This window comes from Cyprinus carpio, chromosome B19 (genome assembly GCF_018340385.1).
Source record: "Cyprinus carpio isolate SPL01 chromosome B19, ASM1834038v1, whole genome shotgun sequence".
NCBI lineage: Eukaryota > Metazoa > Chordata > Actinopteri > Cypriniformes > Cyprinidae > Cyprinus > Cyprinus carpio.
In genome coordinates, this window is record NC_056615.1 from 15,250,510 (window position 1) to 15,393,238 (window position 142,729).

Consider the following 142,729-nt stretch of genomic DNA (forward strand, 5'->3'; position numbering starts at 1 on the left):
AGGACAGTCTGGCGCTTCTGACTCACAGCCTGTAAGTAAATTTATAATATTCAAAAGAATTTGCCACTGATGATTCAAACGTGAACTTTAAGCAGTGTAAAGTAGTGCATGTTGTTTGTTGTTTCTCCGATCACAAATGCAGACATGGTTTTATGTTAACGCGGCGCGATATGCAACACAACGCGTAAAAACACAGTATAAGTCATTATAATCAGTAATTATGTCCTCACTGGATGCAACAAATGCCTCCTTTGTAATGGGTTTTATTGGCTGTGTCTCGTCGCACCAGGACACACAGCATCACATGGTAAGGGGTGTAACAGTTCCGTCACACGCTTGAGGTATATCACAACGCACTGGATAGCTGGCCAATCAGCGTACACCTTGTTTTTTTAGAACGATGAGCTTTGTAAAAATCGACACGTTTCAGAAAGGTGGAGCATAGAAGAGCAACAATAATGTACAGTACGTGGAAAATAATGTGTTTTTTTAACCTTAAACCGCATAAACACATTGCATTTCACCAAATACACAACATAATGTTCTTTTTAGCAGCATCATATGACCCCTTTAACTTTAGGCCTTTCTGTTCATGGGGTGCCTGAAACCTTCCGTGCCTCACAGCATGTAAATAGTAAAATCCTGCTCAAGAAACAAGCCCACCAGGATGCTAAATTCCATTCACATCAGAAAGTGAAGGCCATTTGTTTTAGCAGCTGAATAAACACTGCATTGAACCTTGGGAGTTATTGGCAAGACTAACAAATAAAAGTTAACTGGATACAGATGCTTTACATTTTATTTTGTTAATCAGCCACCTCATAATAGATAATGATGATAATTTTATACACTTTGAGCCTAAAATGTTGACATTGCATGTGAATATGGACCCCTAAATCAAACCCCCTTTTATTTTATAGATTAATTTAAATAATATTACAAAATATTACTTTGGTTGCAGTTTCACTGTATTAGTACTCATTAAAATTAAATATAAGAACAGGAAGTGTGTGATCCATAGTGTGTTGCTGTGGAAATAACAGATGTCAGAAGGTTGCCTAGACAAGATTATTGAAAAGGTAGCCTTTAATCAGCTGAACAAATACTTAAACTCAAATGGATACCTGGATAATTTTCAATCTGGTTTCCGACCGCATCACAGCACATTTTAGCGCTCATTAATATAATAAATGATAATAAATGATATTCGCTTAAATTCTGAATCTGGCAAATTATCAGTGCTGGTCCTACTAGATCTCAGTGCTGTGTTTGACACTTTCAATCATAACATACTTCTACAAAAATGTACCTTTTGAAAAGGTACCACCCCAGTGACAGGTTTTGTACCTTTATTTCTGGGAGTGTGGGATGGTAATCAAATGGTTCAGGTCATACTTAGAAGGGAGAGGTTATTATGTGAGTATAGGAGAGCATAACGCCCATAACATGCAGAGTCCCACAAGGCTCAATTCTTGCACCGCTCTTGTTTAGCCTGTATAAGCTCCCACTAAGTCAAATAATGAGAAAGAACCGAATGACCTATCACAGCTATGCTGATGATACACAGATTTACCTAGCCTTATCACCAAATGACTACAGCCCCATTGACTCCCTCTGCCAATGCATTGATGAAATTAACAGTTGGATGTGCCAGAACTTTCTTCAGTTAAACAAGGAAAAAACTGAAGTCATTGCATTTGGAAACAAAGATGAAGTTTTCAAGGTGAATGCATACCTTGACTCTAAGGGTCCAACAACTAAAAATCAAGTCAAGAATCTTGGTGTGACTCTGGAGACAGACCTTAGTTTCAGTAGTCATGTCAAAGCAGTAACTAAGTCAGCATACTATCATCTAAAAAACATTGCAAGAATAAGATGTTTTGTTTCCAGTCAAGACTTGGAGAAACTTGTTCATGCCTTTATCACCAGCACGGGTGGACTATTGTAATGGTCTCCTCACTGGCCTTCCCAACAAGACCATTAGACAGCTGCAGCTCATCCAGAACGCTGCTGCCAGAATTCCCAAAATAAACAGAAAATCTGATCATATCACACCAGTCCTCAGATCCTTACACTGGCTTCCAGTTACATTTAGGATTGATTTTAAAGTACTTTTACTCGTTTATAAACCACTCAATGGCCTAGGACCTAAATACATAGCAGATATGTTCACTGAATATAAACCTAACAGAGCACTCAGATCATTAGGATCGAGTCAGTTAGAAATACCAAGGATTCACACAAAACAAGGGGAGTCTGCTTTTAGTTATTATGTTGCACGCAGTTGGAATCAGCTTCCAGAAGAGATCAGATGTGCTAAAAAATAGTCACTTTTAAATGCAGACTCAAAACTCATCTGTTTAGCTGTGCATTTATTGAATGAGCACTGTGCAATGTCCGAACTGATTGCACTATATTTTATGTATAATAATTTTCTATTCTAAACTGTTTTAAACTCATTTTAAACCTCTTAAATCAATTTTAAATAATTTTCAAAGTTATTTAATTCCTTGTTTTATTGTTGTGATTATTTTTGTATTATTATTTTATTTTCTTTTATGTTTAAAAAGCACTTTGAATTACAATTGTGTATGAAATGTGCTATATAAATAAACTTACCTACCTCACAACTGATGAATGTTGCTTCACTTAATTTCTACAACCCTCTTGCATCTTACATTTCTTTCACACGGTTACATGAACATGTACAGAACAATACCTTATATTGCTACAATGTAAATGTTGATATCTGTCCAGCATTTCTGCCACCCTGTGTCACGGTGAATAGTTTGTATTAAAGCCTATTAACTTTCTATTGATGGTAGTAAGCAATTGCTTTTAGTACTGCATTTTTATCACCACTCCTTACTGATATGTGACCCTGGACCATAAAACCAGTCATAAGTAGGCCTACGGGTATATTTGTAGCAATAGCAAACAATACATTGTATGGGTCAAAATTGTAAATTTTTCTTTCACACCATAAATCATTAGGATAATAAGTAAATATCAACAAATATATAATATGTTGATGGAGATAGTTTGTAAATTTCCTACTGTAAATATATCAAAACTTAATTTTTGATTAGTAATATATTTATTACTATTTAGTAACCTACATTTTTTTTAATGCAGAAAAGATGCTATTCATTTAAGACATATGAATAATGTCTGTAAGCAGCATGTCCATTATATGATGTTCACTGTTAATTTTTCTTTTGTTGTTCTGTTGCAGCTTTTTTTTCTTCTGTTTTTTTATTTAATTTAAAGGTTGTAATTCCTATCTGGCGTTTGAAATGAAAAGCCTACTTGTTTCTGTCTGAAGGCACGCTTGTGTTTCTCCAAGTCACCATATCTCATTTCTAGTTTTCAGCCGGAGGTTGTTTTTCCCGTGTAAGGTGCAGGAGTGTGTCGCGTGGGACTAATTTACAGAGAGCTTTGATCTACAGTCTCATTATGCGCGCCGCGCGTCCCATTTAGACCAGCACTTCACCAGCCGCGGGTTTAATGCAAAACTCCAAACTAATCAGTCACTTCACTCCAGACAACAGCGGGGGGAACACTAAAGTTCGCTTTTTATTTTCCTTTATATTCTTCATGATTGCTGGTCCAGAGATTGGACGCCACGCAGCAGTTCTCGATCCATTCCAGACGACGTGGTTCTTCTGCTCCAGCCTTTCTCGTTGTTTCACGCTTTTGTAACAAGCGGAGCGCGAAACCGTACAGTCAAACCAGATCTGTCGCGATGCGTGGAAATATAGGCGCCTTTAAAGTGGACATCAACTCACTTTGACATTCTTTGGCTTTTAATTGTCCTTTTTTCTTTGTTTCTTGATCAGGATTTGTTTGAGCGTCTTTTTCACCCACAAATACAAGCATAAGATGCAAAGATGCTGTTGTAGACCAACAACGATAACAACAACACAATGGCACGTGCTGCGTAAACATTTGTTATTGATCTCCGTGCGCTTTCTTCAGGATATAAAACACTTGATGGATTGAAAATTTATTTCTGGCATATATTCAGAAATCAACATTAATTTTGATCGTCACTGTACACTTGCTCACTGTAGTTCGATGGAGGTGTGAAGACTCTCGAGACTTGTTTTTCCAAGGTTGGAAATGAATTTCGATCAGGTGCTGGCCACAATCGGTGGCTTTGGGAGATACCAGAAGCTTCTGTATGTGTGGATATGTCTACCGCAGATCTTTCTCGCATTCCACATGATGGCGAGCGTCTTCACAGGCGCCACGCCACCGCACCATTGTTGGGGTTCAGGGATGGAGAACGCGTCCCTTACTGTCGGAAACCTTTCAAATGTGAATCTGAGCATCTCCCTTCTGCCAGGACATGCGGACTCGTGCACAACAGTTTCAGGAAAGAACTACAGTACACACTCTACTTGTGAGACAGGATGGGTGTACAGCCACGAGATCTTCCAGAGAACCACCGTCACTGAGGTAAACGCGGGTCTGTGGTCTTCAGAATAATTAAATGTCTTTTTTTTTCTAAAATGGGTACAACGAAATTTAATTGGACCTAACAAGAGTAGGCTATTAAATAATTACATATCATAAAATAAAATATATCATTTATAATGTTACACAATCTAAATATAAGCTATACTCAACTGTTCAAAAGGTTGGGGTCACTAAGATTTTTCCCCCGTAAGAAATTTATACTTTTATTAAGCAAGGATGCATTTAAATTGATAAATTGAGTAACAGTGACAAAAAAAAAAAAAAAAAACACAAAAAAAACAGGTATTGTTATAAAAGTTTTCTATTTCAAATAATGCTATTCTTTTTTTATTCATCAAAGAATCCTGTACAAAAAATGTATAAAGGTTTCCAGAAAACTATTAAGCAGTAAAATCTTTCATGTTTGATAGTAATGATAAGAAATGTTTATTGAGCACCAAATCTGCAGATTTCTGAAGGATTATGTGCTGCTGAGGAAAATTTAGCTTTGCCATTGTGAGAATACGTTTTAAAAAAAATTAATAGAAATAGAAATCAGTTATTTTAAATTTTTATAATATTTAATTATATTACTATTTTTAATGTATTTTTGATTAAACAAATGCATCCTTGGTGAGCATAAGGGACTTATAAATCCTATAAACGTTTGATTGGTAATATATAAATATAAGATTTGCAAGGAAGAAAAAAAGTTCAAAATAAATAAATTAATATGCCGGTAATGATTTTTATCCACTGATACTAGGGTTTTGTGTATGTATTTGTGCAGTGGGATCTGGTGTGTGACAAGGCAGGTCTAAGCAGTCTGGGCTCCTCTATCTATATGCTGGGGTTGCTTGTAGGAGCTGTCGTGTTTGGAGCTATGGCAGACAGGTATATACACACACTCTCACACACATTTGCATCATCATGCTTCACATGTGTGTTTTGTTCACCCTAAACATCCTGGGGGAAACTAGTGGTCATACCCTGCTCATTGCTCTCTATCTCTCTTTCTTTGTCCTGCTTCACCATTCAACGCTTTATGCTTTAAATGCCCACACTATATGCTTAATACCTTTTTAATGTCAAATGCGCATTGCCTAGAGCTATTTATGCATTAACAGAGAGTTAATACATTTCACTGTTTCCAATTTAGTGGTCTATATACTTTGTATGTACTATAAATCATTGTTGTTCAATCGGGGGCTGGGGCCCAATAGGGGACCTCGGCAAATTTCCAGAGGGGCCCCAGTTTGTCTTAAAATCTTCTAAGTGTTGCTATATTAACATACAGCTAACAGTATTATAATAGTAAATACTCTAATATTAAAATGCTAAAATAACACTAAAAATAAACATTTGCTTGTTAAATTTAACTGGCATCATATTTTTGAGATTTTATTACAACGTAAGTACCAGAGTTACTTATCCACTTTATATAACTTTTAGCCTCTATTTTATGATTATAATAAAAAGAAAAATACCTGTCCATTCACCAGCATTTCTCATCAAATCTTTCTCATTCTTTTTCTCTCTCTCTGTAAGGTATGGGAGGAGGTTTGCCATGCTCTTGTCTTTAGCCCTTCAGACAGTGTTTGGTGTGGCTGCTGCCTTCGCTCCAAACTTCCCTGTTTATGTCACCCTGCGCTTCATCATAGGAATGACTGTGTCGGGCGTGATAATCAATGCGTTTGTTCTAGGTGAGACTTGGAGTCCTAAAGTACTCAAAAATACTAATCACTTACTTACTTACTCATATAGTTCCACTTTTTTCTTCTGTGGAACATAAAACAAGATATTTTGAAGAATGTTGCTAACCAAACAGTTTCAGGTCACATTGATGTCCGTAGTTTTTTTTGTCCACACTATGGAAGTCACTGGAACTTGAAACCATCCCTTAACCATCAGCTTAATTAACATAATCTATTTTATTAGTTATCACTGATCATGCATGTTTCTTGACATAATTATAGACTTTTACTAATAATAGAATGTGAGTTGAACATTAACTGGCATAATTGAGGATCTGTGCTTCTACTAAAGGTTACACCTGACCTCTGACCCCTCTTCTGTTTAAGTGTTATTGTTCCCTTGAGCAAGACACTTAATCTCAGGTTAGAGGTGAATTTTTTTAAAGGGGTGGTTGACTGTTTTTTTTCTAGGCTTGATTGTTTTTATGGGGTGCAGTCTAATGTGTTAATGCTTAGTTTTTACGAAAACACATTATTTTCACATAATTTATCTTTATTCTACACTGCTCTGTCCCTTCTCTTTTGAACGCTCCAATGATTTCCTGTTTTTATGAAGCCCCTCCCTCAGAAATACACGATGGGCTCAGATTGGTTAGCTGGCCCAGTGTGTTGTGATTCGCTAAACCACCTAATGCATGTCTAAAAGTTACGCCCCTCATCTCAGCGACATGTGCTCCAGTGTTGTATTGTAAATAATGGCGTCGTCAATATTGCTTTAAAATAAAAATATCTGTCTATACACATAAAGTGTATAATTGAAACAGTTCATTGCTGGAGCTCAGCTGGTGAGCTGATGATCTGAATGAGACAGACAGAGATGCAGAGCAGGGGATGCGAGGAACAGGATTAAGAACCGCTGCTTTGGAACACTGATTTTGAAAATTATAAAAAAATTAGAATAATAAAAAAAAAGATTTTTTCATGCACCCCTAGTTTTGAGAGCTTGGCAACAACTCTTACGGCATGGCAGCAACACTAAAGCAATGCAGCATGGTCTCGCCCCCTTTGTTGCATGTTGCACAAACCTGGGAAGTAACTTGCTGTAGTCCCTACGAGCCGTGTTTTTAGATATTAAACTGCCATAATTTTAAAAGATGATATCTCCGTTTGCATTGAACTATCAGCATTGTAACTTTGCAGATATTGTTTATACTCAGACAGCAACATTACACACTAACTAACGTAAAAAAAGTGAAATCGCAATCAACCACACCTTTAAAAGCCATGCTGGATAAAAAAAATCATCTACATGATATTTGAAGTAAAACTTGCATACTGAACTTCTGCTCATCTGCATACTTAATGTCTTACATTTTAGAAACATTTACGATTTTTTGTGACTGACAGTGTGACTGTCCGAAAACCCCAAATATTCCTGTCAGTTAATATAGGAATGTGATATTATATCCCAATGCCTTTACTAGACAAGTCAAGACAAGTTCAGACATGCCCTGACTTGTAGCAGGTGGGCTGTACCATAGGAGGAGAGTATGACTGACCTCAATATTATCCTCATTATTATGTTCTGGAGTTTTTTCTGATTTACTGCAAAACCTCATATACCAACATGCATATAAAACCAGTTTCGGTTGAGTACATTTCTACCAGTACTCAACCGGAACCCTTCAAGTGTCCCCCAGCACTCACACAGTTCCATTGACATATTCATACAAACACACTTTTCTTCATTACCACGGACCTAAATACCCTAGGTTAAACCCTTAAACCCCAAACCTAACCACCCCCGAACACTTAACCTCCCCTCACCCCTCCTGCACAGGCACAGAGTGGACCTGCACACAGAGACGGATGCTGGCCGGCATCTTCACCGACTACTTCTTCGGTTTTGGCTACATGCTGCTGGCAGGTGTGGCTTATCTCATCAGAGACTGGAGAAATCTGCAGCTGGCAATCTCTGCACCAGGATTTCTCTTCATATTCTATATATGGTGAGACAACACAAAAGTGTATATTGAGTTAACACATAAATTTCGAGTAGTGGAGTTTAGTAGTTTTTGTGGTCGATAAGAGTTTTGACTGTTTTTGAAAGCCATCTCTAATGCTTCAGTGCTGCATGCATTTGATCAAAAATTCTGAAAAAGTACATTAATATTGTGAAATGTTGCAATTTAAAACAACTGTTTTCTGTAAGATAAACAAACATTTTAAGATCTTATATAAATGTACATTTGTAAATAATTACTATAAAAAGCACTGATGGTATAATTTTCAGTGTATCCTACCTTATACAATCAGGCCTTGTAAAAGAGTAGATAAAAAGCACCACTCAATTCTCTTTTTCATTCACTCTTGCTATTTGACTTCCTCCCTTCCTCTGCCTTTATCAGTCTGACAGCATAAATCTCCTTTCATCCTTCTCTCCTCGTTTTTCTCAGGGTTCTTCCACATTCGGCCCGTTGGCTTTTGGTGAATAACCGAAATGAAGAGGCGATTGATCTTCTGCGTAAGGCAGCTATGGTCAATGGTCGCACCTTACCTCCCACTGTTCAGGTATCAAAAATTTGGACCCCTTCACTCTCTCTGCTCTCTTTTTTGCCTTTTTGTCGTCACGCCTTTGGCGCAATCTTCAAATCCCATAAACTCTCTAATAGCTCTGTTAGCATCACCATGACAACACCATCCCCCACCCTGGGCAACCAAGGGCCCTTTGTTTTTAGTCTTTAAGAAGTGATAGTCTGAAGCTTCACTTCATCACCAGGGCAACAAGTAGATGACTTTCACATCATCAGTTCAATGAGTGCATTTAGCAAGGTTTCTCCCATTGTTATGAATGTATTTGGGTAACTTGAACTTGAAAACAGGATGCATTTATTTGATCAAAAATACAGTAAAAAGGGTACTGTGCAATTTACAGTTTAAAACAACTGTTTTCTATTTAAATATATTGTAAATGGCAAAGCTGAATGTTACTTGCATACAGCAGGCTTCAGTGTCACACAATCCTTCAGAAATCATTCAAAAACAGGATGTTTCATAACATTTGTTCCAAAGTATTAAAGTGTCATTTTTGCTATCACAGGTGGAGCGATATGAGGGTCCACAAGGACGGAGTCAGTATTCAGCTGTTGACCTGCTCCGAACTCCCCAGATGAGGAAGAGAGCGCTCATACTCTTCTATATCTGGTGAGATTACAAGTAGTAGCTGTATAGATATGTATATTTATTTTTCTTCAATTTCAGACCATTTTATGTATCACTTTTGTTTGAGAAAAAAGCCAAAAAGAGTGAAATATTTTCATTAAAACTAAGAGATTTTAACTTTGTGCTTTTTGCTATGTGAAAGTCACATTTGATTATGCCTTTATCTTTTATTCTTGCTACATTTCAAATGGCTATTATGTTAATGTTTTACCATGGTCCCATAACATGAAAATCCAGCTTAACACTAATATTAATCAAAGTAAATATCACCCCATAAACAGAATATTTTTGTTGTGTGTCATTTCCAGTCAAGCTCTAATTTTATTAAATTCTGCAAAAATGTACGAAAATAGTATATGTTTAGGCTACATGAAATGCTAGTCATGAAATTTGCTTTAGCAAGACAGAGGAACCTGCCATTTTATTAAAAAAATTAATAAAGCTAAAAAATCTTATGAAAACGCAATACATGTGATTGAAATGACACTGTGGTGGGAATTCATGATTTTCATTTAAAAAACAAACTATGACAGATGTCTCCAGTCAGCGAGGTTAAAAGTGTTTTGTATTCTAAAAATCCACAGGGTTCCAAATGCTCCTCTAGTTGAAGAGGCACCCACAAACTCGACTGTGTGCAGTACAGTATTCAGTGTTTGCAGTGTTGGGGAGCTTACTTTGGAAATGTAATAGGTTACAGATTACAAATGACCCTATATAAAATGTAATAAGTAGTGTAACTATTTCAATTACTTTATTAAAGTAATGTAACATTACATTTGATTACTTTCTAAATTTCTAATGTTTTCAACTGGTTATTATTTTTATTATGTAAACCAGGCAGGGTTAACCTTACATTAGTACTCAACACTGATTACTGTCACTTTTGAAATCCTTCATTACTTGAATTAAGATTATAATAATTTAATTTTAAAGGTTAAATTGTTTTTTTTTTCTTTATTGGAATATACATAGAAAACAAAAATATTAATGAATCTATATGTTCCTTTTTTTCTGTTAACAACTACTTAGGGTGGACACAAACATGAACAACCCTCAGTGAGCCCTAAACCCCCCCCCACCCCAAAGAGGAGAATAAAACTTAAGTACATTTTCAGAAAGAAAAAAAAATTAAATAAAAAGACAGTTATACACATTTGAATGAAACAGAGGAATAAACAAATTACTCCATAGAATAATTACAAATATATATTACAAATCAACAAAGATAAGTGGCGTATTTTTGACAAAATGAAGTAGAGGAACTAGAGTACAGGTTTATTCAAAACCATGGGACACCAAAAATAGCAATCAGAGGGCATGGTTCAAGGGAAATATTGAAAACTTTAGAAAAAGTATCAAAAAAGGAATACCACAAATCTTCCAGCTTAGAACAAGAAAAAACATAAGGGTATGACCAGCAGGAGCCAGAGAACACCCATTGCAAGTGGCATCCACACCCGGAAATAGCTTACTTAATTTGAGGTTTTTTAAAAATGAATTCTATGAAAAACGTTAAATTGAATCAGACTCAGTCTGGCACAGGATGAAGAAGAGTTAACCCTGCCAGCAGCTAATTCCCACCATTCCAAATCCAAACTACATCCGAGTTCTTCTTCCCAATGATGTTTAAAACAAGAGGATGAAGGCAAAACATAGAGAAGAATTAAATTGTATAAAAAGAATATAGACCTCTGTTTCTGTATTAAACACTTCTCATATAAAGAAGGTTCAGGCGAGTCTGGAAAAGAAGGAAAATGAGAATGAACAAAGTTGAAAAAAACAAAACAAGTTAGACTGTGGTATACTGAATTTTTCTGCAAGATCAGAAAAAGTTGTGAAAACTAAATCTAAGGTTGAAGAAAGAAAGAAATGATTCTTGCAAATGGGACCATAAAGAGAAGCAGCAGCAAGTTTAAATTGTTGTCTGAATTACCTCCAGATCCTAAGAGAAGTGCATACTACTGGATTTGTAGTGAAATTTGAGGGGTGACTGGATAAAGGAACACATACCAAGGCAGAAAGTGAAGAGCACGACTGTGCTTCTAACCAACACCAATAATAAATAAATCCAGTAATAAATCAAAAAATTAGGCAGCGCAAGACCCCCATCTTTTTTATGTCTCTGGAGATATGCCTTGCTTAACCTAGGAGGTCTGCCCTGCAAATAGAGATTTAAAACCATAACAAGAAATAGTTTAGTATGCTGTTAGCTACTATTAGTAGCTAAATAGTTAATCTATGATACAGTTTTTTAAATCAAAGTTATGACAGGAAACATTGGCATCTAATAATGGCTTGGAAAAAACAGTTAATCTTAAAAAAATAAAGCATATACATAAACCCAAATAGGAAATAAAACAGTTATCGAATAAGCATGTGTCCTATTCATTACACTAAAACAAAAAAACGTACACATGCCAAATTTTAGAGCAGTCAATGTGATTTATGAAGGAAATCAATTCAATCCATAAACATTTTCATAAAAGAAAAAAAAAAAAAAACAAGATCTAACCCCCCTCTGTAATCATTAACATTTTCATAAATAACTGTAATTTAATTACACTTTTTTTCTTATTAACTGTAACTGATTACAGTTACACTTATTTTGTAATTAAATTACATAATTACATTACATAACTATACATTGTAATAATTACATTGTAACATACATTGTAACTATAGTTACTCCCCAAAACAAAGTGTTTGTAGTCATGCCCTTCACACACACATAAAGGTGTCCCTTAATTGACTTAATGTCTCTGTGTTTCTCCAGGTTTGTGAATGTGTTGGTGTATTATGGTCTGTCTCTGGGTGTGTCAGACCTCGGGGCAGACCTTTACCTCTCTCAGTTCATGTTTGGATTGGTGGAAATTCCCGCAAGGTCGCTGGTGTTGGTTCTCCTGCCCTGTAGTCGACGAATCCCACTGAGTGTGTTCCTTGCTGTGGGAGGCGGTGCATGTCTGCTGACTCTCACTGTTCCAGCAGGTGTCCAGTCAAACATGGCTAAAGGCACTTTTCTAGAATTTGTCTTTTTAATTATTTTCTTATTAAAAATGTTTTTCTCTCAGACAATGCAAATATTCGGACTGCTTTGGCCATGGTGGGGAAATTTGGAATTACAGCATCTTTTGCCATCATCTATATTTATTCTGCAGAATTATTCCCGACTGTTCTCAGGTACTCACACACAAAACCTTCTCAAAAGCCATGATCTGTTAGCAAGTCCCTGAAAATCAGGTGGGAGTGAGAAGATTGTATTCTTGATTTCAGCATATAATTAAACGTGTGAAAATAATATCTTATTTGGCTTTTTTTATCTACAGGCAAACAGGTATTGGTGTTTCTTCTATGTTTGCACGGATGGGTGGAGTTTTAGCACCACTAATAAACCTGCTTGGACGCCACACACCTATTGTGCCCATGGTGATATTTGGCTCCACCCCTCTGCTTGCTGCAGTGCTCGCTCTAGCGTTGCCTGAGACTGCCAATCAACCACTACCAGACAGCATTCATGATACAGAGAGGTAAATAATAACACCACATACAATTAAAGGGATAGTTTACTGCAAAATTAAAACCCTGTTACCTTGAAAATAGTCTCGTGTTGCCAGACCTTCAGACTGAAGGTCTGGAATCTATGGCAGCTTTCTTTGGCCAAGGCTCGCCCATGAGGCCATTTGACCGACATGTCAAACAACCAATGACAGTACGTTTTGTTCAACGTCACGTTTCGGGGCGTGGAAATGTCGCCACAATAACAGACTGGTGTGTAAAACTCTCATATTTTAAAGATTCTATGCCACAAACTTGAAATATTTCACATACGTTTGAAAATCCAGGATTTAGTTGATCCTGATAAGCGCTCATCGTCACAGTTGTAAACACGTGGCTTTCTTCTTTCATGAGGGGGTTTGGCGCCACGGTATCTTTGTTTCCAAGCGGAAAGTTAAAGAATGCTACACACACGTCTCGCGGAAATCCTGTCGAATTCAACCAATCCGATGACGACTTCGACACTCCTGAAATGATTCAACTTTTGTGTCCCATATGCATCAGACGTTTAGCCAACGGTCCGTGGGCTTGACGTCTGAGGCTGAGACTACCCTGAAAACACATCTCAAATTGTTTATCCTCCTCTCTCCTCCTTTAGATCGGCTCTGAAATATGACGGACAAATTCCTGTACATACCAGCCAATTGCCAAGCAACACAGAAGGACAAGAACTGCAGTGTTTAGCAGATGAGTCCAGTTAGATGTATAACACAAACTCTATGCAGTGTCTCATTCTAGTGTGTTTACATTATTAGTCTTGCTGATGATCAGTGAAACTTGAAAAAGGGTCAGGTTTTGATACAAAAATGCCTCTTTTGTGACTTTGACAGATATTTGAACGTTTCATACATTTTTTGAAATGGTTGTAGGTTGTGTATTTGATTGATTTACATCTGGATTAGCAGTTTTAATAAAACCTGAGTGTAAAGTTTAAAAAATGGATGACCGGGTCTGAAAGCAATGCAATTTGTGCATCAAATGTTTATGCAAAACAAAAAGAGATGCTCTAAACAAACATAAAGGAACATTTGTGAATTAGTAAGCTGAACTAACTTCATTCAGTTTACTTTTAACAGATATTTACATTTAAAATGTGTTTTTTTTTTTTCTTCTGGCAAATGGACCAAAAATATTAATGACTGGTCCTGTACTACGCAGATTTTTGTCCAATCAAATGCTCTCTAGAATGAGAATGTACCTCCCACTATCACCAGCTGGCACTCACTAAAAGGCAAATTTGTGAGTGTTTGGTCTAGTGGAGAGTGAACCAGTGCCTTCTTTGTAAAGTAGTTCTTGACATATCGTATCCAATGTTTGGGAATTACACTGGATTTATCTTATGTGGGGAAAGTGGGTTGCATTTAGATTTGGTTGAGATGACAGTTCCCAAAGATTATGCCTGGTTGAAATTGTTTAATAGCATGTTAGTATCCTGAATTTTCTTAGCTCAGTAGCTAGATGGGAAAGTATCTTGTTTAGTGCTGTTTTGTTGGTTGTTTGACTGCATTTAATTTTTCTGTTGCTTTATTGAAAAAGAAGAAGAAGAAAAAACATCATCATACACACAATTTTTTGGGTTTATTGTAGACTGGGATTAATATGTATGTTGCCAACTTTGCTTGAGCCAATGATACATACACTACACATTGCTGTTATGATCCATGATCACAAACTCATAGATAACTTCAATCTCTGCCAAATGACACAATCTAGTTTTTACCTTTATATCCTGACATTAACTATGTACTTTAACTGCATGCAATTGTTTGATAGAAATTAACTCTATTTTATTATAATGTGATTTGTCTAATGTTCTAAATGCTGATGGGGTGCAGAATTTAAAGGGATATACACCTATCATTATTTACTCACCCCCATGCCATTTTAAACCCTTTTGTCCTACAGAATACCATAAAAGCACTGTACTGTATTCCAAGTCTTCTGAATCCATGTGTAAAATTATGAATGAGGAACAGACTAAAATGTTAAGTCATTATTCACATAAAAGCCTGAAAAAAGCTATGACCAGGTCATCGACCAAACTTCTAATGACTAACTGACCAACATTCTTCTAAATGTCTGATTTTAAGTTTGGAACAACAAGAGGGTGAGTAAATAACGATGGAATTTTTTTAAGATTTGGATTAACTATACTTTTAACCAAAACATTTTTATATATTACTGCATGATTATCATGATCTAAATGTTTTTACTCTGTCATAAGACATTATTTTGTAACTGTCTGGGATATCTGTGACTGTGATGTCTTTTAACCTGATGAAATGTAAAGATGTTTTTTCACAGAAGAGGGCACCATAAGTGGAGCTACCATTAAGAAAACGGGATGGGTACCACAGCCCTCAGTCTTAAAATGTTGAGGACATAAGAATGAATCAATTGGGGTCTAATGAAACCGTTATATAGGCCTGCTAGTTACTGACCATTGTCTGTGAACAAGTATGAGTGTGTGTTACTTTTGCTGCATGATGGAATGCAAGACTTAATGTGATTTTACAATGAACAAGCATTTTGTTATTAAGACTTTCCATTTATTGACATTCCAACTGATGCACAATAAAACTGATCAATTGTCCAGCATCTGCAATAAAATATTAAAAAACAATTCTTGTATGATTTTTCTGAAGGATGTAAGTATATTAGGCTAATGTCACGTAAGTAGCATCAGTGGCCACACCACAGTTGTTGTCCTTCATGGACATCAGTATATAACCATCATTGCCCCAGTAAGTGGACCAGGAGTTCTTCACTAGCCAATAGGGCTCATTATTTATTATCCCATAACCGACTGCTAGCACAGCATGATCCAAGTCATCAGTCCCATTTTCTGTGGATATAGAAACATAAAACATGAATTGCTGGTTTCTATAGAAAAAAAGTACTGAATATTTGATTTTAGGCAATCTGTAAAACATTGCTGTACTCAGTAAAATAATATGCATTTGAAATATACAATATTAACTGTGCATCAAATTTTCTAATAAAACAAACTAATTCTAAATTTCTAAAAATTAAATAAATAAGCATATATATATATATATATATATATATATATATATATATATATATATATATATATATATATATATATATATATATATATATATATATATATATATATATACACACATACATACATACATACATACATACACACACACCAAAAGGTTTATAAAAAAAATATATAAAAAAAGTCTGCAAAATGTTATTTCAGATTTTTATATAATTAAATACATACATTTACCTTTAACCTACCTACATTACCTATTTATTGCTGTTAATTGTTCATTATGCATATAAATATGTACAGTTAATATGTTTCCATCTGAAAAATGTTAAAGTTTTGCAGATGGAAACCTTTTTTGAGAAATGCTATGTATATTTGTTATATTACTTGTTTTATTTTGTTAGATATATTTGATGATCTGGCAAATTATACAAAGCAAATAATATGTTAAATATTGTGAAGACTCACTGCATGCTGGTTCGTAATACACCCCATTGCTGTAGAAGGCGAAGGAACGATGAGAAGCATCAATGCTGACTGCTGCAGGGCCGAATTTAAAGATAGCGGCCTTTAGTGCCACAGTATCACCACTGGTCACATTAGTGTAACCGCTCAACTTTGCCACCATGGAGGACTCATTGTAGTGACACAAGCCATTCTGAAACACACACACAGTGATCTGGTTAGACATGTTCTTTTAACCACCAATATCTGATGGATCAAAAACTTAGTTTCTACTTTCTAGAAAGCAAATTGTAATACGTGGACCTTTTCATGCAATAAGGAAACAGTGTTTCTGATTATAGATGTCAATGTTCCTGTACAGTTTTGCAGGGACCTAAACAACTATTTAAATCAATCAGAAATGTTTGGGTTAAGTAGAGATGTGTGGTGTATGTACACGCACCATGCCCATATATCCTCCATAGCTTTCGGCGGTAGAAATACCACCATGTTTCATAATCCACTCAAACGCTCTCCATTCCTCTCCTCCATCACAACCATTGTTCCCAAATCCCCATGTACAGTCAACCAGCATCTGCTGGGACAATGGTGTCAGCTGTCCCGTCTAAAAGAGAGAGAAAGACAAGGACTAGTTCAAATCTGTGTCAGTGAAGTAAAACACTTTATTCGGTTGGAAATTACAAATATCAGATCATAAAACAACAGATTATCATTATGTAAGAATAAAAAAAAAATCATTAAATTTAATGACAGCATCTTTTTTTTCTTTCATGAAACATCAGCAGGTAATCTTTCTTGACTCATATAATAGAGACAATAAAAGGTTCACAGAGTTCTGAATATTTTTGATAACATGATAACAAATATCAAGCAGAATAACAGACTTCTTGTACAGCTAAAATAACTGGAGGTGGTGTTATTCTTGCACATTTAAGCTCTTACAACATAAAGTGGATATGGTGTCTAGGCTTTTTATGCAGATTTACCTTCAGGAAAAGTGCTCCCTCTAGTGTTCCAGTGGTGGCAAAGCTCCAGCAGGATCCACACACAGCCTGGTCTTTCACTGGTGTCACAGCCCCTGAAAATACATAACAATATGTTTAAAGCTTTTCACACTGTGCTTAACCCCAGGTTATCATCGTTCTAAACACCGCTTTTAACCCCAGGTAGAGAAACGTTTCACATCTGTAATTTGAAAGCGGTGGTAGCACCACTTTTTACCCAGGGTTAAGAAACTGCATTGCGGTGCTAAATTTGTTCAGTGTGAAACGGAGCGGTGTTTGCTTTTTGCTGTTGGATGCTTGGCAACAGACAGCCAATCAGAAATTGAGCAGTGAGACTCATGTAACGTCACTAACAGGAAAAGCACGTTGTGTAAACAGCAGCCAGTAAGAGAAAAGAGATGTCAAAAGATGGAAAGCGTGTAAACAGGTTGCCTGCTGTTCGTCCAATCAGTGACAGTGACACAGAAAATATGCAAATAAGAATGTTAGAGTGTGAGACGTCTGTTATCCCCAGGTATAGTGAGCAGTGTGAAATGTAACTACAGATTACCCAGGATTCCGTTTATACAGGGTTTATGATGACCCATGGTTAATAATTTCAAGTGTGAAAAGCCCTTCTGTGTATCATCTGAATCACTAAACATGCATGGAATGATTCTGACTTCACATACAATCCAACAAATTCAAACAAGATATACACACCATACAGCGTCCAGTCTATTGAATCAGGGGTGGCTATAGAGCGGATTTCAGAGGGAAAAGGCTGAGCCTCTCTGTGATCATGAGTCCTTTTGTGTCCTCTCATCATGGCCAGCTCTTCCTGTGACCGATCAGCCAGGTGATTGACAGAGAGGGAAAAAGAAAGACCTGCTCGATTCATTGAGTGCACATACCTGAGGAGAAATGTATGTAAAAAGAATGTATTCAGACAAGTTCACAGACTGCTTCCTGTTTTTCATTATATAACTTAGTATAGGTTATTATGGCTCCATATTCTCATTTATTTCAAGGTAATTAGCATGTCCATGTAATGTAACCAAGAGAAATAAATAAGCTTTTTTCAAATTTCAAAGGGGTGGTTGATTGTAATTCACTTTTTTTATCATTAGTTAGTGTGTAATGTTGCTGTTTGAGCATAAACAATTTTTGCAAAGTTACGACACTGAAAGTTCAATGCAAACGGAGATATCGTCTTTTTAAATTATGGCAGTTTAATGCCTACAGTTACGGCAAGTAGGGAGTGCAGTCATATGTATATATGCCCTATTCGACTGCTCCAGATACGTTGACGCATCTGCCATCTTGGAGCGGTCAACTTGACATAATTCACCATAAAAATCAATGAATATTCAAAGATATACAAGTGTATAACTTGCTGTTGAAGATGCACACAGTCAACACGCTCTAAGGTTCACAGAATGTTCCAAAAATGTATCGCGGCCCATAGAAACAGTCACTACTGACGCATCTATATAGATTTACACCTTAGGTTTTACTTAGGTTTACACCTGGTCACTTCATGCGTTTTCTCTGATCAGATAGCTATCCTTTTGTAAAAAGATGTGTAAATTCCCTCCAAAATGCTTTCAAACATTTAGGTGTTCCTGTGGCTCAGTAGTAGAGCATTGCATTAGTAGCGCAAAAGATCGTGGGTTCAATTCCCAGGGAACACACATACTGGTAAACAATGTATAATCTGAATACACTGTAAGTTGCTTTGGATAAAAGCATCTACTAAATGCATAAATGTAATTTGAATCTAATTGCTCAAACCACTCCAGGAGGTGGTCTGGGCCACATTCCAGATGAAACTGGACAAGTGTAAATGCATCTGTTTATTGAAACCACGCATGCAATTTTTACTTCTTCCAAAATATTAAAATAATAAACGTGTGAGAGCGTTTTATAGCCTATATGGCATTTTTTAGTATATGCAACAAACATCGCCGCAGATGAGTAGCTGAGTATCTCTTCAGCAAGCCAACGTGCAAACTGCTGCAAATGAAAATGAAGTCACAGACGCTCAACACACAATCAGTGTTGCAAACTTAGCAATTTTATTGCTAAATTTAGCAACTTTTCAGACTACCCTATCATTTTTTTCCCAAAAGCACCTAGCAACAAATTTAGCAATTTTTAAAATTTATTTGGCAACTTCAAGCAACTTTTGATAAGTGACTCAGATGATAAAAAGGAACACATTTCCCATCCAAATTACACAAAAAGAGGAAACCAAAGATGCCTAGCAGTACACTCATCACATGAACTGCTATTTGCAATTGTTCAATTTAATAATAGTTTATTTATGATACACTTTGTTAGTAGCTTGTACCTGCGATTGCTGATCAGTTAGTACTCTGTAAGGAAAATGGAAAAGATACTAGTAATTTTCCAGAACATTATCCATTATCACCCTGTATCCCCGAAAACACAATGCGTAATTTCAAATGCAGGAAAAAAAATCAATACAGAAAATTCTTTCATATTAAGAGTCTATTTTTACAGACTTTTCTTGGAGTGTAGCACACTAACTAACTACTAATACACTGCTTAAAGCATAATTGTTGGGAAGGTGTAGTATTACTAGTTTTCTAGCTTAAAAAAAACAAAATTTGTAATCATTCAAAAATGTGTTAGTATTCAATAATACAATGAATTTAAAAATACAGTCATTCATATTTTAATATTATATTATGCATTTTATTTTACAAACAAATCTAAACATATATAAAATAGTTTTTTGCTGAGATTTGATGTTGAATTTTGCGTCATGATTACGCAATGACGTCATCGCGCAATGACATCATAGCATCATTTAGCAACTTTTAGCAACAAATTGACCTTCCTTTAGCAACTTTCTCTGAAAATTAATTGGCAACACTGCACAGAATCATCTTCATTAAGAGTAGTGAAACTAACCTATCTTTCCAGTGTTGATGCCGCGCTCTCTCCTGTTGCAGTCTTTGATCTTGAAATTAGCTTATAATTAATAAAATAGCATAAAATGCAGCACATATCTATTGCTTTCCTTGACGTGAACTCCGTTTAATTTGCATATAGCATGGAGATTGAAGACTGGATTTATATCCATTTTGTGAAGACACATTTATGTGGCCAAGTGTAAATGGAAACATTTTTACAAAGTAACCAGGTGTCATTAGTCCCTTTATGTGTATACAGACAGATATTTTTCTCATAGCTACGAGAAGCGTTAAACATGGACGTGAATGCGGGTTGCCGTGATAGCAAGCAATACTTGCTGGCAAACACTTCTTACTGTTACAATTTTGCTACAGCACAATCATGTATTCTGCTGTATTAAAGTTTAAATCAGGATAAAACTGTATATTAAAAGCTGACATAAGTAGTAGCATTTATAAATAACGTATTTAAAAGTATTAGACAAAAAAAAAAAAAAAAAAAACATTCTGAAATGTCCTGTACGAGTCGAGCTATTTAGTAGCCTATATGTTGATATGCTGAAATGTATTATTGAACAAAACGCTGTATTAAGCAGTACTATATAAAAAGTGTTTCTGTTGCTCATAAAAACGTTTCTGTGTATTTGACAAATCACTTCATCTGTGAACATTCTGAAATGTCTTATAAGAGTCGTGCTTGCATAGATTCTGTGCGATCCTCTACACTAATATTCTCTTGGTCTCAATCAGGCTCAAACTGATAAGCAATATTGACAATGTCACTGTTTACAATACAACACTGGAGCACATTCTGAGTGAGGGGTGGGACGTTTCTGAATGCGCACTAGGCGGTTTACCAAATCACAACACACTGGGCCAGCTAACCAATCTGAGCCCATTGTGTAATTCTGAGGGAGGGGTTTAATAAAAACAGGAAATCATCAGAGCGTTCATAGGAGAAGGGACAGAGCAGTGTAGAATAAAGGTAAATTATGTGAAAAATATATATATATATATTTTTTTTAAATAAAGCATTAACATTTTAGAATGCACCCCATAAACACAATCAAAAAAAAAAAAAAAACAGTCACCCACCCCTTTAATACAAATCACCAAATCTCTAGTAGTGTTTCTTAGTTTTTCCTCACCGAATATTATGTACAAAGTTGTGCTCACGCGCCTCATGCTCCTTTACATTTTCATATTGACGCTCATACCCCTAAATAAACCGAACAAACAGACGGCGTGACCAACCAACGAGGTATGTGTAGACAAGGTCTTGGATGGGGTTGGCCAATAAATGATGCTCCAGACCAGGACCAGGAAAGTCACCACAGGTCATTCCTAAACACAAAAGTGAGCTTTTGATTAGATGGTTTTGTAAGTGGCAGAAAAATGTCAAATCACTGAATGTGTTATGTATTTGTTGTATTTACCTACAGGTAGTTTGAAAATGTCTGAATCAATTTGAGAGCTGAAGTCACTGTAGTCAATAAGGTATTTATCATAGTGGGACCCAAAAAGGGTGTTGAAGCCCATCATCTCATAGTGGTGTGGGTTGCCTGGGAAACCTTTCCCTCCTGAACTTTTAACCACAGACCGATACGTGTTCTTCTTATGGCCAACCTGAGTGACGTTTTTCCAGACCTCACACAGATTGCCTGCGTAAAACTCCATCTTTTCAAACTGCAAAAGAAACATTTTCATATACACTTCAACCTTTATCCTTTGGTTCGCTCCACAGAAGACAGTAAGTCATACAGGTAGTACATACCTCAAAGCCCTGCAGATCAGGCAGTGCTGACTGCGGAAGTATTGGCTCCTCTTTGGTCCCATTCAGCTGGAAACACTTCATAGTATTGAATTCAGTCTCAGTGGTGATTGGTGTAATCTTGTAAGTGGCACCATAATCCAAGTCATTTCCAATAAAAAAAGTGCACACTGTACCTATAGACAGCAGCAATTAGGAAAACAACATAATATAAAACATCAACAGCTTGTCTATAAACATGTTTAAATACTGTCTGATTTTATTTTATTTTCTGATGATAACTGACCATGATAATAGTCTATTCGACTTCTGTTCCCCTTGAGGTCGTACCAAGCTTCAAATGGTTCCTTTATCTCAGCATAAGGCAAAGAAAGCAGACCTACATAAAAGAGGGATTTGTGACTTTAAAAAGAAGTGTACTGTACTGGGATGTACATACATGTGTATGTATTTAAAAATGTACCTTTAACATGATACATCTTTCCAAAATCAGGAACCGTTCTGCCACCAACTGGTGTGGCATCTGGGGAAGAAAACTAATTTTTTTAAACATACAAAACATAATATATACAATACGAATGCAAAGCATAACATAATGAGCCTAAATATACTATCGTATTTATGCAAAACACACTTTTAAAAACATTATCACAGGAAATGCCTCAGCCGATAAATCACAAGATCAACTGTCATACGCTTTTGTGTTTTCTTCCTGTTGTGTGTTGTTCTCTCTTTTTAAACAGACAACACTTTACCTGCAGCACACACCAGCATCACGAACCCAGCTAGAAGAAGACACATAGTATAAATCTAAAGAAACCAGACAGACATCCAATGGAGAGGAATACGCTTTCTCCGTCTGGAAAAGAAATCCCGACACAAAACAAGAAAATCACGCAAAGGTTGAACGCAAGTGTGTTTACGCCAAGACGACTCACTCACGATGGCAGAAAGAAAGTACAATAAAAAAACAGGAAGGAGGGACTAAATTAAAGTCATATGACAAGAGGGTCTATCGCTGTCACATGATTGTAGTCAGCTGTTTGCTCTGACCAAATTCCTCTATAGCGGGTAAAATTGCTGACTTCTAGATGTTCACAAGTAGTATGCTTCATATCTTAAAGAATGTTTCTGGCTAAACGAATCACTTTAAATCAGAATTAAGCGCTTAAACGAGAAAAAATGATCTACAAAGTGAAAAGTAGTGACACGTGAGATGGGAAGTAACATTGCAAAATGCTTGAAACATGAGATGAGCTACTGAGAGTGAAAGAAATGAGAGCTCAGGCTTCGTGATTAAATTATCACAGATCAAGCACAGACCTTTTTATGTTAATTCAGTGCAGACTAAAGTTTATTCACTATTTTCAGTGGATATGTCTGGTTTCTTTAGATTAACGTTACATGCTGCAGTTAAAGTGTTGTCTCAGTAAAAGAAACAACACACTTTAGACAGAAAACAAACGTGTATGATATTTGATCCCGTGATATAATAGCTGAGACACTATTTCTGTTATGTTTTAACACGCAACTATGCGTATAACAGTATACATTTGATTTCTTAAATATGAATAATTATGTGAATTCTCTATGATTTCATTCTCAGGTGCCACACCAGCTGATGTAGAACAGTTCCTGATTCTGGACAGATGTATCAGTTCAAAGGTACATTTCTGCCTACACATTACATCTCAGTACAGTAGACTTGTTTTTCAGTGTGTTACAGGGGCAGCTCGTCGTCAGAGACCCAACAAAATAATAAGGCTTTTTCGACTTTATTCGGCGCCGCAAAGATCAGCCCACGGACTGTGGATAAGCGAGACTAGCTGCCGCCTGACAAAAGCAATGCATTCTGGTTATCACATTTGCCCGACCTAGGCAAGCGTGTACGTCTGCAGACTGCAATACAGGGGCGTAACTTGAAAGAGGCGTAACTTGAAGTAGGAGGCGTAACTTGAAGTTGTCGAAATCTCACAGAATCACGCGAGATGTCAAAATGCTAAGTTGTTGGCTGCTTTCAGTAGGGCACAGAGTAGAATAGATGTGATTACGTTTTTTAAGGAAAGCAGGGGTTTTAGGCAGGATTTGATGCATAAGGTGTGTGTAGATATTAATGGTAGGGGACAATGTGAGTGATGCGTACCTTTAGTAGGAAAACCTATTATCTGATCCACACTCCGGGACAGAAGAGGGCGGTATTGCACCAATAAGCTGGATGCCAACCGCCGTTAAACTGGAAATAAGTTTACAATGAGTTACAATGGTGAGAATATATTTTTTCACGAAATAATTATTTAAATTTTAAGAGTACAAGTTTATTTTTATACAGTGTTATTGATTTTGGAGTTAATAATCTTTTAAAACTAAGGTAGTAAAGTCAGCAACATATAAGCAAAAGGTGTAAAGACGCTATTCTCCGGTTTCACAGACAAGACTAATTGAGCTATGGCCTGATCCTGGCTTAATCTAAACCATAAACGCTGTTTGTTACTTACATAATATAGCATATTTGTGATTGTGCTGTAAAAATACGTTTTATAATGAATAACTAACAGGGGAGCTCCATTAAGTACACTTCTTTTAAAGTGGATTTACATAAACCATATATACATCTTAAAGACTATTACTAATTGTCTATTTATCATCTGACAGGATAGTCTTTAATAAGTATTGCAGATAAGCACATTTAACAGACATGAAACAGGCATCTGAGTGATTGACAGTGCTCTTATTACAGAGGCCTACAATCCTCTGATCAAGCTGGAGAAAAGAGCCGTGCTCAAGCACAGTTTTGAACCAGTTCAGTGGTTTAGCACACTACAAAAGTAATAAATCAATGCATGTACTTGTAAACTCTGTGTAAATGTTTTCCAGGTAGTGGTGCTCATGGAGAGCAGCACACGATTGTTTGGAGCAGACACAGCAGCAGTCAGATTGTCCTGCATGTGTTCTTCTGCTCTCTCGCTTCAAGGTTGTGTGGTTCAGTGAGCCGTCATCAAGGTCTTCCTCATCCTGTTGCTCAACGACATCCCCGTTGAGAAGAGTGAGATTGTGAAGCACAGCGCAGCAGCAGAACTGTCTCAGCTGTGTTGAGATGATAGTAAGATGTTGGGTTCACCGTCTGTAAATACATGATTGTTAGAACAGTTAGTTTGAAAGAAGCTTTGTTTCATGTGTTGTTGACTTGTACATGTCTGTATTTATTGTGGTGCTAACATTTATACATTCTTTTTAATCATTTAGACATGTTTCTTGTTGTCAGTAAATAAAAATATAAATATTTGATCTATTCATGTATTAATTGCTTGACTGAAAACTGATGTATTCACATCAACTGCATTAGTGTATATTCATGTATAGCTATGTCACGACAAGAAAATACATTTTGCTTCTTTTACTAAAATGTAATTTTAAGGAAAAAAAATGTATATAATTATTGGTTGGCATTTATCATTATTATTGCATGTAAGTGTTGGGGTGAGCAAAAGATGCAATTCATTATGGGGTAATGTTAATTTTTGAGTAGTGATACTTACATTTTTAGAGTATAAAATCAACAATCTTCTCCAAAGGTGAGATCTTCGAGCAGCTGTTCGGCGTTTCGTTTTGTGCAGATATTGCAGAGTCGCTGAGAGAAACTGTACTGGACTGTTGAGTTAGTGATGCTGTGAGGTGGTAGTGCACCTGTACCTCTTTTTTATCATTATTGCCAAACTTATTACATAAAAGATCATGGTAAGACGGTTGTATCTAACAATAACAATCATAACGCCATAAAACAGTAAATAAAAAAAAAACGTGTTCATCATAGTATAAGATACTATACAAGAAAACAAATTCACATAAAATAATTGAAAAAATATTCTAGAGATAACGATTTTGGGTTTTCTAATTCTATAAAAAAAATCACATTAGTGGAGTTAAAAATATAAAAACTTAAATTAACAGTATTGGCTATACTACAATCTTCATTATCAAGATACAAATACATTCATTAAACCTTTCACTCATATGTTTTAAGTTTTTACGCTCGTTTTAACTTTGTAGGTCACATGATCAACATAGCGGATGATGATATCCAAATCGCATTAATGCTTCATACACAAATCCGCATTCAGGCTGTAGAGTATGTACTCTTTATCGCTCGTTAAATTAGTTCTTATTGAAATTAAGTGCCTAATTAAAGGGTATGCGGTTTCGAACGCAGCCCGACAAAATCTCGTTTTGACATCTCGCATGGTTCTGTGTGATTTGGACAACTTCAAGTTACGCCTCTTTCGTCAAGTTACGCCCACTTCAAGTTACGCCCCTGTCTTGCAGTCTGCAGACAGACCCTTCTCGACCTAGGCGCTGCAGCCACCTGATCACATGTGCCAACAAAGTACCGCGAGAGCAAAACGAGACCAGCCGCCGAGGTCAAGCGCAGTTGCTGAAAATCGGCTGCGAAAGCCTTGATGACGACACGCTTTATTCTCAGTGGTTAGATTCTGAGATGACAAGCACGACGCGTGTTGCGAGTTTAACAAGTCAATTCAAATAAAGCTGACAAATCTGTGTTTTTATAACAGTAAAAGCTTTTTCTTTTTTTTTGTGAAGTCGCACTGTTATCTTGAGTCATTTTTATCAAAAACACTGATAAAAGCATATAAAATACCCCTACTTTATCGGTATTTAGTAGCCTATATGTTGATATGCTGAAATGTATTATTGAACAGATGACGCTGTATTAAGCAGCACTATATAAAAAGTGTTTCTGTTGCTCATAAAAACGTTTCTTGACAAATCACTTCATCTGTGATACGTATGCAAACTCCCGGGAGCAGAAAGTGTCCGACTTTCAATTTCGCCCCGACTGCAAGCCCCTGTGGCAGACTAGTGTAGTGCATCTCGAACAAGCCTATTCACCCAAAACATAGATCTCTATATAAACTGAATAAATTAGAAACTGCAAATGTGGTCAGCATTCTGCAACAATTAGATGTCTTAAATGGATAAATATCAAAACAGGAGCAGAGAGAATTTCGTTTAACTTTTGTTCCACTTTCTCTCTTTAAGTTGTAGAAAACAGCAATGTGTTTTTAGTAAGTTTGTTATTTCCCTACTAATTGTTTGGGAAGGGGTGGGATCGGTAAATGTCAGTGTTGAAGAGCTCGGAGTTCTTACGTGGTTGAGTGTTATCACGTGTTGATTTTAGGTGAACACTTTTTTTTTGTCCTTTTTTTGTCCTTTTCTCCCTCTTTTGGATGCGGAGATGTTCACTCATTTATTCTATCCTCTATCAAAATAGACTGTTATCAGAAGTATGATGGGATCCTTAAAGACTCTTGAGGAGGTTAATATGCAGTTTGTCACCTGGAATTGTAAAGGCCTGAACGGTGCTGTGAAAAGAGGTAATATATATTGACTCATCTTAGGAAGCTGGGAGATGTTGCCTTTCTACAAGAGATGCATCTTAAAAATCCAGCACACAAACAACTATTTAAAAATTGCAAAAATGATCCAGAACTTTTTAAAATCAGCAAATATAATAGATATTTGGAGATATTTAAACCCAGCTCAGAAAAAAATAAATATTTCTTTTCGCAGCCATATAATTCATATTCTAGGATTGATAATTTTTTCTTGGTGTTATGTTCCCAAACCAAGTCTAGGGATGGAGGGATGTGTAACAAAATAAAAAGTGGAGATGTGTGTGTGTGTGCGTGTCAGCTAAGAGGATCCACTCAACCCCAATGTGGTTACAAAAAGCCACTATACAACTTAGTCCAAGGGTAACAAATAATTGATTTACAAAGCTGTAGGAGGGTTCAAAGACTTTGAGAGGGGGCTCAGGCCAATACAATAAACATAACCCATTTAACTAGTTAAGGGAGAAACTAACTAAACTACAAATGAAAAAAAATAAATAAATACAGCAAATAAATACCCCCCCCCCATCTTCCATCTTTTTGTGCCAAAGCATTGTTAAAGGATCAGCTTGTTGTGTAATATTCCTAACAGACTCTAACAGCCAATTAAAAAATATTGGTGTAGGAAAATTTGCTAATTCACAAGATCAAATACATACTTTATTAAACTGCTTTGTCGAATTTTACGCATCCTTACGGAAGTGTTGAAATGCTGAATCAATTAATTCACTTCCAACAGGGCTTAATGGGACAAGATGAGATGAAAATGACAAAATTTTTAAACAACACTCAACTCTCATTAAAAACACAACATTTTATCTCAACTTTCAACATTCAAAATCAACCAACTTTTTTCACAAACTTTAATGAGTTTATTCTCAAAATTAAATTTATACTCTCAACATTTTATCTCAACTTTTTTTTTTCACAATTTATCAACTTTTTTCTCATACTTTAATGAGTTTATTCTCAAAATTTAATTTAGACTTTTTTTTTCTCAAAATTTTTAACTAACGAATGATGATTTTCTCTTAACATGGCTGTTAGGGTTATTTTATTAGAGGACTCGAAATGTAAGATACGAAAAATTTTAATAAAATTTGCTTGCAGTTGCAGTCTATAGAGGGTCAGAGAACTCTCTAATTTCATCAAAAATATCTTAATAAATACACCAAAGATGAAAAAAAATCACACAATTTTCCAAAAATATCTTAATTTCTGTTCCAAAGATGAACGAATGTCTTACGGGTTTGGAAAGACATTAGGGTGGGTAATTAATGACAGAATTTTCATTTTTGGGTGAACTAACCCTTTAATGCCCACACTGATATAGTGAAAGTGTTGAACATTGACTAGATGTTTCTGTTTAAGATATAAATAAAGAAAAATAAAAAATAAAATGAGATAAGATATAAATAACGAAAAATAAATATTAAATAAAATTTGCTATTAAAAATTATATTATTTTCTTACAGCGCAGGTCACACTAAAACGTCATTCCATGTAATCTAATACATAAAAACCAAAAGTCATAACATGAAAAAAAAAACATAATTCAAACACAACAAAAATCACAATTACATAAATGTAATATTAAACAACAATGCAGGAAAAACCATTAGTTTTCTCTGGAAAAAAAAAACATGCAACCAAGGCTGCAGGGAAAAACCATTTAGTTTTCACATCTGGAAAAAAAACGTTGAGAAAAAGATGCATTTTCAAATTTAACCAAAAATGAAAAGAATGCAAAAACATTCATAAAAAAATATATCCATATTCAAACTTATCTATGTAACAAATCATATAAAACAACACACACCATATACTATTAACAGTAATAAATAAAAACAAACAAATAACACATATTACTAACAGGACTGACCAGGAAATTCATTTTATGTCTTTATTTTTTTCCAACCTCTATTTGACAGAAAGAAAAAGAATTAAGAATAAAGGAAAAAACAAGCAAATAAAATATAACCACAAAGAGAATACCTTATAAAGTAAGATATAGGTATAGCCACATGAGTAGGCTACATGCTAATGGGTTCGAAACTTCACTGGCAGACTGAGGATACTTGGTTGTTTAATTAGGGGGGAAAAGTATGGCCAGTGATTAAATCGCGTAGTTTATCTGTGGACTACCAAAGTAAGTAGTGATTAACGCAATATTTGTTTTTTTTAGTTTATCGTTTGAAAAATCTGTAGTCACGTCTTGTTCTTGGCCTTTAGTCTGAAAGTAGCTGCTAGTCTAGTAGCTAAGCAATTGTTAGCTAACACATCTTTTTGCCTTTGTAACAGTAACTTACACACTGATGGTTAAGCAATTGTTGCTAGTGACATTACAGTAGAATGTATAGCTACAGTGTATAAGCTTTACATCTAGAAAGTTTCCTAAGTATAACTTAAATTATTTGTTGTTTTTTCTCCCATCAAAGCAGAAATGATGGTTGTTTAATTATTTTGTTTGTCAGATCAACAAGTATGCTGCTAGTCATTCACAGTAGCTACAGTGACTAGCAAGTGTTAGCTAGCACTGCTGTTGCTACTGTTTCTAGGATTTAGGGATTATGATGAAGTATATTTATCGGAACGGAGCTGTACGTTTTATGTTTGAGGCACAGTGCTTTTTCACTGAATCACTACACTGAATGAGTACATTTTATTTTTTACCATAATCTTTTTTTTTTTTTTTTGTTTTCTACAGACATCAGCTACTGTATATTCCTAACGTTAACAATGTGGTTTGCCTTCACATTTCTAAAGCATACCTTGCACCGGAGCTAACTGGTTAACTTACTAAAGAGACCACTGTTGGCAGAATCGTTTTTTGGATTTCCGTACTTTAAAGGTATGTTTGCTTAGCTTTAAGTTTTTTCCATTTTAGTTCTTCATGTCACGCAATAACTTCAAGACTATATTTTATGTCAAGTCATTTGAATTGGCCCTTGGACTCCTCCTAGGCATCTGATGCGTGTACAGCAGAAGTTTTCAGCTTGAAGGTATATTCTAGACGCCTCATGTCTTCCGTGTCCAGCTGTTTTAAAGTAGTTTGCAAAATTGTGCCTGCTTAGGTGGTATTTTTTTTTTTTGTCGTTTTTAATGTAGATCAGATATGACTGTTAGCTCTGTAGATGATCTCCAGTAAATCATAAAAAAAGAAGGCAGTGGCTGATGCGATTTTGCTAGTATTGAAATTTCATGGTTCCAATGTTAGGCTGTCGTTTTTTTTTTTGTGTTTTTGTTTTCTAAGCTCTAACGTGAGGCGTTGCTTGAAAGCACTGCACGAGCAGGTAAGAACATGCACAAAAAAGTCAAACTTAGAAAAGAGTACGGATGGCACAAAATTACCATATTGCCTTTCATATTGTAGCGTTCGGATGACAGCGGCCTTCACGTTCAAGAGCATCATCTGAAGCAAGTTGGGACAATGTTGAAGACGTTTGCTCGACCCACACTGGGCAATCAGGTACAAACTTGCAAACAACACCTGTGGCTGTTGTTTTAATTCCCACTGGGGCCACCTATATCATGTAGTAGATCTAGATATATGCTATGTTCATAGTTATATGTAGTTGAGGACCATTGTTCTGACTATTATTTTTGTTTTAACCCGCCGTAGGTGCAGATCAGACTTAATGCTGCGACGCTTAGGTCTTGCGAGAGTTTGGCGATGTGCGTGCGTAGCATGGCGACAACAACATGGACACAGAGCTGCAACATTTCAGTGCCAATGTGTCTTGTTGGAGAGTTATCCCTGCCAGGGAAATCTGTTACTCCCCCCTAGACACCCAGGAAGATTTGGCGTTGCTTGACAACAGTTTGAGGACAGTTTGGGAAGGCTAAAGAGCTGCAGGAACATTTTGTAAGTGTGACTGATTTCTTTTACTTCCAGAGCGGTAATGTAAAAGCAAGTAGGAAATTAAGGATTGTACACTGCCATATTCTACAGTCTGAATCCACAGGGCCTGTCATTTTATATTTATGTATCGATAAGCGTCAGAGAAATGTCCATTTGTAACACTTTTTTTTGGCATTTTCAGCTTCGTTTTTTGGCAATCAAATGTGGGACTGGACCTATATTTATTAACTCGTATTCTGGCGGATTGCTTCAAATCAGTACCTTCTTAATCATTTCCATCAATACAATCCGGCATTGGGGATGGATAAAGATGAGAGGACATGTTCCTGAAGACAATTGTTCAAAGTAATGTAAAAAAAAAAAAAAGGAAAATAAAAAAAAAATGTTTAGTAGATGCTGTATGCCATTATGCCATCGGATCAGGTTATTTTCTAAAGCACTCACTGCTTGCTAAGGAGTCTGACTGACACCCCAAGTGAGTTTGCTGTGAGCTAAATTTATTTGAAAAGTCTTTAATGCTGGTGTTTATAGCTGTTAGCTTTGTCTTTGAGTACCACTGATACTCATTACTTATGTTTACTGGTACCCTTCTTTTCATCCAGAGCAGTGACCTCTTTATATTATTAACAATTAATGTGTAAGTGGTTATAATTGCCTTGTAAGCTAAGAGCTGTTTTTTTTTTAACAATTTAATTGGAAACCTGCAATGTTCTTTTTTGTGTGTGTTGTGTATTTTTTTTTCTCTTTTTTTCCTGTTAAATGTACTTTGAAATGTGGAATTTTAAACGTCAAAATCCGCTGGCGCTGACGGCGGTTTGGCATTCGCGGGCCGGCCGCGGAACGAAGCTGCCGCTTCTAAAAAGCGGCTGCCCCGTTGAAACATAACAATAAACAAATAAAATATAACAATAAACAAATAAAATATTTTAATAAATAAATACACAAAAACCATTTCTTCAAAGCCTCTAGCCCCCGCTGGCCCGCTTTCGCCTGCCGTTTTGATGTTCATAATCCACATCGCCGATCAGGTTATTTCAAACACTCACTGCTGTCCGCTGAAAGTGGCCTTTGAGCTAAATTTATTTGAAAAGCTTTAACAAGGCTGGGGTTTTATAGCTGTTAGCTTTTGCAAGATCCGAAAAAAAACTGGGCCATTGTCCCCGAGGAAAATGCCGTCTTTGTTCATAACCACTCCTCTAGCCCCCGCTGGCCCGCTTTGGCCCAAGTTTTTCGTTGAAAAAAAACTGGGCCATTGTCCCCGAGGAAGCACCGACAAGGCACGATCAAGCCCCGGAAGTGACAGTGGAAACGCGACTGGCCCTGGCACACACTATCACACCCGCTTTTGGCCCAACAGTGGAAACGCGGCTATTAAGGAAATTCATTCAGGTACTACTGCCAGAGTGAGGGTTATAGCTCACTGTCCGAGGTGCTTACAACTACCTCTGGAGTTAGGCAGGGCTGTGTTCTGGCCCCAGCACTTTTCAGCAGAGTCATTGGATCCTTGAGCGAATAGCATCACAGAGTAGCGTTAAGTTGCCAGAACATGATTTCACTGACCTAGACTACGCAGATGATGTTGTGTTGCTAGACAAATCTGCATCAAAATTGGTAACATTTCTTGACCTTTTGAGTGGGAGGCTTCCTTCCTGGGCCTACACGTATCATGGTAAAAAACAAAACAAACAAACAAACGTGGCCATTAACCTACGCACTGGTCTGCCAACAATCACAGACATAATTGCTTGTCGGCGCACATCTTTGTTCGGACATGTGGCCTGGCTAGCAAGTCATACTACTGCCTATGGTGACTTAGCCTGCGCAGTTGCCCGACACACTGAAAGACATGCTCCCATTGGATAAAGCAGACCACTTGGTTGCCCTCAGCGAACTTGGGTTCAACAGACCGGGAGTGGCTCCATCTCCTCCCTCCTCCTCCATAAATTGAACCTTGCTATTGGCCGTGGCCATTTGCTTCGCATGATGAGATCTGTGCTATGAGCCACCGCAGCTCAGGCGACTTGATGGATGGATGGTTTGCTTTTGGTGTTTGTTCCTGTTTTCCAAATTTGAGTTATTATGTGTTTTCTCGTGTGAAACTTTACTTTTCAATGGTTTAACTGCCTTTACGCTGTTGCTCGACTCGCGGTTTACCCAAGTTTATTTAAGTCCTTCTTCAACACATACAGTGGGTACGGAAAGTATTCAGACCCCCTTAAATTTTTCACTCTTTGTTATATTGCAGCCATTTGCTAAAATCATTTAAGTTCATTTTTTTCCTCATTAATGTACACACAGCTGGACTCAAATGAAGGTGTAGAACCATCTCAAGGATGATCAGAAGAAATGGACAGCACCTGAGTTAAATATATGAGTGTCACAGCAAAGGGTCTGAATACTTAGGACCATGTGATATTTCAGTTTTTCTTTTTTAATAAATCTGCAAAAATGTCAACAATTCTGTGTGTTTTTCTGTCAATATGGGGTGCTGTGTGTACAATAAAAAAAAAAAAAAAAAAGAACTTTAGCAAATGGCTGCAATATAACAAAGAGTGAAAAATGTAAGGGGGTCTGAATACTTTCCGTACCCACTGTAGTGTTGGGACCAGTGAAGCATGTCACATGACTTACATCTTACTACACGCAGGGTAAAGTTGTCTAAACACACTAGTTTATAAGCGGTTGCCAACTTCTGTATTTATGTTTGTAAGTCAGTGTAGTTAGTGGCGTTCTACGCTGAAGATGTAATTTTCTTTAATTTATTTTTTTAATCTTAGATTTTGATTGGTGCTAGTTAGCGTGTTTATGTTTTATTATTTTATTTTCTTTAGCACCGCTCTTGACCCTCACTTTTGTTGACTTTAATCCATTACTTTTGTATATGATTTGTAAATAGATAATTGTTGGTTTTGAAGGTATATTTTGGATTCACTGTTAATTTTACTATTGGGAGTTTTGTTGTATTGAGTTGTCTTTTCTACTAAAAGCAAATTTGGGTACAGTTTTGCCTCTGCCAAGGAACATATTAAAATAATCTATGCCATGACCCCTTTAAGAAATAGATGAGTATATAAATAGTAAGTAGAATTTTGTTCTTCAAATATATGCAGATGGATCAAAGGATTCAGATCTCAAATTAACTAGTTGTGCCATGTTTATTTTGCAGTAGACTAAATGAGGCTCTTTCTATGTCTGCAGCTGAAACAGGAGCTATTTTATGGGCATTAGAATGAGTAGAGAATGCAAGACCTAATAAGATGGTTATTTTATCAGACACTTCTTTCTGACACATCTTTCACCAGTGACATGTAGTGAAATGAGAGATGCGAGGTAACATCAGAGAAAGGAGATAAGCTACTGGCACAGTGGAAAAAATATATGTAATATTTTTTAACAATATATTACAGTAACAAAGAATGTCTTTATTTATTTATTTTTAATTCATCCTAATGTAAGAAAAAGAAAATAAAAAAATAAACAGATTGAATAGGCTGATACAAAAGATTACACAATATCAGTTTAATCATCAGAATTCCGTTCCATGTGGAGTTTGACAAGCAGTGTCACAATGAGAACTTTATAAACAGACCAGTTACAAACCATACATTGAAAATGATTCCAAAATAAGCTTGAAGATGCAGAAACTCCATTTAATCAAGTGAAATGATTAAAAAGATGATTTAGAAAAAGCTGAAAATACCACTAATTAGAGGAAAGTTTAAGTTACATAAGTTATGCCATACTCAGAGAAATGTGTGAGGACTATTTTGTAACATCCTTTTCCTTTTTTGGAATCAGTATACCTCCTGTCATCCTGGCCAGCTCTGCCTTTGACCAATCAGCGAAGTTATTGATACCGACACTATATGTAAGACCGGCTCTGTTTCTAGAGTGCACAAACCTGAGAAAGAAGATGTAAAAAGAAAGCATGCATATCTTAAATCAGACACAGATTGTTTACTACTACTATATTGCAAAGTTTGTCATTTTCCTCACCGTTGAGTATGTATAAAGTAGTTCTCACGCTCTTCGTGTTCCTTCTCACTTTTATACAGACGATTGAATTTCTGCTTAAAGGGGCCAAACAGACGGTGGGCGTGGCTAACAGGAGAGGTGTTGACATAGTCTTGAATGGGGTTGGCCAATATTTGATGCTCCTCAACAGGATCTGGAAACTCTCCACAGGTCATTCCTAATTACACAATACATCAGTGAATGTTTGATTAGATGATGTTTTGAAAGAGGCAGAAATAGTCATTTCACTGAATGTTTGTTTTTCAGTTACCTCCAGGTGGTATGAAAATGTCAGGCTCAGTTTGAGAGCTGAAGTTACTGTAGTCAATAGTGTATTTGTCATTGTGGGACTCCAAAAGAGTGTTAAACCCCAACATCTCAAAGCGGTGAGGGGTGGCTGGGGAATCATTTCCCTCTGGACGCGTGACCCATAGACGATACGTGTTCTTCTTATGGCCAGCCTGAGTGACCTTTTCCCAGACCTCACAGAGAACACCTGTGTGATTCTCCATCTTCTCAAACTGCAGAAAACAAACAAATAAACAATCAAAAAACACAAAATCTCAAACATTTCATCCTTGTTGATGTTTTGGTTTGCATTACAATTTAATGAATCTGTGGGATGTAAAGTTGTTCATATATTTCAAAATCCCTATTCGGGACGGCAACTGTTTCTCATATGGACGTCTGTAAAAATACATTTACATATCACCTCAGTGATAAAACTCATGGATTCGGTTGGTGATTTATTCACAGTGGAGGAGCAAGTTCTGTGATCCTACAACCCGGGAACGCTGTAAAAAAAAACGGTTTATAATTCACATTTTAAAGTTGCATTGCTGCTGTTGCCATAATAAAGACCCATTTAAAATGTTTACGTGCTTTTCCAACCCGATCTCACGGCAATTCGTACATATTTTTGGAGGTGGCTAATTCGTATGAATTTGTACGAATGACCTACACCTAACCCCGCCCCTAAACCTAACCGACACAGCGGTTTAGCCACCTCGTAAAATACGTACGAATTGGTCGTGAGATAGCGTTGGCTTTTCTCTTTCTGCTCCCACTTGCTGTGGTGGAGCATTTATTAAGTAGCCTATTGTTCTTTTAAATACCAGCATTTCATAAATATGCATGCAAATAACAGCGAAGTACAACAGTTAGTGTGTTCGGCAGTGGTCAAAAAGGTATTAATATTGCATTATGTTTTTCTCCTCGTAAACTCAGAGATATGGATTCGGACGGCACACAACTTTGGTGTTTGTCAAAAAACAGTAGGTAATTTGACCGGGGATTTTTACCTGGGTGGTGAGAGATAAACACTGACATTCTGTATTCAGACGCCAATAAAATCACAGACTACCCCCTGTAAATGGTGAAAATAACTTGCATCCCCATGAGAAACCGTTACCGAATAGGGCTTAAAACCTATGACCTTCTTCTACAGAGCACAAAAGACGGCATTTTGAACTTGAGTAAAGTTTGATAACATACTTTGGTTTGACAAAACTTTATCCAAAAGTTTTAAATAATGTTTTAAAGCTTGAACTTTGAAGGTTTTAGAAGTTAAGAAAAGTCAAACAGACCAATAAAAACAACATTTATATTTTCAGACCTCATTTAACATCATCAGACTGCTAAGAAACCAAATAAAAACCATTAGACCTTTAAAAAGAGTCCTCTGCTGGTTGTTGCTAGGCATTGTTAACATGTTTTTGAGAGACGTTGGTATATTTTAGCACATCACTAGCATGTTTTTATAAGTTTGCTAGCATGAGGGGGTAGAGAGGGAACACATATGTAGACCAAACTATTTCAGACAACTGTGAATGTGCACAGGGCCGAATTGTTCATTTTTGGGTGAACTTCCCAGTATCCCTAAGTAGTACGTACTTCAAAGCCCTGCAGATCAGGCAGTGCTGCCTGTGGTCGTATTGGATCCTCCTTGGTACCTTTAAGCTGGAAACACTTAATAGCTTGGATTTCGGTTGATGTGGTGATTGGTGTGATCTTGTAAATGGCACCATAATCCAAGTCGTTTCCAATCAGAAAAGTATGCACTGTTCCTGCATAGAGAGCATCAGTGATAAGAAACTACATACATAATCTATTTCCATTTAAATACTGCCTGATTTTATTATCTGATGATCACTGACCATCATGATAGTCGATTCGACTTCTGTTTCCGTCGAGGTCATACCAAGCTTCAAATGGCTCTTTTAAATCAGAATATGGCAGAGAGAGCTCACCTACATAAAAAGAGATAGTGTAAAAAAGAAGTGTACTGTACTGGGATGTACTCTGTAGTTTGACAAAAATGTACCTTTGACATGATACATCTTTCCAAAATCGGGAACTGTTCTGCCACCAACTGGTGTGGCATCTGAGGAAGAAAGCAAAGAGAAATCACACAATTAATTTAATCAACTTCTTTCTAACTAAAACACATAACCAAGCATACTTCTGCATGTTTTCATCCTGTTGTGTGCTGTTTTCTCTTTTACCTGCAGCACACACCAGCAGCACAAACCCAGCTAGAAGAAGCCACATAATGTAATCTTAAGAAACCAGACAGACATCCACTGGAGATGATGATAAGCTTTTGTCAGTCTGAAAGAAAGACCCTCCCAAAAAAACAAAAAAATTAAGAAGGGGTCGTTAGTGTTTGCACCAGCGACCAAATGTGTGTTGGGAACCATAAAAGTGGTTCCCAATATAAAACATGAAGGAGGGACTGATTTAACGTCATATTACATAAGGGGCCATCGGTGGGTGGACAAATATTTATTGAGCCAGGACAAGGTCTATGTTTGACTCCTCTCAGTAGAGACTGCAGGGGTGATTGTTGTAGGACCCCTGTAATCGGTCCATCATTCCCCCTGCTTGCAAAACCTCTGAGCAAACACACTGCAGATATGTAGCCAAGCTTTGAAAGGACAACAATACCTGCATTATTGGTTGAAATATGCAAAAGCCATAAGGAAATATAAGAATCAACTTAACTTTAAACTACCAGAATAATCTCTGAGAACAAATTGAGGATTGACAAGCTAGAGTGTTGTATTAGTTTTTAAGTTAGTAGAAAGAGACACTGTGTGTACATTACGTAAGGAACTGTTTACAATCGGCTAAAGTTCAACATGTTGAACACTGATTTACAGTGACAACAGTGATAGATCAGTCTACTTAAGAAATAGCTGATGATGAGTATATAAATACTAAATAGAATTTTGTTCTTCAAATTTATACAGATGGATCAAAGGGTCAAAAAAATTATACAAATAAATGTAATATTTTTTAAATTATATTTTCATATTTTAGATTGTAGATACTCAATTTAATCTCATTAAATGATTACAAAGATTATTAAGAAAAAGCTGAAAATACCACTTATTAAAGGACAGTTTAAGTTTACATGAGTTATGCTGTACTTGTGTTAAGAAGGAATTCTCTTTTTTTTCTTCTTTAGATTTTTATGACAATCTGTAGCAAAAAAAAGGCTTAAACTATATTATTTACATTGGCCACATACTCAGAGAAATGTGTGAGGACTATTTTGTAACATCCTTTTCCTTATTTGGAATACCTCCTGTCATCCTGGCCAGCTCTGCCTTTGACCAATCAGCGAAGTTATTGATACCGACACTATATGTAAGACCGGCTCTGTTTCTAGAGTGCACAAACCTGAGAAAGAAGATGTAAAAAGAAAGCATGCATATATTAAATCAGACACAGATTGTTTACTGCTACTATATTGCAAAGTTTGTCATTTTCCTCACCGTTGAGTATGTATAAAGTAGTTCTCACGCTCCTTGTGTTCCTTCTCACTTTTATACAGACGATTGAATTTCTGCTTAAAGGGGCCAAACAGACTGAAGCTTTTTTGTGTTGTATCATTCATCGGTGTCATCACAAATGCACACAATCACTGAACTGATGGTGAAAGACAGTGATTAATCTTCTTTTGTCTCTACATAAACATACATTTGCATAGATGGGTTAACACAATCACATGATTTTGCAAATGTAACAAATTTTTCATTAAACACCAAGTTTGCACTTGTTTAATATTTAAAATGCTTTCATTTACAAAAAGAGCCTACAACAGTAGAAATAAAGAATGAAGTAATGGTCTGTGTTTAATACAAACAGTTTTTTTTGTTCCAATGTCACATATCATAATCTCAGGTTTACTGGGTTTTACACGATTCTTTGATTCTTTTTTCTGGGTTTAAGACGTGAACTCAGAAACATTTTCACAAGTGTCCACCAAAATGACACACAACCTAATCAGTTTTTTGTATGTAAAGAAATCCGTTTATTCACAAACTTCTCACAAATTGATTATTTGACAAACGTCTCCTACTGTAACCTCAGTTCCCTACAGGGTTGTCAGGTTTTCAAAATAAAACCTGCCCAATCCCTACTCAAAACTAGCCCAATCACGTTTCGAGGGGGTCCCCAGTTAATAAATGCGTTCCAGGGGTAAAATACACATTTTTTGGGTGGTGTTCCCCTGCTAAAATTTGCATTCCAGGGGATAAATATCTTTCCTTAGTGTTAAATTAGCCCAATTCCACGGGAAAACGCTCCGGTTACTCATGTAACCTAGGTTCCTTGAGATTAGGGAACGAGAGTTGTGTATGGGGAAAACTGTTTTACTCTGTACTGAAGCCTGATTTGTTCATGTTTGTGTAGCTGCACAAACCAATGGTGCTTTAGCCCACCAGAAAAGGCAGAGCCGACGTGTATATAAGTCGGCTCGCAGCACCATTTCAACGGATCATTCAACTGAAGCAACAGTCATCGATTTGCGTGTGGCTTATAGCACGGCAAGTGACACAATGCTTGTTCCCTTATCTCAGGGAACCGAAGTTACTTCAGTAACCGGAGCATTCCCTTTCGAACATTCACTTCACATTGTGTATGGGGAATGCATCCAATCACACCGTGCTATGAGCAGATACAGGACATCCTGCTCTGCGAGCCCTGTTTTCGAGCACTAATAAGGACCCCTAAGAACCTGAGCACATTGTGCTCCAAGCTAGTAGCTGAGAAGCAACAATATAACCAGTGGAACATTAAATAGACAGAACTTGGCCTGTAAAGCAGGGACGTTTAAGTTATAAAATCTGGCAAATGTGGATAGCGACGACCAGCCGGTGGCCGCACAGATCTCACCAATAGAAATTCCGCTGGACCATGCCCAGGAGGAGGCCATCCCTCTTGTGGAATGGGCACTCACACCTATAGGGCATTGCAAGCCTTCTGAGGCATAAGCCAAGGCTATCGCATCAACAATCCAGCGAGAAAATCGCTGCATTGTGGCCGGCGGTACTTTTTGGCGGCCTCCAAAGCAAACAAAAAGCTGCATAGACTGCCTAAACAAGCTAGAGCGCTCTAGGTATACTCTCAGAGCCCATACTGGACAGAGCATGTTCGGACCCTGCTCACCATCTGTTATGGGGAGCTCCAATAGGGAGATCACCTGAACTCTGAATGGAGTTGAGAGCACTTTAGGAACATAACCATGTCTTGGTTTTACAGTCATTAGGCCCAAACTCATGACATGAGGAAACTGATTGACAGTGCGTGCAAGTCACCCACTTGCTTAACCAGCGAAGCCAAGGCAAGGAGGAGGGCTGTTCTAAGCGATAAGGGCTGCAAATTGGCCGACCAGAGTGGCTTGAAAGGGAGCCCTCTTAGGGCCCGCAGGACTACAGACAAGTCCCAAGTACGAAATGGTCTGAGGGTGAGGAGCATTCAGCCTCCATGCAAAACATAATAATCACTCAAATCTAGCTTGCGCCAACAGCTATACACAGAAGCAGTTCCGGGGGCATGACGTATGAGGTCAGCGTTGTGCATGCGCTGGTGAGATTCGTAAAAACCAAAGTTTGTTAACAGGAGCAAAGTCTGATATCAAAATCCTCCAACATTCTTCTTTACAAATCCTCGTTTTGTGCTTCTAATTCATGTTTTGTTGTTGTTTTGTTTTGAACTCTCCCCTGAGCTTCCCCATTCGTCACTTCTGAGTCGCATGACCTCATACGTCATCTGCCCGGAGCTGCTTCTGTGTACAACAGTGAGCGCAAGCTAAATTTAAGTTATTATTACGTTTTAAATATGGTTATTTTTCTTGCAAAAACGCATTGATTCGCTACAGGAGGACTTTGTTCACCCCCTGGAGCTGTGTGAGACACTTTTTATTAAGGATAGGTGCTTTTTATTTAACTTCATTTGGACTGGACTAAACTTTTGAGTAAGACCGACCATTTTAGGGTGTAAAGCCGTCTTGTAGATGGTGCTCTTGCCTCCAAAATGGTATTGCTTACTCTTCTTTGGAGCTGATTAAGCTCCCGTTGAGGCACCATACATGAAGGCTCCACAGCTCCGGCCGGGGATTCCAAATCATGCCTTTCACCTCTGAGAGAAGGTTCCTCCTCAGTGGAATGGGCCACGGGGCTGCTGCTGAGAGCTGCACTAGCTCTGGGAACCAGACATGGTTCCTCCAGAGTGGGGCCACTAGGAGGAGAGAGCACTTGGTCTCCCTGACCCGCCTGATGACCTGAGGAATCAGGGCAATCAGGGGAAATGCATAGAGGTGAGAACTGGGCCATTGGGGAGTGAGACAGAGAGAAGAACAGCAGGCAATGCGCATTCTCAATCGTCGCAAACACATCCACTTCTGCTCTGCTGTAGCAATTCCAAATCATTCAAACCGACTCGGGATGCAGCCTCCACTCTCCTTGAGGAATCCCTTCCCTCGAAAGCATGTCCACCCCGTGGTTCAGGAGACCAGGGATGTGCGCTTCTCTGATGGAGAGGAAGTGATGGTCTGCCCATAGCAGGAGATTCGCTGCCTGCTTCTACAAAGCCTTGGAGCACACACCTCCTTGGTGATTTATGTATGAAACCACAGACATGTTGTTGGTGCGAATCAGTACATGCAGCTGTTGCAGCTACACCCAAAAATCCTTTAGAGCCAAGAACACTGCTTCCAGCTCGAGGCGGTTTATGTGCCCTTTCTGTCATCAGTGTAATCAGCATGTAATCAGTTCAGTAGACAGCGCGCGCATGCTGAATGTAAACAACGCTGATTACGTTGGTTACATTCTTGGTACTCTCCAAGATGGCGTTAGACTGTAACTCGGGGAGAAGGACTGTTGAATAAATTATGTTATTATTGTTTTCTTTGCGCACAAAAAGTATTCTGGTAGTTTCGTAAAATTATAGTTGAACCCCTGATATCACATGGACTATTACACCAACGTCCTTGCTATATTTCTGTGCATTGATCTTGGGAATCATTGCTGTCTATGGAGGTTCAGAGAGCTTTCAGATTCCATCATAAATATCTTAATTTGTGTTCCGAAGAAGAAGGAAGGTTTTACAGGTTTGGAACGACATGAGGGTGAGTAATTAGACAGAATTTTAACTTTTGGGTGAACTAGCCCTTTAACTGAAGGCAAATCTCAATGATGCAATATTTTAACTTTAATCAACAAGTACAATTGACCATGACATCCTCACCTTATTCCTGAAAAGTTGCTCACCCAATGCTGAATGGAGTTTTACACCTGGAGCTCATGTGCATGAATGTTGGGGTTAAGGGGAGGGGGTTTGTCTAAACTAGTTGATGATCACACCTGATAAAGAGGTTCTTCTTCTTCTTTTAGTTTTATGGTGGATTACAGCCATGATTTTATCAGGTGCATACCGCCACCTTCTGTACCAGAGTACGTACCATGGACTATGTTTTGATTACATCACTGGTTACACTTTATTTTAAGGTGTCCTTGTTACAGTGTAATTATACATTTAAGTACTGAACAATATTAATTAACTACATATACTTACTGTATGGTTAGGGTTAGGATTAGCGTTTGGTTTAGGGTTGCTTGCATGTAATTATGCATAATTAATTGTTATTATAATAGTAATAACAAGTAATACGTGTAACGAACACCTTAAAATAGTGTTACAACATTACTTTACATAGTGATAATAAAAAAATTATCATTATTTTTTTTTTTTTTAATTCCTATAATATATCCCTATATAACCTTTGGGTATTCTACAACAGCTTTCTGTGTATCCTTAGCCTCTTCTCCTGTTGTTCCCAACACACCCTCAAGGTTTGATCAAGAGGTTGACTGGCACCAAGTATTTTGTATTTTATGTAATTTGAAAATACAAAAATACTAATCTTAAATGTATTTAAATACAAAATACATTTGATTTTTTCCAAAGGCTTTAACATATAAAATAGTATTTTGTATTTCAAATACATTTTAGATTAGTATTTTTGTATTTTCAAATTACATAAAATACAAAATACTTGGTGCAATACATATCCATACATATTTTAAATACATGGATCTGAAATACTGCCCATCCCTCCCTACACTAGATCCTCTGTTTTTAGGGACAGCCCACTGAGCTAGCTACCGAAGCATTTCAGCTACCTCATTTTAATCGGTCAAATAAATTCTATGCTTGAAGTTGACAGGCACACCCAGTAGGAAAACAAAACTAAAATGGGAGACGGGAAGTAACTGTGCAGAAATGTTTGATACAGCCATAGGCAGAAAATATATAAGCAAAGTTAAATAAATGGAATGCAATAAAATTTAACATACCTGACAATTACATAGAATGTCTCTATCATTTTATAAATCTATTTTTTAATTCATCCTAATGCAAGTAAAAATAAGCACTTTTTTCAAAACAGATTAAACAGTCTGACACAAAAATATGTACAATAATATATACTGATTTGATAGGTTTTTTTTTTTTTTTTTTGTAAAACTGATGCAATGTGAATTTAGACAAAATGTGTGGTTTTAATCAGCAGTTAGTATTTCATTACATTTATGGCTTGACCTTCAATCTCACAATGAGACCACAAGCAGAAAGATGAAAATACCATTATTCTCATAAGAGGAGAGTTAAAGTTTAACAACAAATTTTCATTCCCCTCTAGATTTGCATGACACTAGCAAATTCTAGCAAAAACACTTAATCTGACAACAAAATAAACCAAACTGTAACATATTAATTGGAAACATACTCAAAGAAATGTGTGAGGACTATTTTGTAACAAATCCACAATGCAAAATTTTTCAATTCCCCTTATAGAATTTGCTCCATTTTATAGAGGGTGATATCATTTCTGTCCTGTAGAGATTGCTACCGTGCTTGTGAATGGTGTTAAGTCAGATACATCATGTTATACACCACTAAAATACACTGTCATACACCGTGTTCTAAAATTGTCTCAAAATATAAAAACATATTTGATATCCTGTAACTGAATGGAGTCATAGTCTGAAGCTACAAACCATAGTTTGTGCCCATTAAATACTACAAAATGTTTCTGTGAAATCTGTCAACTCCAACATCCAAAAGTTGCAAACTGGCTCTGACTTTTGCCAACTAGCTTCAACTCATCCAAGCTGGGTCAAAGATTGGAGGAAAATTTGTGTGATTTATTCCAGAATGTTACACAACCAAAGTCACAGGGTGAGTAGGTTAAATAAAGTTCAATCAGAACAGAGCTGTAAATTGGTTCTGATTGGTAGACTGGTGTCCACCCAGTTGCTGGGGCTCTGAATCACACTTGACCACACACTAATCTCATCTTCTGTTGAGTCCATCCAGCAGACAGCCTGACCATAACTCACACCTGCAACATATGAACAGTCTTAACTCGCAGCTATGTATATATTCTAAGTATATTATTTTCAAATCTGAATTACCTGAGCCTGTGCTGAGTCGTACTCCACCCAGACAGCTGGAGGGATGTGGATTCCAGACCGTTATCTCTGCACAGGCCTGAATAAGGTCGCTAGACTGAAACCCGTCATAAACCATGGTGTGGTTGAACACTGGGTTGACAGATCCTCGCACCATCCGAGTCTGCTGGCCACTGATGCCACTCTCATCTGGTAATACCACACTGTACAAACACAAACCATGCTGATGTGCTCAGGAAATAACATACAAAAACAGACAGACTTCTATGAATGTGCACACACCTTTTCACATATGTACTAGGTGCGCCACGTTTAGTGGGAAGTAGACCAACAATCTCCCTCAACCAAATATGGAGCTCACCAGTCGGTGGACAACCACTTCCTAAAATAAACAAACAGATCTGTACAATAAAAATTGAAATCACAGTATGGCTTAGTGCAGCGGTTCTCAATTCCAATCCTTGCGCCCCCCGGCTCTGCATATTTTGCATGTCTCTCTTTGTTAACACACCTGATTCCGATAACCAGCTCGTTAGAAGTGAGCTCCGTGCATGAACTGCGTTCCCTATGACATGATCCCTACATAGTGTTCACTGCTCCCTACTCCCTGAGCAAGGAAAATCTGTTGAAGTTTACCTCACTTCAGAACATTCATTCACGCTTTTGCGCTGTGCACACGTACAAGTGTGACATCATATACCTCTGTAAATAAATGCAATTTAAATTCACGTCTCGCTCACTTCAATGCACTTTGAATGGAACATTTACGTTTACTTTGAACTGGAATCATGATGTGATATCCTGTGTTGTCCACTTCACAGGGCACTTACGTTCGAATAGAACAAATGTCTGAAGCCATAAGAGAGACATACAAAATGTGGCGCGAGGACTGGAATTGAGAACCGCTGGCTTAGTGAAATCACTAAAGACTGAAAGTTAGTCTGATACATATCAACATTTTTGTGGACAGTTTTCAGCATTTTATCAGATTTGTAACCAGAAGCATTTACAAATTTGTTGTCAACTAAACAACAAAGACTTTATTTTCTACTAAAATGAAAGCTTGAGGGTTTCACATTTGAAAATGAATAATTAAATGAACTTTAGTATTGCAACTGTTAATTTGTAACTTTCATTGCAATTAAAATGTTTTTTTAATGATTTTCAAATATTATTTTTTGTTCCTTTTATTAAAAATAATTTAAATAAAAATCCCATTTCTATTATATTTAACTGTGTTATTAAGCAGTAATATATTTGGTCTTTATTTTTTATATTTAAAGATAACAACAACAATAATAATAATAATAATAATAGTAATGATGATGATATAAAAACAATAAAGAATGATAATATAAAACATTCTCTCTGCCTGTTTTCAGCAACAGAATATACAACGCTTTTTTATGAGATCAAATCGCAATATGACACATTTTTGACCAAACTAAAAAAATTTATAAATAAAAAAACCACTTAATAAAAAGATTAAATATTAAATTTTTTACCTGCATTACTGTGAATCTGAGAATGCATTGTTAAATTATTAAAATATCAACATAACTCAAGGGGTGCTTCAAGTAAATATTTTATATGAAAGGGGGATACCTGATAAAAAACGTGCTTTACTACTATTTGCTCTGCTATTTAGCCTTTTATTGAGGAGTGAGCGGGCCCATGCATAATAAATTAATAATGAGCCACACATAATATATCAATGGCCCTGCATATAAATGCAAATATACTGTAGAGATTGTAAAGATGAAGTGTCTGTTCAGACTCACCCTCTGATCCTGGAGGTACAAACTTAATTGAGAACAGAATGGTTCCTCTGCTGATGATGTCATCTGGACTTAACTTAACCTACATTAAGAGAAAGACTCTCAAGATGAAAATCTGACTAACATATGTTTAATTCACTAAAGATATCAGATAATCTTTGAAATGGCTTTACTCTTGGCTGGAGGTTGTGCCAGGTTGGTTGGGTCTGGCTCCAGTCCCACTGAGCCAGCCTCACTTCCACCTCCCCCAGGAAGAGGTTTCTCCTCATTCTCTCCATGTGCCAGACTGACATACTCAGCACACGAGCCTGGAGGTCCAGTCTCCGCACTCTGTACTGGTATAGGCAACATTTCATAGTTGAGTGGAGAAATAATTAATGTAAGTTTGATCATGTATTTTAAATGCATAGGAATAATTTGTGAAATAATAAATTATTCAAACTGACTTTCACGGTTTCATCATAGACTGGATTTAATGTTTTCCTCTTCACTGCAGTTTTTTTCTTACTGCGGGATGTGTTGTCAGGGAGAAGGTAAACTTTAACGTATCTGTGTTTAAGAGAAGGATAAAGACATGATAGCAAACATATTTATAATTTTTCAAAAGATTTCTATTTCAAATAAATGCTGTTCTTTTAAACATTCTATTCATCAAAATAATCCTGAAAACATATACCACGGCTTCCACAGAAATATAAAGCACCATTGTTGTTGTCACTGTTGTTTGATGATAATACTAAATGTAGCTTCACTGCTTTTATAAATAGTTTATAGTTTTGACTGAATGAAAATGACCACAGTCAAGTATACTTACGGGTCCGATCGATTTTTACGGGCCGACGCAAGATCTTGGCAGCGTTTTATGTGCACATGAAGCTCCTCTTTCTTGATGTCATACTGCATCGAGAACTGGATCTGCCCTGATACTACAACATCTCCGAAATCGCCCACACTGTAAAGGCTCATCAAACTACCATTCATCTACCCACACAGAAACTGGACTGTTTACACCTTCCAAACTTCATTGATGCAGAAGGTCAAGTGTTGTGCATGAGAGTGCATCTTACCATATGATGGGAGGTCAAGCTGCTAACTGACCCAAACCTAGTATATACTAGTTCAGTGCAGCCAGAGTCCATGTCTCCCTCTGAGTCGATCTACCGAAACACACACACACACACATAATACAAAAGGTTTTCAGGGATGTGAGTATCTGAACAACTGGCTTTGCCAAACAGACCTGCAGAGTTGGTGATGTACTCGGCAAAATTCTCTTCTCTTCGTCCTCAGACTCTCCAACACTTTCTGAAGCATGAAGGAAAATTTAAGTAAGCAGAGTGGAGTTTAGATGCATTTATATTTTGTCAGATCATTGGCCTACCAGTATAGTTTATTTTACCTTTAAGACAATTTTCTTTTGCTGCATTTTTCTGTTCAAAGCAAGAACATTAGAAATATCTCACATGCAGTAGCACATATTTCACGAGCATATAATCTAATCTAAAATGTAAATTGACCTTTGTGATGTGTTTAGTCCTGGATTTTTGTTCAGGGGTTACCACAGGAATGCAACTAAAAAGAAAATATCACAAAATAAGACAGTGGAACATATTTAACCTAATAAATGATTGCAAGTGATATTTGCACAGAAAAAAAATAATTCAAAATGTATGATTTCAGACATATAATTAAATCATGATTGCATACTAACATGTTCATGCACATATGTGACCCTGGACCACAAAACCAGTCTTAAGTGTAAAAGTGTAAATAAATAAGCTTTCCATTGATGTATGGTTTGTTAGGATCAGACAATATTTGGCCAAGATACAACTATTCAAATATCTGGAATCTGAGGGTGCATAAAAATAAAAATACTGAGAAAATCGCCTTTAAAGTTGTCCAAATGAAGTTCTTAGCAATGCATATTACAAATCAAAAATTAAGTTTTGATATATTTACGGTAGGAAATTTTCAATATATTTTCATGGAACATGATCTGTATTTTAATATCCTAATGATTTTTGGCATAAAAGAAAAATCGATAATTTTAACCCATACAGTGTTTTTTTGGCTATTGCTAAAAATATACCCCAGAGACTTAAGACTGGTTTTGTGGTCCAGGGTCACATATGATTGCGTACAAAGCCAGTAAATGAGACCCAAAAGAGTTTTCAACTGTATTAGAGGTTTAAATAGCATTTTAATCACACATAATTGCCTGTTTCTCAATCAATAATGAAATATGACCATGCACCCTGCATGTATGGATTTGTATACTCATACTAATATACAGACTGTTTAGATCCATTCAGTTTATTCAGCCCTAAGTAGAGAGATGACACCAAAATTTGCACTAACCTTTCCCCATCTTCTTTATCTCTTTTCTTCTCTTCCTGGCCATTGTCATCCTCTCTTACACTTATATTTTCCTGCAATTCTCTCTCTGTACTTTTGTCTTCCTCTTGCTGCTCATGTAGTTGAGAAGAGTTACCTGTTTCTTCAGTAAATATTGCCGTCAAAGGTATATCTACAGAAATAAAACAACAAACAGAGTGTTGGGTGAGACAGCACACAAATACATAAACACTACACTACAGGAATGACTAAGAGATCATGTGACCTTTTCCACGCCTTTTATGGCGTATTGAGGCTTGAACAACATCAGCTCCTCCCTTCTGATATCTCTTCGCACGCTCTTCATGAAACCACGCACCTGAGAGAGAGCGCAGCCGGACAGGATCTGACACCGTCTGCTGCAGTTTCCTGAAAACAAGCATTTCATCCTGCATTGCTCATATAACTTATATTTGCCAAATAAGTCCAGTATTGTATACACACTGACCGTATTCTCCCTTCCTCTTTGTTGCGTAGTTCAGCATCTCTCTGCAGAACGCTGAAAATTACAGTCTGCTCCACCTCAGTCAGGTGACACAGATCTAGGAAAGGTTCCCCTTCCATTACAGGCACACCTCACACTGATCACACCTGGTTATTAAGATGATTTAGATGAGATTTTTGAGAAACCACACCCAACAGCTGCAGATGGAAATGGGGGAATTGAACAAGTTGTGGTAATCATGAATGCACTAACAAGAGAATAAAAAGTAAACAACTAACAATAAAAGATTTAAAGCTGCTATTTTAGTATCAGATGTATTTTTTTTAATTGCAAGAAATTATCAAATTTCTTAATGCTCCAACCTGCATTAAATGTTTATTAATGTTCTCCAGATGAAATATAGAGACAATAAATTTCCCTAAAACTACGGGGAAAACACTCAATAATACTCTTTGATGTTTTCGATCCCATAAGAACAATTAGGTACATTATTAATATCGTCAACAAAATCATTAGAAATTATGAAATTTCCAATGCTTTTTTTTTTTTTACTCCATTTAAAAACGTGAATTTTAGTTCAGCCCAAAAATGTAATCTTTAATATTACCACACATCAACTTTCTCCTACTATAACTCTCTAAATCCTACCGTAACGATATTAAATCAAGAAAATAGTAAACTAAATAGATTTGTCATTTCCAATATAAGTGTTAACGAATATCAGGAAAGTTTTGATTTAGCTGTGTGTGTGAAACGATGCTTGAATCGCGCACGCGCACAACAAACGGTGACACACAAGACAAAAGAAAACAAATTACCATTTCACTAAGGCCAAGTGTTACATCTACTTCCACATAGCACATAAACATAAACTTATTATAATGCACTTCATATCAAACTGCTAAAGACTCAGGTTAGTTAAATGTCCAACACTCGAGGACGAATCAACAGATGGAGTCGCACCTGTCAAACTCTCTCACTTCAACCAAATTCAACAGTGAAAAAGAAAGAGAAGAAGAAATTGATGTTGATTTAAACAACAAAATGTTATACCTTTTCCTCATCTAATGTCTTCTGGCTCGGCCATTCTCGTAGGTTTTCTGTCAAGTTGAGTTGTCTGTTGTTTCTAAACACACACTCGTTTGTGTCTGATTTGGCAGGACTGGCACTCTCTCACACCCGCCCTCGGGCACAGAGCAAAATACGAACCGGATTCTCACACTTCACCGAGTATGCACTTATTTTACTAATCACTTCACGTTCACACACCATGTAATGTATGTCTCTCTCCCTCATCTCTCTCTCTCTCTCTCTGTGTCTCTCTCTCATTCTTGTCATTGTATTGTGCTAGTCAGTAAAAACAAAAAAAGCCTGGCTGTAGTTACTTTTGTGTGGTATTTGAGGATAAAGATGTATCGCTTTTCACGTTTTTCACGTAATTTGGGACACATTGGATTACTTTTTTAAAATCAACGTTTTTGGTGTAATGTGTGACGGCGTGGATTGTATGTATGTATGTGATGTTCACATATTTCTCTCTTTTTGAAAAAAAAAATAAGACTTGAATTTAACACACCAGTTTAACTAGCACTCAATTAACTTTGTACTTATTAAAAATGAAAAGAAATTGATTGTTTCTAAATTTAAAAAAAAATTTGAATAAACTTAAGTTAATATTTTTTAAATGTTTTACAATATTAGTAATGACAGCATTGTTGGGGATGGCAATTCTTATATATTTTGTGAACAATTTATATTTATTTTGTCTAGAGGACAGAAAAGTTAAATTTATGTATGCATATTACTCATGTCTGTTAGTCTGTTGCAGTCAGTTCCGGTTTGGAGTCTCTATCAGCCCACACCTACTAAACACACACTGACACACGTTCAAAGGATTATAAAAACACCAGGCAGACGCAGACACAGACACTAAGACGCTCATGTTATGCCCAAGCATTGTTTATTGAGCCATGTAGTGACTGCTTTAGTGCTATTCTTATTTGCTAAGACTGAAGGAACATTATCAGGAACATATCAGAATGGACATGCTCAATCATGAAGAAAACATTCAAAGCTCAAAAGTTCATCAGGATTATGCTCAGATAACAAACTTCAGCATATTGCATTTCATCTTGTCAATCCACTAGCTCAAACCTTAAATTGTGGTTATTTTGCAGCTGTTCACTTTCCAAGGTTTTACCCAACTTCTGTTGACTTAGATTAGGTTGAAGAAACACTGAGCATGACTTATGTAAAGCAATATTTTTAAAGTTCTAATAAAATAGCGATTTAGTGAAATACTGAAATAACTCTTCGGGGGTTGGAATGTGTTTATTTAAGGGATTTTTTTACAAAGTTATGTTTTGCACATTTGTATCACTCCAGACTCTTACAAACATTCAGAGACCTGTACAAAAAAAAAAATATTTAAAAAAATTCATATATAAACACAATTATGCACATTCACATATGCACACACCTCTCAGACAAACATCAAAAGTCAACAATATTACCGAAAGACACTGGCAAATTCAGTATCTTTATACTCTTCCCATTTATAATATTTGACCACAAGATGACCAATCACAATCCTCCATCCTATCCAACCTATTATAACTCATCATGAGTTGCTGCTTCATCTGCCTTGAGTTTAAACTCATCCTCTGTGATTCGCCCATCCTTGTTGCGGTCCTGGTTATCGTACATATTCTCTATGATGCGCTGCGGGTCAAAACCTGGCGCTAGACGACCTTTGCCCTCTTCTACCTGCTGGAGGATGTAATCTGAAAACTGTATGGAAGGGACAGACAATGGTAAAAATTAGCTTAATAAACATTTTGGAGATGTATTGCTAAGCATGCACTTACAATATAAAACAATATACCTCAGTAGCGTCCAATTGTGCGTCTTTGTTTTTGTCCATCTCACTGAATAGGTTGGGTGAGACATCGCTGTTCCACACAAACATGTAGCCTTCAGGGAGACCTTCCTCGAGGTCCACTAACTCAACATCAAACACCAGCACAGCACTTCCAGGGACCTCCCCATCTGAGCAAGAAATAGTGCTTAATAATTTATTTTTGTGAAATATAGAAGTTTGAATTAAATATGCAAGCATACTATTCTTACTGTTACTGCCACAAAAAGACATGGCAAAAATAGTTAGAGTATTATTTATCAGCAAAAACCTCCCTGAATATCAATACATCAGCAACTAAATTGTTAGTTTAGCTGAGTAGGTTGTTAGAAGAATTTACTTTGGCTCCCTCTGCTGGGTTCACCACAAATTGCAATTAATAAAACAGGAAGCCAGCAGTACAGCTAAGCATATTCTTAACATGTTTAACATTAACATAACATTTTAACACTTCATTTTACATTACACACATGAAACATAACATTTGTATTTGACAAATAAAAGGCATCTGATATTTTGCTTTGAGGATAAACAGTGTTTCCTGTACAAACATACAGCAGGACCACTTTGACTCGCGAGCAAATGAGTCCTATGAGCCGGTTCTTTTAGTGAATGAATTCAGCACAAACAGAAAATATATCATAAAATTTAGAATAAGGTCACATTTCTTTTTAATGTTTTAACTAACATTAACTTACAACGAGCAATTCATTTGTTTAAGTATTTATTAATCTTTAATAAAAATGCAACTGTTCATTGTTAGTTCATGTTGGCTCAGGTCCATTATGTTAATGTTGAAACTAACATTAACTAAGGTACATAAATATTAATAAAATATTTGTTCCATTGTTAGTTATACACACTATTTATTAATGTGTAGAATTCATAATAATATATGTATGTATTAATTATTATATAATTATATAATTCTTTAATATTAATGTAAATATATTTTGTGTATATATATATATATATATATATATATATATATATATATATATATATATATATATATATATATATATACAGCACACACACATACGTATAATATGTAAACAAAAACTTTTCTTTTAGATGCGATTAATCATTTGACAGCACTAATTTATAAAATACATTTGTTTTTGTGAGATGATGTCTTACCTACTCCCCTCTCTCCATAGCCAAGGTGAGGTGGGATGACTAGCTTGCGCTTCTCTCCGACACACATTCCTATAAGGCCTTGTTCCATGCCTATGACCACCTGTCCAGCCCCCAGAACCACATCATATGTCTTACCAAAGGTGTGCCTGCAGTTAAAAACAGATGCAAGGGAAAACATGAATTACATAAAATTTCTTAAATATAAACTATTTGTTCATTATCAAATTCTTGTAATGTTAAAGGGGTCATATATTGCAATTTCAGTTTTTCCTTTCTCTTTGGAGTGTTACAAGCTCTTGGTGCATAAAGAAGATCTGTAAAGTTGCAAAGACTAAAGACTCAAATCCAAAGAGATATTCTTTATAAAAGTTAAGAGTCAACCACACCCCCCTAAAACAGCTCGTTCTAACACGCCCCTTCATCTCTACGTCACTATGTGGGAAGATTTGCATAACGCCACCCAAATGTTCACGCAAAGAAAGAAGGCATAACTTATGTTCTCGCTGTAGTATTGTTGTTGCCGCCATGATATGAGATGCTGTGTTTCGTTGTGAAAGCGAAACTTCTTTGTTTAGCCTTCCAAAAGAGAACACAACTAGCAATCAGTGGTTAAGTTGTATCTACAACACTGTTCCAGAACAGTTCAACCCAAATATTCAGATGTGTGCAGCGCATTTTATGGAGAATGAGGACTGTTTCCTGAACCAGTAGCCTGCAATGCGTCTGTGGCACAACGGCTGTTTCTATAAAGTATGCAGTTCAAACTTTGCAAGGACAGTCTGGGCTTCTGACTCACAGCCTGTAAGTACGTTTTTTATATTTAAATAATTTGCCACCGATGATTCAAACGCGAGCTTTGAGCAGTAGAGTAGGCTTGTTGTTTGTTGTTTCTCCAATCATAAAGGCAGACATGGTTTTGTGTTTACGCAGCACAATACGCAAAAAGACAGTATAAGTCATTATAATCAGTAATTATGTACCCACTGGATGCAACAAATTGAATTGAACTGCTAAAAGAGAACTGATGATTGGATGTGCACGAGCAGAACATCTGGACTGAGTCTTGTGCTGCTGGGAGACAGCATCGTATGATAAGGGGCGTAACATTTCCGTCACACGCTTGAGGTATTCGGCCAATCACAACGCATTGGATAACCGGCCAATCAGAGAACACCTCGCTTTTCAGAACGATGAGCTTTGTAAAAATCGATGCGTTTCAGAAAGTCGGGGCATAGAGGAGCAACAATAATGTACATTATATGGAAAATAATGTGTTTTTTAACCTTAAACCGCATAAACACATTGCATTACACCAAATACACAAAATAATGTTATTTTAGCAGCATCATATGTCCCCTTTAAGTTAGACGCTTGCCAAAACAACACGATACACAAATGTATAATTGCAACGCACGTGGAGCCAATGAAAGTGCCGTCCATGAGAGTGGCGTTGTAGTGGTATTTGACAAAGTCACCACGTTTTGCAATTTTGCCGCATTTCTCTGGCTTCACACTGGTGATCTCCACTGTATCAGATGGGTTGTGGAAATCAATAATGTGGACATCAAACACCAGCACAGCTGAGCCAGGGATCTTAGTTCCTGTATGAGGAGATAAAAGAGATTAGTACAAAGATAAAAGTTAACCTCATGTTCTTTTGAATATAAAAGGACTGATCAGCACACACCTGTGCCCTCTTCTCCATATGCAAGGTGAGGTGGGATGACAATCCTCCTGCGCTCTCCAACACACACACCCAGGAGTCCTTGGTCCATGCCTGCGATCACATAGCCTTTACCGATGTAAGTGTCATATGTGCTATTCCTCGAGTAACTGAAACATAAACAAAAGCATAAGTGCACTGTAGATCACTTTAAAAACGGTTTCTGTTCAAATCAAGGGTTTTTACCTGGAGTCAAAGAGTGTGCCGTCCAGCAGGGATCCGTTATAATGGTAACGCATGAAGTCTCCTACTTCACTCTTGCGTGGACAGGGATCTGGAAGGCTTTCCACCTCTACTGTGATTTCATCTTTGGGGTTATGAAGGTCCAGCAGAACCACATCAAACACCAGAGAGGCCTGAGCGGGGATGTCACTTCCTGTAAGTGGACATAACTGGAGGTTATAATGCTTATTCTGCATGCACAAATATTGTTAGTATATATTTCTAATAAAATGACTCTCACCATCTCCATTCTCTCCATAGCCAAGGAAAGGGGGCAAGGTGATGATGCGTTTTTCTCCCACACACATTCCCAAAAGCCCCTGGTCCATTCCAGCAATAAGCCAGCCAATCCCCACGTACGTGTCATAAGTGCGCATACGTGTGTGACTGCAAATGAAAGAATCAGAATTATTATTTGGGGAAAACATAAAATTTAGACATCCACACATTTGTTCCAATGATATAAATATCTTCCTTAATTAATAATAAATAAATAAATAATCATAAGAATTCAGATTAAGATGCTTTTAACCTATTTATGTCCAAAAATGAAATATGTTCATGTGGAATTCTATGTTTATAAATGAATTCTGAATAATTTTCAATAAGGTCCAAGAGTGTATAAAGACCTCATTTATACTATGAGAAAAATAATATTATAAATATGAGTTAATAATTTTTTTTGGAAAAGGTTTTGTTTCTATTAACTTACATTATTATTTTTATACTCATTATAGTCCTGTTAGATGTATTAATTATTTATTTTTCTACTTTTAATATTTATTTATTGCAATCAATTTTTATTTATATAATTTTATTATTTTATTTTAATCCTATTTAATTTGATCGTTTTTTATTTAAATAAACAAACAAACATGTCATTAGTGATAGTGATTTTTTGTGGCTCTTTCCGGATGTTACATGATTACTCCAGTAGGTGGCGACATGTGAATGTCAATTTGAGTCATTTGACGCCTTCATTCAAAGGACTTGGAATGAATGAGTCATTGAATCATTGGGCTAACTGATTTGTTCATAAACATTCTGTTGTAACACCATGGGTGCGGAACTATTGTTGGCGAAGCAAAACTGAACTGGTAATAATGTGTAATAAATATTTATTCAATATAATATTTTTAATAAAAGTTATTCAATATAAAAATGTAATTACTAAAAATATCTTTCTCTCCACCTATACATGACTCATCTCACCTGGAGTCGAACAGCGTGCCATCGAGCAGAGTACCATTGTAGTGGTATCGGACATAATCAGACACTTGTACAGTGCGGCCACAGCTCTCTGGCTTGTGGTAGGTCTTTATCTGCACCTTGTCCTCTGTGTTCCAAATGTCCAACATCAACACATCAAAGTGAAGGATAGAATCTGGGGGGATGGTATCACCTGACAAGGAATGACACGAAAATACTTTGAGAAATAAAAACCAAACCAGCTTGGCAGCTTTGAAATCTGCCCACTGAAGCATAATTAAAACCAGATACTCTAAAGAAGGACAATAAATGCTTTAGACTTTGTGTTTACTATAAAGGCTGCATTATTAGTTGTTGTTTGCTCACTACAATAAAACTGTGCAAGGGGAAGTGTGCCACCCAGTGTATTGTGTATTTTACTGAAAGAGCTGATCATGAGATGAATGTGTCTGAGATTGCTTAGAATTTAAGTCTGTTGTATATATGTGCAGTTAAATTATACACATCTGTTTGTGTCTCCTGCATTTGAATTGGGCAGACACACACTATTTTCACAACTAGTCCTGACAAGTGGACATGGCTCCACATTCTTCGTAGGATCACTCCCTTTGGGAATCTGTTTAACTTCCCCCCTCTCTCTCTCCACCTGGAGATGCCATGCTCCTCTGACTCAGCAGGAGTCCAGGAGAATCATGGGTATTGTCTCAGTGAGTTTCATGCATTAGCATGTTACCTAGTGGTATGTGGCTATTTAAATATGAAAGAATGAATGAATGAATGAATTTAAATGTAAATGTGCTGATGGCACCTACACTGACAGACATTCACGCATAAAGTGGTATAAAGAGAGCTGTGTTTTTAAAAAAAGTGCAATTACCGTAACCATCCTTTCCGTAAGCAAGCTGTGGAGGGATTTTGATCATCCATCTTTCATTAACACACATGCCCACTAAAGCTTTGTCCATCCCAGCAATCAACTGCTTCTGGCCAACAAACACATTATAGGTGTTGCTACGGTCATAACTGCAAACACACACATCAACAAACATCAGTAAAATATCTTTAAAACTGATACACACATTTATATATATATATAAAGACATAAGATATAAAGACTTTTTAGAGAATATATTTTTTATTTTTTAATCATTTGGCAAATAATTAAATAACTGTCTTGCATTAAAAGTTTATCTATCAAAATCTTGTGAGCTTAAACAGTATTATTGATTTAAATATTTGGAAATGGTCTAATAACAACAAACTCAGTTTAAAATATATTCTCTGAAAAGACTTATCTCACACAACTTTCTTCTCATTTAAATGTGTTTAAAAAAAAAAAGATTTATTTTGTCATAAGAAATTAAATTACATTAAAATTAGATTAGAGCAATAATTTTCGTGCAAAAATACATTTACAAATAAATAAATAAATAATGCCAGAATATTTTTTAAATATTTTTTACATTTTACCTTTAAAAAAAATATTTGTTGGTAGAAAAATTTTCACTCATAAACTGCTAGTAAATTTCACAGATAATTACAAAGAAACACCATGTAACACTGAATTAAATGAAATTTTGAAAAAGAAAGACTAAAACTGTATTTTGTTGTATGATATACCCCAATGATCTTTCATTTACAATTTCGAAATTTCTTTAAAAAAGCTGAAAAAGTATGACCTTTCATTTAGTATCATGAAAATTACAGCCATTCACTATACTTCATTCATTCATTCATTCATTCAGTCATTCATTCATATATACATACATTCCTTCATACATTCATTCATTCGTTGGTTCATTCAGTCACTTGTACATTCATTCATGTAGTCTATTCATTCACTTATTTCTGCAATCATTCCATATTAAAATTTACTAAATGTTAGCTTGTTTTAAATCAGCTGGAAATGTTTATGACGTGCTTTTGCAGAAGTAAATGTTTATAGTTCACATAGTAATTGAGCAAGTCCCATCTGCTCTGCCTGCGTGGCTGTGAGCTCCACAGACTGTAAACTCTGCAAACGCAAATGGCTTTAGGCCAGATGAGAAGATGACCAATGGAGGACAAACATGCATTTGGCACTAACCTAGAATCAAACTTCTTTCCATCAGGGAACATGCCGATGTAATGATAGCGGACAAAGTCTCCAGACTTGACCCTCCGGTCGCAGCGCTCCGGAGTGAACGTCTTCTCAATCACGATGTCATCTAACGGTACCGGGGGCGCGTTGCACGCCACGAATGTGACTAGGAAAGCCAGGAGAATCATCTGAACCGTTAACCGTATCATCTTCCGTTTGTGTTTTGCAAAAGGCTTGTTGCTGCTTTCGGGCGCTGCAGCAGTCTCCTCAAACCCTCTCGTTCACTGTTGTTCAGAGGGGAAGTGTGTAGACGTGGTGGATGGATCCTCAAACTCCCTCTAACTTCTTCCTATAGCTCCGGTGTTACTTTACAAATGGAGAGTGCGCAGGAAGGGGCTCCGTTTTGTAAGGAAAATGCGGAAATGCAGGCCTAGAGGCTGGAATGCTTTCTACGTGGCACAGAGAGGGGTGTCTCGCTCGCGCTTTATGGGGGGGTTTACGAGAGCATGTAATTATAGAGGGCCCACCGAGCAGTGCAACACGCCTTTTTAAACTTTATATTCATTTCATCAGAATGATGATCATATGTCTCCTTATTATAGTTCAGTACGTGTTGATAAATGCATATTTATAACAGTTTCAGATACTTCTTACACCTAAATGCATTCATTTACTTTAGTTTTCTTTTAGCCTAATGAATAAAACAATTATTTGCAGCCAATATAATGTGAAAAAAGTTATACTAAATTATCAAATTATATTATACAAACACCAGATGGCATGTATGATTCCTTGCGGGGTTTGGACAAACTGGGACAAACTGTTCTGGTTATCTAGCTAACTTACAGCAGCCATTAAAAAGTTAACTTTCATAATTAACTAGGCCTGTGTGTAAAAATATACTCTTTTATGCCCTTCAAAATGCTACCGGTGGGATTTGACGAATAAATAAATAAATATTTAGTAAATCACTGTAATGTTTTTTAGCTGCTTGGGGGCAGGGTGCGTCCTGACTGATTTTGGGGACGTGGAGAGGCTGCGGAGCGGGCGGGACTTGTACTCTTAACACCCCTGTGTACTTTAGGATTCCCATACGGGACCATGGCCTCCTCATCGCGCTGCCTCGGGCTTGCATTTCTTCTATTCTGTTTTTCTTTTTGCGTTCTTGCGCAGTATGAGAAATACAACTTTCGCAGTTTCCCACGGCACGAGCTTATGCCCCTGGACTCGGCGTACCGACACGCTTTAGACCAGTACAGTGAGGAGAAGTGGCCCGAGAGCGTGGAGTTTCTGGAGATGAGTCTCCGGCTGTACCGGCTGCTCAGGGACAGCGAGGCCTTCTGTAACCTCAACTGCAGCACGGTGCGCCTCGACGACGAGACGCGCTTCAACGACTTCCCCGAGCTGCACGCCTTCGGTAACGTGATGAAGCGAGCTCAGTGTCTGAAGCGATGCAAGCAGGGCTTACCTGCCTTCAGACAGACGCTCCCCAGCCGTGAAACCATCGAGCAGTTTGAGAAACGGGAACCCTACAAGTACCTGCAGTTTGCTTACTTCAAAGTGAGTGTATTACTTTCTCTCATTACGTCTACAATTATTTATAAAGCTAGTTTAAGGGTAAGTGAGTGTTTTGCAATACTGTAACATGGGAATGATAGGACTGCAGATGGTTGACATTGAAAAACATGATAGTACGGTGGTTGATTTTTGCTGTTTTTAGTTGTGTAGATTGTATTAGATGGTAATACCATGGTACTAACCATGTACAATACAATACCATGTCAGAAGAATAACATATTATGGTACATGGCTAAAAATCAGTGGCTTTACCATTTTGGTACCATGATTTCTTTTAATATTTTTGTGTGTAGAGTTTTGGTTTGGAAATGTCTGACCAAATGGATTATTATGAATTATTCCAGAGTGATAATTTGGCCAAAGCTGTATCTGCAGCATACACATTCCTATTGAAGCATCCTGATGATGAGATGATGCAGAGGAACATGAACTATTACAAGAGTTTACCTGGAGCTGATGAACATATGAAAGACCTGGAGACCAAGTCATATGAGGTGAGACCTCATACACAAAACACTGAAGAAAAGGAAATCAAATCCTTATGTTAATCCTCTTGTTACTGCAGCTTGAGAGCTGCTGCCATTAAAGCAAAAGGGGGTCAAATTAAATACTAAGAAATCCTGAAATTCATGTTAGTTTTCAAATTAAATTTTTCTTTCAGATATGCTCATAGTAATTCAATTCAATTCAATTCAATACATAACATAAGAACATCACTGTTCAAAAGTTTGGGGGCAGTATGATTAATTAATTTTTCATTCAGCAAGTATGTATTAAATTGATCAAAGACATTTATAATTTTAAAATGCCCCTATTATTGGTAATGAAAGGTTCACATTATGGTTTTAGGAGTCTCAACAACAGGTTGACATGCATGCAAGGTCAAAGAACACTTTCAGTTTCTTATAATATGCATTTATTTTTACCTTACTTGCTCAAGGTCTGCCAAACGATTCGTTCAACGATTTTTGCAAACCCCTCCTTTGCGTAATCTGCTGTGGTCTCATTTTCATTTCATCTTGCCTGTAATTCCTGATAAAGCAGTGTTTGTTAGCGCAGTGCTGCTTTGTGTACAGCGTTACCAGGGAAAAACGCTATTTTTACCGCTCTAAAAGTGGCATCTAGTGGCATTTTCATTCAGACCAACGTGAAAAGACCATCAAGTGGGCGGGCAATATGCTAATGTTTCATGGTGAGGTCAACATGAAACGTTTGGGATTTGTTTTAAAAACGACTCATTTAAATGATTCAGAGTCGACTCTTTCTTTTGAGAGACAATAACTTTATACACGGTGCACTTTAAGATTTCAAACTTTGCAGGATGTTTTCATTTCCTAAGATCTGCGTTACACATGGCATGAAAGGTAATTTTCAAAAATCCATAACAGAGGCACTTTAAAAAAATCTCACGACCACCAACTTTTTAAGCAGTAGTGCATAATATAATATTCATCTATAATAATATATGTCTACATTTGTGTAATTCAAGCACAGGTAAATGTATACAACTGCAGTACATCTGTTGGATGTAATAAACGTTGTAGTTTACAGTTACATATGGTTAATGCCGGATAAAAGAATAAATAAATTATTTTTATTTAGATGCTGTTCATTCGGGCCGTGCGGGCGTACAATGGTGAAAACTTCAGAACGTCAGTGTCAGATATGGAGCTGGCACTGAGAGACTTTTTCAAAGTGTATGATGAGTGCATCGCAGCGTCAGAGGGATCCAGACAGATCAAAGACTTCAAAGACTTTTACCCGTCCATTGCAGGTTGGCTTTACCTGCTGCTCTTGTCATGTCTGCCTCTGAGATCCTTTGTAACTTTAGCTGAAACATATCTGTTTTTGTCTTTAGATCATTACATAGAGGTTCTGGAGAGAAAGGTTCGCTGTGAAAGCGAGCTTACGCCTGTTGTAGGTGGATTTGTTGTTGAGAAATTTGTGGCAACCATGTACCACTACCTCCAGTTTGCTTATTATAAATGTAAGTCTAGAAAGTTCTCTGTTTACATAACTACTTACGTGAATCATGAATGTGAAAAACTGACATATGAAACATATGGTTTCATTCAAAAGTTTCTCTCCTTCATTCTCACTCAGTGAATGATCTGAAGAATGCTGTACCGTGTGTGGCCAGCTACATGCTCTTTGATCCCAGTGATGAAGTGATGAAGAATAATGTGGATTATTATCGGTACCACAGAGAAAAATTTGGCCTGACTGATGAGGATTTCTTCCCTAGAGCGGTAGGTGTCTCAAATCATGGTAATTAATGAATGAATACATTTATTTTCATTTAGATGGTTGATGTTGTACTTATAATGACATGGCAGGAAGCAGTACGGTACCACAATCAGACAACGCTACAGCTGCAGATGCTAGAATTTGCCAAACAGAAGTTGCTGTCAGATGATGAGGTGAGAGATGAGCATGGGATATTTGAATGTTTGCTGAATATTCACAAACATGAAGGTGTTTTTCAAATATTCGTAGTACTGAATGCTTTCAGTGTGAGTTTTGGCCACTTGGGTGCGTCCTATGCTTACTGATTTACTCTGATCCGTTTCCTGCGCCACACAGCCCTCTATTGGCTGATAAATGAAAGTGTTTACATGCTTATTTATTTACAGTGCAGTATAATTTTAGTATCATTGATTTACAGTTATTCTCTCTCTAACTCTTCCTCCAACCATTTTTGTCTTTCAGGGTGAAGTCTTAGAGTTTCTTGATGAATATCTCGATGCTGAGGATGAATAAGAAAATGATTTTATTTGCACTGAAATGAAAACATTGTGAAAAAGACCATAAAGGTATTCTCCATCCTGTACTATTTTTATTCTTTTATTTAATTAGGGGAAGTGTTGATATCTTTTTTACTAAAATATGTACTTATATTTACACATGTAAGTACAGATTATGCACCACAAACCAAAAGATTATAATTTTGAATCTTAGTCCCTGTCAGTTTACTGTATCTCAGAGAAAACAATGATTTGTTTTTGTTTGTATTGTTTTAATAAGGAATGCTTTTCTATATTGAATACAAACCAAGCAATGTTGTAACCATGTGAAGATATCCAGGCAGAATTGAGCCCCAAGAACTGGTTGAACACTGAAAATATATTTTTTGGCTGATTGTTACAGATGTGGATGCTGTCGTAATAAATAATATGGATGAAAATGCTTAAACTCACCACTTTTGTGCTGTGAAATACTAGCTAATTCATTAGTCATTTTATATATCTGTTTTGTTTTAATTAATTTTTGTTAGCTCAGGTGTTACACTATCTTTATAAAATCCTCCTTCTGGTAGAGAATTTGTGTATTTGGCATTTCGGAAGGACTGGCTTACTTTAAGATGCTGAGCTTTGCTATTTTTTTGGTAATGCCAAGCTTCAGACAATCTGTTTGGACCAAATGTTGGCACTTATATGTTGTTGTTGATAACTTCACAAATGTTTACTTGGCTATTATTCAAAATATGTGTTAAATGGTGCTGCGGAGAAGATATCAAACAAACTCGTCTATTTCAAAGGCTGAACCAGTATTGCCTGCCCTTAAAAGCAGTAAACATTCAGACTAAATATAATAGCAAAAGACTAAACACTTGACCTTAAGCAAAACCCTTGAATTTTAAGAGTGCATATGGACTGTCATTTTTTAATCCAGACTCCCTCCACATCTCTCGTTCCTCATCCCCCACCCCTTCTTTCCTTTTCTCTGTGGGGTTTTCCTACTATGGTGTGATAAACTGCACAGATACTCAATGTTCAAACACATTTAAACAAGTCTCTGTTCTCCCGCTGTGTGAGTATTTGTATGCAGGAGTGTTTCTGAGTGTTTCGTCTTTGTTTTGTGGTAAAATCAGCAGCACAGACACAGAAAACATGGCTCTGCTGCTCTTACGCACATACAGAGACACCTGGCAACGCTACGCAAATGTTTGCAGTCTTATTTTAGGAAGGAAATGTTTTTTTAAGCCTATTTAAGTAATGTTGACACCAAGGAAGACTAAACCGGCCATTTTCCCCCCAAAGTTATTTATTGGTTAATGTTCCGTTAGTTTTCCACAGCTATGTTTAGTCAGATACCCTCATGTCACATCTAACTGACATAGTTACAGTGTAATGTTGATATTACCAAGCAGTTTTAGCTTCAAATTGAATTGAAATGATTACAGATTAATAAGACAAAGAGTATGAAGTCTCACAGTTCCACATCACAATAAAAACACTTATCAGAACACATATCAGAAGATATCAGAGCAAACAAAACAGTTCCAATGGCCACATTTACCTCACAGATAGCAAATGACCAATTTTATGGTAAGCAGTTCATGTGTTTATCCACCTGTAGCTTTAAATATATCTACAGCAGCCAACTGGAACTGATTTCTTGATCTTAGAAATGAGATTATTTTGTAAGTAAATGCAAGTGTTTGGCTCTTGTGTGATAAATTGCTTCTGATTTTCATCATTTGTAAGTATCTTTGGATAAAAGTATCCTCTAAATGGCTAATTTAAAATAAGACTGTGCTAGCTTCTCTGCTAAATAGAGATGTCAGGGCTGGAAAACATATTAAAAGACAACAACAACAGCCAACAATCAAAAATACCCAAACAGTTAGATAATATTAATACTATCAGTCGATCATTAATGGATACTTACAAATGACCCTGCAAAATTCATGAAGTTTTACTTCACTTTTCTTCATTTATAATTCAATCAAACAATATAAAAAATGCTACATTTGCTCTAACAACACCTAGAAATAAATGGCTTTACTACACTTAATTACCTATTATTAATATTATCTAAAAAAAACATGCTATATGTTTGACCTCAGTATGACAACTGAAATAAGTGATTCTAGACATATCTGATTTGTGTTTGTTTTGTTTAAATTCACTAGTTCTAAAATCAAGTTTTTACATTTATAATACACAATATAAATATGCCTCATAAACGTCGCTGGAGGTGATGAACGAACTGAATATCTTGTATAAGACATGGCCAAAAAGTTTGCACGAAACATCAATGAGATATTTGGGAAAATATATGTAGAAAATAGTCTGCTATGATATAGCTTTTATAGCACTGCATATATTTTAACTCAATAAGCTGTAAATGTGTTGAAAGCCAATCAGAATCTACCCTTAGTTCCTCTGAGAAGAATGCCTCACCTGTCTGTGAGTGTGAATCGTTCTGAGTCCTGAGCTCAACCCCAAGAAACTCACTTATTTATAGGAAAAAGGTTTGAAATGAACAAATGCTCATTGTATTCTAAATTTAGGGAAGAAAGCTATTTATTCTGCCTGCTCTAGGTCTATAAGAGCTGAAAGCCAATCAGAATTCACCTGACCAGAATGTCTCACTTGTCTGCAAGCTAGAAACTGTCAACTGCGCACACGGTTCAACCACACTCTCTTTTGAACTGACTGCTCTCTTTCAGAACCAAACATGCTAAAGTCACAATGATTCTCTTACACACGCTTACTCACTAATGGACAAAGCTATATAAACACGTACAAATCTGGACGACCCGCAGTCTTTCCAAAGCAAGAGAAGACATCAGATTCATGATCCATCAATTATCCACAATACAATGAAAATATAAAGAAAAAGAAAACATTGTAAAACAGAAATACTATCTAAATAAGCACTAAACAATCCAACCTTGTGCGATAAAGGAGTGTTAAAAAGAGACACTCCTTGTGTTAGTGTGAAAGTCAGGATTGTGTGGCATTTAGAATTGAATTAAGATTATTTTCCAATGCAATTCTTGTGAATTAAAAAAATTTAAGAAATTAATATAACTGTAATTTTACTACAAAATTTGAGAAACGATAGAATGATAGATATATAGATACATGTAGATAGATAGATAGATAGGTTTTTCACTTTTTCTACTCTGGATTTTGCTGAGCCCCAGTGGATGGAGACTGTAATGTTCACACATAAATGGCTTTGTATGGATGACTGAGTAAGCTGTGTGGCTTTATGAGGATCTGTGTGACTTTCACACAGTCTGTTGTAATTCAATGCACTGCGTTTGCCTGTTAGTTCCATTGAGCTGATAGTGAGAGCTCTTTTGTTGCCTCTTTTTATAACACCACACCCCCAAGACCACACCCACCACCGCTGCTACGATGGCAACGATAATGGCCGCGATCATGGGCCCACGGCCTGAACCATGACAGGGGTCTTCTGCACATGCACCCTCTCCAGCCCGCTCCTGTTGATCGAGGCTGTGATCTACACCTCTTTCCATCACGCTCTGATTTTCAGGGTTTTCAGTTGGGACGTGACCAGGTATGTGCTCCAGGAAGTGGTCATCGAAGGTTTCCCATGGATCCTTGATGACGGGTGTGGGCATGCTGGTGATATAATCAGGTGGACCATCCAGATGTACCATCCCAGAAGCTGTGGATGTGTTCTCAGGGCCCAAGCCGCCTTGACTGGTGCTCACGTTTTCAGGAGCGGAAGCCGGTGTGTACGCCGTGGGCCGCTTGTGTACAGCAATATCAACTAGACTGGGTGTGATCTGAGTAATGAAGGTGATGGGCTTCACCTCCACACCATTTGGACTGTCAGTAACACCATCAAACCCCAATGTTTTGGATCCATCAGAGTCTGTTTCCTCTGATGTGTACGTTTCTTTCACCATTTCATCTTCTGAAAGTCCTTCAGTTGTTTCCTCATAAGGTGTTACAACAGACTCTTCCTTTTCAAGTCTGGTTGTCCCTTTACCGAGCTCCTCCTCGTCTCCTTTCATGTGGATTGTGTCCTCAGGATTTTTTATTTCTTCATCTTCATCCTCCTCAGGGTTGTCAATCAAACCTCCAGTCTCTTCTTCCACAGAGTTTTTGGTTACATCCTCAAACACCTCAACTTCCGAGTGGCCAGTCAAGGTCTTGGTTTCTGACTCCGTATCTTGTTCTGGCCCTGCCTCCCCTGTGGACTCACTTCCAGCTTTATCTTCATCCTGAGTAACAGGGTATCCTTCAAGCCAGGAGCCGCCAGCACTGGGACTGGTAGGTTCATCGGTGGGAGGATCTGTCGTATAGTCACTTTCCTCTGCGATAATGTCAGGACCAGACTGGCTGTTGGTTGTTTTGACTGTCATGTGACTCTCATCTTCATTGGGGTTTTTAACAGAGGAGAAATCAGTGGTGATACCCGGCTGCTCCTCCTCTTCCTGGAAGGCCTCTGAAGGGAACCAGAACATGTGCTTCTGACTGAGTTGAGACACTGGAGGTTCAGTGACTGATAAGGTTGAATCTCCATCATTCTCCTTCTCCTTCTCAGACATGACAGTCCGCTCAGGCTCAGGTTCAGGTTCAGGTTCAGTTTCAGGCTCAGGTTCAGGCTCAGGTTCAGGTTCAGGCTCAGGCTCAGGCTCAGGTTCAGGCTCAGGTTCAGGTTCAGGTTCAGGCTCAGGCTCAGGCTCAGGCTCAGGCTCAGGCTCAGGCTCAGGCTCAGGCTCAGGCTCAGACTCAGGCTCAGGCTCAGGCTCAGGCTCAGGCCCAGACTCTGGCTCAGGCTCAGACTCAGGCTCAGGCCCAGACTCTGGCTCAGGCTCAGGCTCAGACTCTGGCTCAGGCTCAGGAGAGGATTCTTCTACTTCATGAACAGTGGACTGCGTTTCTCCTGGATTCAAAGAAATATGATGCTCCTCCCTCGGATTTTCAAGGAGATGGCCATCTGTGAACTTATCTTCATAGTCGATGTGGCCTTCAGGATCATCTGCAACAAATAAAACATATTGAAGACTACGCAGCTACACCCAAAAGCCAAATAAACCCTTTTAACCTTAAGAATTATGCATCTTGGAGCCTCTGTCTCATATTCAGCATGGCTCCTTTTATTTTTAAATTTGATCATTGTGTTCCCAGTTCACCTTTCACGCAATGCTGCACCAGGCCGTACCATTCCCCACAACTGTCACAAAGCAGGCTGAAGCCCGTATCTCCATTGGGAAGTTTGTATCCTGGGTCACAGGTATATAGAAGTTCATCTCCGAGGTCCAGACCAGTTTTCCCCTGCAGATGTGAGTGTGGGAATGAAGGGGGCTGCCCACATGGAGCATCTGATGGATGAAAGGTGAAGAGCGTGTCATAAATTATAAAAGAAAATTTTCATAAAGTGAAAAGGTTAAATTACATGTAAAGCCAGTTTTGTTGACACATTGTGACAGCATTCTATAGTGACAGCTAAAGAAAAGAAAAGTAATTTCTGGAGTAACATATTGGATAATCCCTTTATTAACATCATAAGTAATAAAATGGTTATAGGAGGTTGGCTGCTGAGAATCTTTACCAGTGTGATGGTAGTGAAAAATAAATATACTAAAAATGCTAAGTATACTACAAATACATTTACATATTTATGTGCTTTATAAAAATACCCTGCAATTTTACATTTAGTATACTAAACTGGTATACTTAAAGTCTGCTATATCGGAAAAACAAATTTTGTACTTAATACACTTTTTGTAGAAGTAGTGCTGAACTAAAGATATACTTAAGTATTTGATTGTGCTAAAGTGGAACTATTGCAAGCATACTTTGGGTACACTTTAAATATCTTGCATTGCAGATTGATATTATTCAAAGATCATACAATCCTCATCAATAATGACATTAAAACACATTTTAGGCTTAATATTAAGAAATATGCATTGTGCACAAAGTAGTACTCCAAATAAAGTGTAATTATAATTTTTATATCAGTAAGTCTCAAGCGACATGTCAGGAAATGTGTTAATAGATTTGAACTATACTTAGTATGAAATTAATTGATTTTTAAAATATTCATTTTTTTACTAGGGGAAATATAATTAACTTGAAGATGGGAAGCACATTTAAATTAAAATGGCAATTACTCCAAATCCCAGCTTTAAACTAAATAGTTGAAATAGTCTGGATTTTACCTTTATTTATTTATTTTATATTTAATGAAAGGAGTCTCTCACAAGATCATCATATTTGGGGTCCTTGGCATAAAAAGTTTAGAAACTCCTTTGTGTTGGCGCTGAAACTAACACACATGCTTTTGCTCTTCTGTTTTCACATGCGGTATGAAACAGGCCATAGTTTTTAGGTATGTGTTACATGAAATTATGAGCCCTCATAAGTGAAAAAACACAGTCCCCTTTCTCGAGTTTCAGTAATTTAAAACTGACCACTATCTTCCACGCAGAACACGCCCAGTCTCTCAGTGTCCGTAGTTAAATTCTCCAACTGCACATCAACTGGCCTCAAACTCCCCGGGACACCGCTGCACACTGTAGTCCTGAAAGTAAATTAGAGGAATTCTTTCTCAGTTTTTTTTTTGTCTTTTCCATTATAAAGGCAAAAGACATGATGTCACTGTTAAATTCTGCTTACATAGTCATCTCATGTACTATTTAAACACACACACACTCTATGCAGTATATCCCCATCACACTGCTATGTCTCCAGTGTTTGTATACATTTACATCACAGGTCTGTTTTCTATCGTGCGTGTGTATGTTTTTAAAGCTTGTGTCGGTCAGTACCACTCTCTGATTGTGTGTCTGTTAGAACAAAATATGCAATAAACCACAAGAAACTCATAATATTTAGGGTCTTTGGCATCAAAAATCTAGAAAACCTGGCATTACAGTGATTTTACCATGCGGCGGTTGTAGACAACGCAAAGCAGAGTGTCTTAAAACCCTATAATAGTGATCAACAATTAATCAACATTTAGAAAAACATTTAATCATTAAAGATACCAAACAGTTGAACAAATAAAAAGAATAATTAATCACCAGAATAGCTCTTCCACCAAGTGATATTGTTCATTATTTTAACTGTAGGATGTTCACAGTTTCCAAGCAATATAGCAACATGCCGCATTAATATAAAATGTGACGTTTGCATTTATAGTCATTTTACAATGGCTTCAAACAGAATATCAGTTGTTTCAAACTTGACTTCAAGAAGTCAGTCAAGGTTTCTGAATATACTGTGCATGTCTATAACCAAGAATGTCTGTCTGTTTTGTCCCAAATCTTTTAGAGACATTCCTCCAAATGTTTGTGAGGGAAGTAAGTTGCTTACCTCACCTTTTAACACTCAGCTGTGAGGTCTTAATCAGAATTATGAGCATGTGTGTCTGAGTGGGTGCAGAGGGGGGCTCAAACCACAACCAGACTGCTTGAGTCCTTACCAGACCGGACTCTCCTGGGACAGTGTTAAGTTACTAGGAAACACCCAGTGTCAAAGTTTAGTTATTAAGGCTCAGCTGCACTGAGGTAGATTGTAGATTTTCACGTGTATGTCATTTATGTGCAATTTATGTGTCACGACCGAGAAATCCATGTGTAATCTATAGGTTGTTCTGAAGGGAAGGCCACTCCTTTTGGCAAAATTTGCAGATGCAAGTTATATTCAACAAAAGGCCTCAGACATTCAGAAATTCATACTTGATAACAACAGAATGCTTTGAATTTTGTATTCCAGACTTATTAAAAAGAAGTGTACAGCTTAGAACAAACAATATTGAATTAAGCTTATTTTTCTTACCCCATTGCTTTTTTCTTTTAAGAATGAATGTAAGTGAATATACAGGTGCATCTCAATAAATAAGAATGTCGTGGAAAAGTTCATTTATTTCAGTAATTCAACTTAAATTGTGAAACTCGTGTATTAAGTAAATTCAATGCACACAGACTGAAGTAGTTTAAGTTTTTGGTTCTTTTAATTGTGATGATTTTGGCTCACATTTAACAAAAACCCACCAATTCACTATCTCAACAAATCAGCTAATCAACTCAAAACACCTGCAGAGGTTTCCTGAGCCTTCAAAATGGTCTCTCAGTTTGGTTCACTATGCTACACAATCATGGGGAAGACTGCTGATCTGACAGTTGTCCAGAAGACAATCATTGACACCCTTCACAAGGAGGGTAAGACAGCCACAAACATTCATTGCAAAAGAAGCTGGCTGTTCACAGAGTGCTGTATCCAAGCATGTTAACAGAAAGTTGAGTGGAAGGAAAAAGTGTGGAAGAAAAAGAAGAGAAGAAAACCAACCAAGAGAACCACAGTCTTATGAGGATTGTCAAGCAAAATCGATTCAAGAATTTGAGTGAACATCACAAGGAATGGACTTTTCAGGAGCCACCACACACAGACGTGTCAAGGAATTTGGCTACAGTTGTCGTATTCCTCTTGTTAAGTCACTCCTGAACCACAGACAATGTCAGAGGCGTCTTACCTGGGCTAAGAAGAAGAAGAACTGGACTGTTGCCCAGTGGTCCAAAGTCCTCTTTTCAGATAAGAGCAAGTTTTGTATTTCATTTGGAAACCAAGGTCCTAGAGTCTGGAGGAAGGGTGGAGAAGCTCATAGACTAAGTTGCTTGAAGTCCAGTGTTTCCACAGTCAGTGATGATTTGGGGTGCGATGTCATCTGCTGGTGTTGGTCCATTGTGTTTTTTGAAAACCAAAGTCAATGCACCAGTTTACCAAGAAATTTTGGAGCACTTCATGCTTCCTTCTGCTGACCAGCTTTTTGAAGATGCTGATTTCATTTTCCAGCAGGATTTGGCACCTGCCCACACTGCCAAAAGTTGGTTAAATGACCATGGTGTTGGTGTGCTTGATTGGCCAGCAAACTCACCAGACCTGAACCCCACAGAGAATCTATGCGGTATTGTCAAGAGGAAAATGAGAAACAAGAGACCAGAAAATGCAGATGAGCTGAAGGCCACTGTCAAAGAAACCTGGGCTTCCATACCACCTCAGCAGTGCCACAAACTGATCACCTCCATGCCACGCCGAATTGAGGCAGTAATTAAAGCAAAAGGACCCCCTACCAAGTATTTTTAAGTGGTATATTCAAGTATTTTTATTGGTCTTATGAAGTATTCTAATTTGTTGAGATGTGAGCCAAAATCATCACAATTAAAAGAACCAAAGATTTAAACTACTTCAGTCTGTGTGCATTGAATTTATTTAATACACGAGTTTCACAATTTGAGTTGAATTACTGAAATAAACGAACTTTTCCACGACATTCTAATTTATTGAGATGCACCTGTATATTTTTTGTCCAAAAGTTTAGGTTCAGTAATACTAACTAATCAATAAGCAAAGATGATCAAAAGTGACAGTAAGGACAAAATTTCTATATTACAAATATGCTGTTCTTTTGAACTTTCTTTTGAAACCTGTTTCCAAATAAGGAATTAAGCACCACTTTTGTTGATAATTCAAATATTTCTTGATCATCAAATCAGCATATTAGAATGATTTCTGAAGGACCATGAGACATGGTTTCACATGCAAAAGTCACATTTGCAATCAGAGGAATAGATTACATTTTAAAATATATTAAAATAGAACATAAAATTACATATATTTAAAATTGTAATAATATTTTACAATATGCAGCCTTGATAAACATAAGAGACTTCTTTTAAAAATATGAAAAAAAAATCTTACTGACCAAAACTTATACATAATATGTGTACCAAAATGTAAAATATGTGTTACAATAAGATGTAATACCTACTGTTTTTATGCAGTAAATATTATTATATATTATTTATTACTATATAAAAATATAATGATTTGCCATTTGGTTTGATATTTTCTTATTCAAGGCAATGCAAATAATATTTTATGTATTTCTTTAATAATGCTTTTTGGGCCCACTATATATATTTCGTTTGAAAAAGAAAGAGTCGTTTTCGATGTGATAATTATTTTGGGATTTGTGCGTAGTGGTAAAGTAATACACCTCAGCAATGGAGCAGCACAGAAAATGAACACATGGAAGGTGCGGATGTGTTCCCTCACAGCAGCTCAGGTCCATTTCTCTCAGGCCCTGAGGTGTAAATAGGAATGTTCTGGCTGAATTCACAGGTAGGATTCTCTCTGTCTTGCAATCACACACAAAAACACAGATATATACAAGCAAGCTATAGCTCATTATTGTGCCTCAAAAAAAGCACAATGCCCGTTCAACAAAACAGCACTTTGATTGACAGCATCTGTTCTTCAGGTAATTAATGTTCTTACCCAACACTCGGTCCGGAGAGCCAACCACGCGAGCAGGCTGAGAAGGCACATTCCAACACTGCATGATGCAGGTTGGCTCCGGATGCCACCTGGGCCCCTTGAGCCATACAGGCATGTGTTGCTGCCTCGAACCCTGTCTCCTGTCCACCTTTTGGAAAACTCTCCAACTCCAGTAAAAACACACGTCCTAATGGAGAGACTGGTAAATAAAATAAACCAGTGTTACTCTTAGAATGCACATTTTGCATTACATTAGTGAGAATACATTACTTCAAACAGGGGAAATGAAAGGACATCAAGAAATTTGGAGAATGCGAGGATATAACCACAGCAAGTTGATATGAAATCTACAGGTGGTATGAATGCTATGAATTACAGCACCAAAGAGCTTTTTATGGCAAAAGGCAATTTTTAACAGCAGGGTCAAGTGAGGGCGGTTACTGTATAAAGTGTATTTAGCAGTGTTTTTGGCAGTGTGAAGGTGAAGCCCCATCCTGACAGACTATACTGTAAACACATACAATATAAACACACATCAGACAGCATCCTATCAAATCTTACATAAGGCATCTTCTTAATAACATCATTAGTTTGTCAGAGTCTCATACAGAGGAAATAAAATAGCAGCTTCAGTTATTCAATTCCTGTGTAAACCATCTGAAATTGAGCTAATTATAAATCAAAATGAAACCGAGGTTACATGCACATCACAAAACATGCAGCATCCCCCCCCCCATAATAGAATAATGTCTCATGCCTCCATGTCTAATAAATACACATCAGTTAACATCATCATTTGGGATCAGTTTGAATTGGAACAGATAAAGTTAGCAGGTTGGTGTCAGTGAGGTAAATCCAGACTGAGTCATGTTCAGAAGTCTGACTAATCAAGCAGACCCACCACAAACAACCCGTCATCTATCAATCGTTTGTTACAAATTCATTAGTGTCATATTGATGAGTCTGTTATGCTGATGTGAAGATATCAGGGGTTTGTGGTGGATGAACATGAAATTCATTAAGTGAATTAGATCTTTAGTTAAAGGATTTTGACTCAGTTAACAACTAAAAAGGAAAGTATGACAGCAAACATGAATAGATACAGTACATGTGTGAGAAAGGCCAGTCAAACATACTTTAACATCAACATGCAAGAGCCTCTAAGACTCTAAAACTAGATCAAACAGGATAGATGCTTTATTTTGTGTTTGGAATGCAGTAAAATCATACTGACACGCAGTTAAACATCTAAAGGGGTCCTTTCAGTTGTATAGTTTTCTTGTCACATGACAACAAAATGGCTTCTTTCATGTTGGTCACGCCAGACTGACTTTGAATTTGGCTGACAAAATTATTTTAAATATTAATATTTTACAACAACTACAAAAATAAATAATATTTAATAAATAATACTTATTACAGACGATCTTTTTTTTTTCTCAAGAATTTCAGTCTTTGAATGAGCCTCCAGAAACCATCTAGAATTTTTTTTTTTTGTACTTTAAGTTGCATAAGAAAATTATTAAAACAAATTGAATATATTCAAGTCACTTTATAAACTGATTTTTAAATTATTTTTAAATCTTAATAGAATGAACAAAGATGGGTCCCATGCATTTATATATTTATACATTATATATTTAGAAACTGAAACTTATTTTATTTCAGATTTTCTAATTTTCATTTACTTTAACTTGATGTACCAAAATAACTAAAATTCAAGCTGTAATAAAATATAATAACATTTTAACAGACATATTAAAAGAAACTAGAAATGACAAAAAATACTTTAAAAATTATTAAATTACTTAAAAAAAGAATATACAACTACACAAACACACACACACACACACACAGAAAGAGAGAGAGAGAGAGAGAAAGATTTATAACCACACACTAAGAACAAATAAACCATCCAAACAACTTTCTAATCTTTGGAGCATGGACACACGCATGCGTCCATTCATCACCTCGCGTAAATGTGTATTGCAGAGGCGCGTGAAACAAATTACCGCACCCAGACCATCAAGAGAAACCCACCGTCCGCGCGCGTCAGGCAAGCCAAGTATCCCAGCAGCGGCAGGAGCGCGAGCTCTCGGTGACAGGCTCGCCCCATAATGAAACAGTGTTTCTGGAAAAAACCGGAGGTGAAACTTTTCCAAATCTGCCAGGAAAGGTGAAAAATCCCAGTTGAATTGCGCTCTCCAAACGGACAGGTCCGATGATTCCGATAGCCGAGAGAAAAGAACTACTAGGCGCAGTGACAGAGGTGCAAGGGGAGGTTTATCTGACCAAGAGGTACATTACCGAGCTGCTGGTGCGCTCGTGCGAAAACTCGCACGGCGTTGTCAGTAAATACGTCATGACTCAGAACCTGTGCAGTACCGCATGAGAACAGAGACTCTAAGCACTGGGATTGTTCCAGTGCCGTGGGGAGACCGGCTCATAATGGGTTGTGCCTCGCTGGCACAGAGGAAAGAGTGCCACAGTGTAATGTGTGTTTTTTGTTTTAGGACAGGACCCTTAATTTTGGTGAGTCTTGTCACCATAGCGCGCCTGGCTGCATGTCAGTTCAGAACGAGGAGGACAAAACCAACTGTGTCTGTGTCCCAAATTCTTGGGGCCAACCTCAGGACACTGTAACCACCCACAAACACACACTCCCATTCACATTCATTTAATTGTAAAGACTTTTATGTGCTGGAGAAAGTGATAATGAGCGTGAATTAGCAAGTATGTTTGTTTTTTAGTGAGTCAGTGGCAGGATTGTGGCCAGCACAGGCTGAGTGTGTCTGAACAGCTTCTAATGTTATTTACTTCAATAACAGAGCTATGTGTGATCCTAAATTCCTTAGCTTATTATTGTCAAGGTATTAGCCAAACAATTACAGCTTAAAGCCGGCACACACATAGTGCTAGAACTTTTGTGAATGTGCATACATCTGAACTACACTGACTTTTTTTTAATCACTTTGTAATGAAAATGTTACTTTTGAATGTTCTCTGAATGTTTTGAAACCTGCAGTAATGAACATCCAACTAATGTTTCAGAAAAACATTCCATTAATGATGTATAATAACATAATAATTTGTGCTAACGTTTTGAGGACATTATTAAAGACCAGAGAACTTTAAATGAATGTTCATTTAATGCTACTGGAGTAATGTTTGTTCTTAACTTTGAAAGAACCTTGCCCAGGATGTCAGCCAAAATTCTGAGAATGTCCTGTTAGCTGGGGCTTTTTGGTCAAATTATACACTTCTTATTTTTATATCAATCTGTTCTATTTCTGACATTAATTTGTTGACAAAACATTCTTTTCATAGTCTTCTAGCTCATTCACACAGTCTTTGGCAAACTGGTAGCAATATTATTGGCTTCCATCTTGTCCTGCCATGCACACCATTCTTGTTCAGTCCCTGATGGTGGACTCCTGGACAACCTTAGCCGATGCAAGAGAGGCCTGTAGATGCTGATATTACTCTGGGGTTCTTTTGGAACCATCTGGAATCTTGCTTGTGGAGTGATTTTTGTCATTCTATGTTACTCCTAGTTAGAGTAACAGTGATGTTAATGTTCCTCCCTTCTTCCATTTTAAAGACCAAACTCCTTAGTTCTGCAACCTTTTCCAGCCGCAAACTCATGCAGAAATGAGTTTTTCTCAAGACCATAGGCAATCTACATAAACTGCATCTCTTGCCGGGAAGTACCTTAAACAGTCCTACTAAACGTGATAGCTGAATAATGACTAACTGGGAGACACTTAATATTCAAGCGCCATTCACAGACTTAAAATCATGAAAGATCAAAAGTCACCTGCAGTGCGGCTCTCTTTCGACCTCTGCTGTTGACTAGGAATACTGCATTGCAAAAACACATTTAGTGCCTACTCATATACAGAAATTAGCATTTTATAACATTCAGACTCTGATTTTTCAGGTCTGTAATAAAAAAAAAAATTGAGAGAGAGATTTTGTACATTATTGAAGTATTACTGAATTTAGTTGCATTTCCCAGATATAATAAAACACTGCTTTTCTATTTAATTTAGACTTCTAAAGTACATAGTACATTTTTTTGCATGTCATCATGACATTGCTTAAGACATACAAACTTGTGTAAACAGACAGCAATCATTTTTTGACTATTCAACTATCAATCAACAATAAAGCTGTATTTAACAGTCTCAGCTAATTGGTTTGAGGATACTGGTTACAGTTTAACATTTGATGTCAATAGAGAATTTCAAAACAAGGACATTTAAATGAAATAAAAATACGTAAATATAGTTAAATGTGGAAATGTTTTACTTGTGTTGGTTAGATGCTTTGAAAATAAAGCGAATACAATTATGACACAGTGTCCATATTTACACATAAGAATGAATGCACATCTGCTCTGTTAACATTGAGACACTGTGCCAAAATAAAGTCGATGACATTTAATTCTGTATGAAAAAAGAGTCACTTTTCACTTCCCTTTACTTACATTTGTGTGTTAACCACGACATACCTATGCAACCTCATACATCATTACCAAAACAAACCTACCACGCGTGTTATTCCCGCAAACGTGACGTCACGACAGCCACTGTTTTGAATCCCTGGAGCGCACGAGCGCGTTCTCAACTCCAGTGCTATTCTTTAAGAATATTTGCCAGACACCTCTAGCCTTTTATTGGCGTCGTTTAAAGATTAAGCAGCACTCACTTCAGGCAGGAATTTGCGCTCGAGCGGAAATGTAGTCTGAGAGGCAGCTCGGGAGGCGGAAGTGAGGTTAGAGCAGCAGTCTGCTCCGTCCATGTTATTATTGTTATTTTGGCTGTGTGATGGTTCACGGACGGCGGGCAGCCCGGGATTTCTCCGGTTACCAGCGCAGACACGAACGGCTCGCAGGCCACACGTTACAGCTGCGCGTCTGTTTCACGATAGTTTGATCGCCAGCGTTGACAAAACGCGCAAACGTCGCTGTGCGCAGCGCTTGCCGAGGACTGCCTTTATTATTGCCACTGCAACAGACATGAACGGCATCACCAAGAGCAGATTTGAGGTAACTCATATCGAGCGAACTGTGATATTTTGCCCGAGGAAATGAAAACGGGCGGTGGCAGGCTGTCTGAGCGATGACAGTGTGTTTAAGCGTCTGTTTGTGTTGGTGGGCGCGCGTGAGTGACTGCGTTCGTGTCTGCAAGTGTACGGTGTGTACTGTGTGTGTGTTTTGGACCGAGCAGGGCTCTATTTTTACGTGCCGTGTTTAGGCTTTTGTTCGTCAAGGGTAATCCCGTCCTAACACAACGACACCAGCTGACCGTGTCAGCAACGGGCGCTGCGCCCGAATCCGTTTAACGTTAGAGTTGGCCGGTGTTCTTGGAGTTTAGATCAGGCTGATTGGCTTGCTGACGTGCCCTGAATGCGAGGGCTTGAGAAGATGTCACAAAGCAGCAGTGTTATCTAAGACACTCGCTGATGCTATTTGTCCTTCTTGTGCAAGTGTTATGGGTGAAGTTGCACCAGGCCGAGGCGTGTCTGAACCAGCTTTGAGCATATTGATTGTGCATGAGCATAACTGGTGCTGTGTGGGCTTTATTATGTAATTCATCTGTGTCATGTCATATTGTCCAGGTGTTCTCAAACAGTGATGAGGCCCCAATCAACAAAAAACTTCCCAAAGAGCTTCTGCTCAGGTGAGCCCATCAGAATTAATGACTCTTATTGCAATAGATGGCAGATTACGTTGTAATAAATTTTGTGAATATTTATCTGCTTGTCTATCTCCGTATCGATCATGTATCTATCTGTCTGACTGCCTTCCTATCTATATGTTGGTCTGTCTTTCATTCTATCATTCCAACTATCGTTCTGTCTGTATGTCTAACTTGCATATCTATCTATCTATCTATCTATCTATCTATCTATCTATCTATCATCTAATCCGTCTATTAGATGATACATACTTCTGTATGTACTGTCAAAACATTACAGGAAGTGAGTAGAGAGGGGAAAAAGCAGAATAATAAACAAGTAATCAAAAATCTGTTTTTATTTCAGGATTTTCTCTTTCCTGGATGTAGTTACATTGTGTAGGTGTGCCCAAGTATCCAAGGTATGTTCAACTGCTTGTTTAGTTCAAATTAAACGAAACGGTCTAGTATTAAAATAGGTTTCTAACAATGCTTCCTCCTTTTCTCTGTGGATAAACAGGCATGGAATGTTCTTGCATTAGATGGAAGTAACTGGCAGAAGATCGATCTATTCAACTTTCAGACAGATATTGAGGTGAAAAAGCAACTGCAAATGTTTGGTTTTTGATTGCAGATACAGTCTTGTGTGTTATCAGCTTTTACTTTGTATGTTTTAGTATTTCATCAGTAGTATTTTGCTGTGTGATTTAAATTGTCTGTGGGCGTTATTTGTGTGGGATTAACACTGGGTCAGTAGGCTTTTCTACGGAATCCATAGACTGTAACGTCATTCCTGATCCTCTGTGCCTGAGCTCTCTCTCTCTCTCTCTCTGTGTCTTTCTATTAGGGACGTGTCGTGGAAAACATCTCGAAGCGATGTGGGGGTTTTTTGAGGCAGCTCAGTCTTCGGGGCTGCCTCAGTGTGGGAGATGCCTCCATGAAGTGAGCCGCATTACTTAATGTTAATTAAAACATGCACTGTAGGATTGCGCAGTTCATGCAATAATAAAATTGTCCAATCAAAGTATAAAATAACATTTGGCTGCATTTAAGCAACTCAAAGTAGCAAGTTTTTAAAGCTATATCAGTAAATCAGTTTTTGTCATTAACTGGCTGTGATTTGTGGTGTTTTGTAAAGCACTTTTGAATGGCCCTGCCCATTATGAAAATTATTGGTCCCTTTCCATATAATTGCATATTATATATCAAATATCTTTCCAATAGCTTATTGGATTGTGAGGCAGTTTAGCTTTCACTGTGACAAATATCTTGTTGCTGGAAATGTCATATTGCGGCTGGTTAGGAGATGGTGTAAGGATTATTTGTTGCTTTTGTTGTTTGCACCGTTTACGATTTTTATTGTGTAGTTTTTCTTTTTAACATTGTCAGCTGAGAGGTTTCATTTGATTTGGCAGGACCTTTGCTCAGAACTGTCGCAACATTGAACATCTGAACCTCAACGGCTGCACCAAGATCACAGACTCCACCTGCATCAGCCTTAGCAAGTTCTGCTCCAAACTTCGCCACTTTGACCTGACCTCCTGCGTTTCCATCACCAATCATGCACTTAAGGCCTTAAGGTGGGGGCAGTCATAAGGTCTTGGGGACTAAATTTAGGGCTGGGTTATTTGCTTTGATTGTGTAATTAATGTTAAATAGCTTGATGTTTATTAGACAGAAAACTGATGTCCTGAGTGTAAAATTGCTTCATTTTGTCAGGAGTTAAAGACTCCAATTTTAAACAATTGATGACCTTAAAGCTAATACATATGGGGTAAAAAATAAAAAATTGTGATTTTGATTTTATGGAATCTTTAAAACTTAACTGGGGAGAGTTAAATCAAAGCCTAGTTTTGATTTCATTGTGTCAGGAGGTTGGCTTTGTTAATGATTATGAGTCTGTCACCTCTCTCACATTTATTTTTTTTTATTGAATTTTTCGACAGTTGTAGTAGATTATTCTGTATGAGCTGTTGAAACAGGAAATTCGGAGTGTGAATATTAGAGACTAAGAGCAATTATTAACTCATTGTTAGACATTTGAGATAATTGCTGTTTATATTCCCACATCTTAACAGTGCATGGTATGGTTTGAAATTCAAAAAGTACATTTTAAAAGGTTTGTTCATCTTCGCAACACAATTTAAGATATGTTGGATGAAAACCGGGAGGCTTGTGACTGTCCCATAGACAGCCAAGTAAAATACACTGTCAAGGTCCAGAAAAGTATGAAAAGCATCATTAGAATAGTCCATCTGCCATCAGTGGATCAACCGTAACGTTGGCAGTCTATGGGAGTCTATAAATCCTCCCGGTTTTCATCCAAAATATCTTAAATTGTGTTCCTAAGACGAATGAAGCTTTTACGGGTTTGGAACGACATGGGGGTAAGTGATTAATGACAAAATTTTCATTTTGGGGAGAAGTATCCCTTTAAGTTATTTTAATGTAATGGCAATGTATTGGTAATTTTCTGTGCAATTAAAGTGAAACGACTGAACATAAATATAAGAGCCTGATAAAAATGCTAATTTTTAAAGAAAATTTCAGATGGCACTTAGAGGCTTTTGCATCTGAACTCTTCATTTATTTTATTATTATTTAAAAGTTTTGGAAACAAATTTGAGTGGTTTATTTATCCTCATAAAAGGAGTTTATTATAACTGGAAAAACAAGAAAAAAGGTTAGCGGTTTAAATGTTTATTATTGATTTTTTTTTTTTAAATAACATAATTTTGGGTTATTTTGTGTTTGCTAGTTTTGGATAATGCATGCGTGAATGGTGTTTAAAGGGATAGTTTACCCAAAAATGTAAATTACCCCATAACTTACTTCAACTTTACCCTGAAGCCATCCTATGTGTACAGGTCCTTCTCAAAAAATTAGCATATTGTGAAAAAGTTCATTATTTTCCATAATGTAATGATAAAAATTTAACTTTCATATATTTTTAGATTCATTGCACACCAACTGAAATATTTCAGGTCTTTTATTGTTTTAATACTGATGATTTTGGCATACAGCTCATGAAAACCCAAAATTCCTATCTCAAAAAATTAGCATATTTCATCCGACCAATAAAAGAAAAGGGTTTTTAATACAAAAAAAAAAGTCAACCTTCAAATAATTATGTTCAGTTATGCACTCAATACTTGGTCGGGAATCCTTTTGCAGAAATGACTGCTTCAATGCGGCGTGGCATGGGGGCAATCAGCCTGTGGCACTGCTGAGGTGTTATGGAGGCCCAGGATGCTTCGATAGCGGCCTTAAGCTCATCCAGAGTGTTGGGTCTTGCGTCTCTCAACTTTCTCTTCACAATATCCCACAGATTCTCTATGGGGTTCAGGTCAGGAGAGTTGGCAGGCCAATTGAGCACAGTAATACCATGGTCAGTAAACCATTTACCAGTGGTTTTGGCACTGTGAGCAGGTGCCAGGTCGTGCTGAAAAACGAAATCTTCATCTCCATAAAGCTTTTCAGCAGATGGAAGCATGAAGTGCTCCAAAATCTCCTGATAGCTAGCTGCATTGACCCTGTCCTTGATAAAACACAGTGGACCAACACCAGCAGCTGACATGGCACCCCAGACCATCACTGACTGTGGGTACTTGACACTGGACTTCAGGCATTTTGGCATTTCCTTTCTCCCCAGTCTTCCTCCAGACTCTGGCACCTTGATTTCCGAATGACATGCAAAATTTGCTTACATCCGAAAAAAGTACTTTGGACCCACTGAGCAACAGTCCAGTGCTGCTTCTCTGTGGGGAATGCGGCACCTGTAGCCCATTTCCTGCACACGCCTGTGCACGGTGGCTCTGGATGTTTCTACTCCAGACTCAGTCCACTGCTTCCGCAGGTCCCCCAAGGTCTGGAATCGGTCCTTCTCCACAATCTTCCTCAGGGTCCGGTCACCTCTTCTCGATGTGCAGCGTTTTTTGCCACACTTTTTCCTTCCCACAGACTTCCCACTGAGGTGCCTTGATACAGCACTCTGGGAACAGCCTATTCGTTCAGAAATTTCTTTCTGTGTCTTACCCTCTCGCTTGAGGGTGTCAATGATGGCCTTCTGGGTTAACCTCTTACCCATGATTGCGGTTTTGAGTAATGAACCAGGCTGGGAGTTTTTAAAAGCCTCAGGAATCTTTTGCAGGTGTTTAGAGTTAATTAGTTGATTCAGATGATTAGGTTAATAGCTCGTTTAGAGAACCTTTTCATGATATGCTAATTTTTTGAGATAGGAATTTTGGGTTTTCATGAGCTGTATGCCAAAATCATCAGTATTAAAACAATAAAAGACCTGAAATATTTCAATTGGTGTGCAATGAATCTAAAATATATGAAAGTTTAATTTTTATCATTACATTATGGAAAATAATGAACTTTTTCACAATATGCTAATTTTTTGAGAAGGACCTGTATATGACTTTGTTCTTTCAGACGAATCCAATCGGAGTTATATTTAAAAACTTCCTGGCTCTTCCAAGCTTTATAATGGCAGTGAATGGCTGTTATTTTTCAGTAGTCCAAAAGAAGTCCAATAAAGCACATCAATCCATAATAAAAACTTGGCTTGGCTCTGCAGGGTGAATAAAGGCCTCCTTTAGTGAATCAGTGCTTTTTTTTTTGTAAGAAGAATATCCATATTAAAAATTTTATAAACACTAATCTCTTTCTTGTTCACAAAAGAACACTGTTCTGGTGGATGACGTAGGACGTCAGCTTAGTGTAAGCTTCGGTGACAAGTGACAAACATAGAAGTGCAGAGGAGAGAGCAAAACAAAACACTGGACATAAATTACAAGTAAAAAACAAGGATTTGTTAAGAAAAATGGACTTTTCTCTCATTTTCCTTTGCTAAAGTAAGGAAACTTTGCTTCCTATGTTCCTGTAAACAAACGTTGGTTCTCAGGAGACTTGCGCTACGCCTACATCCTATGTCATCTGCTGGAACGGCGTTCTATTGTGAACACATGTATGACGGTTAGAAGTTAGAGATTGTTTATAAAGTATTTAATATGGATATTTTTCTTATAAAAACGCATCGATTCGCTACAGGAGGCCTTTATTCACCCCCTGGAGACTTTTTATTATGGATGGATACGCTTTATTGGACTTCTTTTGGACTATTGAAAAATAACAGCCATTATAAAGCTTGGACCCAGGACATTTTTTTTATATAACTCCCAATTTATTCGTCTGAAAGAAAGTCATATACACCTAGGATGGCTCAAGGGTGAGTAAATCATGGGGTAACTATCTGTTTAAGTTATTTTTTAACATTTTGTTTGCTTAATATTCTCTTATTGGCTCTTTCTGTCTGCTAGTGAGGGCTGTCGGATGTTGGAGAATCTGAACCTGTCCTGGTGTGATCAGATCACAAGTGATGGCATCGAGGCTCTCAGCCGTGGCTGCACAAGTCTCAGAGCTCTGTTTCTGAGAGGATGCACACAGGTGCATACATCTATACAAGCACACATTTATACAAAACACTTTGAGTGAAATCATTGACAGTGTAACATAATTGTTAAATGTGCCATTTCAGCTTGATGATACTGCACTAAAGCACCTTCAAAAGCACTGTCCTGAGCTCATGACAATCAACATGCAATCATGCACAGTAAGACTTTGACTAATTACTATGTTGTTGTTAAATATTGCTAATGAAAAACAAATACACACAATGTAAATTTGTTGGACATAACTAAGATGCTTTATCCATCTTGCAGCAAATCACAGATGACGGCTTTGTGAGTTTGTGCCGCGGTTGTCACAAACTCCAGATGGTTTGTGTGTCTGGCTGCAGCAACATCACAGACGCTTCTCTGACTGCCCTCGGCCTCAACTGCCAATGGCTCAAGTAAAGCTTTCTTCGTCTGTACGCAGATAAGCACACATACCCACACAGAGTCCTTCATTCACATTGCATGTGTCTTCCTCAGGATCCTGGAGGCTGCTCGCTGCTCACATGTGACTGATGCTGGTTTTATTGTTCTTGCCAGAGTGAGTAATCACACAAACACCCCAAAACATTGGATTTAGAGAGCATGCTTTGTGTTAGAAGACATTGCTGATGTGAGAGGATTCCTAAACAAACTATGCCTTCTGTTGTAGAATTGTCATGATTTGGAGAAGATGGATTTAGAAGAATGTATTTTGGTGAGTTTAAAATTCCTAACTAGTTATTTGGTGTATCGTTCCTAGTCATCATGGATGAGTTGTATTTTTTTGTGCATTGAAGGGTAAAATGTAGTTATTTTTATTAGTATCTTCAAATAAATAATGATAAGAAATAATATGTAATGTGCTATAAATTTATTATAGCTGATAATATTGTAAATATTAATAAAAAATAAATATAGTCTATCATTCAAAAGTGTGGGATTGGTAAGATTTTTGAAATGTTTTTGAAAAAAGTTCCTTATGCTCCTAAAGACTGAGGCTGTATCCGAAATTGCCCCCTATACCCTCATTCACTATTCCCTAGGTTGGTCCACTCATACAGTTCACTTGAAGGAGTGAATGAAAACGAGTGAGTGAATTCGGACACGGAGTGTACCGGAAGGACTGCCGCTTTTGCATAGTTTGCTTGCTGTAATAATCATTTGAAATGGGCAGCTCCAGTAGTAAGATTAAATGATTTACCTTGAACTCTGTCACGGAAATTATGTATAAACCCTAGTTAAACAATATAAAAGTCAATTTACAATGAATATTACGCCGTGGACGAGCTCATTGTAAAATGAATGGATGATTCAGTTGCGGGCGAGACAGACTTGGGAATTCATTCGGCGCGCTACTCTCACTGTGCATTATGGGTTATCTCTAGCCGTTGAGTGTACATCGGTTGTACACTCGTTTTGCGGTGCATTGTGGGATTGAATGAGTGCCCTCGAGAACGTTCACTATGGTTTTGGACGCCACTAAAAATGGCTGTAAAAATCTCAGTAAAATGTAATTTATTCCTGTGATGGTAAAGCTGAATTTTCAGCAGCCATTACTCCAGTCTTCAGTGTCACGTGATCAGAAATCATTCTAATATGCTGATTTGCTCTAATAATTTTTTTTTTTTTCGGAAATTGTGATTTTATTTGAAATCTCTTTTGTAACATTTATTTTCACTTTGATCAATTAAATGCATCCTTGCTGAATAAAGGAAAAGAATCTTACTAACCCCCAAATTTTGAATGTTGTTGAATTTATATGGGGTAAGTTGTCACAAGGCAGCCTACAACCAAATTTAAACAGTAAAACAACTGAAACAAAGAAGTAATGTAAAACATTAAAAAATGTAAACAATTTATCCTAATTGTTTTTTTTTTCTAAATTAATTTTTGATATTCTAATTAATCATTAAATATACTAAATGTATTTTATAACAATAAAAAGGTGAAAAAAACTTGTACTACCAGCACAGGTCAAATTTTCAGTAAAATCTACCTCTACTATAAAGGCAAAGTATTCTTATGCTTTCTTTTTACTGCTGTTGAGCTGTGTCTGTTTCCTTGCAACAATATATCCTGATTAGTCAGCATACTAATATTAATGTTCTGTGTCTGTATGTGCCATTCAGGTGACTGATAACACTCTGGTTCAGCTCTCAATCCACTGCCCTCGGCTGCAGGCGCTGGTGAGTGATTGAGAGAGAGTGTGTGGGAGTATTGCTTCCATGCTTATTTATGGCTTTCTATAAAGGAATTATAAAGCATGTCCATTTGTTTTCTGAAGCTCACTCATTGTAGCCTGCTCACTTCGGCATATGTGTGTGTGTGTTTTCTAGAGTCTGTCTCACTGTGAGTTGATAACAGATGATGGAATCAGACACCTGAGCAGCAGTGTGTGTGGTCAGGAGCGTCTGCAGGTCGTGGAGCTGGACAACTGCCCCTTGATCACAGACATCACACTGGAGCATCTCAAGAGTTGCCAGCGTCTGGAACGCATTGAGCTCTATGACTGCCAGCAGGTCACCCGTGCGGGCATCAAACGAATCCGGGTCTGTGGAAAATAATCTCTAGATATGTCACAACTCCCACACATAGTCTCAAATGCAACAACCACACACAGACAAAAATGATCTCCACTTATGCACAAACTCAAATATGCGGTGTCTGTTGACAGTGCCGGCAAGTGTAAATACTTATGAGTACTTGACAGCAATAATCAGTCACAAAAATATGTGACTTTTTTTCAGTTTCATACTGATTACATTACAATCTGTAAACCTCTACAATCAAATGTCAAAAGGTGCCTTTTTTTTAGTTTCATGGGTTGCTGTGTCATTTTGGGAGTAAACTGTGAACTGTTTTGTTGTACAGCAATTTGTGTCAATACCAATTGTGGTTACTTGCAGTTGGGGCCAGTTTTTTTTTTTATACATATTTGCACTTTTCTAATAAATCAGTTGGCAGCAGTTTAATACAGAGCCTGCCTATAAATGCTGTCCCCTTGAACGTTAAATTCAATGTAATTTCTTCAATATTTTTTGTATCTAACTGTTCATTCTTAATTGAGATTGTTAATTGAGACATTTTAGACTTATTTTAAGAAAAACAAACTTTGCATAAATGTATTGAACGCTCAGGAAACAGGAAATATTTATTTATTAAAGTGTTTTACCACCATTTGGCTTTAATACAGATTCCAGCCTTGTTAGAATAGATTCATACAACTTTTAAATAGTTTCCAGGTGATTGTCGTTTATCAGAACATCTGCCAGTTGTTTTAGAGGTGTTGGAGGAGGGAATCGGGTTCTCATTTTCTCTCAAAACCCTCCCACAGTGGTTGGGTCACATGATTTGTCTAGCCAGGGCAGATGTTGAGTTTCAGTTTGGTCAAAGACATTAGATGCACAAAGATGGTGCATTTCTATTACTTATGAATGGGAGAAAGTGCGACATGCAATATGGCGGAACAGTACTGCCTTCTAAATCACCAATCCGTAAAGTCATTGTGTTGATGATCGAATCATTTAATGCTCTGAAATGCATGCTTAGGATTGCACATGTGCATCAGCTGGTTTTGACACTGTTTGAGCATAAGAAACAACATTAATGTGATGGTGGTCGTCAGATTTTATTTGTAATTTCAAATATGAAATTTAATCGTAAACTTGGTTTTGGAGAACTTTATGTTTCCCCGTTCAAAGAGATAGGAGCTGCTCTTACATGACTGAAATAGCTGCCAGAGAGGCTTTATAAACATGGCCGCTGAGTGAAATGAATTGCCTTAGAGGGACTTTGGTTTGGTGCTATATTGGAAATCTGGAAAGTCACCCATTTCACCCATGGCTTGTTCTAAGTACCATACTGATAAGCAACCTTTAAAACATCGACAATAAAAAGATGAATAAAAGATTAGTTTTTTCAATGTTGCATACATCAATTATATTAACCATTATAATAATGGGTGTTTATACACACACACACATACATTATCAATAAATCTATAATTGAAATTGTTTTATTGAAGCAGTCTTATTTTATTCTATCAAAAAGTAGAAATAAAACTATTAAAAATATTGGTTAGTAATGGACTTATCTTGCTTCACTAAACAATATTGCTTTACTACAGACGTATTCTATTTAATTCTTCCATTAAAATTATTCTGTGTTAATCTTGAGTTTTGGTCTAAACCAAACCTGACAAGCGATAGGATTTAGTTATTTTTAGATTGTAGAGAAAAATGACCTAATCCAGTTGTTATGTCATATTCTGCCTTCTGGCTCATCCTGTTGTTGTTGTTTCTCCTGTAGGCTCACCTTCCTGAGATCAAGGTCCATGCTTACTTTGCCCCGGTCACACCTCCTCCTTCAGTGCACGGAGGTGGTCAGCGTCTCTGCCGCTGCTGCGTCATACTCTGACAGAAGGAGGGGCTTCTGGGAGATCCCATAGAAAGTCAAGCTGTCAGACAACCTCTAAACTCTGCCGTGCCTCTGCTCCACACCACTACAAGACGCTGTGTGGGGTTGTGGCTACGGGAGGCATGGCTTGTTCACTGAGCGGTTGCCTGGCAGCAGCATGGACCTGAACAAGTTACGCAAAATAAATACAAGCAACGTGACATACTACGTACATATGATACCACCTACTGGATATACAAGAAGAAAAATCAAGGAGCTACCATGTAAAATATTTCATATTTGGATATATAGTAAACAAATCGAAGGAAGTACTTAAAGCATTATGGAACTACTGAATATAAAACCGATACGCAAACAGGATTGAGGCATTTTGATGCCGTTATGATGACTACACAGTGTTTACATCCTGCTCCTCTTCCTCAACCAATAGGAATGCTTTCTCTCACAACGAGAACAAATAGAAAGAACAGAAAACGAGCAGCAGGGTGCAAGTCTCTGGAGTTTTGTAGGATACGCCTCCCACCGATTGATCATGTGACTTTCTCGAACCTGAGAGCAGGAAGCTTTGAGCGTTTCTGTCTGGTTTTGCGCGCGTGTATGTGTGAGAATGTTCAAGTATAGAAAACAAAATATAACACTACAATGAATCAACCCATATTAAAACTGGTGTAAAATGTTTTTTTATTTTCTGTTAGTGCTCACGCTAATTTTGAGAGGATGAAAATTTACCTGAGCGAGCGAGGGGAAGAGAAGAACTGCGATTGTGCATGCGAGATAAAGTGGATTTTATTCCAGTGTGGAGTTACAGTACGTCACAAATGATGTGAATGTTCAAATTTAAACAATATTCTTGTGCTAAGGAAGGGTTGGGGGGAGGGGGGTACATCAGGAATAGGTTATCATAAGTTTCACAATGTTTCAGTGCAATATTAAAAGCTCATGCGCATGTTACTGTGGTATGTGACAGGATTAAGAACACTCCGTATTCAGGCATTTGCTCAATATTTCAAAGTATTCTCATCACATTGTCCCTTCCCTGTATATTTACTGCCATTTACACTTTATTAAAGGCATAGTTCACCCAAAAATAAAAATTCTGTTATCAGTTTCCCACCCTCATGCCATTCCAAACCTGTATGCCTTTTATCTGTGGAACACAGAAGAACACATTTTGAAAAAATGTTTTTGTGTCCAGTCGATATTGTTTGGACTGCAACATTCCGCCAAATTCCACATTTTGTGTTTCATTAAAGAAAGTCATACTGGTTTAAAACAACACGAAGATGAGTAAATGATGACAGAATGTTCTTTTCTTTTTTCTTTTTTTTTTTGGTTGAACTAGATCATAATATGTAAATAATGTATACAAAGTCAACAGTATACAGTATATACGCCAAGATTAAAATATCAAAATTTAAACAAGCAATCATGATTTAAAGTGATGCTGGTTCTGCAAAAAATTTAACTTCTGTTATCTTCCCAGCCTCATTTTGCTCTAAAACCTGTCTTTATGTGTGGAACAAAAATGGTTAGTCTCAGTCCATATTCACATTCATTGTATAGACCAAGAGGCAATGAAGAAGAATGGTGAGAAAGAGTTTCATTTTGCCTGAAAACTCCTTTTGTGTTTCATAGAATAAAGAGAGGTCATACAGGTTTGGTACAAAGTGAATAATAACAAAAATTTCATTTTTGGGTCAACTGTCCATATAAGTTTGTCTCTAAGTCTCATGCATAAAACTGATATTCAAAATAGGTCTGATGCATAACATTGCATATTTAAAATCATGAGTTTTGCTGATGAAAACAGATGCTGACTTGATCATCGACGCATTGGAAAAGTTTTTTGTCAGTGTGAGTGCCTTTCATTTTGCAGCTGGAGAGAGGGGTGGGTTACAGCCACAGAAATGCTCAGGGCTGCGATGTAGTTCATATTTTTTCTCTTGTATTCCCCCTATTTAAGTTGTTTTTTGTCATTGGGATATGATGATGGTGAAGAAGTGCGTCATCATTTCCTGTCAGTGTATACACCAGTGATTCCAGTATTCTTTATCTCAAACATGCAACCACTTTAGAAGGCAATGCTAAACCTGTCTGCGAAATGAAGTTTGTTCAGAATTGTTCTGTAACAGTTAATCGGTTCCCCTCCTTCTCTCCCATATTTTTTGACAAAGATAAAACAAGTTACCTGAATGTCTTTGTGTTCTGGTTGTTAATGTGACATTTCTTTAAATAAAAGGTCTGAGCAGTGTGTCACATTCTGGATTGGTTAATTCTTCTGACTTCATATACTCCTTTTATTGCTGATATGAATGAAGTGTTATTTTTGGGGTTATAACAATGCATGATTTAGCATTTTGGATTTTTAGACCATTTTGCACCACTGATTCACTTAAACTGGTCCTGGAGTCTGATGTTTTTGGACTCTTCACCATGTATATGTCCTGTAGACATGTATGTTTGAAAATGTAGCTTATCTAGCTTGCAGTAATGTCAATACATTTTTGATAAAAGAGTTTCAAACTGTTAACAAAAAGGCAGCTACATATGAATGGCTTAATTCTAATTTAATAAATAGAAAATAGAATAAATAATAAAAATGACACCGACAATCATGTTCTCAATTTAAACAGGAACATATACTAAAATAACCAGATTTTTGGATTACTCATATAAACTGCAGATAACCTTTATTTTATGAAACTATTGGATAAAGAAATTTTTCATTATACCATGAGTTCTAAAAAGCTCTTAAGATAAACACCTAAATATTTGGGATATAGATTTTGGTTGTAACCTGTTAATATATTGTAATAATAATTAACTTTTAATAATACCTTGTATAGGTATGTTTAAAATGTAGTATGCACTATATTTAGTACATTCTATTAATGTGGTTTGTGGTAAAAGGTCATTTTTAGTATGAATATATATATTTATGAATGAATCCTATAGGAATCCACTAGGGGGAGACGGAAGAACATATTGAAAATACAATTTGTGTTGTATGGAAACAAGCTTGTTTCTTATTCATCTTCATGGTGCTTTTAAGTGCACAAAATGGTTCTTTGAAAGTCTGTGTTTATTTATGAAATTATTGTAATAATACGAAGGTGTCATAAGAAATAATAATCATTTTATTAATATATTAAAATCTTCAACAACTTGTTAACTTGTTTCAGTCAATAATACCATGAAGAAAAGTGTCAACATACCGGAATGACCAGAATCATCATCAAAAATATACATTATGGACACATTAATAATAATAATAATAATAATAATAATAATAATAATAATAATAATGTGTTTACTAAATGGTAATGTTAATAATAATAACAAAAACAACAATTAATATTTTTACAATAATAGCATTAAAATGGGTAGTAGTCACTGATCTATATGTCGTTATATATCAGTGGTAATAGTACTACTAGTAGTAGTAATAATAATCATCATCATCATCATCATCATAATAATATTATTATGCACGTACAGTATCTCTCCTAATAATATATAATAAACATACATGTTGTCTCTGGGGCGGACTTACCCATTAGTCAAAGGTAGGCGACCGCCTTGGGCCCCCTAAAGCCAGGAATTTATCAATCTTATGCATGCCAAAGTCAATTTCTGCATAGAAATATTATGCCAAATAGAAGCAGAAAATCGTGGTGTACGCACTTTTTAATGAGATCGGGTTAGCCTACAACAATTAATTTGTTTGCTATTTTACAAGTGAGAATACAACGAATTCATGACATGGGTAAAAAAAACAACAACGCTGTTTTGTTCTCATCTGTGAGCATGCTCTTGATATATGTACATATGTATATATCTGCAGCAGCAAGCATCAAAACAAAAAAAGGAACCTCAAGGTTGATCTAAGAAAATGTGTGAAAACGTATAGGTGCCCCATTCACTAAATCCGCCCCTGCTGTCTCTGTTCTCATAGTGTCGCACTGCACAGCCTCTGATAAATAATTAATTGTGTACATATTTTCATTCAGGCATCATGCTGGACATCTGTGCGGCGTTGAAGGACCTCAAGGCCTCGGTCCAATCACTCTTCCTCGGGATCGTCTGCTGTTCAACACTCCAGTGTTGCGGCTCCTGGCGGTCCAGTAGCATTAGCCGTGATCGCGTCGTGAGCTCAGAAGGCAGCTGTCAAAGTGCGGATTATTTTTTGGATTAAGTGTAAACAGAAGAGCAGCGCGCGTCCCGGCGGCTTATCCACTCATCACCCGAGCGGCGTGAAGCGGGCTTTTCTGAAATGGACGCCAGGAGGGAAGAGAGCCCCGGCGGCAGGCCCCAGGATACTCGCCCCTAAGGGTTAAAGCTAGCACTGTTAGCCGAGACTGCCTGCACTCGGTCGGATACATTTCCACTGCTTTTATACGCGCCTCGCCGCGAATCTCTTTTACTTCGCTTTGCGTCACTTTGTTATTTAGTGGAAACACATTTTGTTCAACCATTTTGTTTCTGGGCAACTTTGTCAAAGTTGTTTATTTTCCGTTACTGCATCGTTAAGGCACTGAACAGCAGATCTAACCACCCTCCGAGTGTCTCTGAACGCAGTATTTGACTTCCTCGTCGCACACATTTCAGTTTTCTCGCGCCGTTTACGCGACTCCGACAGTCACTCTGTCGTTGTTATTGTTTCGCCGCAACCCGAGGACTGACCACAAAGCGTCCCGATGGAGGAAAATGACAACATGGACTATTTTTACAAGCAGGTCTTGCAGAAGGACGTGACCCGGCGGCTGCAGGTCGGCCCGGATCTCATAGACTACCTGAGCGACCCGCAGAGGTCCTGGGATGTGGAGCAGGACAAATCCCGCCTGGACAAAACCATAGATGAGCTGACGGGATGGGTCAACTCCAGCAATTACAAGGTACATAGCGTGTGACCTGCTTTGGAGGCTGTATGTTTAAATTAAGTGTCATAAAAACTGTGTTATAAGCCGTTTGGCACGTTTGTTATGAAGGATGCCTGCATTGTTATGGAGTGACAGTCTTGAGCCAAACCCAACTGTTTATTCTCATAAAGTCTATTATTGCATGCAAATCACTAATTACATCAGGTTAATGTTATTGTGCATTCATTTCTGTACCATTCTTTCAAACTGATTGAAAAAATGCCAATATAACTGTATTTATGAGAAGCTTCTGTGTATGTGTTTAGGTAAAAAGTGTTAAAAATAGTACATTAATATCAATGTGCATGCATTGTATATTCATTTGTGTCTAGGAGAGAGTGGATTTGCTTGTGGGGGGTGTTGTGAGGATGGGGGAGGGACGCTTGGGGTATTGTTCTGTTACACTGGGGCTGTAAAGGCGCATGTCACTGCAGTGTATATTAGTAATTCATTTACATATGCTTTTTGTTGTGTGTTATGTTGATTTAAGAAAAGCTATTTGTGTTTGAGGATACATGAGTCATATTTAAATGGCCCGTGGATGCAAGCCGAAGCTTTTATGCTGGCTCATGCTGCTGCTAATGTTCACGGCTGAGGCAAAAATGGTCACTTCTGCAAACAGTGGCACTGAAAAGGAAAGCATTGAACGAAACATGATTGTGTATTGATGTTTTAAAAGCAGCTTTAGACATTCATCTGTGTTTTATCTTCAGCTGGTAGTTGTGGTCTTCAGGGACTGATGTTAATGGATGGCTATGACATCAGACTCATTGAGGTTGGATTTTAGAAATGATTGAGGGTGATTCATAATTTGGAGGCACAGCTGCAGACTTCTACAAATGTATGTGGTTTGATAAATGCAGGGTGTCAAATTCTTTGGCTCACTGGTTGAAAATCTGGTAGACCGTTTTCATCTCCTCTGAAATATTTTTGTAAATAATTTAGTTATTTTATTTTATTTTTTACATTATTTAATATATACAGTCATTTAATGTCTCAGTCAGTATTTTTTTTTAAAGAAATTAATACTTTTTTCAACAGTTACCCATTAAATTGATCAAAAGTGACAGCAAAGATATTAATAATGTTACAAAATATTTATTTTTAAAATAAATGCTATTCTTTTTTTCTTTTTTTTTTAAATTAAAGAATCCTGAAAAGATACATTTTAAAATATTTAAAAATAGAAAACGTTATATTTCACAATATTACAGGTTCTCCACTGTATTTTTAATCATAAAAATGCCTTTGTAAGAGAGATATATTTAAAAACATTAAAAAAAAAAATGTATTGTCCCCAAACTAGTGTAATGTATATGTTTATAATCACATTTTTTTTTTAAATAATTTTAATTATTTTGCAATGAATGCATAATTATAATTAAACATTTTAATGAAAATATTAATTTTAAATGCATATTTATTAACAATTATATTCAAAAATATATTAAAATGTAAAAAAAAAAAAAAAATCATCATCAATTTTTTGAATCATATAAATGCTGTCATGGTGACTTGCTTTCAAAAAATGTTTAAAATCTTACCCCAAAACTATGGAATGGTAATATATATATTAGAGCTATCACAATTTTCTCTACATTTATGATGATCTTGTATTCTGAACTATAATGTATCTGTTATAGAGGTAAAGTTTTAGGTGAGAACATGTTTAGAAACAATGCTTTATATAGAGTCAAATGCTGACAAACCTCAATGAGAAATGATCTAAGAATGGACTTGATTTAAACACACATTTTCACACTAAGTCACACAAGGGGAGAAACCAGAAATCCTTTCTGATTGTATCAACTTAAAGAAATGAGGTTAATCCCTAAAGTGTGGCTGGACTCATTGCAAAGTGTGTAGTTGAACGCTGTCCAATTAAAACACATTTAAACAATTTCCAAAATGAAACGCCCAGGTGTTTTCCAGTTTTGCCTTTCAGGTGCACTCTCTCTGTTGTCCTTACTCAGGACTCTCTCTGGCTGCTTTGCCTAAAATAGGTCATAACTGGAGCTTCTGGGATGTAGTGAATATTTGATTGTTTCTCTGGAATGTGAACTTCCATCCCGCACTGCCAAGAAACACACTGCAGCGATCCCACCGCTATCCTCAAATATAGTCCGTCTCACAATGTCTCATTTTCATTCACCCACTCTCACACAATAACAATAGTCCGTCTTAAAGACATAGCGCAGCATCAACACAAAGCTCTGTAACCGATACTGTATCTGATACAGAAAAAGCAAAATCATGTGTTTGAAAATGCAGTCCTACAGTTTGCCTGCAAGAGAGGAAGAGTGAGGTTTGACGTTTTTGGCTGATTTGTCTCTTTCTTGTTTGGTGTCAGGTTGCATTGCTGGGGATCGATATCGTCAGCGCATTTGTGGATCGGATGACTGATCACTTCAGAGGTTATATCGGCACAGGTAAGCGATGTGCGCATGCTTGTTGCTTGTTCCACTGAAATCAGAGCTTCAATAAGGCAGCATTAGCTAAAGATCTTCTGCATTGCATAATCAGCAGAAAGGGGAATGCCAGGATGACTTGCCATGTATATGACACAATCCACAGGCTCAGTCATTGTCTCTCAGCTGTTTGAGCCCCGCCTCCTCCTGTTACCACGGGAACGGGCTGTTTTGATTATAACAGATGACCCCCCCTCACTCATCATACCTCATTCATCTGAAAACATGGAACAAACTGTGTAGAGAGAAAGGAATGAGATGACTTCACACAAAGAGTCTGTTTGAGTCTGCATGGTGTACAATAATGTAGAAAATAACATAGATAGATTTGTCCCCAATTTGCACTATTAGCTGAGACTGCGTTAAAGCTTTAGGATGCTCAAAAACATATTTGGGGGGAAAAGTTGTTTATGTTTGGTTTACAAATGGTTGTATTTGCATATTGCATTCTGGGATAGAAAAAGTATGTTTTATTAAATGTACACATTATTATAGGGCTGCACTATAAATCAAAATAAATTAGAAATCACGATATGGCTTAATCAAATCAAGCCATCAAATCACAAAGGCAGTGCTAAATAAATATATGCGCTGCATGTTTTAGACTGAAGCCAGCACTGTGTTCATTTACACGCGTGCAGCTCACGATTCATTAGTTTCATCATCTCAGAGCAACTCGGTTGACAGTAAATACAATCTCATCTTTGCTCATAGTTTGGATCACTTATATGTATTTGAAAACGCAATATGCGCCAACAATTTTCCCAAATTTTGCACAGAGAAATGCTTGTAAACTGACTTTTGTCAGCTTATGATCTTCCTGTGGTTTTTGGCCGAAATAAATCTTAATGTGATTTTCTTACTTTTTTACAGTATAAATATATTACAATTTATTACTATTGTAATGTAAATATTGCAATAGAAATGTTTCATATTATTTATTCAATTTCTTATTAGCAGTAGTGTTAATATATTATAGTCATTTTGATATAATTACAAAATATGAGATCGGTACAAGCAAGTACAGCAAACCTGGTGCTTTTCTTTGAAAAAAAAATGCATTTTAAACCATGCATCCCTGCATTTTTAGATGGCCTTTTAAACCTCTTTTTCGCATTTTTCCCCACTCAGTGGTGCCTGCATTAGTTGACCGTTTGGGTGATGCAAAGGATCAGGTTCGAGAACAGGCACAAGCGCTCATTTTGAAGCTGATGGAGCAGACGGCAACACCCATGGTGAGCTAACTATACAGCGGGTGGGCAGATCATCACACCCATTCATACCGACAACAAAACCATAAAGCCACTGTCTAGATTTTGTGTGTGTGTGTGTGTGAGCTGCTGGGTGAATAGAACCAAATTTAATCCCTTTTGCCATTTGCTATTGCCAGTGATTCATCATTTCCTTCATAGCTCATCATCTCATTCTCTCTCTCTCTCTCTGCTTTTGTAGTAATGGAGATGTAATGAACCAGTCACACTATCTCTTTTCTCTGTCTCTGTGTAGTATGTTTGGGAGAGGCTGTGTCCTGGCTTCAAACACAAAAACTTCCGCAGTAGAGAGGGGCTCTGCTTGTGCTTGGTTGCCACACTAAATGCGTAAGTCCTTCATACAACCCTATACATTCTCACTTTGTAAACAAACCCACATTTTTCCTGGAAATCTTGTCCAACAGGGGGCACTTGTTTTCCATATGACAGTATTTTGATGCAATCAAATCCCCTGGGTTTATCACCTATAGCAGTGAACTCTGTTAGTTCAGCATCTCAGACATTGCAGCCTGTTTTGACATCTAAATTCACTGATATTTAGATGTAATCTACAGACATTTGCTCATACAGGTTTCTTGTCTGTCATACATTGTAAACAAGCTCGGCCCACTGAGGTAATCCTCTTACCTGCCTGTATCGATACCAGGATGGTCAGATTAACAGATTAACATTCCCATTGAAGCACTACATGAACAAAACTAGTTTCTCAGTAACATTACTCCTCACTGTTGACACAAAAGGGCTGTCACATTATCTAAAAAGCCTTATGCTACATTGTTGATGTTGTGTGCAATATAGTTTGCTTTAATTACAAAGCAAATTTGAAATTGCAGTTCTTTGGGTTTTGTATTACATTATGAAAAATTCTATCATTGTTTACTCAACGTTATGTCATCAACCTTTGTTTTGTTTTTATCCATACACTGAAAGTAAGTAGGGTTCAATGCTCATTGACAACAGCTGGAGCATTCCTTAAAATATGTATTTTTTTAAAATGCAAAATAAGCTTATGATGATTTCAATTGTGTGTATATATATGCATGGTAATTTGAATTTGCTGTGAATTGTTTGTTTCTCTCTCTCTCAGTTACGGCGCTCAGCCCTTGAGTTTGAGTAAATTTGTTCCACATCTCTGTTCGCTAACAGGAGACCAAAACCTCCAGGTATGAATCTGAGTCTGTGTATGTTTGTAATGCTTGGAATGTGTGTGAAGAAGTAAAGCGAGTTGGATGCACTCTCTGTTTCTGTCCTTTGTATGTATGTGTGTGTGAGGGAGGGAGGCAGTCCGCACTAATGTTAGGTTTCTAGACATGTACAGCTGAGTTCAAGCTCCCGCTGGTCGAATGGGCCACTCACAGAGAAAAGCATTAGGTTTAGAGGCTGAGATGGGAGAAATGAGAAGAAGAGAGATCTTTTAGAAAAAATTGGCTGATCAATCCCAATCGTTCCTCTCTTTTTAGAAAGAGATTAATGCAAGGATGCATTAAATTGAGCAAAAGTGACAGTAAAGACATCTATAATGTTACAAAAGATTGCTATTTCAAATAAATGCTGTTAGTTGCTAACATGGGATATTTCTTGAGCACCAAATCAGCATATTAGAATGATTTCTGAACAATCATGTGACACTGATGACTGAAGTAATGAAAGATTCTCTTCCATCACAGGAATATGCACTGTAAAATGATTTTTCAAAGTTACAAAATAAACAAAGAATCGAGTGTTTCATAAGAAAGTACTATTTCAGTCTTAAAAATTTCACGTTTGATTTAACATGTTACTTGTCATTTCTTTGAAACAGTTTTCACTTAGAAGTTTCTGGTAAATAATTCCAAAGTAAATCCTACACCAATTTGTCAGTGTATTAAAATAGAAAACTGCTATTTAAATTGTAATATAATTTCTGAATGTAGTTTTTACTGTGTTTTTGATCAAATAAATCTGCCTTGGTGTGCATGAGAGACTTCTTTCAAAAACATTTCAAAATATTACCCCAAACTTATGAATAATAGCATATGTAACAGTCAGCATTCGCATAGACATCAGTTTAATCAGATGCTGTCACTCACGATACTGCATGTCACCAACTCTTTTAAATGAGTGAATTTTATAACTGTAATAAGATCAATCTGTAGTTGTGTTTCTTGGTTAAGAGTGTGTTTTGTGTTCCACAGGTCCGGGAGGCAGCTATAACAACCCTAGTTGAGGTGTATCGGCATGTGGGAGAGAAAGTGAGGGCAGACCTCAACAAAAGAGATCTACCATCTGCACGGTTAGTATGATTTACTGTTCAGCCCGCAAGCTTTTTACAAATCTATCAATTTAATGACACTGTGCTAAGCCAGTGAGCATCATTCCGTCTCAAACCCACTCACGTGTTATACCCACACCACAGTTGTGTTGACAGTTTCAGGAATGGTATAATTACTCCATGAGTCAGTTTTAATGACTTCGATCTACCAGATTGTTTGTGCGCATCGTGGGCGTATTGTGGGTGATTTGTTATGAAGAACTGTACAAATGGCAGCACATTCACATAGATTGGACACACCTATATTTAAAGGGAGACTTTTGCATGTGGTAATTGTGTTTAAGTTAGGAGTGCTGCTCATTTGTGGTTCTTGCCAAATACCAGTGATTTTTAGGTATGACCATTTAAGGAATAGTTCACCAAAAAAGGAAAATTTAAAAAACTAACTTAAAGCACATAAACCAAAGATTCATTAAAGTTAGTTTCTTTATCGGAACAGATTTGGAGAAATTAAGCGTTACATCACTTGCTCACCAGTGGAGCCTCTGCAGTGAATGGGTGCCTTCAGAAACATCACCGCGATAATCCACAAGTAATCCACATAACTCCAGTACATCAGTTAACATCTTGTGAAGTGAAAAGCTGCACGTTTGTATGAAACAAATGCATCATGAAGACTTTAACTGTAATAATAATGATAATGCTTCCAGTGAAAATATCCGTCCACTGTTGTCCTCTCACATCAACATCAAATTTGTTTTGTTTTGGACTGTTTTTGGACAAATGTCAATGGTGCTTTATCTGTTCCAATTACTTTTCTGTATCAGGAGATATGACTTTTTCACTGAAGAAAGCAATATTATCGATAGAAGACTTGTATATTAGCCAGAAGCAACAATTTGAAGTTAGGCCTTAATATTGAATTTGTTTATTACAAACAAACACACAGCTTTTTGCTTCTCAAGATGTTGATTGATGTACTGGAGTCAATTAGAATACTGTGGTGATTTTATCAGTTGTTTGAACTCTTATTCTGACGGCACCTATTCATCGCAGAGGATCCATTGGTGAGCAAGTGATGTAGTGCTGAAGAAACTCATCAACACTTAGGATGATATGCATGTATTAGCGTATAGCCTATATATTTTATCACCTAGTGTATTTTATCATATTATATATATTTACATCTTCTCTAGACTACATTATTACACTAGAGTGGACATTTCTGTGTTTGCAAAAAATCTTGCATGTTTTTATTCACAAAAGGTTTTTTTTGTGTAAATCAGAAACTATGAACATTAATTCTCTTTCCACACAGAAGCCCTTGAATGGATTACTTGACCAGTTTCAGTGCATGCACTACATGCACTCTATTACAGTCTTGAACATTTTAAGGAGGTCATTTGTAATGTTTGTGATGTGTATTGTATACAATTCAAGAAATTAACGCATGGGTTTCCTGTGATAGAATGATGACAGTCTATTTAAATTGTGTTTAATTAAAAAAGGATTCCTTATAATCGGATAAAATCTTGCAGGCTGACATCAGTGTGCACGTTGATCTGTGGTAGATTGAGTTTTTGAAGACTGTCTAATACTCCTGCATTCCTCTCTGTCTGATGTAAGATCCTTAAGGCGCTTGGACAGACTCCATTGGCTGCATCTTGAACATTTCATGATCAGTTTTCTAATGCCAGTGGATGATGCTGAATTAAGTTTTTTCATAATGGATTAATTTCTGGAGAAATCTATGTTGTTGTTTTTTTTTTCCTCTTATGATTTCATGGTCCTAGATTTTGGCACTTTGCACTATATTAATTCTCCCAGGAATCAGATTTAAAGTTCAGAATGATTCATGTTTAGTAGTCCCGATGTTTTAACACAAACTGAACTATATGGGGTCTGGGATGACCCACATGTTCCACCTGGTTTCCATAGCTATGGTATGATGTGTCAGATTGTCTGGTGTGTGACATGGTTGTGACACATTATCTTGGACAATACTGCTGGTCAAGAACACAAAAGTTCATGTGTCTGCCCGTGCAAAAGATATGTGAAAGTCTATTTGATTTGTAATTTGTGCATTTCGTTGCTTTTTTTTAAGGGTGCATCATATTTTGGCTGATACAAAAAGCTGATATATATTTTCATGTTACCAAAGACCAATAAATTTTTGAAATTAATGTTAATGTAAATTAATTATACATGTATGTATGTGCACACAAAAATATTTAAATATATATTTTGTTTAAATTAAAAAGTTTATATATGCACAAATATATTTTATTTATATTTAAGCATTTAAAAAATAATGTAGAAAAATATAAATCAATACAACGGCAACTTTAAAAAGTCATTTTATATATAAAAAAATCTATTGAGGCATATATGCATATTAAATACTTCTGTATGGTTGATTTATATCTGATTTGAATTTGTTAATAATTTATACATTTTGCAGCATCGACACTTACTGAATTCATTTGAATCCACATTGAACTGAATATTAGAGCTAAGTGATATATTAGTATCTTTTTCTTTAATTTAAAAAATGCTTAGTTAAATTAGTATAGAATTTTATTCATCTTGTTTATTTACTTAAATTAGTATATTATCTTATTTATCATTTATCGCCCAGGTAATGAATTTTTTTTTTTTTACTGCTCATTGTATCAGCCAGAATTTTATTATCAGTAGATCCCTATTAAATATCCAGTTTTGAACAATATGCAATATTGCTTAAAAAAAAAAAAATCTAATACGGTCCAATAACAAGTTTTTTATAACAAATAAATACACATGATTTAGTAGAGAGCATTTGAGTTCACACTTTCTTTCCGATGTTGTTTGTCTCTTATTCTTTGCCTTTGGAATCCTGTTGCATCACATCAGATTGATATGATACGATATGATCTGATCCCCCACATTCAAGGGTGGGCACAAAAGCCCAAAAATCACTCTAAGCTACTGTACATACAAACACTGTAATTCAGTGTCTGCGCTGCCCTCATCTGACCAAGAGATAACAGCTACAAGAAAGGACATGCATATTGTTGACATGGATATGGTTTGAAAGGACAGGGCCGCGAGCTCGGGCTCAAAACAGGAAGGAAAGAGAGCGAGAGGGCAATCAAGACGTGGGGGGCAGCAGTGAGGACAGGGGGAATGCGATCAGTGCTTAAGTGTGTGTGTGTCCGTGTGCCCGTGTCTGGAAGGGGGAGGGGTGGGAGCCCTGTCTCTGAGCTCCACAGCTTTAGTCCCTCCCACTGATGTGTGTTCCAGACAGGAGGTTATGTAAAGGGGAATAGAATCCTTGCGCTGTCTAGCTCTCACACACACATATACACACACACACGATTTCTTCATTTTCTGTGGCGCACACACACAGACACACTGCAGTCGAGTCTTTTCAACGCTGCTCTGGCCACATATGAAGGGCAGTATGTCTGAGCAGGTGGGTGGGTCCTCGCATGCCGTTCCTCTGTACCCTTTTCTTCCTGTCGTCGCATTTTCTCTCTTTCTTCTCGTTCTTGGCTGTTCATTCACTTTCTCTGTTTCATTGCATTTTAACCTCTCGTATCATAGAATAGAAAGAGCAGAGATCTTAAATCGGTTGCGTTAATAGGGATTGATGATCTGTAGTGTGTGTTGAAATGTTTCTGCGTGTGTTAGAACATGCCAGATTCGTCTGGACTGCAAGTGCTGCGTTAAGCACATGCATGCAACATCTCACATGTGGCCTTGAATGTGCATTTAGTCTCATGCAGGGTGTAAGCATCATTTGTAGCTGCACTTTAGCATTTGGTCTGCTATACATTGGGCCGGTGAGGGACAGTAATTAGGCTGTAGTGTCTTGTTAATTGTTCGTTGCTCTGAAAATAGTCTTGGCAGGCACTTAAAGGATAGTAATTAAGCGATAACTTTTAAGTGCACACTGCAGATGTGCTGTGTTTTAAATTTTTTTTTTTTTTTTTTTTTTTTTTTTTTTTTAAATGCATACATTTGTTGCAATGTTTATCACTGTGCCTGTGGTTCTTCTGTGGTATTATTTTAGCCTTTGCATCTTAATTACCTTTAATGCATATCTTTGTGGCTAAAATATTTTTCAAGCTTGAAGGGAAAAAGTAAATTAAAGACCTTTAAAGCTACTTAGCAGAACATTTTCTGTGAGTGCTGTTGGTTGGGCTCTGACAGTGGTGCATGAACGTGTAGAAAGGCAGACCTGTCTGTTTTTGATCAGAAGCAGCATTATTGTGATGGACAGATTAAGGCCGTTGGTGCAGTTGCCACAGTTTTATTCGGTTTGAAGTGTTCAAGATGGGTTTTACGTCAGAAGGCTTTTTTGTTGTGCAGTGAAAGAGAATGAAATTCGTTTATTGCATTGTCATTGCACTGTACCATCCCATGAGGGTGGGTGATATTATAAAAAAGAAAAGAAATCTTGGTATTTTTTAGCCTTTTGTTGATATTCAGTATGAACACACTCGTTCAAAAGTTTGGGGTTGGAAAGATTGTTTTGAATTTTTTTTTTTTTTAATCTCTTATGCTCATTCTATTAAAAAAAGGGACAGAAATATTATAATTTAAAGTGTTTTCTGTTTGAACATATTTAAAAATGAAATTTATTCTTGTGATCCTTCAGAAATTATTCCAATTTGTTGATTTGGTGCTCAAGAAACATCACTTACTATTATCAATGTTGAAAACCATTGTGCTGCTTAATATATGTGGAAATAGAATTCTTTGATCAATAGAAAGTTCAAAGAAAATAATTTATTTCAAAAATAAATATTTGTAACATAATAAATGTCTTTACTGTCACTTTTAACAAATGTAATGCATCTTTGCTGAATAAAGTATTCATTCTTTTCAAAATCCTACTGACCTGAAGGTTTTGAATGGTATTGAATCTTCCTACTACTTACCTATTTCAATTAAGTAATAATTAAAAAGTCATATATACCTACGTTTTTTTTTTTACCAAAACATTTAATTCATGAAAAATGTGGTTCACTTATGTCATCTTTTTGAGTGATGTCACAATTGAATCTTTAAATCTGAATTTTAAATTGATTCATTGAAATTGACTGACAAGTTGGGCTGACTAAAACATCTTTAACATTGCCGTACTTGTAAGAAAGAAAAGGACAAAATAAAAGCACGTTAAAAAAAATCTTAATATTCAATGTTACTTAATAGTATATCACCAGCTAAATTAATGCGTATATTTGATATTGCCCACATTTACACTTCATAATACCTTTGTTTTTTTTTCATAATACCTTAATTTTTCTTGCTTAAGATGCCAAGTTATGACTGAAATATTCACATTAAAGTTATGTTCTGTTTATTGAGATTGTGTGTATTGTTTTAATAGTAATCTCAAATAATTATTGTTCTGTGTGTTTCAGGTTACAGACCATTTTGAGCCGTTTTGATGAAGTACTAAATTCGGGGAACATGGCTCTAAGCCTGAGTCAAGGTAAGTTAACTTTACCATGTTCGTTAACACGCTAAATCCTGTTTGCAACACTTGTCTCCACTGGCTTCATTTACAATGCTAATATTAGTCTTTGTCAGTGTCTTTGACCACAGTACTGAACATAAGCCTTTGACATCTGAGCCCCCAGGTTTAACCGCAATGCTACTTTCATCTTAAATGCTAATCCTCATGTTTTTCATTACCATTACTAGAGGGTTAACATCAACTTAAAGTGATTGGCTACAGCTAAATGCTGGATTTCTCTGTGTCCCTTCGGTCTCCAGTGAGTTAGATTTAACGTGAGTGCTGGAATCTAAATAAGGGAGATGGTGTCAGACTTCCACTGCCTTGGAAATCTCTGTGATGTGTTTTGCATATGTCATATGATGGAAGAGCTGGATTTCCAGGCGGATCACACTGTGCTGCTCTTTTCACGCCGCTCACATTTGGTTGTGGTGTAGAGTTGTTGTAAATAGTTACGTGTTTTACAGGGACTTGACTTAAGCTATATCATGGTTGCTTTTTTCATGGTTGCAGCTGTTGACTTTATGGGGAGAAACGTGTTTATACTGGTGTTTATGGGTTCAGCATTATCTTTGACTTGAGTGGAGGGACATTGAGGATTTCAGATTAGTGAACAATCAAAATGCTCAATATTGTTACCATATTGTTGGGGGGTGGGGGTGGGTGATTTTTTTTTTTTAAATAAATTTTAATCAGAATTATTTACCAGTGAAAAATCATTCAAAATATTTTATTAAGTTAAAGGCAAATCTTAAAAGTATCTATTTTTCATACTGTTCATTATAATATGATGCCTACATTTGCTGGTAACCTTTAGAAGTTAGTTTTTAAGTGTTTTATCTTTAATTTATTTAAAAGTAATATTAATAGAAAAATAATAAAATACATAAAAAATATATATATTTTTTGACCTAAAAAGCATATTTATTGTTTGGTTATCAGTTAAACAGTATTAAATTAATTTTTATAATTGAATAATATAGATTTTTACATTGGGTTGCTCCAACCTTGAATATCGAGTACATGCTTAGTTAACAGTATAATTGAGAATATGCAGTGTTTGATTATTTTCCAACTTTTCCAGTCACCTCTTCGTTTGTCTCTGCTTGTTAGGTCTTACCTGAATTAATTATTGTAGTGCTTCATGTTTTGAAACATTTACTTATATTGCTTGACCTTTGACATATGTGCATTTGGGGTGTTATAACTAGCTAGCTACTACTTTGTTAATAGAACTCCAAACCAGACCCGTTGCCTGTAATCTGGAAAACAGATTTAAGACTTCTCCTCTGCTGCTATAGACCATTAAATGGATAAAATGAGATTCATATTGGTCTTAGAGACCATGCACATTTTAACAATGTCTCCTCAAAGGTATTGGTGAACTTCCAAAAGTGTTAAACTGATTGTTTCACTTGGCTATGTGCCTTGAGATGCATCTGGCCAGAATTCAGTATAAGAACAGGAAGGGGGTCGATTGCCATGCAGCCAACTTCCTCACTAGTCATTTTTAAATTTGGCAGAAGACAAAGTAGACGACATTCAAAAAGTTTTTTTCCTACCCTTTGGCTTTGCCAATGGAGCCGCTGTGAAGCGAGGGTTATAGAGAGGGAGCTGAGAGCTGTGCCTGTCACGGCATTACTCTGACACAGCGTGACAGAGAGAGAGAGAGAGAGGACGAGAGAAGGACGAGAGAAGGAGAGAGTGAAAGAGCTGCCTCTTTTCAGTAGCGTTAAAGCCATGTCTGTGGGTGACGATGGAGATGGTGAGTGCGTTTATATATTTAAGTAGTATGGAAATTACTGTAAGCTGTTGTGTTGTTTGTGAATATGAGTTGTATAGTATGCATTATGATCTATTTATTTGAATCTTTTGGAAAAAATAAGGACAACGCAGTTATTGTGTGGAAAATACTCTCTTCTGGTGATGCTCTCATCTCTTTCAATTCATAATGTGCATTCTGTTAAAATTATCCTTAAAGTCCAAACAATGGAGTTTAATCAGAATATATTGCAGTTCTTGTCCTGGAAGTGTAAGTACTCTATGAGATGCTGTGTGTCTGTTGACTATAAATGAAGCATTTTGAGTACTTGTGATTGAGGCATGTTTTTGTGGGCTTATAGCACAGGCTGCTCTTTAGCTGTTTGTGTTTCTGAGTAAATAGCTTTGCTTCCTTTTCTCCGTAATCCTGTTAACCAGATTAAATAGCCAGTTAGGTTACGGATTGACCAGTGAGGACTTACACATCAACACTCAATCACCTATCCACCAATAAGCAATATAGTGTTAATGGCAGTTAGACTGACAGTATGTGTGTTTCCAGGTCAGTTTTGAGTGAGAAATGTCACATATTAGTGTGCAGTCAAAAGTAAAAAAAAAAATATATTTTTAAATGACCTTTGCTGTGTTACATATTCTTCATAACTGGCAATATGTGGGTATTGCGTCATTACATTGATAACTTAGTCACAATACAATATTACAATTATTTTATTAAGAATTTATATATTGCAATCTTTTCCTTCCTTGAATGGTGCTTTGTAAAATTGAGCATTCAGTTTCTAGTATATATAGCATTCCATTTAGTTTCATGTCAGTGATTTCCCACAGACTTCATTTCATGATGGGCAGTCTTTTCCCCAAATACTCATAAGTATCGAAACTGTTTTAGGAGGTAAAATACTGCTTCCTACTAAAACTTATTACTTATAACTAAAACTTATTACTAAATAAATAAATATATATATTTAGTATTTATATAGTTATATATAAATATATAGTATTTTCTGATTTTAGCTGGCCATTTTGGGCAGACCAAAATATAAACCTATGTAAATTTAGCCTTTAATAATAATAATAATTTTTGGTGAACCAAACTTCAAACCAATGTAATTCAATCATATTATCATAATTGAATACTGTAAAAAAATTGTATGTATACATGAGTGTCTGTGTATAGCGTATACACACATATATACACATATACAAATACATACAAACATACATACATATAGGACTGTGCAATTTATCGAAAATCGATTTCGGCCTCCAACAATAATGAAAATACAATAATTGAGATAAAACTATTATTGCGTGCAAATCAGTAAAATCATGTAACGAGACTTTTGCAAAATAGGACGTGCTTGATTTAAGTTTCTTAGATTTATTTATGTTTTTAAAAGTGTGCTTTCTCGGGAAGATTACTGTGTATGCGCTCAGAGACGGAACACCTAAATGGTCAAATACACACAAATGTGTGTCAAAATGCATGCTTAGTGATTATTCACGTAAACCCTCATCGGTTATGTAATAAATGAATGTAAAGAGTTTAGAATGAAAATACTTGTGTAACAGAAAATTGGATCTGTGTGGCTAACACGGGCTAATATTCCTTCTGCCGACTGTGTGCTTAATATTAATCAAACAACAAAAGACACATTCAAAATCACTCACTGCTCTTGACTGAAGGACTTTTGTAGCTTTAATATGAAAAAAAAAAGATTTAATTCTCACAGTGAAGACTATGCTGTTTTATTTTATATTTGATTATTCAATTTCTCTAGTAGGCTGTTAACTGAATTCTTTAGGCTTGCATTAAAAAAAAAAAAACTTAAAATACAGTTTGTTTCATTTGTATAATTTTTATTCTGGTGTATTCTTTTCACTTTTTTATTGCTGGCAGTTTAATTATTTTCAATAATTTTGAAATTAAATATATATATATATATAGACATACTTAAAAGAGTTTTAATTTTTTTTTGCTTTCAGCTAACCATTTTTGGCTAACTAAAATTCAAAGCAATGTGATTCAGCCACATTGTTATTATTTATTATAAATAATAATAAAAAATCTATATATTTTTGTGATTTCAGTCAACCATTTTTGACAGACTAAAATTCAAACCAATGTTATTCAGTCCTTTATTTAAATCTTTCAAATCCACTGATGCGGGCTGCTCTTGTTGTCATGGCAACAGCCTTTGAGAGCAGCCAGCTCTCTCTCTCGCTCTCACTCTCTCTCTTTGCTTCATCCTTGCCTTTTCTCCCTTTTTCCCCTTTTTCCCTTCAGCTTGTCCCCACTTTTTCTCGCTTTCGCTTCCTGTTGCTGTTTTGTTCCTTTTGGCCTGCCACATTCTCGCTTGATCTTGCTCTCCATGGTCGTCATTGGCCTTTCCTTGTTGGACTGTTGTTCACGCCCTCCCGTCTGAACAAAGGGCGGGTTATGCTACAATGCTAATAATGCTAAACACATAGGCCGAGACACAGAGCCCTTTCAGTTCCGCTAGTGGGGTCAGCATCCATAATGTGTCGGTGCAGTCAGCCCTTGGCTTAGTAATGGGGTCACAGTGTGATTGCCCACACACACACACACACACACACTTTCTGAGCTGTAGCGGTGTGGCCTTTGTTCTCATTTTATCCAACCATGTGTGTGTTTGACCATGAATTTGAGTTTAAACTACGATGGTCATGCAGCACCATGATGCTAATTAGCTTAGCTTGAGCTCCAGACAAAACAAGCCTCATTGAGATGCGAGAAGCATCCTCAAATCTCAAAGCTCACTGGCTGGTCAAAGATGATGTCATCACTCTCCTGATTGGCTCTTCGGGTGCTGGGATGGAGGTGGGGGGTGGTGAGGAGCAAAGTGCGAGGGAGGGAGTGATGGAGGAGGAGACGAGGAGGAATGGAGCAAGAGTGTAATTGAGAGGGAAGATGCCGACCTGCTTTTGGGTGGTGGTTTCTGCGAACCTTGTTACGTGTCTTGCTGTTCCGTCTCGGGATATTTCGCCGCCATGAGAACCGCTGTCATGTGAGCTGCAGCTTGGGCGTTGCCTCGGATACAAGAGAGAGCCACGCCCGCCTTCAGGCATGAGGCGCCTCATCTGCAAACGCATCTGTGACTGTGAGTGTCTTCTCAAGGTGTTTGAAATGTTTCTGGCATTTCAAATGAACGTTGATATCTGAACCAGTGCAGAAATATAGGGTGTCGCCCAGGTGCCATGGAGATTTGTGGTGTTTTTAATAGCCGGTGGATGAAATGAGAGACTGTGTGTGTTCTTCCAGCCTTGCTCTTTACTGGATGCACCCAATCTGTTCTTGTGTGTGGGTGGCTTTGTGGAGTCTTTGAGTTGTGCAGGCATTGCTCTTTGTGTGTGAATGTGTTCGAGTGATTAATGTTACCTAAACTTCCTGTTTTTGCCGTTCAGGCCTCTATAAGGTCTGGGTTCATTGATTACTTAAGATGATATTGTGGTTGGGAGGAAATCAGACATGTACTTGTCTTGGGTTTCAGTGGTAATGGATTTGTTCATTGATGTATTCTGATTAGTATTGAACAAGATACATTTGAATGAGAATATGAGACTGTTAGCACAAAAATAAGTTGTTTTTACGCATCATCATTGTGCAGTACGTTTATTTTGGAACAGAAATTGAGGCTGGTCTATTGATATGCTGCCTTTATGTTCAGACTTTGATATCATATTGATTCATGTTCTCATTGCTTTTTCTCAGATCGTAGTTTTGATGACGATGACTCTGTGGATGGAAGCAGGCCGTCATCGGCTCAGGCTGCGTTTAAAGTGCCCAAAGTACCTAAGAAACCTGGAGACTCTGCCAGCAGTTCCAGACGACCCAGTGCCCCTGGAGCTGCCAAGACAGGTGAGATGAGTGTGACATTGCATTTTCATATCCTAGGGTGCAGAACAGTTTAGCCTTGTAGCTGTTAAGCAGCTTTGTTGTGCACGTTATCTGGATAAAATAAACGTGCTGTGCATATTAAAGTCCAAATTGACTGACTCAATTCTGTGCTGTCAGGAAGATGTTACAAGATTATCAGTTTGGTATTATATCTAAAAATATTTTTGTTTAAAAAATGTTATATAATGCTAACTTTTATATGTGTGTAAATGAAATGGGTGGAAATGAATTAGAAAAAAATGGTGTATATTAAGCAATCATTTGGTGAAGCCTATTTTTAGACAATCCAGCGGAGAAAAAAAACACTTCACACATGAAAGGTGCTTTGTACATTGAAAGGTATCTTGTTTGATTTTCTCTTTTAATTTGGAACTTGATGGACACAAACTGGAGTATTACTCTTAACAAATTATTCAGTCTGGCATCAGTGCAAAAACAGCTTCACATTACGTAACAATGAGAACAAAGTCCTTGTATTATAAAATGGATTGTTCCAGTTTTAAATTCTAGTGGATGAACCACATTGAGAGCTGTTGTAAAATATTCATCCATTGTGACATGCTTGGTAGCCATACATTTATTTAACTTTGCATTTTGGTTAATAACTGAATAGCCAGTTTTTCAGTGTCTTGACTTGTTTTCATTATGTTGCATTACTGTTTGTGTTTTTGCATTATTTTATAAACTAAATATCTACTACAGTATAGAGAAATATCTCTACTGGTTGTAAAGTCATAAAAAGAATCTCTGAGATCAACGGCACTTATGGGCATTTAATGATTGACCAGTAAAAAAGGTGTCATAAGGAAAGAAAGTGGGCAAAGTGTTTCGTTTGCTTGCTATTTCAATGCAATTAATGTAATTTGTGTAGCTGTATGCATTGATGCTTTTACAGAACACAAAGTTTGCACAAATCCCCTTTTTGTTAAAAATACTTGGTTTGTATCAGCAGTTCAAAATGAATTTTGCTGAGGCTCGTTACCAAGCTTTCAATTTCAAAATGCTTTGATATGGGGTTTCCTGAAGGCTGACTGACAGCTCACTGATGCTGATGTGTTTATCAGACTCTTCGGGTCTCCCCCTTGTGTGGCAGATCTTACAGGCCAAACCCCCTCTGGGCTTTATGATTGATCATTCAATTAAAACCAGACAGGAAGACAGACAGGAAGTCTATTAGGACTGAAAGCTGTTAATGTGTAGGATAAGTTTCTTCACTCATATAAAACATTAGCAGCCTCTGTAAAGCACTATTTCACTGCATTCGATATACAGATTTAAAACACACACACACACACACACACACACACACACACACACACACACACACACACACATATATTCAATTTTATGTTGCAGCCTGATACTACAATTGTTTAAATTCTTCTTTTTTTTTCATTAATCTACATTCTGTACCTCATAATGACAAAGTGAAAACAGAATTTTAGAAATGTCTCTAAATTTATTAAAAAGAAAACTGAAATATCACATTTACATAAGTATTCAGACCCTTTGCAACATCACTTGAAATTTATCTCAGGTGCCTCCCATTTCTCTTGATCATTGCTGAGATGTTTCTACACCTTGATTGGGGTCCACCTGTTGTAAATTAAATTGATTGGACCTGATTTGGAAAGGCACACAACTCTCTATAAAAAGCCTCACACCTAAAGGACCCTCAGACTCTGAGAAACTAGATAATCAGGTCTGATGAACCTAATTTGAGCTATGCTCATCACCTGCAAAGTACCATCCCAAAAGTAAAGTGTGCTGTTAGCAACCTCATGCTGTGGGGGTGTTATTCAGTGGCAGGGACTGGAAGCTTAATGGAGCAAAGTACAGAGATATCCTCAGTGAAAACCTGTTTCACAGCGCTCAGGACCTCAGACTGGAACGAAGGTTCACCTTCCAACATGACAATGACCCTAAGCACACAGCCAAGGCAACACAGGAGTGGCTTAGGGACAACTCTGTGAAAGTCCTAGAGGGGCCCAGCCAGAGCCCTGACTTGAACCCTATCGAACATCTCTGGAGAGACCTGAAAATGGCTGTCCATCGATGGTCCCCATCCATCTTGACCGAGCTTAAGAAGATTTGCAAAAAAGAATGGCAGAAAATCCCCAAATCCAGTTGCGCAAAACTTATTGCGTTATACCCAAAAAGCCTCGAGGCTGTAATTGATGCCAAAGCTGCTTCAACGAAGTACTGAGTAAAATTCTGTTTTCACTTTGCCATTATTAGGTATGGAGGGTAGATTAATGAGAGAGATGAAAAAAAAAAAAACATTGTAGTATCAGGCTGCAACATAACAAAATTGAGGGGGTCTGATTACTTTCTGAATGCAATGTATGTATGAACCCCCCTCCTCCCCCCCCCCCCCCCCCCCCCCCCCACAGAGAACACCCTCCCGGTTGACTAGCAATACAACAGTTGCCATAGGAACACCTCATTGTGCTCAGTTTCGATGGTAATGGCTGCATCTGTCAGTTAGTTGTCTCCTAGTGTGACTGAGATTAAGAATGTCTCAAACAGTGACAGATTCATGTGTCCTTCATAAAACTCGTAACTGTCTCAAGTTATTGTGTTTTAATGGAAGTCCCTCATGTGTTTTGCAGGTGTCTCTAAGGAGGGGGCAGGAGCTATTGATGAGGAGGATTTTATCAAAGCATTCACAGACGTCCCCACGGTTCAGGTGAGACACTTGCATGTAAATGAGTGAGGTGTTACTCAATTCCCTCAGAATCTAGTTATAATCCACCCGTGGCTTTTATAACGTTCACGTTTGATCAAAGGCTTGGAATTGTTTGATCTAAAACTGGTGTCTCTCTGTGCGTCTCTCTCATTACATAGATCTACTCCACACGAGACCTGGAGGATAATCTGAACAAGATTCGCGAAGTTCTGTCTGACGATAAACATGACTGGGACCATAGAACAAACGCGGTGAGTACAACATACAGTTCACGATTTAAACACTCATGCAGGTAATTTTGTCCTGTTACGCTGGTTGATATGGCGGTCGCCTTGGATTTACACTGACACTTAGTGGTGTGGATGCAACATCATGAAAAAACACATTTGCAGTTACTAATGCTACATTTAAAAAAAATGTGCTTTTTATAGTCATCCATTATTAAATGATCAATTGACCCTTCACAAAGACCCACCTCCCTTCGTTACTGTTGTTATGTCTGACAAGCAATGCCACTCTCATGTTCTCATGAGAATATGAAAAATACATCGTGGCGCAAAGAGAAAACTGAGAACACGCCGACAGACAAGACACAGCAGGTTACTTTTGGTATGAAACAGTGTCCGCTTTCAAATTGTCTTTTTTTTTTTTAATTCAAACAATAAATACAGTTCTCTTTCAAACAATCGCTCGGTATCTCACTATGGGAACGCCCCCAGGCGTGATAGACTATGGAAGCACCAATTGGGACCCACCCGGAACGACTCCATCTTTGGGCCTGGCCCATGAGGGGTTGAATCTAAATGCAATTGGGCTTCCCCAGGAGGTTATAAACACTATACAGAGCGCAAGAGCTCCATCAATGCTTTAACTCCGGTCCCGTTTGAACCTCTGGAGAGTGTTCATATTAAGCTCCCATCTTTGAAAATGGTCTTACTACTTGCTTTAGCCTCAGCGAAATGAGTGCGGGAGTTACATGCCTTGTCGGTTCATTAAGCATGTCTAAATTTTAGTCCGGATGACAGTAAAGTTATGCTGCGGCCAATCCCAAAGCCAGTGATTCAGTTTATAACTGCTCTGCTTTGGAGATTTTACCCTCCTCCATTTTCTTCTTCAGAGGAGAGAAAATTGCACACTTTGTGTCCTGTACGAGCGTTACGCTATTATATAAACAAGACACAATCCTTCAGAGGAATGATCAGTTACTTGTTTCATGAGCCACTCGTTGTAGGGGTAATCCGACCTCCTCGCAGCGCCTCTCCCACTGGATGGTGAAGGCAATTGAACTAGCCTATACATCTATGGGTCTTCATTCCCCAGAGAGCCTTAGGGCCCATTCTACACAAGGTTATTGCTACCTCATGGGCGTTGTTCAAGGGGATTTCAGTGGGAGATATTTGAGCGGTGGCAAGTAGGACTTCCTCGCATACATTTATCAGATTTTACCATCTTGATGTCAACGCGCCTTCATTGGCTCATATGCTTCTTAAAGTTGGCTCTTTGGTGAATTTAAATGTTATCTTTCTTCCTTTTCGAGTCTTTTTAGCGGCTTCCGAAAGCATGCGTTACAGGAATTGTCTATATCATTCCCATAGTGAGATACCGAGTGATTGTTTGAAAGAGAACATTAGGTTACTTGCGTAACCCCAGGTTCTCTGAGAACAGAGCGAGGTATCTCACCAAGCTTCCCTACTCACATAACATGGGGGAGAGCATGCTTAAAATGCCATTTCGGGTGTAATTGGTGCTTCCGTAGTTTCCCATAGTCAGATACCTCGCTCTGTTCTCAGAGAACCGGGGTTACGCAAGTAACCTAATGTTTTGTGGCTCTTTAATGTGTCATGACAGATTGCTATAGCTTAAAATAAACATGAATGAACATAAGGTATCTTGTTTCAACCGCGAAAAGATGTCAATACACACCATTTTTCAAGTTCAAGTCCATCGATGTTAATCTATTCTCCTGTCTGGTTTGTTTGTCAGACAAAAAATCAGCGTTATGATTGGTCAGATCACCTGTCAATCAAACTCCCTAGTGCACTGAACTAACCGTCAGTTGAACTAAAGTGACTGTTATGACAGTTACCAAAATAAAGGAAGTCAGTTTAACTGGTCATGTGGTCTCAACATGGTGGCCCATGTGAGAGGACCTCCTTTATGTAAAAAAAAAAAAAACTCTTCATTAGGTTACTGCTTTAACTAGCACATAAAACAAGGATTGTTTTATTGATTCCTTAATTTAAAAAGAGTTTTGAATAAGGAAAGAGTAAGCAATTTTTCACTCAAAATTTTCTGCTCTCTTTAAAGTCACTATGAACCAGAAGTAGTGTCAGATCTTCCATTTTGTGACACACATCCAAGTGTAAGGGTTTAAGTGAACTAAATAATTGGAGAATTTCTGTATGCATCACTGGAAGTTTTTGACAAGGGCTGTCATGATTCATCAATATAATCTGATTAATAACTTAATTTCACGATGACAACACGTGACGTTCTACTTCATTTTACTAATTCACAAGTTGTAATTCTGATTTCTACAAGCATGTGAACGCAGGTATCTCATGATCACGGTAATTATGATATGGCATGATATGATGCACCTTGAGACCGTTTTCCAAGGCTTCGTGATATATTAAACCCATTTAAAAATCATAATAAAGCATAATGCTATTATGAATATACACATGCTACGATTTAATTAAATATATGCGATGCAGGTTTGATATATGTGCTTTAATTATTCGCATTTATTATAATAAGTAAAGTATGTTAGCTCTGATTATAATACATTATGAATTTTAACAGTTTTGTTCAATAAAACCATATGATTGTTTGCTTTTGATACTCTATTTGTACTAATTATTATTGCCAATTTGTTATTATATATGTATTTTAAGTCATTGTAAAGGATGTTGTTTGCATAAGTCTGTTTTTATTACTGTGAAAAATGTATTATAATAATCGGATTACTCGATTAATCGTTAGAATATTCAACTGATTACTCGATTACCAAAATAATCATTATTGACAGCCCTGTTTATGGCATTTTGATTAAACATTACAAGGCTAAAATACATGAAAAAAGAAATACATGCATGGATAAATTGTCCACAAATAAATAAATAAATTGTGCTGTTATTAGTGCTTCCCATGACAATGAAGAAGTTCAAGAGGTCATGTCATTAGGATGCACCAGACCTAGAGTTTTCTTTGTGACCATACATATAGTTTGTTTACACTTCATGTTTTAAACCTTCATTCAACATTTTATGGAATTGTCAGAAGTTTCCTGGCTTTTATCTAGTTTTGCTTATGCATTTCTATTCATTTGTGACAAACCCTCTTTGATGTGGTCTCATTCCTCCTCCCTTTCCCTCCACAGCTAAAGAAATTCCGATCTCTGCTAGTTGCCGGGGCAGCAGACTATGATTGTTTCTACCAGCACCTGCGTCTGTTGGATGGCGCATTTAAGCTGTCGGCAAAAGACCTGCGTTCTCAGGTGGTGCGGGAGGCCTGCATCACGGTGGCGTGAGTGTCTAATTGACTTAAACAATGTGCACTCAAATCTCTGGCACTAGAACATTGTGCATTGTATGTAGATTATTAAGATCTGTGTTCCATTAGCCACTTAATTAAGGGCTGGAGACAATGAGGTGACAAGCTTTTAGACTAGAGCAAAGCAATTCCCATTTCCAGTCAAATGAATTTTGATTTGTGTTGCTTTTTCTTCATTGTGAAAAAAAACACCAATTTATGTTTGTGTCTTTGCAGGCAACTTTCCACACTATTAGGGAATAAGTTTGATCATGGAGCAGAGGCCATTGTTCCAGTGCTCTTCAATCTTATCCCTAACTGTGCCAAAGTGATGGCCACATCTGGCACAGCAGCCATACGCATCATCATACGGGTGAGAAGCAGTGGTGTGCATTAGTTTGTTGAGTCTGACTGCACTGAGTGTCTGTGTGTTTGACAGTATGTTTTTGTATTTTCAGCACACTCATGTCCCACGTCTGATTCCTCTCATCACTGGTAACTGCACGTCAAAGTCTGTGTCCGTCCGGAGGTGAGACGTTAAAAATACTTCAACACACTACAGCTGGTTCAAAAGACCTTTTTTTTTTTAATAGAAATCTTTCTAACAATGTAAGACATAACTGCTACTTTTGATCTTTTCTTTAATATAAAAAGTAAAACCTGAAAGAATTATCATCAATAATCAATCTTGAGTAATCTGATTTTTGGAAATGAGTCAAACTTCTCAACTCTTTTGCTAATGAGGATCAAACCAGACAGCCTAAGTGTCTTATCATGTTCATACTTGCAAGTCAGGAATCTAGTCTGCCTGCACAGTCTTTGAGAGATGTAACTGGCTAAATAAAAAGCACATTATGATTTTGTTAAATATTATATTTCCAACAGCTGAATATTGCAGTTTTTATAAATATATTGTGAATATTGAATTTATCTCCCAGGCCTTCTTAACGCTTTGCAAGTTTACAGACATAATGAGCACATTCATTACTGAATCACTTTCTTCCTCTCTCTGTCTTGTCAGGCACTGTTATGAGTTCTTGGATCTTCTGCTGCAGGAATGGCAGACTCACTCTCTGGAGAGGTACCACCACAGCAGGCTGAACTAGAGCTGCCTACTGGTGTTAAAAGGCCAAAGCTGCACTATGTAACTGCCCTTTCTCTTTCCTCCGTGTCTCAGGCATGTGGCTGTGTTGGTGGACAGTATTAAGAAGGGAATCAGAGATGCAGACTCAGAGGCTCGAGTGGAGGCCAGGAAGTGAGTGCTGTCCTCAAATTACTTCATGTATTTTGTTGTTTCCTGTTGTGTTTCATCTCCTATGTTGCTCTCTCTCAGGGCATACTGGGGGTTGCGGGCTCATTTCCCTGTGGAGGCAGAGTCTCTCTATAACTCATTAGAACCGTCCTATCAGAAGACACTTCAGTCGTGTCTAAAGAGCTCGGGCAGCGTGGCGTCCCTGCCACAGTCGGATCGCTCGTCCTCCAGTTCCCAAGAAAGCCTTAAGTAAGAATATCTCACTAGTCTTCATCTGACTATACCAGAGACAACCAGTATACAGCGAATTTGAAAAAGAGCTGTTTTTTTCTCTTCTTTTTCACAGTCGGCCGCTGTCAAAGTGGTCAGCTGCTCCAGGCAGAGGTGAGACCTTACGTGTGTGTGTGTGTGTGTGTGTGTGTGTGTGTCTTTAAAAATCTATTTTTATATAAAAATGTAATTTTTGAATTATCTTTTAGGTTAAAAGATAATATTTTAGGTCCTGACAATTTATTTGACACTTTTAACCCATTTTAAATACCTCTTTAACCTAACTACTTAATTTTAAAGTACAAATATTCCATAAATAAAAATTCTAAAGGAATTTTCAAAATGCTGTTTAAGTTTGTTTGTGAGAGCACAGGATGTTTAACTTTAATATGTGATGGTATGTGAAAGTATGTGATTATCCATGTATGTCACATGTTCTACAGCAGGGTTTCTATTGTTAAATAAAAATGAAACTTATTTCGAAATCTAAATATTTTTGTTAATTGAAATAAGACGACCATATAAGAACTTAAAAAAAAGTTAAATAGAAATATTGTAAAAAATGGTAAACGCACATAACAGTTAATAGAAGTAAAATGAAAGCTGAAATATAAAAATAAAAGCCTTGAAATATCAATAAATATTGGGATATAAATACTGAAACAATACTGGTTCACAGTGAGAATGTTCAAAAAAAAAATATAAATGTAAAAATTATTATGTTTATTATTTTAGTGCCTGCTGGTTCAAAATCATCAGGATCTCCAGGCTCTTTGCAGCGTTCCCGCAGTGATGTGGATGTCAACGCAGCCGCCGGTGCTAAAGTCAGACACAGCGGACAGGTTGGAGGGGCGGGCCGAGTCACGGCAGGCCTGACCCCTGGATCATACGCATCTCTCGGTAGGAGCCACATAAAGTTGATGCAGTTTTACCAGATGTTATTTACTTATGAATTTGCAGAACTCATACATGTGAATATACAGGCTCTCCGCTCTTTTCTACCACACGCGATAGGAACTGAAGTGAAGAATTCTTAATTCTTTAAGGTTACCTGTGCGTGCGTGCGTGCGTGCGTGCGTGCGTGTGCGTGTGTGTGTGTGTGTGTGTGTGTGTGTGTGTGCGGTTGTGTGATTCTGTTGAGTATGTTTGTGTCTTTTGTTCTAACTGGTTTGCTGTGCTCCTCTCTCTCTTCTTTGGCTTAAGATGATGCCTCTGATAAGGATGGTAAGATCGTCTGCCGTTAGCTCATCCATTCTTCTTCATCTTCCCCTTTTCTTACTAACCCTCTCCCTCTTTCTATCAGCCTTCCTTTCTGCTCATGTAACTCACGCTTTCCTACTGTTTGTCTTTGAATCGTTGATCAGGATTTTGGGGTGATTTATTTATGTGTCTCTGATCTGTATTAAATTACGCTAGGTGAAAAGTTGTTTGCTTTTCGTTATAGTTTTTCAGTGTTTAGTAGGCTTAATAGGAAGCCTGATCCTCTCACATACAGTGGGTGGAGCTCATTGTGTGTGATGTAGCGCTGCTGCCGTCTGCTGGTGGCATGTGGTATCGCAAGAATATGACTCCTCCGCCTTTCAGCTTTGTGGTTGTGCCAAGTTAAATTGCTTCATAAAAAATCACCCTTACCTCTCCTCTTACTCTGTCCATTCTGTCCTGTCTTCAATCATTAATATGTTCCTTCAATCAAAGGACTGGCCCAAGTGGGTGTTTTTGGAGGGCCAGCGAGACACTCTGTAAATCTCTTATTAGTAATTAGTAAGTTTCCATGATTGACCTGAACTATTACAGCATGTTTGTTTCTCTCTCCAGGGCGACTACGGACAAAGCAGACTCTATCAAAGGCATCTGGCATGGGCAGCAGTCAGGTGGAACTCAAGAGGCCGGACCAGATCAAAGATGGCGTCTCAGTCACAACGTAAGTACCTACACACTGTGTGTTCATACATATACAGTGAAGAAGTACAAATATTGTAGATAAATATTATATTCTGTTCCTTACACACCTATGTTCTTGTTTTGCTCACGTACCACACCATAAAGACACTATATTAAAATAACCACAGCTTTCATGAAAATTTAAATTTAAGTGCAAAATATTTGCCAGTAGAGGATTGTACGGTAAGATCGTCTGCCGTTAGCTCATCCATTCTTCTTCATCTTCCCCTTTTCTTTTACTAACCCTCTCCCTCTTTCTATCAGCCTTCCTTTCTGCTCATGTAACTCACGCTTTCCTACTGTTTGTCTTTGAATCGTTGATCAGGATTTTGGGGTGATTTATTTATGTGTCTCTGATCTGTATTAAATTACGCTCGGTGAAAAGTTGTTTGCTTTTCGTTATAGTTTTTTCAGTGTTTAGTAGGCTTAATAGGAAGCCTGATCCTCTCACATACAGTGGGTGGAGCTCATTGTGTGTGATGTAGCGCTGCTGCCGTCTGCTGGTGGCATGTGGTATCGCAAGAATATGACTCCTCCGCCTTTCAGCTTTGTGGTTGTGCCAAGTTAAATTGCTTCATAAAAAATCACCCTTACCTCTCCTCTTACTCTGTCCATTCTGTCCTGTCTTCAATCATTAATATGTTCCTTCAATCAAAGGACTGGCCCCAAGTGGGTGTTTTTGGAGGGCCAGCGAGACACTCTGTAAATCTCTTATTAGTAATTAGTAAGTTTCCATGATTGACCTGAACTATTACAGCATGTTTGTTTCTCTCCAGGGCGACTACGGACAAAGCAGACTCTATCAAAGGCTTCTGGCATGGGCAGCAGTCAGGTGGACTCAAGAGGCCGGACCAGATCAAAGATGGCGTCTCAGTCACAACGTAAGTACCTACACACTGTGTGTTCATACATATACAGTGAAGAAGTACAAATATTGTAGATAAATATTATATTCTGTTCCTTACACACCTATGTTCTTGTTTTGCTCACGTACCACACCATAAAGACACTATATTAAAATAACACCGCTTTCATGAAAATTTAAATTTAAGTGCAAAATATTTGCCAGTAGAGGATTGTACTGACTGCAAACCCCCAGGAATCATCCATGCACAAATTTTATAATTTTTTAAATTTCTATTATGCATTCCTATCATGCATTTATGCACTTTTGTAATATTTTTTAAGCCACTTTTAATCAATTTAATGCATCCTTGAGTAATAAAAGTATTAATTTATTTAGGAAAAATAAGACTCAGTGCTATTTTTCTACACATATGGCTAGCATGCAGTGAAACATGACTATAAACCATCTTCACACCACGTGCTGTAACACACATTGTCACATGCGTGTGTGTGTGTGTACGTAAAAGATTATCAGGAGTCATCCTGCTCCAAGGATGTAACCCACAGCTCCTCCAACTGTTTCTGTGCCTCTAGGTTCCGACGATTCTGATTGCACGCCAGGTACCCTCGTCTGACATTGTGGGCGAGTGTGTTTAGTTCATGCAAACGTGTGTGAGCGTTTGTGAGCGAGCAAACGTTTTATGTGTTGAGTGGCCTGCATGCTGTGTGGTCTTCACTTGGGTGTGATGGTATCAGTCCATTTCTGCCTGCAGGCGTGTAGAAACACAAGCTCTCAGACACATCAGTTTAGCGGTAATGTTGGGCAGCCTGGGCTGCTTAAACATATTGAGAGTATTGATGGAACTAAAGCAGTGGCAAACACAGCCATGATGTTTTTCATCTTTTGTGCCTTCATGGTGATGTTGTGGAGTCACGTCAGTTGCGATGCTGTTGCAGGGCTTTTTGAATCTATGTGCGCGTCTCATACTGATGTTTTTATTTGCAAGCTGATCGTTTTATTCATTTGTACGGTGTGTCAAAACAACACATTGACTGCATGTTTTTCCTCATAATGCATTTGTATTCGTTTAATATGCTGTTCCTCCTCCCACCCAATGGGTCTCTTGGACCCACCCTGCTCCCTAATCCTCCCCCCTCATTGGCTCAGGATCACAGTCTGCTACCCCAGTTGGTGGTAAGATTTTCAACATATTTCACCTGTCGCTCATTCACTTAGTCCAGTCACTCCCATCCTGTGGGCCTCCAACCTCTAGTCTTACATCTTCCCTGGACCTGGTTCATGGGGGTGTGGGGGGGATGGCATGGGTTTTCCCATCAGCCCCCACTTTCTTCACTGCATGGAGGGTGTGTTGCTTGGATTACTTTGTATGGTGTTTTTTTTTCTCTCTTCAAACCTGTGAATAATTTGTTAAGCCTCACTTTAATGCTGGGCGGTATGACGGTATATATAAATTGTTTAATACAGATTCTGCTTCTTTTTGGAATCTGCTACACGATTCCAATATATGTGGTGCAATTTAAAAAAATCTTTGGTATTATGTAATGTGAAGTTTCTGTAATTGTGTCTATCAAGGTAAATAAAGTAAGATGTTCCATTCACATTGAAAGCATTTAAGCCACTAAATTAACAAAAAATAAATAATTGTGTTACGATTTAAAATATATTTGCTTGAATTTTCAGCAAAAATAATTATTGTGAGGCGTGTATTATTACCGTGACACAAGATTTTGGTCATATCGCCCACCCCTACTTCATGTCACTGAGTAGGGAAATGTAATGATTTGGTCGCTGGTGTGTCAAAGTGCAGCGTGAGCATGTTCATTTGTGTTTGTGTAGAGTTTGTATTAGGGGTGCTCCGATTGATCGGCTGCCGATCACAATCGGCCAATATTCGCTTTGGGATGATTGTGTGGCGGTCTCTAAAAAGGCTGATCTCATAAAACCGATCTCAAGCTGATGGCACGCCTGCCGTGAGAGGTTTGGCATGACATGCAGCTGCACCATCTCAGTCTCTGTCCGGCACGGGTGAAATAACTGTAATGCTTTAGGTGAGGTACAATTCATATTTCTTCATTAAATAACTGATAAAGTAATTTGAAAAAGTTTCTGTGAGAGATAATTTCACAAAAAGCATGAGTGAATCACAGCACGCTCTCTTTCTCACTCAAAATGCAAATGGCTTCAAATCACATCGCGTCTGCACTATAAGCAAGCTGCATACTGCACAGTCAACACTTGAGGCAGTGTCATATCATCACTAAAGTTTACAAATTGCACGTTTAAACCATTCAACTCTTACCCCACGCGCTTTCCTTAAGACCATGCACTCATGCACATTGCAGCGCAAACACATAATAATGTCAGGTTCACATTAAAGCTGATTTATACCTTTGTGTCAAAACTACGCTGTAGCTACGCCGTAGGTTGTGCATTGTACGTTTAGGCTGCGGCGTAGCCTGATGTGCACCTCTCCAAAAATGTCACAGCACGTCAAATCTACGCGGACTGCAAGCACTGTGATTGGTCTGCTAGTACCCCTCCCTCCATATGTATTTTGAGTTTTGTGTGTGTGTTTTGAACTTTTAGATATTTTAATGTTACAAAATAAAACAAATCAAAGAACAAGTGTCTTATAATTTATGAAAAAATTTAACATTACATCACTTGGTTGTCTGCGACAAACAGTTGTTCTGCAATGGTACAAGTCCTTGTGGAGATTGAAAGAATACCATCATCTGCAGTTCCGTTGTTATCTCTTTTTTGTAGCTTTAAATAAATGATCTGTTCTTTGATATTTATTTTCCACCGTCACAGCTGATGCTTCTCCGACTAGCTGCTGCTTCTTCAGCTTTTGCCGTGGTCTGCGGGTACAACAACGCAGAAGTATAAATGAAAACCGACGCACATCCTACGGCGTATGTCTGATGCAGAAGTATAAATCAGCCTACTTACTCCGTTTGCAGTGCGTATGTGGAGCATATTTTTCCGCGCACATGTTAATGGATTAAAGCGTTTACACTGCAAACACGGTTGCAGTCTGGCAGTGCGTTTAGGAGCAGTGCGTCTGCAGCAGTGCAAAGATTGTTTCCGGACCGAGTCTATTTTTTGCTGCGCTGCACGTGCTGAATTAAAGTAACAGTGCATTGTTTGCGGTAAATATGAACATGCATTGACACAATGTAGTAATTACACCATAAATGCATATAATTATATTCTGCTGTGGTTCACAGCCAACAAATAGGCTATGTTTTTTTGGCTAGGTTTAAAGGAAAAGAGCACTTTTAGATAAACAAGGAAATAATTTTAAAGTTCTTAATTAAAGTTCTTTATGAACCACAGGATTGCTTGTAATAAAGATTTAAATGCAAAAGAAAAGGCAGTAGAGCTGACTGTTTCTGTCAATGGTAAGTTTTAATTTAGAATGTTTGTGATAATGTAAGAAAAGTAGTTTAAATGTTTTGCTTTAGCAACTTAATATATAAATCTAAAAGTAAAAAACACTGAATAATTGATGAAAGATTGTATTACTGTACTGTGTAAAAAAAAAAATCACAATGTTGAAAAAGCATTTTAGGTAGCAATGTTTGAATTTAAAATCAAAATAATGGATAAATGTTGTGTTTGTGGTAAACAGCCATGGATCAGGAGCAGACTCCTTTGTGAAAGCACAGTCTGTGCTGCTTCTGTACCACAAATGGACTGCATATGCACTGCAAACAGAGCATGTGTGAACCTCACGTACAGCTCACAAAAACAGGCTTGCGCTGAGTAAGCTATTGTGCAACAATTACACAATTGTAAAAACAAAAATACAGTGCATGATCAAACATCTAGGTGAGAAATATTTTTGAAAAAATCCCCCTTCACCCCTCAAATGAAAAAAAAAAAAAAAAAATATCATTTCCTGATTCTGAAAAAAAAATCCTCTCACAAGAGTCACCTAAGAGAGGAATTCATTTTCAAAAATGAAATTCAGGCTCTGAATAAATGTCAAAATCTTGATTGGATCATCACTATAAGTAATTCTACATTATAAAAAGAAGGCTTTAAAAAGATCGGTATCAGTGATCGGATCGGCAGATACTGCTTTCTGTGATCGGCCTCAAAAATCCTGATCGGAACACCCCTAGTTTGTAGTGATAGAAACATTTTCACTTGTTCACTAGGGAAACCTCATTCTTCCCTTTTTTTCTCGAACACAATCAGAATCACAGCACTAGCACTTCTATGTCAAACTGTCATCTGTGTCTGTGATTGTTATTGTAATGTAAATTATTGCTGTCTGGATAAACAACAAAAATGTCAGCATAGCTTTGATTATTAGTTTGTTGGTGACATTTAAGTTTGGCATTAGTGGACAGTCTGTATTGTGTGTTATTTGTTGTATATATATATATTTAATGCTGTTTGTGTTAATGTCTGCATATAAAAACATTTATCGTTAGGAAGATGTACATTTCCAATGGGTTTTTTTAGGCTCACAAAACTTCTGTTTTTGTTTTCTGTATATTTACAGCGGGTTCTCGCTCGGGTTCCCCAGGCCGGGTTTTGACCAGCACAGCTCTGAGCACACTCAGTACAGGAGCTCAGCGTGTGAGTGCAGCTCCGGGGTCCCATCGTCGCAGCCGGATCCCACGCAGTCAAGGCTGCAGTCGAGACTCCAGCCCCACCCGCCTCTCTGTTGGTAAGCACAGGCTTCTATCTGTGGTCTTCTGTCTTGATGATCTCCTCAGTTATGTTTTCTCTCTGATGAATAAAATAATTTATTTAATCAATCAGTGTCCATTGAATCTATGGGGGCGTAAGTTGCAAAAGTGTTGCAATTGCACATTGGCTGTGAGACTTCAGTAGGCCTTCACATAAAAAGGCGATAACGTTCTTACCAAAACTGAAATGTTTTCTTTCAATCAAAGCTCCTTCAAACATCAGCCACATCTACAATGGATCAAAAGGAGGTATGTTGGTGTTTTTTTCCCCTTGATCTCCGCCAGTCATCCCATAATGATAATCCATCTGCCTGTCTGAGCTGGGGCTTTCATCCTATTGGTGTTTCGTGCTGGAGGTTGTGCTGTGTTGCGTGTAACACGCTGCTTTGGGAAAGCAGAACATGCTGTCACATTAACCTGCTGGGTCTTCCCTTGTCTGCTGTGATGTAAAACCCCACAGCTTGGTGCTGCTCTTTGCAAAGTGAATGAATAAAGTCCATCTCATGAATGCAGATGAACGCTGAACATTGGTTAAGACACAGAATATAAAAGCAAAGATCCTGACCTTCCACCTCCCATTTATTAGCATTCACCCTGTAATTCTAAACCTTCTAATTGTTCTTCCCCTGTCACTAAATGTCTGCTCTTTTCTTATTAGTTCCTTTAATGTGGAATTTGTGCATGGACTCTAGAAATTAGTACAAATGTCAGTGTTTTTGTTGTTTGTCTTCCTTTTTCTGTGAGGTTCCTCAGGGCTCTGTATTGGGCCCTTTTTTCTCAAAAAGTTAAGTCTATTGTAGTTTCAGTGCTTAGAAAAACTTTTTGCAATTGTTACAGCTTTTCTTTCTCTGTTGCTCCTACCTTACCTGTCTGTTATACCTTTCAGTGTCTCTGTTCTTCTTTATCTGTTTTTTTCTCTCTGCTCTTGTCTTGATATGTTTTCTTGGGGGTGGGTCAGCGAGGGGTAGTCGTATACCACGGCCTAGTGTGAGTCAGGGCTGCAGTCGTGAGGCCAGCCGAGAGAGCAGCAGAGACACCAGCCCTGTGCGCTCCTTCACGCCGCTCGGTGAGTAACCACGGCAACCATTTCATCTATCAGGACCAATCAGCTTCAATTCAGCAGGGGCCTAAAATGATTAGACAAAATCATGCCATGCTGAAAAATTATACGTGTCGTCCTCCACCTAATTTGAAACTGGAAGTCAAGCTTCTGCACATTTGCACATTTTGCTCTTTGCTCGACTCTTTGGTAGCATCAGTGTTTTTGTAGCTACCAAACAGGAATGTTTGTACAGTTATCCACAGCACTGCAAGCACATGAATTACAAATATCCCACACATGGTCCAGCTTGGTCAGGAAGCAGTTTTCTCCTGGCCTTGTTTTTTTTGCCTCATCTTGCATAGTAAACATTGCTGATGAATGATGACACAAGCTTCATCTGAGGTCCTTAAATACAGCACACCAGAGAAAAATTATGTTAAACCACAGACAGGAAATATTAGAAATAACCCTAATGGTCATCAGTTTTCTTAATACACAAAAAAATACAAATTCAAGTTTGTTTTGAGAGGCACAAACTTCAAAGTGGAATGAGGATAATAAAATTTAAGATAGAGACTCTGGTGCCAGCAATATTTTTGAGGTTAGGTAATTCAGAAGAACTTTTTTGAGGGGTGCCCAAGTGTGAAAATATTCCTGGTGTTGTGCAGAACACAAGCAGAACTGGACTAATACCCTTGAGCGTTGACACTTGAAGTGTGTGAAATGTGTGTGTCACAGCGGGGCATGTGTGTGGTTGGTGATGGTACATTCTCACATTACTGCTAATTGGGAGTTTCTCTGGTGAGCTCTAACACTTGCCTGGTTATTTACGCGTATGTGTGCTTGTTTGCATTCTTGTGTGTGTGTGTGTGTTGCAGCATCCCGGCATTATTCTCGCTCAACTGGTGCTCTTCATGCCCCAGATGCCTTCGGGGCAGCAGGTGAACTGTCACCCCAGCCGGCACAGGACTCTTTCAATTTTTTTTTTTTTTTAAGTCATTGTCAGTTTTTGAATTTTTCATCTCATCCTTCTGCTGCTTTCAGTTTAGCCTCCATCAGACCTGCATGCTTTAAGTTTAGTGTTCATAACAGCTGTTCCTCCCATTACATTTTTAACAACCATATTCAAGTAGATTCATGTGGAACATCTTTTACAGTAACCTATCTTTTTTTTCCCCTGAATTTAACCCAAGTGTTTTTTATGTGTGTTCTTGTTTTTGGAATTTTTGTTGTTGTTGAATTGGCATTTGTGGTTAAATTTCATTACTGGTAATCATTTGTTTCTGGTTTTCTAATGTCAGTATCCATATTATTGGTGAATTATGTTTTAATTGATTTCTCAGTATTGATCAGATCACTGCATGAAGTTTTTTGTTTGGAAATGTATTTGTGCATGTATTTGTAAAATGTGTGATGTGTGTTGTAGGTTCTGGGTTGGGTATGTCTCAGTCCAGTCGTCTCTCATCCTCAGTTAGTGCCATGAGAGTGCTGAACACAGGATCGGACGTGGAGGAAGCCCTGGCTGATGCCCTGGTAAAAATATATACAGACACATATGGGAACTCTGCTTACACCCTTTTCACACACAAGTTTACATACCCTTTCATCAAACAATTACATACCCAGAATCTGACTTTTGGAAGTTTTAAAAAGAGGAATCATTTATCTGATTCATTTGTTTATACACACCTTTCAGAAGTTCAAGGGCAGTAAGTTAAATTGATCAGACGTGACTGTAAAGACTTTTACATTGTTGCACAACATTTCTACTAATAATAAATAATAATACAAAAAATGTCTCATGGTTTTATTTCAATATTAATCACCACAACAGTTTTAAACTGATAATAATAAATGTTTGAGCAGCAGATTAGCATATTGGAATGAATTCTGAAAGAATTATGTGTCACTGAAGTTTACGTTAATGGCTGCTGAAAATTTCATATCAAATCAGTTACATTTTAAAATATATTAAAATAAAAAAATGGTTATTTTAAACTGTAATACTTTTTCACAATACCACTGTTTTTACTGTATTTGTGATCAGATAACTTCAGCCTTGGTGAGAATAAGAATACTATTAAAGAAGAATAAAAGATTATAAAATCCTACTGATCCCATAATTTTGTGTATTAAAAAATCAACTGGTATGGATATTTCACTTTTGACATCACTATATATGTCATAAGTGTCATATGCATACCAGTTTATTTTAAGCTATAAACATTTTGCTGATTTTGCAAGGGGTATGCAAACTTATAGAAAAAACTGTACTCACAAAATTAACCTAACCAGTGTATTATGTGCTAAATGTCTGTCTTTAACTCATGCTTTAACCTTTGGCTTTTCTTAACAATGCTGACAGCTATTAGGAGATATGCAGGGCAAGGTTAGTCTGTCTGGCTTTCTGTCTCTCTCTCTGCAGTAAAATTATGTAAATTTAAATTTTCACAGTCTTTCTTTTTTATGTTGTCTCAGTGTTTACTTTATACCTAAAATTCTAATTTGGATGTCTGTTTCTAACAGAAGAAACCAGCTCGGCGGCGGTATGACGCCTATGGGATGTACTCGGATGATGATGCGAATAGCGATGCCTCCAGCGCGTGTTCCGAGCGTTCGTACAGCTCCCGGAATGGCAGCATTCCAACATATATGCGGCAGACTGAGGATGTGGCCGAAGTCCTCAATCGCTGTGCCTCTGCCAATTGGTCTGAGAGAAAAGAGGGGCTGATGGGATTGCAAGCATTGTTAAAAACCCAACGAACTCTCAGGTAACCCATTCGAACACAAAATAAGTTGTGACTGTTTTTCATATTCTTGCTTTCCTAAATGGACTGATTCATGTTCAGTGAAAGTGTTTAATTTATTCTTTCTATCTGTTTCAGCCGTGTTGAGCTGAAGAGGTTGTGCGAAATTTTCACAAGGATGTTTGCAGACCCACACAGCAAGGTACCTTCGTTTGCCGCTTTCAAGCTCCAGAACACACTTACACTACACACACACACGAACACACACACACACTCCTGCAAGACATACTCCAGCATGAACTGCATCACACAAAACCGCTTGACTGTATCGGATTCTGCCTCACCCACAGCCCGTATTCTCGCCACAGACACACAGATCCACACTCTCAGGCATGTGCAGTGCACACTAACTCTGGGGTTGAAGACCGTGGCTAATCGCATGGTTTGGTTTGAGTGGATTTCTGATTTTAGACAGCTCGCTGGTCTTTTTTCAACCACTGTAACGCCCGACGTCCAAACTTCCTCTGTAGCTTTCCTTCCTTTCTTGCTTGCATTCACGCATACACACACTGGGACTGTCACAATTCCCAAAAAAAAAAGTTTCATGCAAATCTCTGAGCATTATGAAGAACATGAGAGAATGTGAAAGTTCATTATAGCCTTGTAGGATTTCAGTGTAAGCGCTGGTGTTTCAAGTGTCTTTTCTATATAAAATTAAATAATTCTTAAAAATTGTAGTCATAAACTGTTGGATGAATTGACAGCCCAGTCATACACGCACACAGACTAACCCGCGTTTGAGGTGTCTCTCTTTCTCCTGGAAACTCCTTCTGGCATTCTGTATCTTGTCGGGTAGGCCGTAACTCCGCCCCATTTATCTGATTACTGGGCTCATGGCTCATGGCCCGCCCCTTTTTTTGATTTGCAGCGTGATTCCAGAGGCTTCGGCACGGCAGAATCCGGTATCAGTTCTGCCTCTTTTAAGGTACAGAAGTCATTCTCACACTCCTGCCCAACACAATCACATTCTACAGCCACCCAAGCTTTTCTTCAGGGGTATGGAAAACCCTGGATCCTTTTATGTGGATAACTAAAAGTGTGGATATTTAAATAGCAAAATATGCTTATGGATTTCATTCCATTTCCCCCCTTTTTAAATTGGTCTATAGTGGTCTTGTTTCAAAAGGGTGCCTTATTTTTAATTTCTAGTGTTTGAATCCTTTCCTTAAAGGATTAGTTCACCCCAAAATGGAAATTCTGTCTTCATTTACTTACCCTCATGTCATTCCAAATGCATACAGAATGCAGACTTAAGTGGTTTAATCCAAGTCTTCTGAAGAGACATGATTGCTGTACATATATTCTTAAGGGATTGGAATGACGTGAGGGTGAGTAAATGATGACAGAATGTTCATTTTGGGATGAATTAACCTTTTAATACAGTATCATAACATGTTTAAATGTTAAACTTAATTTTAATGTATTTAATCATTTTTATGGTATTGCAAATGGTTAGAATTTATCTTTTATATCTTTTTACGGACATTCACCAGTGTGTTTGTTTCTTTCCATGCCTTACCCTGTGGTGGAACTGTAGAGAGTAAGTGTGGTTAACTTTTGTGCAAAAGTTTTTTTTTTTGTTTGTTTGTTTTTTGACTACTTGTTTGTTTTTATGCAATGCCGGTATACATAAACTGTGTATAGATGCTTCTCTAATAAATAGCTGGGAAGCATTTATTCAGTTTTTGGCTGTGTTTGGGAACTGAGCATTAACAGTGCAGTCTACTTTACTAATGTACTAATCCGTAATATGATGAATGAATGATGGATGATGAAAATGTGACACCTAACAGATCACAAAGATATTTTTGATCCTGCTAATAATCTGTGGCTTTGCTGTTAACTAATCACAAATATCTAAAAAGTGTCTATATTGTAAACATCAGTAGTTTGGATGTTTGATCTTTCACAATATTGGTTGTAATGTAACAAATAGCATGCAGTTTTGGTAATTTCTACATTGTATTCGTTTTTAAAGGGGCAAATCTTCTGAAATTCCCAAGTAGGTAAATAACTAAGTAGTGCCTTTATCAAACAAAAATAAACCGCAGGCTGAATAGTGTGCCATTTGGAAACACTTTATCAAATATTGCGAACCAGTCGATTTCTGCTTACTTTAAATTTCCCCATATCTATCTATTTTATATAACTTCCCTACATCACTTTTAATTAAATAGAGACGATCATGATGACAGTGTATCATGACATTTATGCTGTTCCGATTTACTTTTTTTATAAAAAGTGTGGTTTCTTTACTAACTGATGCTATTCAGTTGGAGTCAAATCAGAATTTATATAGAAGCTTTTATATCTTGTGTATCACAGTTTTAAGTGAAGGTGGGTGATGGCATTGGCACTACTTAGACATTTTCCTACTGGGAGACAAAAACATTGCACCATTAACTCTAACAAATGAACAACAAATGTCCTTTGACTGAGTGAGATGAATGCATGAATCGAAACTGATTGTTTTTGTGGTCATGTGTTTTTGTTAATGTATTTTTATTGATATAGCTGCTGTTGTATATTTCTGATGTCTATATTGCTGATGGTGTTTGTACAGGTGTTCAGCATGTTTTTGGAAACACTGGTGGACTTCATTGCAGTTCATAAGGAGGATCTGCAGGACTGGCTCTTTGTACTGCTCACACAACTGCTGAAGAAAATGGGAGCAGATCTGCTCGGCTCAGTACAAGCCAAAGTACAGAAAGCCCTAGACGTCACAAGGTATGTCATAATATGGAAAAACTGGAATGCATTATTTCTGCCATGCTCTGATACGAAGTGTCCACAGATTTTGGTGCACGAGTTTATTCATTTCTTGTGTTTTTCTTCAGAGAATCTTTCCCGAATGATCTACAGTTCACTATCCTAATGAGATTCACAGTTGACCAAACACAGACACCCAACTTAAAGGTAAGTGCTTATTTGGTGACACTTTATCTTCTCTCACTGTGTGGATGAGCGACTAGGCTTGATAATGTCGTGCAACATGCTGGTGTCAGAGAATGTAAAGTAACATGGATTGCGGCTGCCAGGTCTTGCTTAAGTGCTTGTTTTGGAGTTTCTTCAGGATGTCATGCACTGGGTCAGTGTTCTCAGGTTGTTGTTATCCCTCCATAAAATCTCATGCAAGCCACAAGGACTTTGCCTTGCATAAGAATCTCCAACCTCTACCTCACAGTGTTTCCTGCGCCTCAGCTGAATCTGAAGAGCCACTGTTTTAGTTGTTGCATTGCTAATGCATTGTCAAATTTGTGAATGAATAATTCAGTTGATACTACAATACAAAATATACTTTAGTTTTTTACTGATAGGGTGCTAGTGTATTTTTTGCATTATTTATATAGTATTATATTATTTATTAATATTTTGTATTGGCTTTAAGTCTTTTTTTATTTTCTTAAATTTTTCATGTGCCATTTTTATAATTTTTGTATATAGCTTCATTATGTTTTTATTTTAGTTTTAGTTTTAATACTTAAAGTAACTTAGTTTCAATTTAGTTGGTAAGGGAACAGGGTTTTTTTTTTATTTTATTTTTTTTTACTATTTTTGTATTTATTCATATTTTGAATTGACTTATTTTTTTATCTTTAGTTTGTCATTGTCATGCATTTCATGAATTCATGTTTTAAATTACAACACTGTAGGTTGCTGAATTTACAAAGTTAGATGACAGCAATGGTAGTCTAAATGTAAAATTAAAGGAATTCAACACGTAAAAGTATCCAGTGTTGACCATTATTGATAAAAAAAAAAAAAAAATGTCCAAAAGACAAACCATGTCCACACATGCAAAGAACCATCTCCCCTTCACCTGCCTCACATTCACCATCTTTTTTCAGCACTATTACTTAATATCGCATCCTGTCCAATTTTCCCTCCTGTCCCCTCATCTGCGTGTCTGTCTGGGGCTTCTTTTCATTGATGTGCTCTCCCTCTTTCTCTCTGAAGCCGGGGAAAAGGCGCTGTTGCCGGTACGGGGGCAGGGCTATAGAATTGCTTCCCCTCAGAAAGCGACGGCATGTTTGCACACTGCAGGAAAATATCCAAGTGTGGAACCAAGCAGTACAGGTCAGTGAGACTCAGGGGAAGCAATTCTATAACGCGCAGCTCCCACAACTAAAATCCCTCAGTTGAACTAGCTCAACTTAAATCCTGCCAAATCCAGTTTCAAAAGTAACCCACAGTAAGGGAAGTTACTGAATTTACCTCTTCCACAGAAACTCACAGATAGATCTGAAGATTTCAACTCATAATTCACAATTTGAGAACCCTGTCCATTGCATGCATGTTTAAAAAAGAAAGTCGTGACATTTGTCATTTGTTTATTTTGATAATGTTTTAGTGGTAAGTAAGTGTTAGTCAATCTAGGCAACCTACACTACTGTAAGTGACAGTAAAGACATGTAATGTTACAAAGATTTCATTATCCATCAAAGAACCTTAATATATCACAATATCCACAAAAGAATATTAAGCAGCATAACTGTTTTCAACACTGATAATAAGAAATGTTTCTTGAGCACCAAATAAGCATATAAGAATGAATTCTGAAGGATCATGTGGCACTGAAGACTGGAGTAATGACCGCTGAAAATTAAAATTTAAAAAAACGATGTTTTAAATTGGAATAATATTTTACTGTTTTTACAGTGTTTTTGATTAAATAAATGCAGCCTTGGTGAGCATAAGAGACTTTTTTAAAAAATCTTTCTGACCCCAAAATTGAAAAGTAGTGTGGAAAACCTGTGGGGGAAAAGGGCCGAGTTATTAACTTAATTAGTCAGTCTTGACAGAAGCAGGTTGTTTTATTGAAGGCATGATGTTCGAGAGAGAGGCACGTCACTGAAAGAGGGCAGGACACAACCTGCTGGCAACACAAATACTCTTGAGACTGTGCGGACGCTGTGCTGAGCCCAATCACACCTCACATGCTAACTCTCCAACTTCCTCCTGCTGTCTTGCTTCATTTCATGGTTTAAGAATAGCTGTGAACGTGTGACTTTGTGTGCTTGCTTGTAACTGATGGAATGCAGCGTTGATGGCGTTTTGATTCTGAGTGTGGAAAAGTTTGATTGAAGGAGGGTTTGTGATGGAGGTCAAATGTTTGAAGGAAACCTTTTGGAGTGAATGTTACTGTTGAATGACATGATATGCCTAAGTTGAATTTGTTGCACAGTTGTAACACGAGGATAATGTTTCAGGTGAAGGTGGCCATTTTGAAGTACATAGAAACACTCACACTACAAATGGAGCCACAGGATTTTGTCAACTCGAGCGAAACCAGACTGGCAGTGTCACGTATTATTACGTGGACCACTGAACCCAAGAGCTCCGACGTCAGAAAGGTACAAGATGAGACATTACACAAATTATATTTCCTGTGTTTTCAGCTTTATAACGTGAGCTCTCAGTTTATTTATATTTTGTTTTAACTCTCTTCTGATGGTGATGATTGGTTTGAGGGTCTAATTATGTTCTTTATTTGTAGGCAGCACAGTCGGTGTTGATCTCACTGTTCCAGCTAAACACACCAGAGTTCACAATGCTTCTAGCTGCACTGCCTAAAACCTTTCAGGATGGAGCCACCAAATTATTGCAGAATCACCTACGGAACACAGGCAACACAGCCCAGGTGATAAACACGTTACTAACATGCACTGTATTGTGTCTTATAGCACCCAGAATTCTACATGGACAGCCATAAACATGCTAGAATAATGTGAAATATGATAGAAATATGATAGAGGTGATACTCACCTGTAGGTATCTTTTGTATAAATTATTGTATAAATATTTGTATAAATGATACAAATTAAGCTGTAAATAAAAGTATTACTATTATTAAATTATTAAATACTAAGTAAATTACATTAAAATAAATATTCAGTATTTTTGCAATAGGAAATTATTACAGTATTAATATATTTCTTTGATTAATTTAATATAATTAAATATATCAAATAAATATATATTTGTAATTATTAATATTATTATTATTATTATAAATGTTGTGTAATCATATGGAATGGTGTGGGAAATGGTGTGGGTCTTTTGTTTTTTTTTGTTTTTTTCGTCAAACTGCAATTTGGTGGTGCTCCAAAACTGATTTGAACTGGTTTGCTAACTGAAACTGAATAGCAGGAAAAATTCAGACCGTGTGTTTCATAAACACCATAGCTAATACAAAAATCTGAATGGCTGTTTGAATATGTGTAAATACTGCTTGATTTCTTTTTTTCTCTGTGGCAGTGTCAGAAAATAAAAACCACTGCCCTTGCTGTATTTCCATAAGCGCCACCTACTGTCAGAGAGTGAATTTGCATTTTCATTCATCCCATCTGCATTTTTACCCCACATTGATCAGAACAGACAAATCACATGCAAAAATCGGACAAGATATTTGTGCCAAACATTCATGTTGATGTGACTTCTAAACTACTTTTCTGTCAACACTAAAGGTCTTTATACACTGAGTCCGAAATTTTCATATGCGTTTTTTCTTTTTTCTTTTCATATTCGTCATACTTTCCTATCAAAATGCTTGTTACAGGTACAAAAACACAGAAAATTGAGACTGATCCAAATGTTTATGATGGACGAAAGTTTCTGAGGCAGTGTGTAAACGTGATTTACACAACGTTAGGTAGTATTTATTATTTAATGTGCGAAAATTTCGGACTCCATGTAAAATGACCTTAAGGTTGGTGATACACGGGACAAATTTTTGAGCTATTTTGCCGGGCAACTTTTTTTGAGCAATGTTGCTTGGGCACTTTCCCATCTATCTGGATCATTTAGTTCAATCACAGGCCCTGTGTCTCACCAGGTTGCCCTTTAATAGCAACATTGACTAAAGTTGCCCCATGTATCATCAGCCTAAGAATTTTTTTTTCTTGCAGGCTTCAATGGGAAGCCCACTCACCCGACACACTCCAAGATCACCAGCCAGTTGGTCGAGCCCTTTAACGTCCCCTACCAACATATCACAAAACACATCTTCACCAAGGTACACCACTGAGTCACAAACTACAAACATGGACATAGATTCATTCCACAAATGTTGTAATTTGAGTTTGCTCAGCATTTCTCAATAACTAATGTCCTGTGTCATTTTGTGTGTGTGCACAGTGCATTTGATTACGATACCGAAAACATGAACTCTGAGGAGATCTACAGCTCCCTGAGAGGAGTCAGTCAGGCCATCCAGAACCTGAGCGTCCGCAGCCAAGAGGACATGACCGAGCCACCGCGAAAAAGAGATGGAGATGGTGGAGAAGAGGTAAGAAAGACAAGTGTTGACAAAAGTTAAAGCCGAATAGAAATTTAAAAGAAAACTAATAATAATGACGAAACCGCTTAATTACTAAAACTTCAAAATGAAAACTGAATATATATATATATATATATGCATACATATATGTGTGTGTGTGTGTGTGTGTGTGTGTGTGTATATATATATATATATATATATATATATATATATATATATATATATATATATATATATATGTGTGTGTGTATATATATATATATATAATATGTGTGTGTGTATATATATATATATATATAATATTATTATTATTAATTAATATCTTATTCCACACAGAATTCTACATGGATCACTCATAAACATGTTAAAATAGTGGAATGTGGTAAAAAAAAAAAAAAAAAAAAGTGTTGACGTGTGGTAAAATTACCATTGTTTTTTAAAATAAAAGCAAATAAATTGGACTACAAATGTTAGTACTATTAAATACTAATTAAATTATTACATTTTTTATTACATTTAAATACTAATAAAATTATGGAATATTCCTTTATGGGTTTTTTCTCATATCGTATGGAATTATTTGGGGGGAAAAAATTTTTTTTGTAAAAATAAAAGCTATTTCAAAATACTGAGAAACACTTTAATAGCATGTAAGTAATAACAAAATAACACTGCAATTTTGATATACCAACTTGTTTGTATAAAAAGAGATATGACACCACTCATACAGTTAAGCACTCATGATTTTTGAATTTTCACCATTGAGATTGACCAGTTGGAATGAAGTATTTCAGAGAGCTGTGTAATAAAGCTATAACACAGATGTGTTATGAATGTGTCTCTGTGCAGGGTGGTGATCAGCCCACAGACTCTGGTCGGACGGCGCTGGATAACAAGACCTCTCTGCTAAATACTATGCCACTCCTCTCCTCGAGTCCCCGCCCAACAAAGGAATACCAACCAGTCAGCTACTCTGACACCTCCTTCACCTCTTCTCCTTTCAATAAAAGCCTGAAAGATGCAGACCAAGATGCTGAGTCCTTCACCGATGGTAAAGCACTTCCATAGCTACTTGTAGCTGCTTTGTGAAATGTGTGGCACATGTGTGGGTCTGACTTCCTTTCTGCTGGTGGTGTTACAGATAGTGGCGTGGACCAGTCTGAGGTGGTTGCTGAGCTCCTGAAGGAGCTCTCGAATCACAGTGAGCGGGTGGAAGAGAGGAAATCCGCACTGTGTGAGCTAATGCGGCTGATCAGAGAAACACAACTGCATGTTTGGGACGAGCACTTCAAAACCATCCTCCTGCTGCTCCTAGAAACACTCGGGGATGGAGAGGTGCATGCAAACATACACTCGCTGCTCTAAACGCACTCTAATCTGAATCATGAGGACAACCAAATGCATCTTATTTACTTGCTGATCTTTATTTTTCTCTCTCAGCATGTCATTCGGGCATTAGCACTGCGGGTGTTGAAGGAGATCTTGAACCGACAGCCGTGGCGCTTTAAAAACTATGCGGAACTCACCATTATGAAGACCCTGGAAGCACATAAAGACCCACACAAAGAGGTCCAGGCTCCTTGACGCACACTTGAAGCATGTTAGACTGACAGCTCAGACCGAAGCTAAACACAAAATGTCCTTTTGTCTCTGTATCAGGTGGTACGGGCTGCAGAAGAGGCAGCGTCTATGTTGGCGACCTCAATAAGTCCCGATCAGTGTATTAAGGTGTTGTGCCCCATCATCCAGTCGGCTGATTACCCCATCAACCTAGCTGCCATCAAGATGCTCAACAAAGTCATTGAGCGGCTTCCCAAAGAGGGTCTCCTTCAAATGCTCCCTGAGATCGTCCCTGGGCTCATACAGGTAAATACTGTATTTTACATACACTAGGTCTGAGGTCAGTACGGTTTGTTTTTAAAGAAGAAATGAATACTGTTATTCAGCGAGGATGCTGTTAATTGATCAATTATAATGTTACTAAAGATTTCTATTTCAGATAAATACTGTTTAAACTTTACTTTTTAACTTTCTATTCATCAAAGAATCCTGAAAAAAGTTTATATCATGGTAAATAATGAAGCAGGAAAACTGTTTTCAACATTGATGATGATAATAAATGTTTCATGTGCTGCAAATCAGCATATTAGAATGAATTCTGAAGGATCATGTGACACTCAAGACTGGAGTAATGATGCTGAAATTCAGCTTTGCCATCACATGAATAAATTATATTTTAAAATATAATAAAATAGAAACTAGTTATTTGAAATTGTAATATTTCACAATATTACTGTTTTGTTTTATTTGTGATTTAAGAAATGCAGCCTTGTAAGAAAATTATTTCATTAAAAAATCTTACTGAGCTCAAGCTGTGTGAATGGAGTACGGAAGCAAGAGCAGTTTCTAATAAACTGTTATTAAAAAAAAAAAAAATACTGGAATTTAATGATGTGTGATCAATGGTTCTTGCGTGTGTGTTCTTATGCTGCTGTGGATGGAATACTGTACTAAAATACATAGTTTTCCTGCAATACTCAAAGGCACCATGATGCCAATATTGCATCTATAGTGCGACAGCATAATCAGTGTAATCTGATTACAGAACATGTTTTTTTGGTTCATTTTATTGAATCTAAAAGTCCAGCACAACTAGTGTGGTCCAACTCTTGTTTCCTTGTGGTGATATAGAGATAATCAGTTAGAGTCATCATTTTTTGCCATTTAAACAGCTTTCAACTGTGAGACTAAAAGGGAGAGTTCACCCAAAATAAACTTCTGTCATCATTTATTGCTTTTTCTCTGGAATATAAAATACCCTAGTGTTTTTTTGTCCATACAGTTGAAGTCAGTGAGAAAACGAGCACTATATAATAATACTATACACAAGACTGTTCTAATGTTACGTGATCTTTCCCAAGCATTCCAATATATGAATATTTTCATAACATGAGCCGCTTAAAATAAAGTTAACAACGTTACTGATATTCAAAATGGTAAGCAAGCGCTGCTTTGTTTACATTTCATGTATCTGGATATATCTCTTATATCCTTGTTTAAGTTTCTCCTTTTAAACGATGAATATATACTGTTGATAGCTGCTGATATAGACAGTTAATTCCTCTGACGCAGGCACAGAACGCATGTGTTAGTTTGCAGTCGGCTGTAGACTGTGCAGTGTGTTCAATCACAGCTTTTTTGGTCCTGATGCTGCCGACGCAAGGCGACAACACTGTAAATATAACCGAGTAAATGATGACAGAATTTTAATTTCTGAGTAAACTATCCCTTTAAATTCAGTGTACTTTACCATTAAGGAATCTGAAATTTTTAAGAAACTCAGAACTGGAATTATTCAATTTTTCACAATTCTTATTTCTAATAGTATAGCAAAATATATTTCACATATAAAGTTCCAGTTAATGACTTTACATACTTCATGGCATGTCAGGACACAGATTGTCTGTTCTAGATGCTGTTGAACATACTATCAAACTTTAATAGTTGACTTTATACATAATATAACCCCCTTTTACACTCCCTAGTTGACGTATTTAGAAACAAACAAAATACATTGACTTACCCTAATATTAAGCCTCTTTGTAAGGTTATAAGCTTTTGGCTATGATGTGCCCTGCTCGTTTTAATTATCTTTTGCTCTTCTTTGCAGGGTTATGATGATTCTGAGAGCAGTGTACGAAAGGCGTGTGTATTTTGCCTTGTGGCCATCTATGCTGTCATTGGAGAGGATTTGAAACCTCACCTCAGCCAGCTGTCCGGCAGCAAGGTGAGCCGTTTCCTCTGGCAAAACCCAACCCCTTCTCTTTTCCGCCTTACTGTGCTTTCACACCGCCGCCGTTGAGAGCATCAAAGTGGCCGGAAGTCATTCATTTTCAAAGACTTGGACGTTGAGAGCGTCGAGGAGAGTTGAAATCAGGGCAACTTTATGGTAATGAGCTATGACACGATTCAACCAATCAGAACGTAGAAGTCCACCACTTAAGAGGATTCCAGAGAACGCAGCCTAAACTTTGGTTCTAACCACATTAGTTCCCAAGCAAAATGGAGGAGAAGTTGATTATTGCTGTGGCGGGTTTGCAATAATCTCTCTGTTTGCGTACAGGGACATAAATGAAAAAAATTATACGTGGGCCAAGGTGTCTGAGATTGTTTGTGTTCCTGGTGAGTTGCTGATGTGCAGTAACATTATAGGAATAATAATCTAATGATATAATAAATAATAGTACAATAGTCCCAGTTTACTTTTAAACAAATTTCCCTGATTATACTTACATTAAGTAATGTTTGTACTTGATTATATTTACTTAAGTAACATTTTCAGTGCATGACTTTTACTTGCATCAGAGTATTTTTAGAGTGCTTTATACATTATTAGGTAAAGGATCTTAATACTTCATCCACAACAATATTTAATGAGGTTAACTTATAACGTTACCCTCATTGTGGTTAGTCTGCATAAGATCAACAAACTTGTGTGCTTTGCGGCCCTTTTAAATACAAGATAAGCATTTGATCTACGTCAGAGCGTCCACGAATCTTTCTCCAGCGTTGTTAGCAGAGCAACCATAAAAAATTTTCAATACAACAACAGATACTATTAAAACGCAGAGTTACTCTCAATATCTCTCGGTTTTATATTTCAAAACGTCTATGATATGTACATTCTCTCTTTTCCCAGCTGAAACTGTTGAATTTGTACATAAAGCGAGCTCAGAGCGGCTCTGGCGGAAGTGACCAGTCTTCAGATATGGGAGGGCAGGGCCTGTAGCCGTGCTGTCACCATACAGAACTACAGCACTCTCTTAGTGCAGGGGGACCCTAGCTGGCTTTTTAACTCACACCTACACACGCTTACCTACAGATACACAAAGTCGCATGCACCTACACTGCTGGACACCCTCCTCCGGCCCCACAAAACCTTCCAGTGGGATATGCATTGAGGAGCGGCATCGGACTGAAACTCTT

The 142,729-nt window shown here is 37.3% G+C and overlaps 9 protein-coding genes and 3 long non-coding RNA genes across 62 annotated transcripts in view; 5 read left to right on the plus strand and 7 right to left on the minus strand.

Annotated features, from left to right (window-relative positions):
- The first annotated feature begins 3,370 nt into the window (after positions 1-3,370).
- On the plus strand, positions 3,371-14,989 carry si:dkey-166k12.1 (solute carrier family 22 member 13). The gene is made up of 10 exons (XM_042744693.1): positions 3,371-4,461; positions 5,252-5,355; positions 6,010-6,164; positions 7,996-8,164; positions 8,612-8,726; positions 9,256-9,359; positions 12,151-12,362; positions 12,446-12,554; positions 12,701-12,901; positions 13,528-14,989. Exons 1-10 carry the CDS (start codon positions 4,123-4,125, stop codon positions 13,628-13,630), a joined length of 1,611 nt encoding a protein of 536 aa, XP_042600627.1. The 5' UTR covers positions 3,371-4,122; the 3' UTR covers positions 13,631-14,989.
- Positions 14,990-15,456: 467 nt separating this feature from the next.
- Positions 15,457-23,084, minus strand: zgc:110239 (uncharacterized protein LOC550326 homolog). The gene is given in 11 exon segments (XM_042744692.1): positions 15,457-15,774; positions 16,423-16,612; positions 16,862-17,023; positions 17,406-17,497; positions 18,126-18,316; positions 21,493-21,688; positions 21,781-22,030; positions 22,119-22,291; positions 22,402-22,494; positions 22,579-22,638; positions 22,871-23,084. Coding segments are annotated over 11 exon segments (1,641 nt in total). The 5' UTR covers positions 22,917-23,084; the 3' UTR covers positions 15,457-15,586.
- Positions 23,085-23,122: 38 nt separating this feature from the next.
- On the plus strand, positions 23,123-28,233 carry LOC122140597. The gene is made up of 3 exons (XR_006157183.1): positions 23,123-23,186; positions 23,722-23,780; positions 27,403-28,233. It is a non-coding gene; the product is annotated as an uncharacterized LOC122140597 (long non-coding RNA).
- Positions 28,234-34,889: 6,656 nt separating this feature from the next.
- On the minus strand, positions 34,890-38,110 carry LOC109081856 (counting factor associated protein D-like). The gene is made up of 7 exons (XM_019096820.2): positions 37,904-38,110; positions 37,723-37,782; positions 37,556-37,648; positions 37,293-37,465; positions 35,671-35,920; positions 35,382-35,577; positions 34,890-35,286 (listed from the first exon to the last, which is right to left on the minus strand). The coding sequence occupies exons 1-7, from the start codon at positions 37,947-37,949 to the stop codon at positions 35,148-35,150; spliced, it is 957 nt and encodes a 318-aa protein (XP_018952365.1). The 5' UTR covers positions 37,950-38,110; the 3' UTR covers positions 34,890-35,147.
- An 862-nt stretch (positions 38,111-38,972) lies between these two features.
- LOC109081857 lies at positions 38,973-39,331 on the minus strand. Its single transcript, XR_002016300.2, has 2 exons — positions 39,179-39,331; positions 38,973-39,083 (listed from the first exon to the last, which is right to left on the minus strand). It is a non-coding gene; the product is annotated as an uncharacterized LOC109081857 (long non-coding RNA).
- Positions 39,332-44,174: 4,843 nt separating this feature from the next.
- On the minus strand, positions 44,175-51,047 carry sytl1 (synaptotagmin-like 1). Of its 2 annotated transcripts, none has more exons than XM_042745397.1 (15): positions 50,831-51,047; positions 49,781-49,974; positions 49,559-49,701; positions 49,297-49,465; positions 48,453-48,507; positions 48,335-48,365; positions 48,176-48,240; positions 48,003-48,092; positions 47,750-47,916; positions 47,382-47,484; positions 47,109-47,270; positions 46,939-47,017; positions 45,440-45,539; positions 45,161-45,360; positions 44,175-45,087 (listed from the first exon to the last, which is right to left on the minus strand). In XM_042745397.1, the coding sequence occupies exons 2-15, from the start codon at positions 49,894-49,896 to the stop codon at positions 44,945-44,947; spliced, it is 1,623 nt and encodes a 540-aa protein (XP_042601331.1). In that variant the 5' UTR covers positions 49,897-49,974; positions 50,831-51,047; the 3' UTR covers positions 44,175-44,944. The 2 variants fall into 2 exon arrangements, with proteins under 2 accessions (XP_042601331.1, XP_042601330.1); XM_042745396.1 differs by having other exon boundaries at positions 49,781-49,923; positions 50,831-51,046.
- A 1,042-nt stretch (positions 51,048-52,089) lies between these two features.
- Positions 52,090-59,466, minus strand: fkbp9 (FKBP prolyl isomerase 9). The gene is made up of 10 exons (XM_042745395.1): positions 59,075-59,466; positions 57,866-58,011; positions 56,992-57,181; positions 56,021-56,166; positions 55,744-55,933; positions 55,522-55,667; positions 55,249-55,435; positions 53,835-53,980; positions 52,662-52,825; positions 52,090-52,567 (listed from the first exon to the last, which is right to left on the minus strand). Exons 1-10 carry the CDS (start codon positions 59,275-59,277, stop codon positions 52,388-52,390), a joined length of 1,698 nt encoding a protein of 565 aa, XP_042601329.1. The 5' UTR covers positions 59,278-59,466; the 3' UTR covers positions 52,090-52,387.
- Positions 59,467-60,124: 658 nt separating this feature from the next.
- Positions 60,125-63,443, plus strand: LOC109092423 (cartilage associated protein). Its single transcript, XM_042745399.1, has 7 exons — positions 60,125-60,628; positions 60,991-61,140; positions 62,249-62,420; positions 62,505-62,633; positions 62,750-62,895; positions 62,983-63,066; positions 63,356-63,443. The coding sequence occupies exons 1-7, from the start codon at positions 60,170-60,172 to the stop codon at positions 63,404-63,406; spliced, it is 1,191 nt and encodes a 396-aa protein (XP_042601333.1). The 5' UTR covers positions 60,125-60,169; the 3' UTR covers positions 63,407-63,443.
- Positions 63,444-63,533: 90 nt separating this feature from the next.
- susd5 (sushi domain containing 5) lies at positions 63,534-76,195 on the minus strand. Its single transcript, XM_042745400.1, has 6 exons — positions 75,742-76,195; positions 73,702-73,900; positions 69,834-69,943; positions 68,550-68,738; positions 68,274-68,395; positions 63,534-68,006 (listed from the first exon to the last, which is right to left on the minus strand). Exons 1-6 carry the CDS (start codon positions 75,815-75,817, stop codon positions 66,669-66,671), a joined length of 2,034 nt encoding a protein of 677 aa, XP_042601334.1. The 5' UTR covers positions 75,818-76,195; the 3' UTR covers positions 63,534-66,668.
- Positions 76,196-78,284: 2,089 nt separating this feature from the next.
- fbxl2 (F-box and leucine-rich repeat protein 2) lies at positions 78,285-91,497 on the plus strand. Its single transcript, XM_042745398.1, has 14 exons — positions 78,285-78,751; positions 79,324-79,385; positions 79,750-79,804; positions 79,903-79,977; positions 80,230-80,324; positions 80,798-80,962; positions 84,707-84,833; positions 84,925-84,999; positions 85,109-85,239; positions 85,322-85,382; positions 85,494-85,538; positions 86,953-87,009; positions 87,160-87,372; positions 89,132-91,497. Exons 1-14 carry the CDS (start codon positions 78,503-78,505, stop codon positions 89,237-89,239), a joined length of 1,518 nt encoding a protein of 505 aa, XP_042601332.1. The 5' UTR covers positions 78,285-78,502; the 3' UTR covers positions 89,240-91,497.
- A 1,789-nt stretch (positions 91,498-93,286) lies between these two features.
- LOC109111211 (CLIP-associating protein 2) overlaps positions 93,287-142,729 on the plus strand; it is a 50,269-nt gene continuing 826 nt past the window's right edge. The window contains exons 1-44 of one of the 50 annotated variants that reach the window (XM_042745824.1): positions 93,287-94,134; positions 96,509-96,587; positions 97,758-97,861; positions 98,133-98,224; positions 98,985-99,060; positions 100,072-100,169; positions 105,560-105,630; positions 111,170-111,316; positions 113,968-114,044; positions 114,203-114,295; positions 117,427-117,572; positions 117,816-117,951; positions 118,037-118,107; positions 118,600-118,659; positions 118,756-118,833; positions 118,912-119,079; positions 119,177-119,214; positions 119,836-120,000; positions 120,304-120,324; positions 121,818-121,922; positions 122,482-122,508; positions 123,056-123,082; positions 126,426-126,593; positions 126,823-126,864; positions 127,574-127,681; positions 128,536-128,598; positions 129,084-129,190; positions 130,023-130,046; positions 130,181-130,428; positions 130,543-130,606; positions 131,333-131,389; positions 132,002-132,004; positions 133,028-133,191; positions 133,302-133,380; positions 135,675-135,818; positions 135,962-136,105; positions 137,373-137,479; positions 137,602-137,752; positions 138,593-138,794; positions 138,885-139,078; positions 139,184-139,312; positions 139,403-139,609; positions 141,414-141,530; positions 142,443-142,729. The exon at positions 142,443-142,729 is cut by the window's right edge and continues 826 nt beyond it. In XM_042745824.1, coding sequence (XP_042601758.1) covers positions 93,937-94,134; positions 96,509-96,587; positions 97,758-97,861; positions 98,133-98,224; positions 98,985-99,060; positions 100,072-100,169; positions 105,560-105,630; positions 111,170-111,316; positions 113,968-114,044; positions 114,203-114,295; positions 117,427-117,572; positions 117,816-117,951; positions 118,037-118,107; positions 118,600-118,659; positions 118,756-118,833; positions 118,912-119,079; positions 119,177-119,214; positions 119,836-120,000; positions 120,304-120,324; positions 121,818-121,922; positions 122,482-122,508; positions 123,056-123,082; positions 126,426-126,593; positions 126,823-126,864; positions 127,574-127,681; positions 128,536-128,598; positions 129,084-129,190; positions 130,023-130,046; positions 130,181-130,428; positions 130,543-130,606; positions 131,333-131,389; positions 132,002-132,004; positions 133,028-133,191; positions 133,302-133,380; positions 135,675-135,818; positions 135,962-136,105; positions 137,373-137,479; positions 137,602-137,752; positions 138,593-138,794; positions 138,885-139,078; positions 139,184-139,312; positions 139,403-139,609; positions 141,414-141,530; positions 142,443-142,532 — 4,689 coding nt within the window. In that variant the 5' untranslated portion in view covers positions 93,287-93,936 and the 3' untranslated portion in view covers positions 142,533-142,729. Of the gene's footprint in view, positions 94,135-96,508; positions 96,588-97,757; positions 97,862-98,132; positions 98,225-98,984; positions 99,061-100,071; positions 100,170-103,431; positions 103,603-105,559; positions 105,631-107,283; positions 107,420-111,169; positions 111,317-113,967; positions 114,045-114,202; positions 114,296-117,426; positions 117,573-117,815; positions 117,952-118,036; positions 118,108-118,599; positions 118,660-118,755; positions 118,834-118,911; positions 119,080-119,176; positions 119,215-119,835; positions 120,001-120,303; positions 120,325-121,817; positions 121,923-122,481; positions 122,509-123,055; positions 123,083-126,425; positions 126,594-126,822; positions 126,865-127,573; positions 127,682-128,535; positions 128,599-129,083; positions 129,191-130,022; positions 130,047-130,180; positions 130,429-130,542; positions 130,607-131,332; positions 131,390-132,001; positions 132,005-133,027; positions 133,192-133,301; positions 133,381-135,674; positions 135,819-135,961; positions 136,106-137,372; positions 137,480-137,601; positions 137,753-138,592; positions 138,795-138,884; positions 139,079-139,183; positions 139,313-139,402; positions 139,610-141,413; positions 141,531-142,442 lie in introns of those variants that run through there. The other 49 variants (XM_042745825.1, XM_042745832.1, XM_042745834.1 and 46 more) reach the window with 49 other exon arrangements.
- LOC122140807 overlaps positions 119,227-142,729 on the minus strand; it is a 23,743-nt gene continuing 240 nt past the window's right edge. The window contains exon 2 of the long non-coding RNA XR_006157385.1: positions 119,227-119,258. This is a non-coding gene — a long non-coding RNA (uncharacterized LOC122140807). The remainder of the gene's footprint in view (positions 119,259-142,729) is intronic.

What these genes read in the sequence shown, in the direction of transcription:
- LOC109081856 (XM_019096820.2), bottom strand. Translation starts at nt 37,949, where the DNA reads ATGTGGCTTCTTCTAGCTGGGTTTGTGCTGCTGGTGTGTGCTGCAG. An exon ending in CATTTTCATACCACCTGGAG is followed by an intron (nt 35,578 to 35,670) that starts GTAACTGAAAAA and finishes TTGTGTAATTAG; the next exon opens with GAATGACCTGTGGAGAGTTT. An exon ending in TACTTTATACATACTCAACG is followed by an intron (nt 35,287 to 35,381) that starts GTGAGGAAAATG and finishes CTTCTTTCTCAG; the next exon opens with GTTTGTGCACTCTAGAAACA.
- susd5 (XM_042745400.1), bottom strand. Translation starts at nt 75,817, where the DNA reads ATGGGGCGAGCCTGTCACCGAGAGCTCGCGCTCCTGCCGCTGCTGGGA. An exon ending in CTCTCCGGACCGAGTGTTGG is followed by an intron (nt 69,944 to 73,701) that starts GTAAGAACATTA and finishes ATTTACTTTCAG; the next exon opens with GACTACAGTGTGCAGCGGTG. An exon ending in GGTGCAGCATTGCGTGAAAG is followed by an intron (nt 68,396 to 68,549) that starts GTGAACTGGGAA and finishes TATTTGTTGCAG; the next exon opens with ATGATCCTGAAGGCCACATC.
- fkbp9 (XM_042745395.1), bottom strand. Translation starts at nt 59,277, where the DNA reads ATGATACGGTTAACGGTTCAGATGATTCTCCTGGCTTTCCTAGTCACA. An exon ending in GGAAAGAAGTTTGATTCTAG is followed by an intron (nt 58,012 to 59,074) that starts GTTAGTGCCAAA and finishes GTGTGTTTGCAG; the next exon opens with TTATGACCGTAGCAACACCT. An exon ending in CACAATTGGACGCTACTGAG is followed by an intron (nt 52,568 to 52,661) that starts GTATATTGTTTT and finishes CCTTCCATACAG; the next exon opens with TTTTCAGATTACATCCTCCA.
- LOC109092423 (XM_042745399.1), top strand. Translation starts at nt 60,170, where the DNA reads ATGGCCTCCTCATCGCGCTGCCTCGGGCTTGCATTTCTTCTATTCTGT. An exon ending in TGCAGTTTGCTTACTTCAAA is followed by an intron (nt 60,629 to 60,990) that starts GTGAGTGTATTA and finishes GAATTATTCCAG; the next exon opens with AGTGATAATTTGGCCAAAGC. An exon ending in AGGATTTCTTCCCTAGAGCG is followed by an intron (nt 62,896 to 62,982) that starts GTAGGTGTCTCA and finishes ATGACATGGCAG; the next exon opens with GAAGCAGTACGGTACCACAA.
- si:dkey-166k12.1 (XM_042744693.1), top strand. Translation starts at nt 4,123, where the DNA reads ATGAATTTCGATCAGGTGCTGGCCACAATCGGTGGCTTTGGGAGATAC. An exon ending in AATCAATGCGTTTGTTCTAG is followed by an intron (nt 6,165 to 7,995) that starts GTGAGACTTGGA and finishes CCTCCTGCACAG; the next exon opens with GCACAGAGTGGACCTGCACA. An exon ending in CTCTTCATATTCTATATATG is followed by an intron (nt 8,165 to 8,611) that starts GTGAGACAACAC and finishes CGTTTTTCTCAG; the next exon opens with GGTTCTTCCACATTCGGCCC.
- fbxl2 (XM_042745398.1), top strand. Translation starts at nt 78,503, where the DNA reads ATGTTATTATTGTTATTTTGGCTGTGTGATGGTTCACGGACGGCGGGC. An exon ending in TTCTGAGAGGATGCACACAG is followed by an intron (nt 84,834 to 84,924) that starts GTGCATACATCT and finishes GTGCCATTTCAG; the next exon opens with CTTGATGATACTGCACTAAA. An exon ending in GCCCTCGGCTGCAGGCGCTG is followed by an intron (nt 87,010 to 87,159) that starts GTGAGTGATTGA and finishes TGTGTTTTCTAG; the next exon opens with AGTCTGTCTCACTGTGAGTT.
- sytl1 (XM_042745397.1), bottom strand. Translation starts at nt 49,896, where the DNA reads ATGGAAGGGGAACCTTTCCTAGATCTGTGTCACCTGACTGAGGTGGAG. An exon ending in CGTAAAAATCGATCGGACCC is followed by an intron (nt 47,485 to 47,749) that starts GTAAGTATACTT and finishes TCTTAAACACAG; the next exon opens with ATACGTTAAAGTTTACCTTC. An exon ending in GGCACAACCTCCAGCCAAGA is followed by an intron (nt 47,018 to 47,108) that starts GTAAAGCCATTT and finishes CTCTTAATGTAG; the next exon opens with GTTAAGTTAAGTCCAGATGA.